Below are 144,179 nucleotides of genomic sequence, written 5' to 3'. Positions count from 1 at the left end.
TAAAATATAGCTTCATCTTTACCGAGAATAAAATCCGGGGAGTTAAATATCTGGCTACCCTTCATGTTTTATGCTTGTTTTAATATTTGGGATTTACAAGACGAATTATCCAATTTTAGGACGATTCGACGAGTGTAAGAGTGGTTTTCGACACCCGTTCCTCTTCGATAAACTAGTAGCGAGTTAATTGATCCTGACTAGCCATGGAGTTCAGAGAAATATAACGACGATTCCCTTTTCTGGGTAATTTTGAATTAATTTTGAATTGAAACTTCAAAGAAGCATGAAATTAAACCTACCCCGCGCGTAAAAAATTGACTGGCTCGTCTTTATACCGAAACTTTATATGATCCGGGATTACCAAACTGTTATATTACGAATGTAGGGTTGAACACTGAACTGAGTATGTAAATATCAAAATCATTGTTATTTAGTTTTTTGACTATACATAAAAATAACACTAAATAATTAGACTAATAATTTTAACTCTTCCGTGACTTAAGGTCTAACTCACTGTACATACATAAAACATCTAAGTTTAATTGCCATTATTTTCACTTTTTTTCCAAACGTAAGTTTCAGCTCATTCTTTCGTAAATCAACTGACTTATCAGTTTTGTATCCAAGTCTAGTTATCAAATATAAATAAACATACTTATAGTTTCCTCGATGGCTTTCTTTACATGTTGAAGCATTTTAACGTATAACGCAATTTCCAATTATCATCTTTCACTTCATTTCAAAAGATACTGTAAACTGTTAAAAATTGCTGTTAATTTTACAGGAATTTAACTAACAAAAAATTACCAGGAAAGTTCCTGTAAAAATACAGGTTATTTTTCCAGTAAAACTAAGCAAAAAAAGTGGTTCTAGGCACGATAAATATCCAGTACAATTAACATTAAATTTGAAGTTTCTGTTTTTCCAACATGAAACATCTAACTGCTTTTACGGTAATTTTCAAATATAAACTTAATATCCTGTTGTAACAGCAGGAGGGTGATTGAGTTTTTTAAGTCTTTTAATCGTGAAATTATGAAAAACACTCTTAAGATTATGTTTGAGAAATGTGTTTTGTTAACAGTAATTATCTGTGTTATTCAAAAATGATATAAATTGAACTGGTACATGAAGAATATTCACTAGTCTGCTTAAGGAAACTGGCAATAATTCCACATTTTGGCCACTGTCAATGCAATTATGTTATGACCTTGGATTATATTCTTCTTGAGTTCGGCTTGGTGGTTCTTCGTTATAATCGTTCAGAATAATTGAGTTCGATGATTAGGCTATTTGGGTTAAATGAGTTTCAGTTGCGTCATAATGAATATTAAATATTGCCATTTATAAAATAATTAAAATATTGGGTTAATTATTTATGTGTATTTACTTCCTTTTAAATAAATGAATTCGTCAAATTGACTGATAGACTATTCGTTAACTAAATGTATTCAACTTAATAATCAATAATTATTCGTAGAAAACTACAAAGCATAAAAACCTATTTCAAATAGCCCTAATGCCGCAAATGAATGTCATCCGATAATATTGAAACAAGTCGTTTGGTTCAGTCTATAGTTCTTTCTATAAATTTTTTATGCTGGCCCAACTTGTTAGACATGGGTCCCGCCACGTCACGAAAACGTCATTTACTTAGGGATTTTTTTTTAACCTAGGGCAATGTTCGGGTTAGAGAGCTTCACGACACGTCGTAACTGATTACCAAATATTAATTAAAAGTAAGTCAGTCGATTATTTTACTTTTCTATTATTACATAATAATTAATAATATAATTTTTGTAGAAATACCTCTCTTATAGCACGATGAAGATAAATTAATGCCCAGATTTTGACCTTGGCTAAGCCTAGGTCAAAACAAATGCAGTTTATAATAGTATTAATCTAGTCTACAAGAGTACTGGAGCTGTGTGCTAACAATTTTTTATTATCCTTGGTATTGTGTTAATGAACTCGACAATTTCGAAGTAAGTTAACCCTTCTATAAATCTATATACATATAAAACGTTTTCAATAACCATGATGTTGGTAATTTTAGCCGAAAGAAGTGCGATGAAGCTAAAGCTATAAACATTGCCAGTAGAAATTTGGACCAAACAGCTAAAGATAGTGGCACAGATTTTCTAAAAAAATTCTATTACTAAACATCACGCTCCATTGTAAATTCAACTGCTACTACAAGCATATTCATTAAAAGCAAAGTTGAAGGTTAATTCCACTGCATTCTAAATATAATATTGCTGTTAAATCAAGTACGCAAACTGTGTTAGTTGAATAAGTTTTGTGGGGCTGTAAACCCGGAGTTAGCGGTTATTGTAAGCACGTTGGAGCTGTACTCTGGTATATTTTAGATTGCAAATGCCAAGATAAAGCCCTTATACCTGATAACCAAGTGTGTACAGAAAAGATCCGAACATGGAGCGCAACAAAAACACAAGGAAGTCTATCTAAAAAATCGTTCGACACACTCCTGGAATATCCTGCGATACTCTTAAAGAAAGAGCTATCTGTCGCTAAAATTACAGTAGTGATTTAGAAATAGAAATGTTAAATTCAATAAAAAATAAGTACTTTGATTAACATTTTTAATCTATTCATTTACCTTAGGATTACTAAGCCTTAGCTAAGTTTTGAATAAATTCATTTTTACACACCTTTATAGCACAAAAATTTATGAAGAAACTAATTTGTATATAAAAATATTGAATTTTGCCACTTAACACAATATTCAAAAAGTTAATCTAAAAGATTTCATTTGGTTATTTCCATAAAAATATCATACAACATATTTTTAGTCTGTTTTATGTAATTTATTACTTTGTATACTATTTGATATTGTATAAAAATATCTATACTTTGATGCTCAAAATTAGCCCAAGTTGTGGCTTTTTGAGCAGTTTGTTTTATTTAATTAATAAATAAACTTTTCGTCTTGTCTACTATAACAGGCAAAAAATCAAAAAAACCCGCTAAGCCGCTTAAAAAGTTTTTGAAGAATTTCGTCAAATTTCGTCGAGCTTTAAAAATTTTCTGGCAAACGCGGCTGATGACGTCGTTCATGACGCGTCGGGAACATGCTTTCCCTCACCCCATTTTCTTGCCCCCCGATTTTATAGAAAGAACTATTAACAGTTTAAATGTCGCGATAATTTGGGAGCACGGTTCGGGGCCGAAGGCTGTAGCGGGCAGGTCGAACAGGTTGATCGGCTGGAGGCTGTACGTCTGGATCAGCGTCGGCTATATGTCTCGGTTGGCGGGCGGCAGGACTGCTTCGTTGGCGGAAGTGCTGTTCCAGCCCAAAATAAAAAGGTATTTTCCCCCCTTTCCAAAGCGTATTTTTGAAGGATGAAACGTACTTTACGTATTTTATGGTGCGTTGAGAGCGCCATATACTGATTTCAAATTAAAAAGCGCGTGAATTTAAAAAAATTAAGTAGCGCGAAAATTCAAAACATAAAAATGACGGACATTTAATATAGAAACACGCTACAATTTATGTTTAAAGCAAGAAATTTTATTTTCAGGTACACAGTAGTTATTTTCAGGTACATAATAAGCAGTAGTGTTATTTTCAGGTACATAATAAACAGTAGTGTTATTTTCAGGTATACATAATAAGCAGTAGTGTTATTTTCAGGTACATAATAAACAGTAGTGTTATTTTCAGGTACATATAAACAGTAGTGTTATTTTCGGGTACATACAAAAGTTATTTTCAGGTACATACAAAAGTTATTTTCAGGTACATACAGTTCTTTTCAGGTACATACAAAAGCTATTTTCATTTATATACAAAAGTTATTTTCAAGTCATTTATATTTACAAACGAATTATTTACACTACATTAAACAAGAGATATTTACTGGTTCCAACAGTTATTATAGGCAAAAAACATCAGTTAAAAACGTATTGTTAGGTCAGTTTAGACATGATCAAGGATAATTTTTGCCACCTAAAACAAACCCCGTTATTTTTCTCTTTACAAATTAACTCTTTCGTTAAAAGGAGATAATTACACGTTTTGGTGCTTAGTGAATTTCTGTGGTCGTTTTTTATGAGATTTAATTGAGAAAAATTCTTTCAACGTTAGCGCTTGAATGTGGCAATGAAATCAGGGCGTTAGGAAAAAGAGAGAGAGTAGGAAACATTTGATTTCCTAAATAATTTTTTGTTTTAGTTACTTCATACCAAATTTTTTCTAATGTTACGTCTGTATTTCCCAAATTTTTAATCGGATCTTAGTCTGGTAGCACTTGCTATTCTTCATTTTAGGTTTCTATTTTATTTGATTCTACTATGTTTGGAAAGTGTCTAGCTAAAAGAGCGAGACTAGCTACATCGCCAGATACTGCAATATTAGGCTCCAAACAAGAAATTTTGATCAACACTTCATCATCGAAAGAAAATCTATCTTTAATCTGCGAACACAGCTCTTCATAAAAATCTGCGACCCTAATATAAAACATATCCAAATCATTCGAACAAATTTTGCCCTCTGAAATCATGATTTCTGCTTTACTTCCTACGTAAATATTTTTAGACGGAAGCCTTTGAAAACGATTTTTTGGGTCAATTTTAGTGACAGGAGTTTGATCAACATATTTTTTTTGTAAAACGTTTCTCAGCATAGTAAAATATTGAAATTTAAGTTCAGTGTGTAACTTAGTTATACGTGGCGACTCGCTCTGAAATATTAGATTCATTTTGTTTATATGCCCTAAGGCGTAATCCAAGAAAGCATAATATAATTTATAGATTGGTTTTCTAAGTGCGTTTAATATTTTTGCGGCCGAATCAATTTTGTCTTCTAATGCCGCCGATTGAAAAAAAAGTATAAGGGCGTTCCACTGTTCTAACATTCTGGAGACAACCGCTCCCAATGACAACCAATTAACGCGTTTGGCATGGTCTTAACAATTTATGAGGCTTAACAATAAAGTATTCTTGAAACTCTTTAAAGTCTGTGATTCGCTTAGCACTATGGCGGAAATACGAATATACATCGCTAGCTAAATCTTCCATAGTTTTAGGTAATTTTAAACAAGCATACGACGAGCACGTATTAAAGGAGTGGCATATGCACCCTACAACAAACAAATTTGGGCACTGTTTTTTTAAAAGGGCTCTAACCCCACTTACGTTTTCCATCATAACTGGAGCATTATCATATTTTCTATGGGATTTCTAATTTGCCCAAAAAAGCTAATAATTTCGCCACCAAAGTTTCCTCACGACAATAGCCATACATTATTAAGAATTATAGAGTAGTAATGATTTATTAGTTTTAGCCTTAAAATATCAAGGGCCTCATCCCCTATAACACCAACAAGTTTGTTTTTTTTTTCTAGCGCATTTTAGACCTTGTGCTATTTTTGAATCGGGAAAATCGCTTTGTAGTAACTGGGGTAAATGGTCCATAACCGTAAATGGAACGTTGTGTTCCGCTATAAAGCCTGCCAATTTAATTTCAGCCGATCTTGGGCGCCACGTGCTGACTTTAGATTTTTCACGTGTAAAACCGTACTTTTGTGTCGGTTTATATGGTTAATATTACCATGAAACTGCTTATTGCAGGGTATACAAAATGAACATTTTTTTTTCTACTAGGCAATCTTCATTTCCCTTAAGCCATTGGCTTCAGAATTCAACTCCCTTTTCTTCTTTCGAGATTTTTGAAATGTTTTTTGTGGGTCTGGTTTTCTATATCAGAGCCGGATTCAGCTGATTTTTCCCCTGGTCCCGGTAGAATTTCCTCTTGAAAATCATCTTTGGAATTCGACTTTGGTTCTGAGTTAATTGACATTTCTGGTCCACGGACGTTAGCATTTCTCTTGAAGTTGATTCTAATTTTGGAGTCGACAATGCAAATTTCGTCACCAGTTTTGAATTTGCGTTTCGGCGCTGGGCGTCCATCCACATCGTTGTCCTCTTTTCTTTTGCTACAACCGCTACTGGTCCTGGATACTGGTTTGGGACCTAGCACTTTGTCGTTGGGCTTACATTTTATAATCAAAAACTTATCCATAACTAAACTTCTTAACCTAAACTGCGGCAAAAATACATCGGCAACACGGAGAATTAACTACTACTAGAATTTTTTATAAATAAAAGTTTTAATAGCACCTAAGATCTTCTGACTCTTTTCGAAAAGAGGACTAATGAATATAATGAAACATAGCAGGCTGCTTATATGCGTATATAGGGTTGTAGGACATTAGCCTTGGCCCCCGTGGGGGGGGGGAATGTCAAAACTCAAGGCAGGAAATTACTTGCTGGGTATTTGCTAGAATTCACTAGAATTACGATGAAGCGCGGTAGAATAATGGCCGAGGGGGGGGGGCAGTTAAACTTCAATAGGAGATAACACTTTATTTTGTATGATTTTTTCTCTGGTTTCCCCATTCCACTACCGAATATTAACTGATCTCCGACTGATAAGCTTTAAACCCACTGCAAATATTACAGGTGTTGGTTTTTGTAATGGTACCACTTAAACCACGGTAACCACCTACAGTAAAAATATTTTTGAAAAAAAAAGGGGGATATATTTAGAGTATTTCAATGGTTTATTTCTCTTTTCGAGAGTTTCATATTTCAATATTTTATTTTTTTTTCCAAAATTGTATTTTGGCACTGAAAAAATTAAAACGTACTAAATACGTTAAAAAATTCCAAAATGTATTTTGGTACTTCAAATTTCAAAACGTACTAAAAAGTACAATTGTACCGTCCGGAACAGCACTGGTTGGCGGGCGGCAGGACGTCCTGATCGGCGGGTGGCTGCGTAGAGCAGTCGAGTAGTTCTGGACGTTGACTTAGGGCGGCTCCGTTATCGACGCGACTAGGTCTGAGACTGGAGTGAGTCTGACCTCTCTTAGCTGCAGCCCCTCTATTTATATTTGGAGCGCGGACCTCGTAGAGAGAAGTGTCGCACAATCCTCTCTCCGTTTGAGGATTTAGATGGTCGAGCTGTGTTTCTTTGGGGGACGTTACAATATACTGATTTCATTGGGTTGGTGGAGTTTCAGTATTGGCCTTTAACAAATCATAATAAAAAAATTAGACTTCGCTATTAATTTATTGAAGTTAAGGTTTACTTTCTTAAGATATAATGACTTGCATTAAAAACTATTCCTAACGCCGCCAAATACCGCCATCCAAAATATAGTGAGGCCCCATTAATCAAATAATTGAAATTAAGGTTAACTTACTTGTCACGTTTTGACTTCCTACAACATCAAGCCCATTCATAAAAATTTAGCTTAACTCACTTTGGACGTATTGACTTCTTACTATAGCTGGCCTTCTTATAGAAATTTAGGTTAACTTTCTTGGGACGTTTTGACTTCTTACACATCAAGCCCACTAATGGAAATTAAGGTTAACTTACTTTGGACGTATTGAATTCTTCAACAGCTAGATTATTAATTGAAAATTAGTTTTACTTACTTTTGACGTATTCTTACTACAGCTACTTTCTCAATTGAAAATTTGGTTAACTTACTTTGGACATATTGACTTCTTACTACAGCTAGCCTTCTAATTGAAATTCAGGTTAACTTACTTGGGAAGTTTTTACTTGCTACAACATCAAGCCCATTCATAGAAATTAATGTGAACTTACTTTGGACGTATTAACTTCTTACTACAGCTAGCCTATTCATTGACATTTTGCCTAACTTTCTTGGGACGTATTTACTTCATACTCTAGTTAGACTGATAATTGAAATTTATGCTAACTTACTATGGACGTATTGACTTATTACTACAGCTAGCTTACTAATTGAAATTTAGTTAAACATACTTGGAAAGCTTGTACTTGCTACAACATCAAGCCCATTCATAGAAATTAAGGTTAATTAACTTTAGACGTATTAACTTCTTACTTCAGCTGTTTCCTTATTCAATTTTAGGTAAACTTACTTGGGAAGTTTTGACTTGCTACAACTTGAAGCTATTAATAGAAATTTAGGTTAACTTACTTTGGACGTATTGACTTCTTTCTGCAGTTAGCCTTTTAATTGAAATTAAGGTTAACTTACTTCAGACGTTTTGACTTTCTAAAATATCAAGCCCACTCATAGAAGTTTAGGTTAACTTACTTTGGACGTATTGACTTCTTACTACAGCTAGTCTATTTATTTAAATTTTGCCTAACTTTCTTGGTACCTAAAAGTTTCTTACTATAGTGAGCTAATAATGGAAGTTTGTGTTAACTTACTATGGACGTATTGACTTCTTACTACAATTATAGCCTATTTATGAAATTTAGGTAATTTTACTTGGGAAGTTTTGACTTGCTACAACATAAAGCACATTCATGGAAATTAAGATTAACTAACTTAGGACGTATTGACTTCTTACTTTAGCTGGCCTACTAATTGAAGTTAAGGTTAACTTACTTGAGACGGTTTGACTTCCTAAAACATCAATTCCACTTATGGAAATTAAGGTTTAATAAGTTTGGAGGTATTGACTTTTTACAATGCCTACGTTATTTATAGAGGCCGATGCGCGCTAATTTTTTTTATATTTTTTTCGGGTATTTTGTGTTCGCCAAAATCTGTCAGTAGGGGCGCTCTTCGCAATTGCGATTTATGTTACTGGGTTCGATTTGAAAATTTTACGCGCCTTATTTTTGGAGGCGCTGTAACAGCTGGAGTGGTAGTTGTTTGTTGAACTTTGTTCAGTTGGTTGAACCTAGATGCTGCAACATTAAAAGGTTCGTAATTATAAATAATTACCATGATTTCATGTTTAAAATTAAACTATTAAGTCTTTGATTGTAATTAAATCGAATGCATGTAACCAATATGCTTTAACAATTTCTTGTTGATAGATTTTCTATTGAGCATTTGTATTGAAAACATTTTGTAATTTGTATACATTTTTAGGAAAACATGGTAAAGTATGTTGTACCATCATGCAACGAAAGCAATCAAAAGAACAAAAGAAAACCACAAGAAGACAAACTAGGTATTAGTTTCTTCAGTTTTCCAAAACAACAAGATAAAAGAAAGCTATGGGTTCAGGCAATATATGGGGAAATCCCTGTTGAAGATTATTCCTATTATGAGAAAGAAATTGAAGATAATGATAGGAAAATATGTAGTAAGCATTTCAGGGAAGAAGAATTTAGTATATCATGCTCTAAAGTTAGAAGATTACTTCCATCTGCGGTCCCATATATTGACTTTAATTTGATAACGAAAAGACGATCATTAGGACCTTTATCTCCTATTGGGAATCTCTCTCATCAAACTGCTCGAAACAATTAAGCAAATAATCTCAATTGTCAAATAGTTAATTATTTGCCGCAGAAACTAAATGTTACGAGTCAAACTAGTCAAACATTTGATAATAACGTAACACCTAATGTCATGCCGCGAGTGGTATTAAGAAAAAAATGCCACTCAACTAAATTGATAACTCTAAGCGTTAGGAGGCTAGTATTAGAAAATGAAGAAACAGAAAATAGTTCTTCCCAGCAAACACAAACACGTTCTATGGACATCCGATAGACGTCACACTCGGATCTTGCTTTCGTCCGTAGGACGTCCGAAAATCCGGGGTTGACGTCGGTTGGACGTTAAAGGACGTCCAAATGTCCGGTTTGTCTATAGCCGTAGTACGTCCCGGGGACGAGTTTTCGGACGTCCAACGGCTATTACGGCGGTCGTCCCCTGGATGTCTTTCTATAAAACCTAGAGATGCCTTTAGGCCTTTAATTTGGTTCAATCATGGCTCAATAGGGATGAAACTAGGACGTTCATTGGATATCGTATTCTGAACAAATAATTTAAAAAGCCAAACTTTATATTAAAATTTTATTCAAAACATTAAAATACATGATAATGGAAAAAATCCAGCAACAAGTGTACAATTTGATTGTAATAACACGAACTCTGCAAGTATTAGCAGTTAACATATAAATTACAAAATTTATATAGTTATTTAATTTTTATATAACAAAATAAATTTCGAACTAAACTATTAAAAAATTAAATAACCTTCCTTATACAAGTGTAAAAAAACAATAAAATTAATTTTTAAATCAGAATCAAAATAAAACTAAGCCATTTAATACTATTCCTTAAAAATATTAAGACAATCGGATGAAAAATGTACTCTAGAAATTACTGTTTCTCGAAGCTTAATTTTAATATCTATCCAAATCTTACTTTTGGAATTACAATTTAACTATATAAAATATCACAGTATAAAATAAAGCTTAAGGTGCACCGTTCAGTGAGAGTAAAGAATAATAAACTTAAAAAGTTAAATTGAAACATGTACAGGTCCAAAATGAACTTTAAGAACAGCGAACCTTCCCTAACATTCGGAGAATTCAACGCAAATCTTACTTTTGGAATTCCAAATTCAATATATAAAATATAACAGTATGAAATAAAGCTTTAGGCGAACCACTCAGTGAGAGTAATGAATAATAAACTTAAAAAGTTAAATTGAAACATGTACAGGTCCAAAATGAACTTTAAAAACAGCGAACCTTCCCTTACATTCGGAGAATTCAACGCAAATCTTACTTTTGGAATTCCAAATTCAATATACAAAATATAACAAAATTAAATAAAGCTTTAGGCGAACCACTCAGTGAGAGTAATGAATAATAAACTTAAAAAGTTAAATTGAAACATGTACAGGTCCAAAATGAACTTTAAAAACAGCGAACCTTCCCTAACATTCGGAGAATTCAACGCAAATCTTACTTTTGGAATTCCACATTCAATATACAAAATATAACAAAATTAAATAAAGCTTTAGGCGAACCACTCAGTGAGAGTAATGAATAATAAACTTAAAAAGTTAAATTGAAACATGTACAGGTCCACAATGAACTTAAAAAACAGCGAACCTTCCCTAACATTCGGAGAATTCAACGCAAATCTTACTTTTGGAATTCCAAATTCAATATACAAAATATAACAAAATGAAATAAAGCTTTACGCGAACCTCTGAGTGAGAGTAATGAATAATAAACTAAAAAAATGATAAATTGAAACATGTACAGGTCCAAAATGAACTTTAAAAACAGCGAACCTTCCCTAACATTCGGAGAATTCAACGCAAATCTTACTTTTGGAATTCCAAATTCAATATACAAAATATAACAAAATGAAATAAAGCTGAACGCGAACCTCTGAGTGAGAGTAATGAATAATAAACTTAAAAAGTTAAATTGAAACATGAACAGGTCCAAAATGAACTTTAAAAACAGCGAACCTTCCCTAACATTCGGAGAATTCAACACAAATCTTACTTTTGGAATTCCAAATTCAATATACAAAATATAACAAAATGAAATAAAGCTTATGGCGAACCACTCAGTGAGAGTAATGAATAATAAACTTAAAAAGTTAAATTGAAACATGTACAGGTCCAAAATGAACTTTAAAAACAGCGAACCTTCCCTAACATTCGAAGAATTCAACGCAAATCTTACTTTTGGAATTCCACATTCAATATACAAAATATAACAAAATTAAATAAAGCTTTAGGCGAACCACTCAGTGAGAGTAATGAATAATAAACTTAAAAAGTTAAATTGAAACATGTACAGGTCCACAATGAACTTAAAAAACAGCGAACCTTCCCTAACATTCGGAGAATTCAACGCAAATCTTACTTTTGGAATTCCAAATTCAATATACAAAATATAACAAAATGAAATAAAGCTTTACGCGAACCTCTGAGTGAGAGTAATGAATAATAAACTAAAAAAATGATAAATTGAAACATGTACAGGTCCAAAATGAACTTTAAAAACAGCGAACCTTCCCTAACATTCGGAGAATTCAACGCAAATCTTACTTTTGGAATTCCAAATTCAATATACAAAATATAACAAAATGAAATAAAGCTTAACGCGAACCTCTGAGTGAGAGTAATGAATAATAAACTTAAAAAGTTAAATTGAAACATGAACAGGTCCAAAATGAACTTTAAAAACAGCGAACCTTCCCTAACATTCGGAGAATTCAACACAAATCTTACTTTTGGAATTCCAAATTCAATATACAAAATATAACAAAATGAAATAAAGCTTATGGCGAACCACTCAGTGAGAGTAATGAATAATAAACTTAAAAAGTTAAATTGAAACATGTACAGGTCCAAAATGAACTTTAATAACAGCGAACCTTCCCTAACATTCGGAGAATACACTGCTAATCTTACTTTTGGAAATACAAATTCAATATATAAAATATAACAAAATGAAATAAAGCTTATGGCGAACCGTTCAGTGAGAGTAATGAATAATAAACTTAAAAAGTTAAATTGAAACATGTACAGGTCCAAAATGAATCGACTTTGATCAAACATATTTTCTTCCTACCTCTGTAAAAGACACATTAAAAAATCGAGTTAAAATCATTAAAAAAATCAAACAGTTTTTTAATAAAATACTTACTCTTATGATATATTATCAGCAATACTAGAGATTACTATGTTAGAATCTATAACGTTTGTGTAGAACGCATTATGGACTTTATGGTGACTGATTCCAAACTATCGAGTAATGGCGTCGTACAAAAGAAACTACAAACTGGGCTACCAGATATTTTAAAAGGACTTTAGCTCGGCCAACTTAGATCAGCTTTTTCGCAGTAATTGGCTGTGATTGTAGAAATAATTCATCAAATGAAAATAATGGAAATAAAAATTTAGAAAATAATATAAAAAATATAAAAATTAAGAACAGATAAAATTAATTAAATAATTAAGTAGTTTTGATTTAACACGTAATTTCATTAATTCACGTTAAATAAACTCGTAAATATAAATAATAATATTCTTAATATAATTAATATTTTGTGGTTCATTAATCATTATCAGCTCAAATACAAATGCAGGTGAAACAAATTAAAATTAATTGCTGATAAACGCGCCTCTAGATAGCATTGATGGACGAAACATTTCGGACGAATAGTGGAGATCCACGCGACGTCGATTGGGCTGAATATCGGATGTCGCGAAATTGGTTCTACGAGGACTAAAATGGGACGTCCGTTATTCGTCCCGTAGGATGAATTTTGGACGGGACCAAGCTGGGCTCTATGGACCATGCTGGGACGTCCCAGGGATGATTTGTGTTTGCTGGGTTCTTTGCCTAATGAATGCAACTTTGTAAGTAAGTTCTTTTTTATTTTATTTTTTTTAAAGCCACCGTTTAAAGTTCTCCCCCGCACAAAAAATCAGTTCGAGATAAAAAGAGGTGGATAATCTGGCGTTGATGATACGATGGTAGAATGAAGGTTCAGGAGATACGCACGCCGATGCCAAAAGGTGGGGGAGGTTTTTAACAGGTCTTGAGACTTGAGTGTCGATATAATGACTGGGATTAGAAGTTAACGTAGACTTTCAAACCAGGCAGGGTGTGATTACTGGCCTTGAGTTGACCATTTGGATCAGCCAATCAAGGAATTCAGAGAGATTGATAAGGCCGTGGAGGTCTACAAGTAAAAAGATATGATATCGATTGTCCGTCAAGGTGCTCTATATTATTATATTTGGAATATTTGTGTAAGACATCTGGTTTTATTGAATCGTATTTTCTTGAAATAATGAATATTACGCCACGCAGATAAAAAAGTCAATCCAAATGAAAACCATCCAGAGTGGGAAAGATAACAAATTAAGAGATTCAGTTTTATCCAAAATGGTCAAAATCAGACGAATTTGAAACCCAGAATGGTTTAAACATATAGCAGCTTGGTTCTAATTGTAAACATTTAAGGGTTTGAATAGAAAAACATAGGGTCTTACACGAAACCGATAAAATAGTTGTTTTCAATCAATCTGTGTAAGTGCATACTTATCTAAATTGTTATAACCCCTCAGTTTTAGTCACTATACTGTTGACAGTTCGGAAAATATAATTTGGAAATGGTGTATTTTAAACGATACAAGGCAATAAATCCACAAATGATAAGGCTTGTTTTATCAACTTCCAAAGCTGAAAGGTTCTAGAATAAAATAGCGTTAACCACATCTATCTAATCAAGGTTATTTAAAGCGACCATTAATAAAAATTGACAAAGTAATACATTTTAGATAAATTTAAATTTATATTTCCAAAATTATGGTCCATAGACGTATCTTTAAGTGATAGCTGAGAAGGTCAAATGTGTTGTCTTTTTTGTAGAGCAATGAATCTAGTTTAATTTCGCTTAAAGACTCTTCGAATGAAAAATTATGCGCTCATTGCAATGACAGAAATGGCGATACCCTTCAAGTAAACTTTGAATAAGCCTTTTGTATTTCCCCAATTCAGAAATGCGCCTTCGATCTCTTTTCGCCATTGAATTTTTTCTAGCAAGACATCAAATTTCAAAAAGAAATTGTGAAAGATATCCATCACCATATGCGCTTGAATTCTAAGGAATGGGGAAAGATTTATAAAATATCGGCATTTCGGTTCTTTTTAAGTTTCAGCTGCTACAAATTTAATGTCAATAAAAAAATTATTCAATTGAAAGCTACATTGATATTAAATTTTATAATTAGGAATTATCTAAAATTGAGTCAAAAAATTCAAAATGATGTTCTTTATTCGAAATAGAACAAGTGGGAGATCTGACTTAATATCATTCCACTCTACTGCTCTACCTGTATATCGAATTGTGATTGCACACTCAATTTATAGAAACATTCCACTTACTCTATCGATTTTATTTCGAGAGCAGTTTCTCGAGATGGGCATAATGGCGTAGTCGGCGTGCAAGGGCTTTGAAACGTAAAGTAGGCCACCTTTCGCGGATATCTCTTCAGACGATTCAACAGAAGCCACAAGCAGTTCAAAACTAAAAATGAGTAAAAGCAATTTTTTTTTTTTTTTTGCTCGTTATGAGCCATTGTGACGGGTGGGACAATACAGTTCGCTCGTCCACTTGATTAATCAGGTGCGAGATATGTGTAACGGGCACGCCAACGGGGGAATAATTGGGGATAGGGTTGGGACACCCGTGGCGGAAGTATGACAACCACCCGTTGGGGGATTAGTGGTCGTCCTCACACGGTCTTCCACAAACTCTGCCTCCCGGACGCCTGGGATTACAGGAGTGAGCCACTACTCCCGGCTAAAAGCAATTTTCCTTCGAAGATATCTTCGAAAATATCTCCTGACAAGAAATCTTCAACAGTAATGTAAAAGCCTCCTTTGGAATCAGATACTAGTTTTTTCAAATCATTGTATATTTTATACTCTTTGGCCTACAAAATAACACTATTTTTAAAAGAAAAATTTATACTATCGTCGACGAAACCATTATTTAAATTATGTTTCTTAAAAAATCACTAATATACGGTACCAAATTATTTTTTTTTTTCAAAAATTGGAAAGATTTCTTTCTTAGTGGACTAAAGCAAAAAGTATTTCTCATTATTTGCAAAATGTTCGCATATACCTACAAAATTTAGTTGACAAAGAATGTGCTCGTTTTCATTGCCGTGGCAATCGGCGAGTTCCGTAACCTCTTCTCGGAAAATCACAAAGTCTTTCATGCCGTCATAAAGAGGCTGCCATTCGTTATAATGCCAGAATATTTTTGATGGAGGCGGTGATATCATTTCATACCGATGTTTGATCAAGCGCTCTACCAGATAAGTCTTTCCAGAAGCCGAAGGGCCACTAATAATTAGAGAGAACGGACCGTATTGAGGTAACATGACTAAAGATTAAATACTAAATGAAATAGCGCGCGAAAGGTCATTGCTTTTTAACTTTTAACGTAAAAATTTTGGTGCGCGATTTTTCGTAATAACCATTACGAGCTAGTTTAAAGGTATAATCGTTTTCGCGTCTACACCCTATTACCCTTCTATCGCGTCAAGTCGTTGTCCCGTATACTGATACTGCCCTTTCCACTTACATCGTTTAACGATATTCAACACCGAATGACACTGGTGGTAGCTCATCTACTCCCCCATTTTTTTATTTAATCTTTATTTTTATTTTTATTTCTATAGCTAACCCCCCCAGCTTTTTTTTTATAAAAACTACCGCATAGACACTGTGTCCGAATTTATAACTCGGTGTACCTGGTAACAGAGACCACACCACCGGAGTTCTTTCATCATAGTGCCAGCGCCCTCCACCTAGCATTGTTATCAACCCATTATTATTATTATTATTTTAAAAAAAGGACAGCCGCGAAAATTTAATATCGCGATCGCGAAAAAAATCAAGCGCGGTCGCGATTCTCTCGTATGACCCTTCGAGCGCGATTTTTTTTATAGTTCATTATGTCCATTCTTGGTAGCCAAAGGGTAGATTTTTAAAGTTATCGATTACTCGTAATTTGTTAACGACTGGTCTATACTTTTTTACTTGTTTAACGGTTACTACCGTGTGATCTTTTAACCGACAAATGTGATGTGGGATTTCAATTTCGATCGGTAGAGTAGGAGCGTCAACATCGACCCCCATCATTCCCTTCAAGGAGTCCATAGATATTTTATTTTAAGTAGAATAATTCTGACGGAGTCCTTTAGCCTTAACAACCTCGTGGGTTTCACCGTTGTCGGTGTTTAAAACTTTATACGCGTAGTTCTTAGTACTCGGTTATATAGCAATTTGGGCCGTATTCCGATAATTGATCAGCTATTTGACCTAAGTAGGGTCCCTCCTCTAATAGTTTATGACCCCCAGGGCTGTGATACATGATTGAATCCGTATCCATATAAATTACGTGCTCTACGAGCTTATCCAGGACCTCGTACAATTTCATCGTGGCGAAGGCGGTGGTGTAACAAGCCAAAACGACGTTCACGTGTTTCAGAGCCGGGTCAATTTCTTTTAAGTGTTCCCATTTGAGTAAAATAGTGTCGTCATCAATCGGCAATACACTTTTACGCTCAATATTGGGGTCGTTGAAAAATTCTAAAAAAAATTCTCTATCTCGAATTACTTCGGTCTTGACCAAATTGTTACGTTGACCTAACTTATGCCAAAACGACGTAGCCATGGGTTTTCCTACGCTTCTCCGACCGGCATTGTATTCAATTTTGTCAAAGTCTAGTCTGATACCTTCGACCTTTTCAAAATCTTCGACGTATTTCCGCTTTTCCTCGTCGGTATTAACAACCGGTGGAAAACCACTAGCTTCCGCTTTAATTTTATACATCGTTTTGATGTAAGCCGCGAATAGTCCCCCCTCGCCCGTCGTACTCTCGTAAGGCCACGCTTCGTATATCTCCAAAACCTTGTAGCCCATTTTGACGGCCAGTTTTAATTCGTCCGAAACGAAAGTACCGATAAAAGCTCTATCGGGGTCGTCGTGGCGACAAGTCTCCTGATTCATTTCTACGCTACAACGCTGGCAGAGCGAAAACACCAGCTTACCATTCACGTGCATAGGGAGAACAGGGTGGAATAGTTTATGGGGAGGCAGAACTCGGCATTTAACCAAACCCTCTAAAGAATCTAGATATTGTAAATCTTCCGGATCGATCAGCACTTTCGGGTGCCCATCTGGGACTTTAGCGTAAAGATTTACCGATGGGTACAGTGAAATAAAGTCTCCGAAAAATATACGATCAAGCCCGGTAATTTTCAGGTGTAGACGCGTACCGTTAGTCCGACCGCCGTAAAACGCGTCCCGCGGATAGAGGGGTAAAACGATTTTCCTCGTAACGGCCTCGAAAAATGTCTTGTTTTTTGGGTCATTGGCTATACCATCGAACTGGCATTCCCACATTTCCGTCACTGTTTTGTAAATTTTTCTTAAAATTTCGACGGATTATACGTGGCATTAGGGTCACGACCTATTTTCTTACACGTTGGACAACCGTGAAAAAAACAGCCTTGGAAAAAATAAATTTCATTGCCGTAAACGCCGTCAACTTTAATGCCACCGACTTTTAATTCTTTACCACGCATACCGGTTTCTATTCTTATTCCCCGTCTCTTCTCCTCCCACGCTAACCATTTATATCCTTTAACCGACTGTCGATCGGTTAGTCTATAGCCATTTGAAGGTATAATGCCTATTGTATCTGGTTTTAGAAAAATTTTCTTAAAAATGTAATTACAGGCTCCGGGTAGAGTAATGGCGATCCTAAAGTGGTCTGCGTTACATATTTCCATAAACTCTTTCCGGAAAACGCTACAGCCGAGCCTAAGAATGTTGCAATCGCTCTTGCAGTATTCTATAGCATCTTTTACAAAGTCAAATCCACGCCCATTAGCGATACAGTCTGCGTGACATTGCATTAACTCTTTTCGCTCGTTTAAACCGAGTTGATTAACACCGTACGCTTCCAAAGGCGGGAAAGGGTCACCCTTGGCGGTAGTATAGTTGGTCTGCTCGGGTTTCTCAGGGTTGAAAGTGTTTTCGACACGGTTAAACAATAGATGGGGGAACCGCCCTTTTGTCGATGAGGCCCCTAAACCAAAGGTCTTGTTAAATTTAGATAAAGCCATTGGCAAGAACGAGTAAGAATCTAAGAAATTAAAATTAAAACATTTGAGAAATATTATTTTTGTCCCATTTACAATGCTAAACGGAGAGACCTTTTTATCGACTTTCAGAATAGCTCTAAAAACAAATTGCAGATCGTAACATTTGGCCGCGTGCGCCAGTAAATAAATCGTTTTTATATCGGCTAGTGTCTGTAGGTATTCTACGAATCGGTTCACTACGCCTTCACCTAAAAAGATTCGCTGCCGAGAGCTATACCGAACACACACGGCGCAAACGTAGCTCCAATCTTTCTCATCGATACATTCTCCGCAGACCATTTGCGAAACCAATAGAAACGGCTCATGCTCGTATGCCATAGTGTTGTTCTTGCTGCATTTGTTTTGAATACTCTCGATATCATAATAGATAAATATATATTTCATCTTTTGAAATGTCCCCCTGGCTCTCGGAATTGCCACGTCGGTATGAGATTCCTTTATAGGCTGGACGTAGCAAAGATGAGGATAGGAGTTGTAAGCTTTGCAAATAACGCAGTACACTTCGTAACATTGATGTAAAGTATTCCTATACCGGTAATCCAAGTATTTGTGACATTTTTTGCAAAAAATTATTTTAGCGCAAAGAGGCTCGGTAGTGGACGTGGACTGCAAGTGCGCGTCGAAGCAATCCTTACCACGGAACGATCGCAAACATTGTGGGCACGGAATTAAGTCACCACGACAATTTATAGCGCGACAACATAATTTACAAATAACAGCGCACGAATGGCGTGATTTTTTATCGAAACCAACCAAGCAAATGGGGCAGAAATAGTTAGTACTGAAAAAGGGCGTTAATTTTGATATAACATCGTAATGGTTATTTTCACATATCAAATAAAGCTGGTTAGCAAGGTTCCCATCTTCCCCCTTAAAGAGGACTTCGGGTTTATCGTTTCTTATTTCGAAGACAATTATTTGAAAATCGGAAAGAATAAATTGAAAATGCATTAGGCTATTATAACTTCCGCACTCTTGCCTAAGAACCCCCGCTTCCTGGCATAATGATTCAGCCCTGGTCGTTTGATGAACCGAGTTGGTCTTATAAAGGTTTTTATATTCGTTATAAAAGTTCTTGACGCCCGTATTTTGCGTTACTTTGAGTTTAGCCATGGCAACTACCAACGCTCGTGCTAAACATAATTTATCTCTATTTTTAATCGAAATGAAACAGCGTTTATCGCGAATATATCGAACGTGTTGTTTCAAGCCGCGATTTCTTAGGCGCGCACCACCGTGGGGTAATCGGACAACGTTCAGAGTGAAAAACACTGGAGCGTCCCAGAAATCTTCTTTCTCATCTTCGTATATTTCACCGTCTAAGAGGTCGTATACGCTATCGGGCTCAAGTTGAGACTTTTTTACGGAAAGAAATTTCCAAGACTTTACTCGGAAACGCTTCTGACGTACAAGTTATTTGAACCTGGTCGTCATCCATTAATTGCTCGAAAATGTACGTAACAAATTGCGTTATACCTAACTCTACGTCACCAACGAAACGCACCGTGAGATATTTACCCGTGAAATTAAATTTTGGATAAGCTTTCTCACCATCGTCTATGATTTCAAATTAGGCTGGTAATTCCAGCTGCACAACAGCATCGTTTACGGCAATACCACCACCAAGTTGGGGCTGCTGCGCCGGTGGTGATGGTGTATGATTCGAACTATCACTAGATATACTTTCATTAGAGCCCGAAGAACTAGGCGAGGTACTCGAATTTTCAAACATAGCGGACAGTATGAGAGATGGTGTTGAACCCCTTACCGCCCGTACGGATTGAGAATTATCATCCTCATAAGGGTATACAGTCAATGCGGGTGAGCCAGGAATACTAACAGTTTGAGACGCGTTATGGTCCATATAAACATTAGAACACGCGTTTATACTTACGAATTCGCTTATTGATAATGTATCCGCGTTAGATGTGAAACCAGTATCATGTCCTGACCACATTTTTTTTCGTTTCGCGTTATTTGGCGAACCTATAGGCTCTAACCGAATTGATTTCCTTCCCGGAGATGTATCATTGTTAGAACCTGTATCAAACTCGTTTGATTTAACGTTATAATCCTCCAGCTTTCTCTTTTGGCCGATAGATGGCGATACGCTCTCCGTAAACGAGTTTAAAATTTCAAAGCTCTCTGGAGCGCTCGTAGATAACTTTGAAATTTCCTCTTCGCTCCTAGCCGGGTTATTAGCTTGCGAGTTTTCTTGGTTTATTCTCTCTCCCGCGTTGGATTCTAGTCGCGTATTATCAGGCGTGACTACGTCTTGTCGCGAGAAGTCCGACCCGCTCGTGTTATATATTTCGCGAGCGGGTGTCAACCAGTTATGGTCGGAAAACGGGAATTGATCGATAGAATAAATTCCATTGGAATCGTCCGGGGCGAGGAGTGGACTCATATCGTCGTTAATATAATTATCAGTGTTGTATAAGGTTGGTAACTGAAAATCATCGGCTAGCAAATCTAAACCGGGGCTGTTAGGTTATTCGTTCCTAGCGTTTGATTCCGCGAAATAATCAGCCGTGTTATAATCAATTGGTAATTCAAAATCATCTCCCAATTCCGATAAAATATCATTCCTGTCCTGACATTGTATTTCGAATTCGGGTGTTAAAGCGTAGGTTGGGGTATTTGGAATTAAATTATTTAATTCGCCATGGTTATTGCATTTAAAAGGTGTAAGAGGGATCTGGCCGAGGTACTCAATTATTTCTCGAAAGGTTTTTACTAAATTACAATCAGTAACACAGTTCGGTACGCAATTTGTCAGATCGTCGTAACAACGCGTTAGAGACACCAGATTAAAATAAAAATTGTACAGAAAAAATAAACTTACTGGCCTGATACGAATAAAGTATTACAAATCTGCCAAGAGCTGTTCCGCCGACATTTTTCATACGTTTTGTTTTCTGGATCAAGTTAAAAAAAGTTTAAGACTCTCGGAACTCTAGTTTCCAAGTGATGGTCGCCATGGTCCTGGCTGGCCTTTTTATCCCCAAACGCGTCCTGGGCTTGTTCATGTAAATTCTCAAAAAAAAAACATATGTCGCGTGAAATATAGTACGTTTCATTCTTGCCTATATTTTATGAGTCATTTTGACTTATGCATGGATTTTTTCGCATTAGGTTTTTGAAATAGTACGGCTGTCGTAACCGCTCTTCGTACCCTCTCTTCATTTTTTTTGAAACAATATACTTATAATTTTTTAGGCTGGCATATAAAACAGAGAGTCCCTCGAAGTAAATAGCGTCTTGATACTATTTCCTCAACAATTCTAGCGTGGGAATGATTTTCCCTGACTCGCGGGAGCCCCCATAGGAATTTGGACTTTTCCAGGGAACTTAAATAATTACGGTTTTAGGCTGTTATACGCAAATGGGGGGGGGGGATGTTACGTGAAGAACATCTTGACTATGTAACGTTTCGTAAACAATTTTTCCGTGGGAAAATGGTTTTCCAAAATTCTAAGGGGTCTCATTTCACCCATACGTATAATAAACGCTTCTTCTTCTAATAACATATTCTCCAAGTGCTTGACTTTAAGAATTTTTTAAAGACACCCTGCCATTTGGACGTTGAGACGTTTACCGTAACCCTCAGCAATCGGGCCGTCCCAAAAGTCAATGAGAAGGAGTTGGAGAGATAGCACCCATAACAACCGGCACGACGGTGTGCGTTAACGAAAAAAAAGCAACCAAACGCCACGCAACCGCAAATTAATCCGTTAACGCTTACCGTCACACGGTGGTTTTGCCAGCCTTTAAACTGCTAAAACGGTTATTCGACTGCGTACGCAGTGATCCAAGAAACTGCGTACGCGATGATTACCCTTTCCCCCGAAAAAGAGAACGCGTTCACAGGCCTGACCGACAGACCCACAGACAGACAGACTGACAGGGCGGTTGTATAACCCCTCCTAGGGTACAAAGTCCCCTCGGAGTGGTAAAAACACTGCTTTAAAAATGTATAATCTAGTAGACCATCCATAGGGATTCGTGATAATAATAAAATAGGGACAGTTTATATCTAGCAGAATTTATGACCATATTTTAATATTTATTCAACAAAATGAACTAATTCCGAAATTTTTGTTTTTAACCAGTCTCCAACAAAGTAGCCGTAAAATTAACAAATTGCGTTTTACAGTATTTTAACCGTTTTGCGATTTTTAAACATTATTAATAACGTTAATCCAAAATTGGTTATCTGAATCCTATTGTAGTTATTGTTGCTCCTGTTAAGGCAATCAAAACAGTTATTTAATTGAACTACAAATTATCAGAAAACGCCTTTTACTTGATTATAATTCACTTAGAAAAACTCTTTATTTGGATGTTGTATGGCTAACTCTGACATCGTGTTAAAAGGACCATCCCGATAATTCTAGCAAATCACTAGCATGTACATCATGGATATTACCAGGAATGATTTTGGGACGACTATTATTTGATACCCAAGGATAGACTACATCTTCGATATTTCAACAATATCTAGCATTTAATTTAAGACCAAAAATTGGTTATCCAGGGACAACTTTTAAATGCAACGACTTTATTCCAATGACGTATTAAAATTTTACTTTAAAGTTGTACTTTTTATGTTCAAACATGCTTAGTCACTATTTCTGGGACCTTTATCTAAGTTTATTGGAAATAAAAATATTTATGAATTCTGTAGAGTTAACATTTTTAAAACTTTAAATAAAACATAATCCCTTATTGGTATAACTAAAAACATTGGCCGCGTAAATATTTCATACGTTTAAGGCCTGTTATAAAATTTAAGCTTTTAAGATTTACCTAAAAATAAATTGAATAAAATAAAATACGTATGAATAACTAATGTAATATTTATTCATATTTTCCAAAAATTGTTGATGTGTAGGCTGATATGGCCCTTTTTTACAGGGTGTTTTGAATTGCTCTAACTGGACATTTATTTCAGACGCTGCAAGAGATAGAGTTTTGGAAATTTTCATGGTATTATTTCTAGTGTGGGATCGCTTTAAATCCTAAATTTCCGAAATTATATCGGGTTTTTAAAAAAAATATTTTTTCGCCTGTAGGGGCCGGCTAGAAAATAGTTTCAATGAGCAGGTTGTAGAGTGCTGTCGAAATTGTTCAAAGATATTATTTTTATTGTAAAAGAACACTTTTTAACGAAGATATGAGCGGATGAAAAAAACAAGCTGTCCATATGGACTATTAGCATTAGCATTTTTGTTCGAAAATGAAAGGTTAAATGTCTGAAAGATTTAATTTAATATTTTATTCAGATAAACATATGAATTTTACAAAAGAGGTTATACGATACCTCCTTTTGCCGAAATACAGGTTTAGGCACGATGAAGCATTTTTTGAAACGAGCGTCTGATCATATCAATAGGGATAAGTTCGACGGCTGCAATGATTCGGTGACGCAAATCTTCGATGTTCTCAACGGGCGTCATGTTAACTTGTGCTTTGATGAACCCCCACAAGAAAAACTTCGTCGGAGTTATTTCTGGAGACCTCGCAGGCCATCGAACGGGACCGTTCGTGCCAACCCAACGCTGAGGGATCTCGTTTTAAAGATGCTCCACAACACATTTAGGTACGTGGGGTGGTGCGCCGTCATGTTGGTAACACATCTGTCTGTAAGCTTCCAGTGGAATATCTTCTAAAGCATCTGCTATTTCGTTCTGCAAAAGCGCCGAGTAGCGTTGTCCATTGAGACGAGCTGGGAGGGAAAATGGACCAATAGCTCGATCCCCGAGCAAACCCGCCGAAACATTCAGTCGGAATTGTTGTTGATGATGCTGAGGAAAACCCCATTGAGGATTTTCGTCATACCGCATGGGGTTGTTTTGATGGTTGAAAGGCCCATCGCTCCCAAAAGAACACTCGTCGGTCACCAGCATTTGATTGATGAAATTTGGGTTCTCATCAGACATCGTTATTAGCCAGTTGCCGAAATCAAATGTACGTTCTATATCTCTGTCGTGCAGAGCTTGGTGGAGGGTCGCTCGATACGGATGGAAGTTGTGATTGTGAATAGTGGTCCATACATAGTTCGTCAATAATCCGAGATCGTCGCTTGCTCGAGGAGACGCAACAAAATAGGCTAGAACGGTGTCTTCCATGTTGAAGTTTGACGACCTGGTCCACGAAATCTGGGATTGACGTTTCCGTAAGTCTGAAAGTCAGAAACAGCTCCAAGGCGGTGTTGTGGTTTGGTCTTCTATCTGTATATCGAACGGTGAACAATTCACTAACCCTTTGCGAGTTACGATTGGCTCCACCATAAAATAACTCGACCATTAAAGCACGCTGATCACGAGAATAATTTAGTAGCATGTTGAAAAGACTCAATCAACGTTAAAGAATGGTTTAAAACAAAACGATTTCACAATAAATACTCAATGAAAACTTGACCTTGATACGTCTTTAGGTTTATTGTAGGCCTAAATTGGCCTTTTGGTAAATCACATGTACTTTTATAAAGGAATTTAATCTTTTAACGTGATACTGATTTCTTTCATTTACGTACAAAAAAGCGAAGGCTATTGGCCCCTATAGACAGCCTGTAGAATTCAATATAGCTTCGCAATTTTTTATATCATTTTTTCGAGGAAAATTGGATTGAAATTTTAGGAAGTTAAGATGTGTTTTGCAGTTATCCAGAGAATATTTTAATTACGCAATGAGATTAGGATCACTTTAGAATATTTGTGGGGGACTTGTGTTTGCTGGGTAATGAGCACCGTTATTTCTGTATAAAACTTTAAAGGATTCATCAAAACAATTATCATTTTGAAATATTTTAACCAGCTAAATCGCAAATAAAATTAAAATTTAGAAATGACGAAAAATGTTCAATAAATTAATCAATATTTTATAATTTAAGGAATGATTCTGGAGTAGTAATAAAATAAAAGGTTCTTGACGTGATTTTAACAGCAGTACTGGTAATATTTGTTGCTAAGCAAATTAATTTCGGAAATATAGATTTGAATAAATATTGTTACCATGCTGACAATGAACTTTTCTTCCGGACCATCTTTAATTAGAGCCAATTGTTTTTTTGTGTTAAAAAGGTCATCCACGGAGTTGATTTCGAGATATCTGGTGCTCGAAAATTTAGATTTCATGTGGCTAGTGAGTTCGATGCTGATAATGGCAGATGAAAGTAACCATACACCAGCTATTATTCTCCATTTTAGTTCACCTGAAATCTTGTTTTTAGGATACGCTATAACAAAAAATTTAATTGCACAGAAAAAATACGTTAGTCAAAATTATTTTCTGTGTTGTGTGCAGAGTCCCTTCCAGATATCTTTTTCATATTAATTAAATGAATTAGAAACTTAGCATACCAAATCAACATATTTTAATTGCTTCACTTAGACAATGATTACTTACATCAGGTTTATCTTATAAGCCCATGAGTATAAACATAAGCCTATCAACCCTAAGTTTGAATCGAAAGGCAGTGTTGGTTCAAGCAAACGACTGGCGAAAGTACTGCGCTAAATCCACCCGGTGGCGGAAAAGAGAAACGTAACGCGTCCCGCAATGCATGATGACAGCTGCTTTGGTAGGAGAGAGGTGCGTAGAGAGAGAAAGGGGGAAGGAAGAAGCTTCAATTTATATCTACCAGGTGCCGATACTATCGCCTGATTTCTTCTTTTTCTCCCGTCCAGTGGTGGTACAAAGGGCACAATGCGCGTTTCAAACTTAGAGGTGATAGGCTTATGGTATAAAGAGTGTCTCAGATTGTTAATTCAGGACAATTTTCAAAAAATCTTATTTAATCTAAAGTTATGTAATTTCGCGGGATTCCTTATTGGTAAGGGATTTCTTAAATTTATAAATGTTCGTGGTTAAGAATTTTTCGTCACCGTTAATTGTGAGGCAAAAAGTTTCAATGAGATATCTAGATAATTCTAAAAAATTAAGAAATATTCCATTTTGTATCGAGTTCATAGTTTCAAATATTTTTAAGACTAATAGATATAAGAAGTATGCTTAAATTGTTCTCCCCTAAGTCGCCTTGTGGACATCAGCACGATGAAGCATATCATGAAACGCACTCTGTATCATAACTAGAATTACTAGACGGAAAGCTTGAATGATTGTTTGGCACAAATCTGCCAGTGTAGCATAACATTGAATCGTGCTGTTCACGATAAAAAGTCGTACTTGGTTTGAAGAAATTACTTCAAAGATAAATGTTGCCTTCAATACCTATATTATTATTCACCCTTGAGGCGCCAATCAATTAAAAAAAATTAATTGTGAAAATAGTTGTCTAGAAAAATATTTTTAATTGGAATTAAATTATACTAAAAATATCACGATGTAACAAAGATTTTTCAAAAATAATGGAAAATGAAGTAAACACTTTCACTCTAACATCATATACCAAATATTTATCATTCTGCTTTTTCTTGCACTTTACATCTTGAAACTCTACACTTTTATATGGTTTTATTAATTGAATGAATAAAAACACCTATACAAAAATCAGTGAACCTTAATTTATCTAACTAAAAAAATTAAGCGCTTTTTAAAGGGGGGAGAAATTACTGTGAAGAAGTTGTAAAGAGCTTTATCGCGATTAATCTGAAATTGATGAAACACATTGTTTGCTAAACAAATTTACAAATGAAGCTTACGTTCGAAAAACAGAATACACCAATTCATCCAGATAATCTCAAGGAGTGAAGACCCCTTAATTCTTGATTTTTTACGACTTTTCTCGCGGATTGAAGGTAATTTCATTTTCGCGAATAAACGCAAACACAGTGACACGGACATAAAACAAACAACGAAACAGGCGACACTCTGAAAAAATAAAAAGCAATAAAATTAATTAAACTTAATTTAAATAAACCTTTCGCTCGGCAAATTGTGATTTGCATGCATTTTTTTCGCCTAATAAATGCTGCCATCAAGGTGAAGTAGCTAGCCTTTAAACACGCTAACGCAATGTTGTGTACAAAATTCATTTGACGAGCCTTGACGCTAAACGTTTCACGGAAAGGGGGAAAGACAATTTTAAAATATTCCCCTTCCGACGGCAACAGGCGCTAAAGCGTCTTACCAATGAAAACTGTAGACAAGAAAATGCGCGACTTTTGACGGGTTACGTTCTCTTTGTGTGGGGTGCTGTGTTTGTTGCTCCTAGCTGGCATAAATATTCACTGCCAACTGTCTCTATCCATAATTTTGGCAGTTGGCGCTTTTCTCGGTATTCTACTTTTCCCTTTCTTGTATGAATTTTATGTGATTCATCTCATGGTGAGACGACAGTTAATTTTGTTTTTATTTTTATATTTCAATTGCCTTTATCGTGTAACGTATTTGACACTACGATTGTTATTTACCTTTTATTTTAAATTATTATCCAAAAATGTATTAATTTATACTTCCGGAGAGCGACTATGTTGAATCTATTTTAAGCCATGCTACCAATGCCTTTCATGCTCGAAGGGTATGCGCCTTCCAATAATAAATCAAATCGGACCAGTATCCCAATTTTTCCGACACCATTAAACCACTAGCCATTCACGTATTTCGTGGCCCATCTCGGGATGAGGAATGTTTCGACTATGATGACCGTGGATTTTCTTAACATAATCATTCTCCATAAGTACAAGTATTAAGAAAATAATAATGAGACGTAGAAAACAGCTTAAATTCCTAATTAAATTCATTTTATAAGCCAACGTTTCCAACGAACGATTACTCGTTCTTTCGGGATATTCACTCTTATGGAAGCAGGTTTTATTTCATTTTTTCAAAACTGTTTTTCAAACCGGCAGTATTTGAGTTTATAAGTGCAGCAGGAATGTGGATTGATATCGGCAGAACAATGAAAGCCAACTTAGTATCGCTGCATACGTCTCTAGTTGCGAGATTATTTGTAAACAAATCACAGGCGTTACCAGTTCAGTACCCTTCTTTAGCCTAGTATTTAATATCCATTTAAATTATAACAATGTAATTATTTTCAATATCTTTTTTTCTTTTTCCAGTGTTCGTTGGCGTATATTATTTAAAAAAATAATTAAAAAAATGTCATTAAGGGTTGCATGTCACCCTAAGTAGTTAGTTAACGGAGTAGGCTTATGGGTGGTACTCGTTAAAGAGGTACATCATCCAACCGTCAATTGAATCCAGGCCCAGAATTAGACGTTTAGAATCCCTATGCACTCGTTTACAGGGTGTTTAAGGGAGGTTTGACACAAATTTACAGGCGTAACAAGGAGTGAAAAAGTATTCAAGAAACGTTTTCCTCAATGAAACCTTATCCGAGTAATTGGTCGTCAAAAATCGGCCTTCAAAATGTGCAGTTCCTATTATTCCTTGGACCCAATTAATTTCTTTTTCTAAGCATTTAGGTTTTTAACGAAAAAGATAAGAAGACTTGTATCAAATGTTTGTTACTAATTGAAAGAAGTATTCTACGTGTAGAAATTAACAACAACAAGGTGTTTCATAGTGACCACGTCAAATGAAAGAATTTCCTTTTTTTTTATAAGTACAAAATTTAATTGAATTACAAAATATTACACACTGATAATATGGGGCACACGCAAATCATTCTTGAACCCGTTCGAAGATTCGAGGCGTGTTAAGAGTTCTTGACCGAAATCTATGGTTGCGCTCCCTAACAGCGGCGAGGGGAACTACTCGTCGGAGGTCAAATAAAATGCACTGTGGAAGCTAGCAAGTTAGAAACTTAAGCAGACGTTTGACGTTATTATAACCCTTATACCGTTGCGTCATCTAGACCATTTTCAATAGGTCAAAAATGTCGCGGACTTTAGTCTTGTGTACCAATTTTTCAAGATATTCCCAATACTATAAGTGGGCTATGGAAAGAAATTCGTGTTCTCTACGTTAAAAGAAGTAACAACATTTTATGAGATAAGTTAATAACAATTTCTACTAGTAAAAGCTTATTAAGCTTTAACGTCTAGAAGTATGCTATCGTTACAATTAAAAACAATGACATGGTGATTTAAATTTCCAAGATACAGAATAAAAAATTCATTTCATTGTTTTATGGTTTCGCAGAGGTTACATGTACAGTTACAATGATCAATGTAATGTTATTGGGTATTTAAAAACGTTGTACTAAATGGCCGACTTTCGCGTGTAGGCCAGCTTGGACGTGTCTTAGGAAAGGTTCTTGAACACGACGAAAGATTTCGGGTGTGTTTCGAATTGTAGAGCAGACGTCAATTATGCGTTGACGTAAGTCTTCAATGTTTCAAACTTCAGTCTTGTACCCCAAGTCCTTGATATGTCCCAAAAGATTGAGATCACATGGGTTCCAATCAAGAGATCTGGCTGGCCATGCAACAGTTCCGCCTCGACCTATCCACCTCTGAGGAAACTCGGCATCAAGATGAACTCTAACCCAAAGGCTAAAATGAGGGGGTGCTCCGTCGTGCGTAAACCACATTCATTCTCTTACTGCTAGCGGTAGGGTGGGGTGGCGGAGTGGTTAGCACTTTCACCTCGCAGCAAAAGGAGCCGGGTTTGATCCCAGCTTGTGGCACTGGGTAAAAATACGCCGAAGGAGTGGTTCCGGAGAGTTCGTAAGTTCTCTCCCCACTGGTTAAAGGGGTTTTCCCCCGAGTTCTCGAGTTCCCCCTTCCCATAAACACTTGCTCAGGTGAACGGCAATAGTAAGTGTAGGGAGCGGACGTTTTGCCCCCACCCTCCTACGCCTTGTAACCCGGCCAACTATTACTTGATCACGCACAAGCACCATTGCTTATGTGGTCGAAGGTGGTGCCTAGGGTATTAGCTCTATTTAAAAAAAAAACGCTCGGGTAAAGTCTCTTGTAGAAAGTTTAAGTCCATATCTTGGAGGAAGAAAATTAGGGTCCAATTAAATGGTCATCAACAATTCCTTTCTAGACGATGAGACTAAACTGCACTTGATGTGACCTAACGGTAGTCGCGTGCTCATTTTCTTGCTGCCACTTATGACGATTATGTTAATTGAAGATTCCATAAAGGGAAAAACTAACCTCGTCAGAAAAAATGAACGTACTTAACCAATTGGCGTCATAAGTCTGCTCCTGAAACCACTGACAACATTCGAATCATCTTGGATAATCGACCTCATTTAAAGATTGAACCTTTTGTAAAAGGAATGGGTGGTACTGGTGTCCTCGAAAGATACGCCATTCAAGTACATTGTCGACCCGCAAATGACGTCCAACTTGCCTCGTACTTGTCGTAGGATCATCTTCGAAGAGAGTAAGTACTTGTTACTCCACGTCTTCTGGAACGTCTCCTACTGCAGTAGCAGGTCCCGTGGGCTGAATTTTTCCAGTTTCTCTTAAGTGTATGTCAACGGCCGTGATCGTTTGTCGATTTGGAAGCTGTCTTTGAGGAAAGTGTTCTTGATACAAGTACCGCGCTTCCACCGCATTTCCTTGAGCGAGTTCATATATAAGATGCATATCGGCAATTCGGAATATTCTGCATTCGTGATGTACGCCATAGCAAAAAGGTTTAAGATACGAAATGTTGTTTTTATTATTGAGGCTTTTCAATTTATTGCAAATTCGAGCCTCGTACAAGTCGAAAAAAACTATAAGAAAATGTGTTGAAGACTAAACCGGTAAGTTAAAAACATTTTTTGTGAATAACGTTTTAATGAGACCATTCATTACCCATGTCAACTACACTCACAAGGAGAGTACCCGAGGTGTTTATATGAAATTTCCCAAAAATAACAATAACTAACTTTTAACATTCGTTTTTACATGGGATATATAATCTAGGTTAAAGTCCATTAAATAAAGTATAAGTTGTCTAATTATAATATTCTGCAATGGCTCTCTGACGACGTTATCATTTGTATATTTTGAATATTAGCTACCTTTGCCATTAATAGATGACACCACGCTCTTCAGTTAAAATACTTTTTATTCTAAGAACTGGATTGATTCATGGCCATATCTAATAACAGGGGCCTTTTCCTAATGCAGGCGGCAATGGTAGAGCCGACTTTTGCTATTATACACGGTTTTAAACTGGTATCAGTATTGATCAAGGGGCGAACCATTTCCTAAAATTCTGTACACCGATTACAGGCATATAAAACTGAGAACCGCCTTTAGTTCAGTCAAATTTCAAATTTTGTTTACCTATTACGGGGAGTTATCAGCCCCTCGGTATTAAATCTGAGAAGTAAATGTTTTTAAGTACTCTAGCGATTACTGGTATTTAAGATAATATTGTTTCTTATATGATTATGTGTGCAAACTAATTTTATCAAGGGGTCACACTAATTTACGCAACCGTAGGACTATTCTTCTACAATTATTACTAGACAAATTTTCACTAGGAATTTAGCTATTAATTTCTTAATTATAAACCCAATTTTCGTCAAAGGTTGCGAAGGAAAACTAAAGAAAAGATATAATATAACATGAAGAAATTATTGTTACCTACATGCGTCTTTCGGAATATATCACGTTTTAACCTGCTAAAAAATGGCTTTTTCCAACCCTTTAATTCTTTTCCTCGTTCTGAATTTGGCAAGCTTTATCGAGTGAGACCAACGAAAGCCTTGTTCTCTTTCAGGGATCGTAACTTACCCGCTAGGGGTCGCAGCTAAAAATCTTTGGTGCTGTGTTATTTTACATTATTTCCTTAATACAAAAATGTAAATATTATTGGTAACGGACCATTTTGTAATTTTTTCCAACATATGGGCTATTTGAAACATTGTGAAAAACCAATGAAGTCCACAAAGAGAAATTAATAAGTTAACTTTTAATACATAAAAAAAGGAATTTTTAAAGCTACCGTGCAAAAGGCCAGAAACCGTTCGCAGAAAGCAAGCCACGATAATATTTATAAAGCTGCCTAACAACAAGAACAAGTTGGCAAGCCAAAATATACCTCTCCTCGGAAGAATTGTCCCTAGTGGTATTAATTTCTCGAGATAACCCTTAAAGGAAATAGAACCTCCGACGCGTTCTTTATGGAAGACCCCATCAATTTCCTTTATTACCTTCACAATCAGCGATTATCAGCGCCGCTATTGTGAAAAGCCATGGGAGGCAGCGGACAATATTGGAACCCTCGGAGGGCGACAGAAATACCAGAGGTTATATTCCCTTTAAAGATATCTCCGCAATTTAGAGTTATTTGTTAAAAATGCTATCCCAGTTTTATTCAGCCCGGTATAAAATTTTAATTATAATTAAAATAATTGAGACAAAACAACCAATTTTAATTTATTCAGAATATCATAAGTTAAGTAGTTACAGCAGTGAGTTAGACGTAGTATATCAATGCACAATTGAAATAAACCCTTTTTACAGAACAAGTTTATTAGTTGAATATAATACGAAGCAAATTTTAATGAAATAAATATTTACAGAGGGTATTATAACGACCTTTCGCTTTTTGGTTTATAATTTTAACGGAATCGGGCCGATTTTAATTAAACGATAGATTATCGAAATTGTGTTAAAAGAATATTCCCTAAATTGACGAGATTAATTTCCCGTCGCCGTTATATCGAAAATGTATTTGATTCGGGATTGCCAGAACTGTAATGTTGTGGGCGAGTGATTAGAAAATAAAATGGCAACCAGAATTATGCAAAATTATGAATGTTTATTTTTATTCAGAACAGTCTATGGAACGTTCTAGATTTAACTTTCATCACTAAGCCAACGATATTTATCCCTTATACGTATTTGTACAGAACTGGTACTCAAGTGTCTAAGACTAGATTTGTCTTAGTTCATCGTAATTGAAAAATAAACCAAAACACCCACTTTAGTAAATATCATAAATTATACTGAGTAATTTTAACTAAATTCAAACTACCTAACTATAAACTCTGTCTTAATTAAAAGCTGAGTACTGTTCGCTACTTATTACTTCCAATCTACTAATTAGCCTCACAGGTTGAATTGATAATTTCTAGGGTAAAATTAGGTTATTCCAATTCAAAAATAATAACAATCAATTTTACCTTAGAGCTGACTTGATATAATCACAATTTTTTTAACACTTTCAGTCTTAAACACGCACTGTTCATACACTTCAGTCCATTCACTCACGTTCCAAACGCGAAACACAATTTAATTCTTTTCTTGACCGAAGACTGAACATATTAATTAAAACCACAAAGTTACCTCATAACTTTTGACCGACACCAGAACCCCGTCTTGTAATAGTTCGTCTGACAGCCAAGAACTAAGAAAGACTAAATCTTCTAAATTGACCGAAACGGCCTTATATACGTTTATTTTGTGTTTTTTAACCCCTCGAGACTTGACTAAAGTTCAAAAAATTGAAGAGATTATATTTTTTACCCGGTTTGATTGATAGTTCTCCATACGGTGGCGCTATATTATTACTTTGATATAGTTTCCGCGGGATATTTGAATAATTATCCTTTTTCTAAGCGTTATTAAAAGGTAAAAAACCCGCCTTATCATAATGGTTTCTTTACTTTTTATTTTCCTATAGGAAGTCAATGGCTCGTCGGTTAACTATCTGCATTGTAACGATGCGACCCGAGTTCAATTCCTGAACACGATCAAATAAATTAAAATACTCAGATATTTAATTAAATATAATATTAATATAATTTATGAATATTTAATTAAATATAAAATTAATATAATTTATGAATATTTAATTAAATATAAGATTAATATAATTTATAAATATTTAATTAAATATAAGATTAATATAATTTACTAATATTTAATTAAATATAAGATTAATATAATTTATAAATATTTCATTAAATATAAGATTAATATAATTTATAAATATTTCATTAAATATAAGATTAATATAATTTATAAATATTTAAAACTATGCAGAATAAATTATAGTACCTAACGTTATAACTTTGTAAATGACATTCGCCAAAGCTGTTTTTTAGAAAAACACCGTAACTTAACAAGCGTTGGTGGCTGAGTGGTTAGAGTAAATCTCTTGCACGAGGCAGACCCGGGTTTGATTCCCGGCCGGCGCCAATAAATCGCAAATTGATACTAAGACGAATACCGTGAACAATTGGTGGAAACCCTGCCATTGGACGTTGAGAGGTAGCATTACACTCAGCACTCTGTCCGTCCCAAAGTCATTAAGAAGAAGTTGGAGAGAAAACGCCCATACAAACACAACAGACTCAACATCCACAACCATCATAACACAGACACATCACAATCTCTACACCCACAACCGACATAACACGAACTCAACATGCAAAACCATCAAAACACAAACACGACAAACTCAACACTCACAACCTCTCTTCTCCTCTCTCGGCAGAGGTGGTAACTAGCGAGATCTAAAAGCTGACAAAGCCCAGCTCGTTACCTCTCACGGGGAACTTAAAGCTGTAAAAACTCGGCCTCGTGAGAATCTACCTTTGTCGGGGAAGGTTTCGACCCTTCACCGTTCGAAGTAGCCGTTATCGGTCACCGTCGTGGTTACTATATCTCGCGCTCACTGTGTTTGTAAATATTTTTCAGTTATAAATAAATCATAAATCTTCGGGGCTAATAAATTCCGCCCCTACGTGTATGGCCGCCCTCTTCGACCGTTACCGACCACCATGGCCTTTGTTGGCTTACGACGTTGAAAAATCCCAATGGACGATTGGCCCGCTAACGTTACAAGAATTCTGTCCAGTCATCAAATACAAGGACGGTAAGAAGCATGTCGACGCTGATGCCTTATCAAGATCACCGTTCGAATCAGCGCCGCCGCCGCGTGACCTTCTCCTTACAACGCCTACGTAATCGCTGGACCTATCTCAGTACGACATTCCTGCCCTCTAGCGCCAAGATCAATACACGGCAGCCATTATCGAGTTCCTGGAGACGCACCCGATCAGCGCCCCTAAGCAACTGATCCGTGCTGCTCGATGTTTCGACCTTATCGAAGGACTGCTTTTCCACAAAATCAGAAATTAAGCTAGTTCTCGTTGCCCCTAAAGAAATTAGGACAGCTGTCCTATTTGCCTTTCATGATGATCTCACCGCGGGTCACCTAGGACTCCAAAGAACTTGGGAACGCGTCAGGCGCCTCTTTTTCTGGCCGAAGATGTTGGCCCACTTCACCAATTACGTGAAATCGTGCGAATCATGTCATAAGCAGAAGACTTATCCATTTAAGCCTGCTGGTCTGCTGCAACCAATACCACCGACTACTCAACCTTTTGCCCACGTCGGACTAGACAAACTTGGCCCATTCCCGCAGTCCCATAAAGGCAATGTTCATGTTTTAGTGTGTAACGACTACTGTACCCGCACCGTCATCGCTAAAGCAATTCCGCGAGGTACAGCGGAAGAAACAGCCAAATTCCTGACACAGGAATTCATCTTGCACTACGAGGGCCTTGAGAACTCATAACAGATAGGGCCACCAATAACGTCAACAAGCTGGTAGACGATATTAACAAGTTATTTACTATCAACCATAGAAGAACTACGGCCAACCACCCAAGAACGAACGGCCAAACGGAGCGTTTCAATAAAGCGCTGGCAGACATGCTGGCGCAGTACGTTTCCGGAAACCATCGTGACTGAGACCGTTTTCTACCCTTTCTAGTGTTTGTTTACAACACCTCCATGCACGCTGTAATAAAATACACTCCATTCTTTTTACTTCATGGGTATGAAGCCGAGCTTCGACTAGATACATCTCTACAGTTACCCGCTACCACAGTCAAAAGTCAGTGAGGATTCGAACACATTTTGTACACCCAGCGAGCGAGGGATCTGGCCGCCTCACATCACGCTATCGCCCAGCTGAAAGACAAGGAGCGTTTCGACTGTACACGTCGTTAAGAAACATACAGCCCGGGTGACTTGGTTTATTTAAAAACTCCTCGTCGTGTTACGGGTCTTGCCGAAAAATTACTCAAAACATACGCTGGGCCGTATCGGATTATTCGTCGAACCAACGTTAACAACTATGAAATTGGAAATTCCGACGGCTCCCGTTCGGACATAGTCGCGGTCGAGCGGTTAAAACCATATTTCACGCGAAAAGATTTTCTAACCCCTGACGAACCTAGGGCCATCTTGCGGGTTTCTTTTCAGTCCACTCGAGTTTTTGGCGGACGAACCTCTGCAGAAACTGCCTTCCCAGTTGGCCCATTCCTCCAGTTCTACGAAATTCCACTCGCCGCATTCCAATGGTATTGCAACATTTGAGAAAAAATACCCCTTCCCGCCTTTACCAGTGGATTCGTAACCTCCTGTGGGGCTTCTACGATATACTCGTCGTCGGTACCATTCGAATTCCTCTTATCACTACACACTCAAAACTTACTGTTAAAAAAACAGCAAATACGGCTTATAATTTACAGCAAGGTGCAGTTGAAGTGGGTTAACAGCAGTTTGTCGTAAAATTTACAGCTTTCTGCTGTTTTTTGAAGAAAACAGTAGCGACTGTAAAAATTCATATTCGTACTGTTTTTAAAATGACAATATGAAACCGTGGTTGACGTTTTACTTCAAAAATGCGTAAAATTTACCACACGTTGCTGTTTTTCTGTTATAAACGGCAAGCGCTAGTATATAAAACAACTAATTATTATTTAGTTGTCAAAACATTTTTTTAAATCGCACAAGTTTCATTTTAGTTTTAAATATAATAATATCCGATAAAAATATTTTTATAAACTCTTTTGTATAAGTAGCACCCCACGCAAAATGCTTTATTAATTACAACCCTTGTTCATCGTGTGCTTAATAATTTGAAACCAAGTTAATAGTTTACTTTCCTTTGGTTTTCCCTATAACTCTAAAGTACAAAGGCTCGAACTTGACATGATCAATTAGAGTTGTTGTCAATTTGATATTTTCGATTGATTTTTCTACTGCATCATGAAAAAATTATGACAAAGTTTGTGTTATAATAATTTTTAAAATTGATGAAAATTTTTAAATATTTCTATCATGAATTGATTAATAAAATATGTGAAAATTTTTAATTTAACCAATGAGACTATGGTTTGATCCGTAAAAATGTTGATGAATTTAAGGTTGTGAATAGGTTCTGTATTTAATACGTTTGATAACTAAAACTACGGCACACACTGGAATTTTACAAACATTGGATTTTATTGTAAAAACTGCATGCATTTACCGTATTAAATACGTCTGGAATGAAGGTTAAATAAACAGCAATTCTCTTAATATAACTTTATCTTGCTGTATTTTTAAACAGCAGAGTGTCCAGTAAATTTAACAGGAAGCATGACAATAAAAAAGCCAGTCAGAGTTGGTTGTGAAATTAACAGCATTCTGCTGGCATCTATGCTGACCGCAGCTTACTGTAAAACCTACAATAATATTTTTCTGTGTGTATGAAGGCATTGAAACTACGTCACCGGGAACAGTATCGCGCTGGGACCAAGGATCTACGAGTAAGTGATCCTCTTCATCCTTCCCTTCTTCGCGTCATCGAGAAGAAAAATCGCCGCAATGAGCGCCGATTACAACGCTGCCTACATGGTAAGGAATCACAGCTATATTCGTCGCCGTCAACCGTCGCTTTGCCTACGCCCTTCACGGAGTTTGCCATCACGAAGTTTGGAATATCGCTTACTCATCAGGATCTTGCTTGCTTTCTAATTCCGCCTAGTGATTGCCACGTATCTACGGATTACGAAGCCACAGCACCCTTTATCAACTTTTACTTACAACAACGACTCTCTACCGTACGTGACAACATCGCCTTCGTTTATCCAGCTGCGTTCACCGAATTTTTGCTTGCTAATCCGCCTTCTCGAGCAATTCTGTTTACGACATCTGAATCAGACCCATTCTCCTACGAATTTCTAGTCATCCCATGCTACGGCCGACACCACTGGACTTTGATCCTAGTTGATCTCGCTCGCACCATCCTACATCATCTGGATCCTACGGCCTCACCAAATCAACCGACCTTGGACTTGGTCAAGCAGTACCTGACAATCGAAGCCGCCCTCCGTGGGATATTACAATTCGATGCCGATGCTTTCGATTTCCGTATCTCATCTTCCGACGTTACGCGTTCCATCTTTGACAGTGTAATCATCACGTGTGCCTGTGCCGCCCGATGTCTTCAAGGATCTTCTCCCATCAGCGCTCTTCTTGATGTCCACGCCACCCGACGTTATTTTTTCAAGGAGATAACCACAGGATCCATATACTCCCATTATTTTTTCTTTTTAGGATCGCCGGGACGTCTCTTTTTCGTAAGGGGAGCTGTCACATCCGACGGACAAATATCCAAAACCAATAAGCCATCATAAGAGTTCCCGCTTCGGACGCCTGCCACGGGTCGCGCCCTGGTCAGCCTATGGGGTATAAACGCCAGCGCTGACCTGGTCGGGTCGTGATCTCTTCTCCTCTCTCGGCAGAGGTGGTAACTAGCGAGATCTAAAAGCTGACAAAGCCCAGCTCGCTAGCTCTCACGGGGAACTTAATTCTGTAAAAGCTTGGCCTCGTGAGAATCTACCTTTGTCGGGGAAGGTTACGACCCTTCACCGTTCGAAGTAGCCGTTATCGGTCACCGTCCCGGTTACTATTTCTCACGCTCACTGTGTTTCTAAATATTTTTCAGTTATAAATAAATCATTGTATCTAAGATGGTATCCTCATTTACTGGCGTGACAATATCTTTGACCCAGTACAGAATAGGACCTTTTTATTGATTAAAGTAAAGTAGCCAATTTTTTTTGCTTAGAAGCATATTTGTGTAAGACTTCTGGTTTTATTTAATTTTGTTGTCTATTAAACAAAACACAACACCATGTAGTTAAAAAAGTCAATCCAAATGCAAACCGTCCAGGGGGGAAAGAAGATGAAAAACGAGAAACAGTTTTACCATTAATGGTCAAAATCAGACGAATATGAAACCCAGAATGGTAGAAACACATACCAACTAGGTTCTTAATGTTAACAATTTTAAAGTGGTTTTTGATCAATCTGTATAAGTTCATACGTATCTTAATTGTAATTACTACTCTGTTTTAGTCACTTGACTGTTGACTGTTGACAAATTGAAAAAAAAATGCTTCGAAAACGTTGAATTTCAATCAAATATATCTTTCAAACAATGCCTTATCTAAGGCTGGTATAACCAACTTCCCACGATCTTAAGGTTCTAGAATAAAATGAGCTTAAACACATACATCCAATTAAGGGTATTTATAGCGAACATTAATAGAAAATTGCCAAATAAATACATTTTCAGGAATTTAAATTTATATTTTCGAAATTTATGTACAAGACATATCTTTAAGTGATAGCTGAGAAGGTCAAATGTGTTGTCTTTTTTGTAGACAATGAATGTTGTTTAATTTTCGCATTTAGGGTCTTCGAATGATCAATTCTGCACTAATTGCAATGAAAGAAATGACCATTCCGATCAAGAAGATTTCAAATAGTCCTTTGGTGTTTTCCCACTTCAGATCGGCGCCTTCGATCTCTTTACGCCAATGTATTTTTTTCAGCAAGACATCAAATTTTGAAAAGAAGTTGTGAAAGATATCCATCTCCATATGCGCTTGAATTCTAAAGAATTTATAAATATTATTGAGTCTCAGCTACTCTGAATCAAATGTCTACAAATAAAGTATTCACTTGAAAGCTACATTGAGGTAAAAGGACCCCGATCACTTTACATTGATTTTGTTTCCCGGTGAAATTTCTTCAAATTTTGATATAATATAAATTAGGTGATCCCGAACAATGTTTTAATGGAGTGAAATTTCTTAAGTTGTACAGTTTGATCGCCAGAATGGCGCAAAAGTCGTCGAAAATGAAAAATAGAAAAACCATTTCTCCTAAACGAAATTGCCGTGCGTGTTTTAAATTTGTTTTACCGATAATAATATTGAAATTCTCATTTAAACCTGATTTAAACCTTAAAATGAATTACCAACACAATATATCAAAATTATTAAAATAAACTAAATGTTATTAGTTAATATACTGAGAGGTTGCAATTAAGTATGGTCTGTGACCTCTATTAGGATGACCCAAGTTTGCTCGTCTTGTAATTTCGATTTCGCAATGATCACACCATCTATTCTCACCACCTTCTGAATATTCAATCGTGAATCACATCAGGAACAAGCACGAATTATGTTTGCCATAGTTCAAAAATATAACTCGAGAAAAACACTTCAAAGAGAAGATAAGAATATTTAACGTGGCTAAATTATTGGCGGAAAGATGTTATTCTGCAGTTAGTTTTGAACCTCACTAGTTAATCCCACTCAACCAATTTCAATCGTTGTCTTATAAGAAGATCGCTAAAACCTTATTCAATAGGATAAAGGGTGTGCAGATAAACGTTTTGATATAACACACTCATTTTCTAGAAAATTCAACCAAATGATAACAATATGCTATTGGGTTGCTTAAGCATAGAATTAATTAGAAGATATTCAGATAATCGGGAGATCGTTATTTCGTGGTCGGTTTTGAGGTTATAACTACATTATCCGACTACCGTTTTAACAAATAGGTACCCCTTATACTTGTTTTTCCAATTTTCCACGATAAAAAACCTTTCAGGTATCAAGAGGAATATACTATGAAAAACTACCTAGAAACAGATAATATAAAAATATGGAACTCTGAAGATTCAGATAGATTTCGTCATTTTGTTTGTAGCGACACCAATTTCAAATTTAATCCCAACCCAGCAAGGGATGTTCAAATGATAATAATATTATTATCGCTAAAAATTATTTTTTTTTAAACACGCACGACAATTTTTTTTAGAAGAGATGGTTTTGCTATTTTTCAGCTTCGACGACTTTCGCGCCCCTCTGGTGGGCGAACTGTGCGTCTTAGAAAATTTCCCACCATTGAAACATTATTCAAGATCACCTAATATACCTTATATCCAAATTTAAAAAATTTCACGGGGAACCAAAATCAATGGCAAGTGTGCGGGGTCCTTTGTAATTAGGAATTATCTGAAACTGTGTTAACCTTCTCAAAATGAGCGTCTCTATTCGAAATAGAACAACTGGAAAATCTGACTTAACACCATTCCACTCTACGGCTCTACATGTATATCGAATTTTGATTGGACAGTCAATTTAAAGAAACATTCCACTTACACAAAGTTCAGTCTATCGATTTTATTTCGAGAGCAGTTTCTCGAGATGGGAATAATGGCGTAGTCGGCGTGTAAGGGCTTTGAAACGTAAAGTAGGCCAGCTTTCGCGGACATCTCTTCAGACGATTCAATAGAAGCAACAAGTAGTTCAAAACTCGAAATAAGTATCAGCAATTTTCCTTCGAAGAAATACTCGAAAATTTATCCAGACAAGAAATCTTCAACAGTGATGTAGATACCTCCTTTAGAATCAGTTATTCGTTTCTTCAAATCATCGTATATTTTATACTCTTTGGCCTACAAAATCAAACGAATTATTAAGAAAAAAAATACTATCGTAGAGGATTAAAAGAATTCATCAGAATATTATCATTTAGAAATATTTTGCCAACTAATTCGCAAATAAGATTTAACCTTAGAAATGACGAAAAATATTCAATAAATAAGTCATTCTTTTAAAATTTAACGAATGATTCTGGCGAAATTCTAAAATTAAAGGTGACTTTAATAGCAATTCCGGTTAACTTTGTGGTTAAAGACCGAGACCAGAGCGAATTTCCACCCCTCTTATCATGTACATTTTTTGACGAGTGACAACTTATTGACATCTCTGACAACTTACGGCCTGGTGCAGAGACGTTTTGCGATTCCTGTTAATTTTAACAGGATCGCAATTTAGCGATTCGGATTTAGCGAGCTGTTTATTTTGCGATCCTCTCAATCGAAATCGTGGTGCAGAGACATTTTAGCGATGCCTGTTAATCGGCGACGCTGTTATTTTTTAATTTTTCTATCGCAAAGTCAAGGGCCAATGAGAGAGCTCGATTTTTGACGCGAAAAGCTGTCTGCTTTTCTTTCGAATCGTTCGGCGCAAATTCAGCGAAGGAACGCGATTTTCCTCTCCTTTGGTCTTGATAGTTTTCTTATATATATATTTATTGATTTCGTTAAGTTTTACATATTTTATTGATATCGTTAAGTAAATTTTTTTTATAATATTTTCATTTACAAAATGGGAAAGCCTAAAGCAGGAGATGATTGTCAAACAAAATACTCTCCAAGGGAGCTTGAAGCCCTTATTAGCGGCTTAGAGGCGAGACGAGAGTTAATAACAAGAGAAATGGGCATTGGTAAATTGTACCAAACCAACGCGGACGTTGATGCTGCATGGAACGAAATAGCGGAGGGGGTCACGGCAGTTGGGACAGGGGCTACCAGAACAGGCGAACAGGTTCGAAAAAAGTGGGTGGACCTCAAAAGTAGGGTGAAAAAAAATGCCCAGGCCCTGGAAAGAGAGAAAAAGAAAACTGGAGGAGGAAAATCCCAAATACCAGAACTATCAGATCTTGAAATGAGAGTAGTTTGTTTAATTGGAGAGGTTTCGTTGTATGGGATTTCTGAAGGAGCTGGTGGAATTGACTCCTTTGAGATTAGGAAGCAGGTTAGTTTTTATAAATACACCAAAATATTTTTAAATACATAGCAAAATAAATAACAATGACTAATATTTAAAGACAAATAAGATAAATTTGACTCTTGCTTCTGCCCCACAAACATCAAATGTATTTGTGAGTACCCCTCCGCCTGGTAGTAACAGAAACTTTGTTGGAACACCCAACGCTTTTAGTTAGTCCCCTACCCCTAGACGTATTAGATTTAACTATAAAGAGAAAAGGTAAATTAATCTGCAATTTCCTATTGGTGCATACCTCGTAATCGTAACCTCTAGTCTCAATTAAATACCTCATTTAGCTTCAAATTTTGACGAAGAACCTCTGAAGAAAAAACAGTATTTTTCTTCTCCTCCTGCGTGTTCTTCGAATAATCTATCAAGTAGAGTTTATAAAAATATGATAGTTTAAAATGTTTGACAACTGCTTACTATGAATTATTAGATGAGTGTATATTACCTCACTGCAACGAAGTGGTTGAATTTCAACCTCCAATTTCTGAAAGCGGTGACAGTATGAGGCCTAAACTTAAACCAACTAAACGAAGGCATAGGCGAGAAACTTCAAAGGAGCCAACTTTAGTTGAAGCTGACCAAACAGATAATTTTGACCAGACAGCACAATCTGTGGTCTCTAACCAAGAAAAATTAAATGATTTATTGCAAGGCATACTTCATCAAATGCAATTAGATCATTTGCAACAGGCCAGCCTTGCTCAGTCGTTCTCGGATCATTTCCAGAATATTAGTGGCATTTTATTGTCCATGCACAATATGATGGTTACAGACCCCAAAGGCAGAATGACCATTCCCCAAACATCAGAGAGGTCTCCTGCACAAAATGATATATAAGATAGTATATACCTGATATGTAATATTATATATGTAAACTATTACCTTTCTACTTTCAGCCTCGGTCTTCAGCTTGCATTTTTCCAAAAACAACTTTTTCGTTCACATAAAATCACATAATATTCATTACCATTTATTGTATTCAACCTCATTTTCCTAGTAATAAAATACCCTATTATCCATATATTATCCTTTCATAAAGCTGTTGTAAAGTTAGTAATCTCAGCTTGGATACAAGAGAATTAAAAGATTTATTAACTGCATTGAGTTACATCATATATTGAACTGTTTTTTCCCACTCACTCACTTCAGTCCGCTCTCTACCCTGCCGGTGGCGACCTCTACTTTCTTATTTACAACACAGTCACATGTTGATAGTTAGCTATTAAATTGCGCGCCTGCGTGTGAAGGCCCCCGCTATATACACCTAAAACTTGTAAACCTTTATTCCGACCCCCCTACCTATTACATCACTAGCCTTACTAATTGTTCCTCTTTCATGCATTTCTTAACTGACCAATGTCTCCACCTTTGTAACAAATTTTTAACCTACTCTACACTTAGAAAAATGAACCATATATTGTGTTGGTATCTTTCAATGCAACTTCGACTTCTCCTGAGGCAGTGATTGAACCTCTCTTGAGATTGATCTTCAGGATGAGGTATGGGTCGCATTCAAGGGGGTAGCCACTATCACCTATAAGCCACGACCCATCCAAATTCGCAGAAGAGAGGTGGGACCTGAGGCCGCAGTTTGCCCAGATGCTTGCATCGTGTGTGCTCCCCGGCCAGTCTGCAACCACGTCCAGGATAGGGGTGGTGGAATCGCATACCTAAATAATCATTTCAGCATTTCAAAAAAATTATACCGTTAAATATTTGGCAATTCTAAAAACTTACTAACTGGACGTTGATTGAGTATCTATTTTTTCGGTTCAAATAGACATCGGCTCGGGGACCAGATGGCTTCTGGATAGGTATGTGGGTGCAGTCGATACAACCGATTACCCCAGGAAGATTAGATTTCTTGTAGAAATCTACAGATATTTGGTTCAGTTCTTCCTAGGTAGATGGAAATTGAATAAATCGGTGCATACGCTGGTTGATGGAATTTGTAACACGGCTAATTATTCTAGAAACTGTTGATCTGTCAACCATGTGGCGATGATCATTAGCCGTCACCCACTGAATACTTCCAGTAGCAAAAAGATGCAAGCATATGAGTATCTATAAAACAAAGCGTTAAAATCTAGGAAAAACAATTGATTACTTATGATAATTTATTCCTACCTGAGATGCTGCAGATACAGGCCGGCCTCGTAGTGTTTCATGGTGAAGGTCGGGCCTTAGCTCTTCCAAAAGTTTAATAATCACTGTTCTTGGAAGGCGATAATGAGCTAAAAACTCACGTTCAGATAATTCCAAAGGATCTGGTCTTTCATGATATACTCTTTCTCTATTTAAATCGCGTTCAATGTCTATTCCTCGATTTATTTCTTGGGCTCTCTGCAAGACAATTAGAGCAACAAACTCTGCCATTTTTGCGTCTTTTCGCGCTTAGCGAGTGCCAAAGACCACTCGCAAAATAAACAGAGCGACTTTCTGTTATTTTTGCGAGCGAGATGTCTCTGCACACCGATTTGGCGCGAAGTTCGATAGCACGCACGTTTTCTGTTAATTTGGCGATGAATCGCAATTTGGCGATTCTTAAAAACGTCTCTGCACCGGGCCCTTAAGTGACAGCTCTGACAGCTTGAGTGACCGCCTGGACAATTCCATGTAAATTGTAGCTTACCTCTTTTTTATGCACATTGTATATATTCTATTCAAAAACAGTCAGAGCTGTCGGTCAAGCTGTCGACGCTGTCAATCAATTTTGCGGGGGTCTAAATTCGCGACGAGAAAATGGAATATCCGTTCTCGGCCTTTAAGCAAATAAAATTCGGTTATAATTATTTCAAACAATTTTGTCACCATGCTGACAATGAATTTTTCTTCCGGACCATCTTTAATTAGAGCCAATTTTTTAAAAGGTGTGTTAAAAAGGTCTTCCACGGAGTTAATTTCGAGATATTTGGTGTTCGAAAATTTGGATTTCATATGGCCCGTGAGTTCGATGCTGATAACGGCGGATGAAAGTAACCATACGCCAGCTATTATTCTCCATTTTAGTTCACGTGAACTCTTGTTTTTAGGATACGCTATAACATAAAAAATATTGCACGGAAAGAAAGTCGTAAGTCATAATTATTTAACGTGTTGTTTATAGAGCCCCTTCCTGATTAATTTTTCATATTAATTGGATGAATTAGAAACTTAGAATACCATATCAACATATTCTAATTGCTTCACTTGGACAATGATTACTTACATCAATTTTTTCTTAGAAGCCCATGAGTATAAAGAGTGTCTCAAATTGCTCATTAAGGCCAATTTTCTCAAAATTTTATTCAATCGAAAGTTATGAAATTTCCAGGGATCTCTTTAATTTGTAAATGTTCGTAGCTTGGAATTTGTTTTCACCGATAATTGTGAGGCAAAATGTTTCAACGAGAGAGCTGTATAGAATACTAAAATATTAAGAAATATTCCAGTTTGTATAGAGTTCATTGTTTCAAATATTTTGAGACTACAAGTATGCTTAAATAATTCCCCCCTCAGTCGTCGTGCGAATATCAGCACGATGAAGCATATTATGAAACGCATTCTGTATCATAACCAGAATTACAAGCAGGAAAGCTTGAAAGATCGTTTGGCGCAAATCTGCTGAGCTCGTAACAGTGACGTGGTAGCATAACATTGAATCGTGCTGTTCACGATAAAAAGTCGTACTCGGTTTGAAAAAATTAGTTCGAAGATAAATGTTGTCTTCAAAACACATAATTATTCACCTTTGAGGTGACGATCAATTAAAAAAATATTAAATTGTGAAAAAATTGTCTAAAACCAAATTTAATTATATTCAAAATATCACGATGTAACAAAGATTTTTCATTAATAATGGAAAAAAAGTAAAACGCCTGCACGCTAACATCCTTAACAAAATATTTATATTATTCTGCTTTTTCCGGCATTTTACACCTTGAAACTATACACTTTCATACGGTTTTATTAATTGAATGCATAAAAACACCAATACAATAATCAGTGAACATTAATTTATGTATCTAGACAAAAATTAAGCGCTTTCGAAAAATCCCCAATTTTATAAGAGGGGAGATATCATTGGGAAACAGTTCTAAAGAACTTTCTCACATATAATCTGAAATTGACGAAACACATTGTTGCTAAACAAATTCACAAATGAAGCTTACGTTCGAAAAACAGAATACACCAATTCATCCAGATAATCTCAAGGAGTGAAGTCCCCTTAATTCTTGATTTTTTACGACTTTTCTCGCGGATTGAAGGTAATTTCATTTTCGCGAATAAACGCAAACACAATGACACGGACATTAAACAAACAACGAAGCAGGCGACACTCTGAAAAAATTAAAAACCAATAAAATTAATTAATTTAATTTAAACAAAACAATCTCCTGGGGAAAATGTGGTTTTCATACATTTTTGCCCGCATTTTTTTCGCCCTATAAATGCTGCCATCTAGGTCAACGTAGTAAGCCTTTATACACGCGAACGCAGTGTTGTGAAAAAATTTCATTGGACGAGCCTTTACGCTGAACGCTTTACGGAAAGGGGAGGAAAGCAATTTCCGAATATTCCCCTTCCAACGGCAACAGGCGCTTAAGCGTCTTATCACTGAAAACTGTACTCAAGAAAATGCACGACTTTTGACGGGTGGCGTCCTCCTTTTGTGGGGTGCTGTGTTTGTTGCTCCTGGCTGCCATAAACATTCACTGAAAAAAAAAGGTTTGTATCCATAAATTCGGCAGTTGGAGGTTTTCTCCGTATTCTTCTAATCCCTTTCTTGTATAAATTTTATGTGATTCATCTCATGGTGAGAAGACAGTTAATTTGGTTTTTTGCCTCTCCGAGGGGACTTTGTACCCTAGGAGGGGTAATACAACCACCGTGTCAGTCTGTCAGGCCTGCGAACGCGTTCGCATTTTCGGGGCAAAGTGTAATCATTGTGTACACAGTTTCTTGGATCACTGCGTACGCAGTCGAATAACCGTTTTAGCAGTTTAAAGGTTGGCAAAACCACCGTGTAACGGTAAGCGTTAACGGCTAAATTTACGATTACGTTGCGTTTGGTTGCACTTGTTTTTCGTTAACGCTCACCGTCGCGCCAGTTGTTAGGGGTGCGTTCGCTCCTACTCCTTATTGACTTTGGGACGGACCGAGTGCTGAGTGTTATGGCAACCTCTCAACGTCCAATGGCAGGGTTTCCACCAATTGTTCACGGTATTCGTCTTAGTATCAATTTGCGATCGCATCGGGCGGGTTTCAAACCCGAGAACGCCTGCTTGACAGGCGGACGTTCTACCACAATACCACCGACGCTTATAACGCTTCATTGAAAAGTAGACCTTCAGCTTTATCGCTAGCGTATTTAATAGAGTATGAAATTTTGGTTTAATTGGAATAGAGCAAGATTTCGTGTAAGATTTAAATTATTGCATCGAAGAAATTCTAATTAAGCGTTTTCTCTATTGATTAAAAACAAATGCGCCACCCAGGTTTCGAACCCAGGCCGTTAGGCTTGGCAGTCGAGCGCTCTACCACAGAACCCCCGACGCTTATTACGCTTCATTGAAAATTAGACCTTCAGCTTTATCGGAAGCGTATTTAATAGAGTATGAAATTTTGGTTTAATTGAAATAGAACAAGATTTCGTGTAAGATTTAAATTATTTTAATATAATATGTATTTGGGTTTTAGGCAAAGGAAGGGTCGTATGTTATTTTTACTGATCGAGATAATGTTTTTTTTTGTCTATTCTTTGATCTTATATTTTTATCTTTGGTTTTTTGAGATTATTTAGTTTCCACGAAAACGTCCAGTTTTGGAGGAGACTTTATCCGGTTTCATGATTATAACGTCGAAAATAACTGTTTGTTAATGGTAAGGTGTCGCACTAACTATTCCGTCTACGGTCATTTATTGATATACGAGCTGTGGTTAAGTCAAGTGGCTTTCTGTGCTTTGTGAGGGTAAGTTTTTCGCTTCTTGTTAATACATTTTTTATTGGTGTGGATATTTGGACATCTACGATTCCTAATGCAGTCATTGATTTCCTGGGTGTGCGAGTCATTATATGATATTGGAAATTGGATGGTATTGGTCTTTTTCATGCGGTATGTGCCACAACGTCAACAGGAAGTTTACGAGTCGTCCACTACCATCTTCATCAAAGGCGAGTGTTGAAATAAAGTGAGCGTTAAAGATGCGGCAAGTATTTCGTAAACGAGAAAAATACAAATACCCTCTGTAGATATTTCTTTCATTAAAATTTGCTTCGTATTATTTACTGATAAACTTGTTCTGTAAATAGGGTTAAATTCAATTGTGCATTGTTTTAGTAAGTCTAACTTGCTGTAGTAACTACTTAATTTATAATATTCTGAATAAATTAAACTCGGTTGTTTCGTCTCAACTATTTAATTTAAAATTTAAATTTTATACCGGGCAGGGATTGAACCGAGATTACGTTTTAAGTAAATAACTCTGAATTGCGGAGATATCTTTAAGGGTCGTCTCGAGAAATTAATACCACTAGGGACCATTCTTCCGAGGAGAGGTATATTTTGGCTTGCCAACTTTTAATTGCCTTTATCGTGTAATATATTTGGCACTATGAATGTAATTTACCTTTTATTTTAAACTTTTATACCAATAAGGTTATTATTTATTTTCGGGATAGCGACTACGTTGAAACTGTTTCAAGACATGCACCCAATCCCTCTCATGCTCGAAGCGTATGCACCTTCCCCTTATAAATGAAATCGGACCAGTATCTCAATTGTTCCAACACAATTAAAGCACACGCCTTTGACGTATTTCGTGGCCCATTTCGGGATGAGGAATGTTTCGACTATGATGACCGTGGATTTTCTAAACATAGTCATTCTCCATAAGTACATGTACAAGTATCAGAGGAAATCAGGTTAAAACCGTTTAAATTCCTAATTTAAATTTATTTTAAAAGTCAACTTTTCCTAGCTCAGTATTTAATATGCATTTCAATTATTAATAATTATAACCCTTCGCGCTTATTTTGAATGGTTAATCCAGCCCTGATTTCAGCAAAATGTGTTTTCACATCCTTTCGCGTAAAGCTCTTTGGAAAAACTTAAATAAGTAAGAGTGGTATCTTTATTTAAAGTTATGGGTCTGTATGCGGTCAATATTGTTTTACCCTTTCCTATGTAATAAAAATCAATTTCAAACGACGAAAATTCATCCATAAAGATAACGGAAAGGTCGATATAACATCTCAAAATACACTTCAATAATAAATAAATGTTTTGAACTTAATGATAGAAATTAAAATCAGTGTGGGGCCTTATATTACTGCGCTTATCTTATTTCATTTTCGAAGGTCGTCAAATAAAACCTTTTAAGGGTAATACCAGAAAGTCCATATTCAAGATATCAATGGTTGCCACATTAACTGCACTCGGCTGACCAGATAACAAAAGGATTGAGGATACGTGCAAAGCCCTCGAGAATATTGATCGACCATTGATTTTCCGGTCCGGCCTAAAATACGAGAGCTCACACAAATAAAAGAAGAAGTCCATGTCCTGCAAAGACATAAAATGCAATTAAATAATCGTTTAGTCAAGAGATTAGGCACACACGTTCACTCTACGAGAGAATTATCCAATTCGGCCATAGTCAATAAGCCAACTTTATACTCTTTTAGAGTAATTTGTTCAAAATTGGACGAAACGTTATCCAAAGGGCTGTTATTTTGGACAACTATTGCATTAACAAAATATGCGCAACATTTGATAATTTGGTGGTAAAAATTTTACGATTTTATGTATAATATTAAGCGAAATTGGTTTTAAAAGACATTAAGGTGAGTCCTCGCGAATGGATAGAACCGATTTTATCCACTAGATGGAGTAAAACACACTAAGGTGAGTCCTCGCGAATGGATAGAACCAATTTTATCCGCTAGATGGGGTAAAACACACTAAGGTGAGTCCTCGCGAATGGATAGAACCGACTTTATCCGCTAGATGGAGTAAAAACACACTTGGTTTCGCTGGCCATCTAGAGAGCTAATCAAGGCGTGGAAATTTTATTATATGTAGTGATTGTATTAATAAAATTGGTTGTGACTTCTTGTGTATATTTTAAAAGCTTAAAAATAAAACAACGGAGGTTTTTTGCACAATATTAAAATCAGTATTTACAAAAACAGACTATAGTTTGGCTTAATTAGGCCATCATCGGGGGAACAACACAATGTAATAATTGCAATTTAATAATTTTGTTACGAAATTTGAAATAAGCATTTAATTTTTACCTCTCCGAGGGGACAAAGTCTGTGTGCGTGTCTGTCTGTGTGTCTGTCCTGCGAACGCGTTCGCATTATTCGTGCAAAGGTTAATCATTGCGTACGCAATTTCTCGAAATTTCTGCGTTCGCAGGGTTGGCAAAACCACCGTGTGACGGTGAGCGTTAACGGATACATTTGCGGTTTGGTTGGTGTTTTTTCGCTCACCACCGTGAAGATTTGGTGTATTACGTTTTTGTAATGTTTATGCGTAGGTTGTGAATGTTGAGTTCGTGTTATGACGTTTGTGAGTGTTGAGTTAGTCCAGTTTGTGTTTTGATGGTTGTGCATGTTGAGTTCGTGTTATGATGGTTGTGGATATTGAGTCTGTTGCGTTTGTATGGGCGTTTTCTCTCCAACTTCTTCTAACTGACTTTGCGACGGACCGAGTGCTAAGTGTAATGCTACCTCTCAACGTCCAATGGCAGGGTTTCTAACAATAGTTCACGGTATTCGTCTTAGTATCAATTTGCGAATTATTGGCGCCGGCCGGGAATCGAACCCGGGTCTGCCTCGTGCAAGAGATTTACTCTAACCACTGAGCTTGGGGAAAGTGTTTTAAACAGTTTTAAAGTTATAAACGTCAATTTTTTTACGTATGACAATTTAAAGGTCAAATCTTGTTTTAGCTCAGTCAGCAGATAAGATGGTTAAAGGGTAGAACCCGTTAGTTTTTTGTAATTTATTTAGTTTTTTTCAGTCGTATATTTTTATCTATTGTGTGTTTAGCGTATTAGTTTTCAAGCGTAATAGCTCATTTATGAAGAAAATATACATCGTGCTCTTACACCTATGTTGGTCTGGTTTTTAACTGGGTCGTCATTACTTCGTAATTTATTTTAAACGTTTTCGCGACTGATTAAGATGTTTAATGCAGTTCATCAATTGGGTTCGTTTGTTTTTATTTATAAAGAGCCCTAACTATTCCGTCTACGGTCAGTTATTGATAGATGATCTGTCGTTTAGTCAAGTGGCTTGCTGTGCTTTGTGAATTGTAAGTTTTTCGCTTCTTGTTAATACATTTTTTATTGGTGTGGATATTTGGAAAACACTGCATTTACGAAAATCCTCTTTATTTATAAATAATAATTTTTTTTAAATAATATTAACAAAACTAAGTGAAAGAAAAAACTTCAAATTCAGCTAAAATTTTCAAGAATTGAACGAAAATAAGTTATGCCTACATGTATTTATAAAAAACTGGCGGCCAGCCACAACTTATTTCTCTCTTGGGTCCCTTGAAGGGACGATTGTTACCATAGGAATGGACGGGTGGAAACAGATTAAACACATACGGAGTTGCGTTATTATATATACTTCAAAATGTTGCGCTATTCATTCTACATATACATGTTGTTCTAAAGTCATTACCTTTTATGCCACTGGTACATGCAAAATAAAGTGATTAACCCTCCCGAAGCTAAATATTTTTAACTTTTTTAAATTTATCTGTGATTATGCTTAGTACTAAGTACCATGTGGCCAAGGTTCAAATTAACGGACAAAGTTATATGGTGGCGAAAAGTTGCTACAAATAGTCATTTCCTATTACTGTACATATAACACATAAGATACCAAAAAATACTTTCGAAATGGTATTATACATGTATAGATTTCTAATACGAGCAATCGCTTTTGCGAAATCTCAGTTTTCTGTCTGTTCTACCTAAAAACGCAACTGCGGTCATTTAAGAATTGAAAACTGTAAAAAAAACTGGTAAAGCTATCTCGCGCGCGGCTCAAAGAAAATATAATATATTCCGCTCGTCTCAACAAATAGGTCCACGAACGTAGAAAACTTAATCTTTAAAACCCACTGAAAACCTTAACTAATTGCATCATTTTCCTAAACAATTAACAAAATAATATCTAGAGTTTCCAAAATAATATTAAATTATGAAAAATCAACGTAAAAGCGTAGACTTAATAGCCCATAATACAACCCTTTACAGGCTAATTTTCCTTCACTCGTGTCATTTTGTCGAGATTTGAAGAGTGAAAAAGATAGCTCGGCTCTTCTCTCACTCAATATATGACTTAGTAGAGCTCTCATCTTTAAAGACCGCTCAACTTCTGCCAAAATATATAATCATCTCTTCCGCTCATTTAATCAAGCTAAAATTTAATTATTCGATCATCACGTTCATGAATAATTAAATATAGAGCCAGCTCTAATTCCGACTGCCAATGATTCGACCCTCTCTTAAATTATGGGAGTGCACCCATCAACGGTCCAATTAAATAAAATTTTCAATGCTGACCCCGTTGGCTCTCATGGTACTTTTCTTTTCCATTAGAAAGATTGAAAACCTATTTTTTATTTGTAAAATATTTGAGACAAATATTAGCAGACAAATTATCTTACGTTTTTCGTTGTTTCAAGAAAATTCCACTAGAGTTTTCTATGATAGGGTTCGGCAAACGGGTAAAAGTTATTTACTATAAAAGGTTACTTCATTTTTCCTAATTAATTTATTCAATAGGAAAACGTAGTATTATTATATTATAAACCGTTATTTTTAGGCTAATCGGTTAACGGTAGCTTTGCGCAAAAGCGTACTTACACTGTGTTAATTAAAACTAATAATAGAAGAATGCATGCACGTTAATAATTGGAACTTTATCCTTGAAGATACAATAAAAATAACATATTATTTTCACTTCTCCGACGGGGCTGTGTCCCTAGGAGGGGTTTAGTAATCACTGTGTCTGTATATTTATAGTTAGAAGAGTTTCACATTTTGGTTCTTATTTAATTATAAAGGGATTTCGTGTTCAATTTAAATTATATCGTAGAGGATTTCAAAAGTTGCCACTTGTCTATTGAATAAAATAAAATACGTTGACCGAGATTTGAAATCGCATTCTTCTGCTTGGCAAGTCAGTGCTCTACCAACGAACAACCGACACATTATATAGCGATATTTAGAGAAACAACTTTGAGGAAAGTCCGTCTATGAAATTATTAACGTCAATTAATTCTATAATAAATTTGTATTCTGTACGATTTTCATGATTTATAGATTAAATTAAAAATGGTTTATTAAATTAAATTGGTTGATTTAATTTAAAATACGATTGTGCCCAGGAAATTAACCCAAGCCATATTTTTAGCACGCGAATATGATACCGCTAAGCTATTTACCCTTACGACTGAAAGTTGAAAATACGCTACAACGATATTGAGACCAACAGCCTGGGAGAAAGTTCGGGGGTTGAAGGGGGTAAAATTATCTTCGCCGAGGAAGGAATTCTCCTTTTGCAATGGGGAAATAAACGTGTCTCTCCCTCTCTCTCTCTCGGAAAACTCCGCCGACCCACGTTAGTAAGGAAGGCGAAGGCGGGCCGGCGAAGAGAAAGCGACCCGCGGAACGGAGGGAAACCAAGAATGGCTTTCGCTTCGTTACTGAGCGAAAATCTTTCCAGCATAGCTCGCACGCAGAGCGTACCCTCTTCGAAATCAGATGGCCCCGAGTTCAAACCCGGCTTTCGACATTGAATTTCTTTTAATTTTTTAGAAAATTTAATTTTATACTTAAAAACTATATAATGTCCTTATATTAAATTAAATCATGTTTATAAGAATTAATTTAATGTTTTTACGTTATATAAAATATTTGAAGCGTCGAGACCAGGGTTTGAACATTTGGTCCTATAATGTACACGAACATCGTATGCCGGATTTAAACCACGAACCGTGAGTTCTGCAATATATTTACGTATAATAGTAAAAATTTATTACTGGGATGTTTTTGTATAAAACGGGGGGGGGGGGGATAATGGTTGTGTAAGGGTAAAGCATTTCACGTCTTCTTTACATCAAAATTTAAATAATTTTCTTTAGGGTTTGAAATCCTTTTTTCCTTTTATACATTTGGACCTATAGTGTACACGGAGATCGCATTCTGATTACGAAAATATTTGATTGGTTCATTTTGTATAAAAGGGGGAATAATATATTCACATTTCACTTCCTCCTTTTTCTTTAGGCTTTTTAGAAAAATGTGGGGGGGGGAGGGCGAAATATTAGAAGGAGGTTGGGAACCGTCGCCGCCGCTAGTAGGATCAAAAATAAGAATCAAATTTCACACATAGAATTTTCTTTCTTTCGTGAGGCCAAAAGTAAAAAGTAAGTGTGGCACAGAAAAATTTCGGATTGAAGGTTTATTTTTGGTTTCTATCCCTATACAAAGTTCACCGGGATACGTGATACAGTTTTGATTAATCTCACATTTATTTATTAATTCTAGGCATACGCGGAAAGCGGTGCGTTCTGCTTCGATCAGTGTCACACTTATTTGTTACTTCTGGTCACAAGTTAAATGTGACGCGTACTGCTTCGATATTAAAGGGGAAGCGCCAAGCTTGTCCAAATATCGGCTTAATTGCGTTGTAAAAGTTGAACGATGCCTAATTATTACTTAAATGCACATTTATCTCTAAGGAATTCTATTCTCGCGCGAGAATCTATCGATACTTGGGAAGTTTCTATTTTGAAAGAGGTCTATACCCAATCAAAAACCTTTCCATCATATGCTGAAGAAAAAAACACGCCAAAATGTTCTCCGGGTCTACAACAATTTTCATAAGAGATAGAAAGGGATACGAGTGGCACCTACAGCCTATTAATAGCTCAGAAACGTAAGAGTTCTGAAATTACCGTAAATTTGGAAACCAGTCAATTACGCGGTAATTTTCCACGTAATTTTCGGTTAAGCTAGTTTTACACTAACTTTGACAAGTGCATTTTTTTGTCGTAAAATAAAATACCTTGAGACCAACGCTAGTGGAAACCTAAAGTACCTTTTCAACTGGTCAATATATTTTTTTATTTCACAAATTATTTATAATTTTTTTATCGAAAGTTGTTCTTTTTTTAATATTTTAAAACCTGAAGGTAATTTAGAAAGAATCAGTTTGGTGTTTTTAAATATCGCGTCGGTTACGGTTTAAGAAACAGTGATACACGAATATGAAGGTAATTACTACTTTCGTAATTTACCTGGAAAAATTATAAAATATTGATACCAGGGTAATTTTCCGCGTAAATTACTAGGGCCAATTACCGATTCGTTTCTCTATCAGAAACGCGGCTGGCTCGAAAGACGACGATAACATTTAAGTGGTTTCGGCGACGACTATTAAATGGTTCTCATTATTGATTGATCATTTGATGTTTGTTTCAATATAACACGGGCACCGAAATAATAAAATCGCCTTCTTGGTGAACTTGTTAAACTCATTACCGTCATTATAGTCTATAATTTTTAAAATTTATATAAAAAATTAAATCTGATTCATTATTTTAAAATGAAATACCGTTGTTGCCAGGAATCGAACAAGGGTCAATTTCTTAGCAGGTGGATTATAACGACGTTCCAGTTTTGGGGCGAAAATCCAACAAAATCGTGCCGACGTTGTAGGAGGGATCTACAATTATCTTTCAATTCACCACAACCTCGTAAATTAATTAAACGAGACTGTGACTCGTCCGCCGTCATTATCGAAATTTCTTATGTTCGGGATAACCGTACTGATGAATTGTAGGAGATGAGTGAAAAATTACAGAAACCAGGTTGCATGCAACATAGAATTTAATGTGAGGTTAGACTTCAGAGTAACAGCGTTTTTAGTTCAGCGGAATTCCGCGTTTATAGACATAACTAATTCTCTAATGCTTGACTGGTGGATTTATCTTCCCCGTCCATAGCTCATACGGCGTGTTTCCAGGAAAAACATGTTGGAGCCGTGTGATACAAGATATACGCTTCTGCCCACAGCTTTTATGGTAAATCGGGGTTCAAATGTAACATGGCTCGAAAAGACTCCATGATCGCATGGTTCTCTCGCTCAGCCACTCCATTCTTTACTGGCGTGTACGGCATTGAGGTACGATGCTTTATAACAACTTCTTGCGCTGACCAACGACGAAATTCTTTATTTAAATAATCCGTTCCATTGTTTATTACCAATTCTAGAACAGTATGTTCGTAATTTCTGAACATAGCTAGCAATTAATTAAATCGATAACTACTTCTGATTTCTTGGTCAGGAGATAATTTTGCTCTAACGTTTCTCGGATCAGCTGCCAGATGGACGAAATTCCTTGGCGCCAACTCTGAATAGACTTCCAACTTTTCGGGTTAGAAATAATTTTCGTACAGACCACATGATTCATGGCGCTCTTCAATGAATAACGTTGCAAGCGAAACCGCTTATGTGCCAGACATGATGAATTATCTCTTGGTGCCCTTGTTTCTCAATGCGGAACTTAATCGAGATGTCTCCTTCACCGTCTGCAGACATTTACTCTTTATTTCCGACTTGGAGAGACTCTGGTATATAAAATTTCCGGAACCGGATATACTTAGTGGCGTCATTTGTGAAATGATAGGCTGCTCCAGAGTCAAAGTACCAAACAGCTTCACCAGTTGTGCGTACAAGCAAATTGTTTGAAGCTAAAGGACCTTCGCTCTTCTAGCGGCCGGCTTTGACGTTGCTGCTGCTGCCATTACTGCCTCCGTTTCTTCAACCCGTGGCTGCTCTCTTCAGTTCGTACTTCTTGGAATGGTGACATTTTAACCTGGTTCTACAAGTTGCCTGTTGGTTTTTCCGGATCGCTTTCTTCAAATGCATGCCATTACCAGAGTGATATCCGTTTCATCAAACCAGAAGAATCTTCAACGGAATTTTCATATCGCATCGCACAGTCAATCAGTAGACGCTACAGTTCAGTAACAGTCTGTTTCCCCTCGGCCAACGTATCCTAAAGCTAGCTTAATTCTCGATTTTCGTCTTGTGGCAGTGACTCAAAGATGCAGGCAATTACTGTTTATGTTGCCTTATATGGTGGAAGCAGTGGATAATTCGAAGGAGCAGTGGCTTAATTTGGATCTTGTCTACTTCTTGGTGTTTTAACGTGCCATCAATATTAAGTATACGACCATTAGATGAAATAGGTGCCCATTACGAGTTTCTCTTTTTGTTGAGGCCTGTTGATTTCTTTATCGTTGGTTTTTGCGAAGCAATTACGAATTTAAGTTTCCACAAAAACCTCGACCAGGAGCCCATAATTTCCAAAAGCACGCGTTGCTTCTAAAACCTAATAAGAAGTTCCTTCATAAAGCGACTTTATTAATTATTTTAATATTGATAACTTGATCCCTGTATATTACATACTCACAGAATGGTCTTCCAGTTATGTGTAGTTGGCCCGGGATATGATAATAGTGTGTATCGCCATTTTAAGTTTAAAAGCTTTAATATTATTTAAAAAAAACATGTATTCGATTTTAGACGAAGCGCATCTCGGATATAGTAGGGTATGAACCGTGTTTGTCGGGGACGAAGTTGGCCATCAAATGCAAACCTTACGAAATTTTAGGAAGTCTTCCTACACTCTGAGCAGTTGATATGTCACTATTTCAATTTCTTTTGGTCTCCGGAGTGACTAATAGGTTTTCTAGTTTTATCTTTGATATATCGTGTCTTCAGTTACGTTGGATGTTTTGGCGTATTCTTCTTAGTGGGCTTATCCATTGTTTCCGTCGTTCGAAATAGGTGGTCTTTGAAAGTCATGCAGTTGTATTGATGACTCGGAGCTTCCGGGCTCGAATTTGCAGAACGATATTAAGTTCGTTGCTGTATGCTTTTTTGGTATTTGTTGAAATAGTAACAAAACCCTATGTTTATATTTATTACAGCGCTTAAAACTTGGTGATCATATGACAACACCTAAGAACGATCTATTTATTTACCCCTATTATGTTTGGTGACGATTGACGTGATACTTTCAGCTTGATAACTTGTTTAACCGGTAAATAGCTGAGGTGCCTAACGAGCGATACGAATGGCAATTGAATCTAACCCATTTCCTATTTCCGTATAAATTATCAAGTCGGCCCGGTCCGTAATATTAGTTCCACATCCATGTATTCGAGTGGGCAAACTCAAACACCCTTAGTAGACACAGGAAGGCAAACAAAAGCCGTTGAGGCCATGTTATTTCCTATCGTTAGATATACACAGGGTGTCTCAATTTGCTCGATCAGACCATTATTCTCAAAATGTATTTATGCTAGGGTTCTGAAATTTTCAGGGTTTATTTGTTAGGTATGGAAGGCTTTGGTTGCTAAATTTCAGAAAAATCTACCCAAATGTTTGATATAAATTTCCTAAAATAAACCCATTTTAATCCCAGTTTCAGAATTTCTTTAAAGCATATTTCCACTAATTTCAATAATTTAAAAGAATTATGTTCGTCGTGTTTTGCTTACCTATTTCACCTTTCATACTTTCCGTCTATCTAACGATAGGAAATCACATGGCCTCAACAAGTTTTGTATTACTTTGCCCACGCGCGTATCCTGAGGGTGGGTGGCGCCCAAGTTTCAATCCTTCAACTTAGGATGGTATTTTATATACTTAACTATAGGAAATCACATGGCCTCAACTTAGGATGGTATATTATACAGTATAATATACCATCCTAAGTTAAAGGAATAAAACTTGGGCGCCACCCATCCTCAGGATACGTGGATGGGCAAACCAATACAACCGCTATTCTAGTTGACGTTGTGACACATACCGCATGAGAAAGACCAATGCCGTCCAATTTCCAATACCATATAACGACTCGCACACCCAGGAAATCATTGACTGCGTTAGAAATCGTAGATATCCAAATATCCACACCAAATATATTTACAAGAAGCAATAACCTTACCATCAACAAAGCACAGAGAGCCACTTGACTAACCGCCAGCTCTTAAAGCAATAAACGTTGATTTATCGCCTTTGCATTAACACAACTATATAAAGGTCGTTAATAATACCCGTAAATAAATAACAAAAAACTAACAAAGTGTACCACCCACAGGGTCTACCCTTTAACCCTCTTATCTCGGCTGACTGCGCTAAAACAAGATTTGACCTTTAAAATTGCATACGTAAAAAATTTATACTTTAAAAACCATTAATATACTCTCCCGCTAAGCTGAGTTTATAATTTTCCAAGAAGCGTAACTTCTATCGGTGGAACTGTGGTAGAACATTCGCCTGTCGTGCTGAAGGGCTCGGGTTCGAAACTTGGGCGGAGCTTTCGTTTTTAATTAACAGAGAATACGCTACATTAGAATTACTTCGATGCAATAATTTAAATGGAACACGAAATTTCGTTCCATTTAATAACAACCAAAATTTAATAATCTGTTAATTTGTAATAAACGTTTCCGATAAAGCTGAAGTTCTAATTTTCGATAAAGCGTAATAAGTGTCGGTGGTTCTGTGGTAGAACGTCCGCCTGTCAAGCAGGAGGTCTCGGGATCAAATCCCGCCTGATGCGATCGCAAATTGATACTAAGACGATTACCGTAAACAATTGGTGGAAACCCTGCCATTGGAAGTTGAGAGGTTGCCATAACACTCCGTACTCGGTCCGTCCCAAAAGTCATTATGAAAGAGTTGGAGAATACGCACCAATAACAAACGTAGCGACGGTGGGCGTTAACGAAAAAAAAAACGCAATCACAAATTTATCCGTTAACGCTTACCGGTGGTTTTGCCAACCTTTAAACTGCTAAAACGGTTTTTCGACTGCGTACGCAGTGATTACCCTTTGCCCCGAAAATGCGAACGCGTTTGCAGGCCACACACACACACCCAAACACCCACAGACGGACACGCTGGTTCTATAACCCCTCCTAGGGGACTTTGTTCCCCTCGGAGAGGTAAAAATATATAATACAAACCAAATAATTTAGCCTCCAGAGCAAAAATAACGTTAAGAGAAAAACCCGCTCGACCCGAGTTCAGAGCAAAAAACAACTAGAAAAAGATATAATAGCAATTTATTAGGCTTCATAGCAAACATAACCAATTGAAAAATATAATTATAACCGAATAAGCTTAATAGCAAAAATAACGAATTGAAAAATAATTATAATTATTATCGAATCGGTTAGCCTGCATGACAATAGCGAAATGAAAAATATATAACACTAGCGTCGGTGGCTGAGGTGTTAGAGTAAATCTCTCCACGCAGCAGACCCGGGTTCGATTCCCGGCCGGCGCCAATAAATCGCAAATAGACACGAAGACGAATACCGTGAACAATTGGTGGAAACCCTACCATTGGAAGTTGAGAGTTTGTAAAACACTTAGCATTCGGTCCGTCCCAAAAGTCAACAAGAAAAAGTTGGAGAGCAAATGCACGTACACACAACCAACACAAACATAACACAACCAACACTAACGTAACACACTCAACACCAACAACCGTCATAACACAAACTTAACATTCACACCCTACACATAAACTTTAAAATAACGTAATATCCAATCAAACTGCATCCACACTGTCGCGACGGTGAGCGTAAAACCATCAAAACCAAACCCAACCGCATTGTAATCCGTTAACGCTCACGATGTCGGGCCGACTTTATATTAACGCTTATTTCCGACACAAAACTGATCTAATTATTAGATGCCGCGTTTTTCGAATACAAATAAGTTTGAAGAAAAAATAAAAGTGAATAAAAAATTATCTCGGAAAATCAACAAATAGTCAGAAAATAAATAAAATATCCCCTTTTCCTAAATATATGTGGTCTGTTTCGTAAAGTTAATGTCGAATCCCATAATGAAATGTAAGGTCTATTTTAAGTCAGATAATGGTCGACATACCGACCATAAATAATCCGAAAAAAGGATTTACGATTTTAGTATCGAAAAAAGATTTTAGGTTGGCATTTGGTCGTCGACCGTACCCCGACCCTAAAACGACATCATGTGCTACAGGAGTATTACCGAATCGTTTATTGGAAAGCCACCATCGGTCAAAATATTACAGTTTATGACAAGGGTTAAGTTTGAGAGTTTTCAATTGAAATAACGCGGTATTTCGACACATATGCCTTCGAGGTGGAGAAAAAACTATCAATAAAATGAAATTCTAGAATCTCGAACGAGAATGCGTAAAACCGCTTGAAAAAGAAAATAGGAGACAAGACGGAGGAAAACCACGTACATAAGGCTATGAAATGTATTTAAACTAGAAATTTGATTAAAACATTAATAAAATTACAGTAATAATATTATAGAATTAATCTATATTTTTTATGAATAAAACAATTAAGGGACAACGGAAACATGGATAAATCATCGAAAGAAAAGTTTTTCGTTTATATTGCATCCAAACTTGAATATTATTCGATTTTCTTCAGTTAATCTACGATTTCGGTCGCCGTTTGGTCTTCAAAACACAGACCGACCATGTCGGGATGCTACGCACGTAGTTAAAAGATTGAGTTATTTGATTTATGTCTAGCAGGTGTTTTCTTAAACGGTCACCCAGACGACGACCGGTTTCGCCGATATATAGCATGTCACAGATTGTAGATGATAGGGCGTAGATCAGATATGACGTGGTAAATTAGAAAGGGGTTAGATTCAATCGCCATTCGTATAGCTAATAATGCACCTCAGCTAATAACCGGTTAAACAAATTATCAAGCTGAAAGTATCACGTCAATCGTCACCAAACATATTTGGGGTAAATAAATAGATCGTACTTAGGGGTTGTCAAATGGTCACCAAGTTTTAAGCGCTGTAATAAACATAAAGATGGCAGTTTGTTACTATTTCAACATAAAACAAACCGCATACAGCAACAACCTGATTGCCGTTCTGCAAATTCGAGCCCGGAAGCTCCTGATTTCTTCAGTATTTACCCTTGAATTTAAAAATAAAAGGAATGTTACCCAATTCAGAGATAAATCTACGTCAAATCCTCTCTGAAACATTTCTGCCATTGGAACATCTACTGTTTTAACACTTGAAAAGAAAAGTTTAATTATTAGAAAGTAGTTCAATCATGGAGTAAAGAAGTATAAAGGAGAGCTTGCAAGACCGCAAAATATGAGAAGAAACCTAAAAACCGCTTTCGTCTCCAACACTACCCTCCAGCATTTCACTCCCTTCATCGAGGAGATAGAGATGAGCGGCGTGACCTAGAATAAGACGACGTTAACCAGATATCCTCATTTATAAATGCGCTTAAAGATGCCTATTCTGCAAATTTGAGGCGGCGAGGATGATGAGTTTTCATTCTTAACACTGTTTTTTTTTCTGGGTCTCCTAAACCAATAAATGTTTAAATTCAAATCGAAATAATAATAATAATAAAAACAAAAAATTAAATAAATCATAAAAACCATTTATACTAGAAGTCCAGGTAAACGTGGTAAGGGTTCATCTTATTGGAAAATTTTGTTTTACTATATCGCCTTGATAGGTAGACTTAGTCTTCCTTCAAAACACATTCAAACGAATTCGGCGATATTTTTCTAGCCTATTTACACGACGACTTCGGATATAGTAACATCGTGATGTTTCTAGAATATTTAACCATTGAGTTCCCTCAGCGATGTATTTAACTGTTCTGTTCAAGATCCACAGATCTGACACAAAACACAACTTTTAATTCTGAGAGTTCACCAGGTATATCACAACGCCAGTTACGAAACTGTAAAACTAGCCACAAATTAAAAACTGAGCTCGCCGTTTTGTGACGTGACACCGACTTCATTTTGTATTATGCAAGATCGAACTGAAATTTGTAGAGTGAAGGAAGAAATTGTTGAACCATAATTTTTATAGTCCTCCCAGTGACATACAAACACTTTAACAATAAAACGATTATTTGGGTAGAAGCAACTGGTTTTTCCATCTCTCCTAAAATGGTTAAAAGTAGGCCTTTTCTTCATCTAACTTATAATGTACCTTTTTAAGTAAGCGGCACATTGTTTTTATTTTACACCTACCGTGAAATTCTTATATTTGGAATGAAATTTACTGCTTAAAGACTTTTATTTTGAAAACATATACCCTCTGAATTTCATAATTCCATTTTATATACTTTCGAGCAACTTGAAACACCGTCTTGTTAACAACGACTAAGCCACTAATTCTAAACACTAATTTTAAACCACTTTCTTCTGTGGTTACAGATTACGCTTTTTTCCCTTAATAAAATATTTAGTTTAATTTTATCCGTAGAAAGTGATTAGTATAGTCAGAACCATTGGGAACGTGTTGCGAAGAAAAGGATTTACTTGGAATTCTCGTTTCTTTTCCGCACTACAAAGTTGTGGAGACAAAAGGTGCCCAAGTCGTGGTGATGGAAAATCTTCGCTCGACATGGTATAGTTGACAAGTAACCTGAAGATAACGTCTCATTTAACTCTATAAAGTTTACAAGCTTTACCAAAGAATATGGGTTGAGAAACACATTCTTAAGTTCACGATATCGAAAGTCCAACGGACTCGCCAGCTCAACTGCCGATGGGTCAACAAGAACGGAAAATGCAAAGAAAAAGTGTGTTGTAAAAACCAGTATCAGTGACAGGTTATGTTCCAGTTATGCCCTAAACTTAATTTTGTTGTAATGCCCTTTCTATAAAGGTGTTTTTAATCTTTTTTCTACTACGAGGACCAAGTGCGCCTATTGGGTAACTCCGACGTTGAACACTAGTAAAAGTTTCTTCCAGCAGGCTCTCCATTATATTTCTTAATCCATAATATTTGCGTAAGTCCATAAATGGCATGGAGCAAAGACGAAAGTGTACTCTATTGTTGCCACAAAGACCTGAAACAAGTCACTAACCTGAAATTGGAACGATGCTCTATTGCACAAATCACTTCTTTCACATAATTATTTATTGAAATAATAAAAACGGCTTCCTAATATCAAAATTGAAAATGAAATATATGAATAAAGATTGTGAAATTTTATGGCTAGAGATAATGTATACCTCATATATTTCTCGGTATCCAGGAAAGTAAATTATATTATTAGGTTTATTGTACAAATAACACATTACTGGTTGGATTTTAAACTATTTCTTTTTAAGTCGAGATCATAGAGGTAGAAAAATGTTTTTTTTTACCGCATTGGGAATATTTGTAAATCCTAAATTTTCAAGGACTAATATATAAAGTAAAGAGTCTTAAAAATCCAGGTTAACATTTAAACTATTCGGGAGACACAAAGAAATGTGTTGCCTTCTTACTATAAAGAGTGATAAAGAACGCAGATATGTAGGACTTTTCTACCTACTCACGAATTTTATCACTCTTGGCAGTGCAATCCATAGGTGGTTCTTACCTACCAGTACATTTCTTTATCAAAATCTAAATAAATGAAATTAATTTGAAGAACTGTTTCCCTGGTTCGTTTGTTTCATAGTTTCTGACAAAACGACTACTCTTGCTCTATTAAAAAACATTTTTCCATTTTTTCACGAAATTCTCTTAAGAAATTATTATGGGACACAGGTTTAAGGATCAATTTTTACCAGATTCTAGCTACTGATATTTAACATAAGCTGAATTTTAATTTATAGACTCGTGCTCAAGTGCTAGTACGGGAAAGTTAGATATTAACATATAACTGTTTTTTAATTTTAGATTACGTACAGTTTTGTATGTAAATGAGTGGCTCACCTGGAATTTCCTTATTTAAGTCAAAAATAGAACCCGTTTGGGAGGAAACATTTGAACTTGTTAAAATAGCAGGTGAAGGAAAGAAATTAAATTAATTTACATGCATAAGTAAATTTATTTTTTCTATCAAAACTAAATACGGTAGAGTTGTGAATCTTTCAAGGACTATTTTTTAGGTAAAAACTAAAACAAAATTCAAATAAAGTTAATTATATTGAACAAGACCTATTTTTAACTTAAATAGAATGTCACGAAAAAAACAAACTAAGAAAATATCTTTTTCTGCCATATTTGAAACTTCTTAATTTTTTTTCAAAGCATTAGTGTGTCACTAATTTTTAATGCAGCTCTTTCTTTAATTCATCCAAAGAATTAAAAAATTGTTTGAGGTTCAATGAAACGTCTATTTCCTATTTCAAAACAGTAGTTGTCTAAAACATCTAAGATAGAACTACAAATCCTTTATAAATAAACAATTCCTGTGGCGTTTCATCAAGGATCGGGTGTACGAAACACGAAACGAGCGTGGCCGTTAAGCGCAATAGATGTTCTCCGTCATGCTACACCCAATATGATTATAATAATATTAATAAAACTCAGCTAAGCGAATACCCAAAGGAACCACATAGGCCTAGGTCCACAAGTAACTTGTGAAGCCAATTACAAGGGCCAGTTTAGTTGCGTAAACGGATGTTCTCCAGCCCTTTAAGCCACGCAAGCCAACAATTCGGTAAGTTTTTATGGAAAGGAGAAACCGAATAGTGCAGGGAACATCACTATAAGTAGCTGAGAGAAAAGAAACAAACTCAACGCAGAAGGAGTGATTACGAAATGTGACAAGCTTGGAGTGAATCCACCTCCTCTCGCTGCCAGTCGAGAGTTCTAACCACTTTGCCACCCCAGAGTACATTTAAAAATTTGCTTACTCGTGCATAGACCAGTTTTTGAACCTTTTCTCATTAAATAAAAATAATTAGCTGTGGTTAAAAATTATGCTAAGATATACGGAATTTTCCAAGCGTATTGTAATTCCTTTAAAATTCCCTAACTTTATTCATTCTTTCCTGAATTATGGATTTGTATTTTACAAGAAAATAAAATGTACGACAATAACATAAATAATAACGACCATCAGAATACATGCTTACTTGAACTACTCCCAACTTTAAAATTGAAAAATCTCTTTCTTGGTCCAATTCCATCCTAAATTCTCTACCTGGAATGGAAAAATAACAACCATTTTAAAAATATGATAAGGATATTAAATATTTGAACTAAATATGCATATTTATTTAACTGTATATTAAAGTTTTAACCATAAGCCATTAGGCCTACCTATGTAAATTAAAATGCGCAATGGCTAATTGAAATATGGTTCCTTCAAAAATGCAATTTTTTTTATAAATAATGAAAATAATATTTCAAGAGTTTGCTTTCGATATGATCCGTGAAAAAAATTCTTTTCTGTATAATTAATATGCAGTTGGTTTTATAATAATAATTTTTTTTATAAATGTAGTATAGTATAAAACTGAAAGTTATTGAACAATATGATATTTATTAAAAAGTCAGAGTAAAAATTTTATATAATAGTGAACCTGGGAAATCGTATAATCCGATACAACCGGTAATGTCATCAGAAATGCCCTGCAATAGCGTGTACAGCCGAAACGTTTGACAAAACAGTCATGGCCAGTGAGTGAACCCTAAAGCTGACAGTTACACCTTAGACGAAAGGCTTGATTTAAATTATATGTTTGGCTCCCTCTATTCGAAGTTACGCTTTTACACTCTACAGAAAATACAACGAAATTAGGTCCAAAATAAATTGGATTTCCCATTCGATTTAGCCTTAAGCGCCCAACTTTGCGCCGCTAATGGTTTCGTCGAGTCCTAAAACAGACTTAATCAAACACGGCAACGGCAGAAAAAATACTTTTGTTATCCTGTGCTATATCGCGTGATAGTGTATAGGTAACCTTTAGGTCCTTATCGTTTTCTACACTCGTTTTCTCCCTCTGGAATATTATAAAGGTAAATTGGAATTTGCTTCCTCTATATAGTGATAGTAAAATACTGCAATAGTAAAAGCGTTTTGTGTCAATAGTTATCTCTTTATTTTGATCCACGAGTCTTTTTTGCTACATTTCATTCAAACCAGGAATATTTAAAAATGTTCAAAATGTCATGGAAATTTTAAATATTTCGTATAAATAGGAATATACCATGGCGTAAAATTAAAGTTTAATGAAGGAGTCTGAATTTCAATTAAGACAAGTCTCTCTCTCATGGTCAGATATTATCAGCTCACCTGGAAACATTAGTTAAAAATAAGTTTAAAAAAACCTCTTTTAATCGAGAAAACTGCATTCCTATTAGACCTTGAGCTCTGTTTGAAACCTTCACATCAAAGTCTATAGAAATATTTATACCCGATGTTATCATTTGGATTATTGACTGATAGACTGTTCGTTAACTGTCCGTTTTCAATTTAATAATTAATAATTATTCGTAGAAAATAAAAAAGCATAAGAACCTATCACAAATAGCCTTAATGCCGCTGAGGTCTTTGGGTTGGTGGAGTTTCAGTTTTGACCTTTAACAAATCATTATAAAAAATTAGATTTGGCTATGAATTAACAGAAATTAAGGTTAACTTTCGTTAGAGATATTGAATTCCAAAAACAATTGTCCCTTACGCCGCCGAAGACCGTTATCCGAGAAAATAGTGAGGCCATTTGGGTTAGAAGAGTTTCAGCTTAAGCCATATCAAATAATAAAAGGAAATATCATATTTCGCCATTAGTCAATTAATTGAAATTTACGTTAACGAACTTGGGACGTATTGACTTCCTACAGCTAGCCTTTCAATTGAAAATTAGGTTTTATTTTTTGGAAGTATTGCCTTCCTACTACAGCTAGCTTATTAATTTAAATTTATGTTTACTTACTTTCGACGTATTGATTTCCTACTACAGCTTGCCTTTTAATTAAAATTAGGTTAACTTTATTTGGACAAATTAACTTCCTACTACAGCTAGCCTATTTATTGCAATTAGGTTTACTTACTTGCGATGTTTTGACTTCCTACTACAGCAGCGTACAGCTAGCCTATTAATTGTTGTTTAGGTTGACTTACTTTGGACGTATTGACTTCCTACATCAGCTAGTCTTTTAATTGAAATTTAGGTTATCTTACTTGAGATATTTTGACTTCTTGGGACGTATTGACTTCTTACTACAGTTTTTTTTAATTGATATTAAGGTTATATAACTTGGGACGTTTTGACTTGCTACTACCGCTAAACTATTAATTTAAAATTAGGTTTATAAACTTGGTACGTTTTGACTTCCTACATCAACAAGCATATTAATATAAATTTACGTTAACTTACTTTGGACGAATGGACTTCGTACTACAACAAGCCTTAACGCCGCCAAAAACCACCATCCGATAATGAGGCTATTTGGCCCGGGTTGGAACTTGAAGGAGTTTCAGTTTAGTTTTACCAAACTATTAAGAGTTCGCTATTGAATAATGAATTAATATTAAGTTCTACTTACTTTAGGCGTATTGATTTTCTACTACAACTAGCCCCAACGCCGCCAATGACCGTCATTCGAACTCCAGAGGAAAAAGGCAAAGTGACGCGCAAAACCAAAAGTAAAACTAACGTAACAGTTGACCTTTGTATTTCGCGAAAATTCCAAATCGCGCAAATATTATGGTTAATCGACTAACAAGACTAAAGCTGTTGTGTACAGTAAAAGTTGGTAATGGAATTTACATGTAAATTTTTTACGGTAATTTAACAGGAAGCTATTTTTGGGGTATAAGACAAGTATTTGTCGACTTGAAACTGACCGTAAAACCAGTAAAATCACAAATCTAGGTTTCCCATTACCTACAATCTTTCTATTTTAATCTTTTGTTAACATTTTTAAACTACTTATGTATAAAATCAATGAATTTAATCAAACTTGAGCAATTTTATTTACGGAATATTTTTTCCTTAAAACTCTGTTTGGTGCGTCATTACTGGGGGTTGTTATAACGACTAGCGGTGGAGTCTAAGGTAAAACTTCATTGGAGGGAAATATTGACCGAACCAACGACTGTATAATGGGCTTCTTTTAATATTTGCTATAGTCACTCCCCTGGGACGCTGGAAAAGGTAAAGTTTTTCAGTGTTACTGGGTCTTACTCGCTCTTTTGGATGGCTCGGATTTGAATCATGTGGTGTAATTTGAATTTCACGTAACTTTCTCTCTTGTTTCCTTTCTTTCACTGGCACGGACTGGGGATCTCTCGATGTTGTGTGGGATAGAATACAATGGCTCTTTTCTCTAAGTAAAGACAAACTGGGAATAAAATTATTTAGGCATTAAGTTTAATTTTAATGTTACGGGGGTTTATATATTTTAATAACTTGCTTTAGGGGCGTTCTGGGGATACTAAACTCTACAATTGTAATTAACTTTACTGAAAAATATACATTTTTGACTTTTTGATATCAATAGACCAGTGGCAACATTTGAAATTATTTACGAAATAATTGAAATTGAACACGAAATCCCGTTATATTTCAATAAGAACCAAAATGTACAACTCTCCTAACTATTAATAAACGCGTCCGCTTTAGCTGAATTGATTGGGTTATTATTACATATTTATTATAGCTTATTTCTGCAATTACAATTTTGATAACTGTGGGTATTTGGATGGACTTTTTCTTGATTCCTAAGTATTTGAATTAACTTGTTGCTTGGTTGGCTTATTATTATTTATTTTTTTTTCTGGTTTTATTTCGGTTATAGAAAGTGTTGATAATGTGAGGAAGAATTCGTGTCTACGATTTTTTTATTGTATTGATTATAACCGGCTTCGTTGGGTTGTCGTGGTGAGTCCACGCAGTTTTTATTAGTGCTTTCACTTATAGTTTTGATTTTCGCTTAAACTTTTGTTTTCGGTATATATTTAATTGTTTAAGACGTATAATACAATGGGTTGGTTTTTGTCGGTAAAATAATTTTTCGCACTAATAAATTTTACGTTTCGTGAGCGTACTAACAAATGTTAATATTGTATTTTATATTTATCATTATTGTTGCTTTGTTAATTTAATAACGCTTTTGTTCTAACGATGGTTTTTTGTTCTATTGAAATTTGAAATTTTTTTTATAATTAATAATTATTAAAAACAAAAGAGCTGCTACTTCATGGTTTATTTTAATTTAAAATCACTCGGGAGCTTTCGGACCGAGGTCCTTCTTCAGCCGCGTCTTTGAAATTAAAATAAACCATGAAGTAGCAGATCTTTTGTTTTTAATAATTATTAATTTAGTCAACCATGGTCAAAAAAGAAAATATTTATAATTGTTTTATAATATTAATTTCCATTATAATAGAAATATTCTCACCGGGATCGCACTTTTAGGAGGACGCTTTGAATACGGCGAAATATCGTTTAGTGCCGTGTCCAGTAGTTAATACGCCCAATTGCCACTCTTACGAGGTGATCTATATTTTGACTTGCTACCTTGTTACTCCTTGTTACTCAAAGAACACGAATTTCTACCAATTCCCAACTTTTGGTTCTGGGAACATCTTGAAAAATTGGTACACAAGAATGAAGTCCACAACATTGATGACTTACGACAACGAATTATTGATCGCTGTGAATTTATTCGCGAAAGAAACGGGTCTAGATGACGCAACGTGCCGAAGCCGAACCGTATAAGGGGTTTAATTAGGTTAAGCATCTGCTTAAAATTCTAACCTGCTAGCTTCCACAGTGCATTAAATTTTACCTTCAACGAGTAGTCCCACCCACCACCGTTTGGGAGCGCAACCATAGTTTTCGGTCGCGAATTCGTATCATGTCTCGAATCTTCGAACGGGTTCAATAATGATTAGCGTGTGCACCAGGTGATCCATCTGTACATTTATTGTAATTCAGATAATTTTGTACTAATGGCATTTGAAAAAAAACGAAATTTAATTTAAGTAACTTTCTTTCAATTGACGTGGCTAATTTCTTTACGTAGAATACTTCTTTGAAAAAATAAAGACCTTTTGATACTAGTGATTCTTTTATCTTTTACTATAAAAAACCAAATACTTAGTTAAAGAAAACAATTGGGTTCAAGGAATAATAGAAACTGCAAATTGGCGCGCTTTTCGACCTTTAGAAGGTCTATTTTTGACGACCTATTACTAGGATACGGTTCAATTTAGGAAAACCTTTCTTAGGACCTTACTTCTTGTTATCCAAAGAACACGCCGGTAAATTTGTGCCAGACGGAAGGCTGCAAAAAATACTTAAGATTATTAACTCGGTCGATTTATCGTGTAGCGGTTATTTAGTGATGTTTGTTAAAATTTAAAATAGTTAATTACGCGTTTTTAGATTGTAAGTGAAATAATTAAATTAATTAGTGTAAAAATTGTATTGTATGACTGTAAATTTTAAGTGTATTAACCTTTGTAAAAATAATAGTGTTGTATATAATATTTCGATTGTTGTAAATAGGCCTAAAAATATTCCATTTTTGTTGTAAAGAAAATAAATTTTACTTCAGAGAGGAAATCCTCTCTGAAGGTCGTTCATTGTATATCATGTTTCAAATGTATTGTGTGTACGAGAGTGTGGAAAACCGAAAGATAATTCAGCTGCCCATCCTAGAAGTCGTGGGAGTAGGGGTACGTGGTCAGCTTGTCGCCTGTCTAAATTTTCCAGGCATTGCCCGCCCACTCATCCCCCTCCCCCCCATTTGAAAGGAGGGGCCCTTTCCGAAGGGTAAAAAGCGCTGTAGAACCAAGAAATCAACCAGAATCGAATAAGCTTTCGAACTCGAAGTCCTTAGCCAAAGCAGATAGTCATTTCCTTCAGAAATAATAAAGTATTAAAGTTGTTCGGTTACCAAAAAATGTTGTATTTTTTACATTAACGTCGTCCAGCAAGGGTTCCTACTGTTTCAGTCCGGTAGGAAACTTAAATTAGCTCTCCCCTAAGACTAAATCGCCTAATATCAGAAAGAAATTCTTCAATGTTAATATAAACCGGAAAGGCCCAGAGGAAACTTTAAATTTAGAACAAAGAGATGCTGTATTAAGTCTTGCCAAATTGAGATAAATTATTATGTTTTCTATGGCTAGAGTTTCTAAGTCGAAGCTCAACGCGGCTAATTTCCAATCTAGTGTAAATACAACGTTTACTTTTCTTATTTCTTATACAAGAAACAAATAGCTAGAACGTGTAGGAAAGATAGACGTACATGTAGCGTTATGGCGTGCAGCCTTTACGAGGTACGCGTTCGTCGTACACTTTAGTTTTGTACTAACTGAATATTTTTAATATTTCAAAATGAGAAAGTCTAGACACTGCATACGTTATTAGTAATGTTTCGCATCATCTACGTTAACAAAACTAGACTCTAAACAATTATAAAATATTCTTTCGCTCCAATAATGTTGATTTGTCATTAGTTTAAGACGATTTTCAACGTCTGGTAAAGATTTTGGGTAACCTATTTGGTTTCGTTCATCGCGTGTCGCTTAACCACCATTATTATCTTTGGATAATGGGAGAGGTGTTGGTGTTCCAAAATATTTGGATTGCACTTAATTTTAAAAGTAGCCAAGTAAAATAGAACCAATTTTTCGTTATAGACGTTGAACTGAAAGCGCGCTTCATCGGTTTTAATTAAATATCTTGTGTAGGTCTACCGCCTACGTACTTCAGCCGTTTTCAATCCAACGTCTTGAGAGTCTTAACCTGTTTATTAATTGAATCCTGACTATGTTTTACGTAAGCTTGTCAGAGCTATGAGCTAAATAAGCTAGAGACGCATATCCTTCTAGGTAGGCATGGCCCCCTTTGATCGATTTCCGAATGATCGATAAGAGGTTTATTTGATTGACACTGCTGTTTCATTTTATCGATAAGTTTTTTAAAGGGACCATTTGATAGAAAAATGGACCACATTATTTTTCATAAGGGGAAAAATAAAAGTTTTAGGTTCTAGGAAGTGAGTGTCTTGAGTATTAAATTAATAGCTGCAGCCATTGAATGCTCATTTTGAAATAATGGCTGCTCAATATCGGGTTGGGTTGGGTTCGATTAATTTTACGATTGAACTCTGGTTTGTGTATCATATATACACTGAGTAAAATTAAATCTGCAATTTGATGATCATTTGGACTTTGCATTGACATTTTGATCGTGTGGGGACTGCTTTTCAGTTGTTGATCAAAATAATTTCTTGCCGATCACTTGGAAATCGATCGAATGGACCGAAATTTTCTAGGTAAGACGTCATATATAAGTCACTCCGTATAAAGCCAACAATTACAAATTACGACTCTGGGCATGTTAGCGGGGATGGTGTGTGTCAGAATTTATAGCCCGGTGTACCTAGTAACAAAGACCATACCACCGGAGGCCTATCATCATAGTTCCCTACGCCAGCGTCCCCCTAGCACGGACAAGTGTCAAATTCCGCATGGGTAGTTTTACCCTACTACTGATGGTCACACCTTAGACGCAAGCCACTAAATCCAGCAGAAGGTGCAGCAATGGGTGGACCATTTCCAACTTCGCACACAGCAGTGGGATTAAGAGTGGATGCTGTAGCATTTCCAGCCGACACCCTACTTACGTAGTTAAGGAGTCCAACCCTTTGGAGAGAGCTCCTAAAGGAGAATGATGGGCACACAGCATCCCAAGTAATCCGGCACAGCTGGCACCGGAGATCCTGGTGGGAACCCAAAAGAACGTGAAACAGGATGGCTGTGTCATCACATGGAGGCTCACCGCCCCACAGCAGGCAGCCAGTTTGCACGGACCCTCTCCGTTAGCCTAAGCCGAAGCTCAGTATCCAGCCCCTACCTGACGGAAGTCGGAGGTGGATATAGGACCATTAGATCAGAGCTAACATCTCCCAGTGCGCCACCGCCCTTAAGGCGGATGCACACATACGGTCGCGAGTGAGTTTCGCAAGAAATTTTCGCGCGCGATTAGCGCTGTTTCGGGCGACTACCATACACACATAAATTTTTTCGCGCGATTGTTGGAACTTCGAAACCTAGAAACATCGATGTAAAACGGAGGATGATCGAAATTCTATTTCCCTGTGGTCGAAATATTTATTTATCATATTGTATTAGTGCTCAAATTTCCGTACGGTCTCGATAAGTTTGATTTCTGTTTCCATTTTATTTGAAATTTCTAACGAAAGTAATAAAAGGTTACAAAACTGATCAAGGCGTAACAAAATGATGTGGTTGACGTATTGCGCAATGTTTTTGATCATGTGAACGAGTACCCTCTATCTATTGGCTGACCAGAGAATCGCCAAGCGAACCTCGCGTGTGATAATAGAGATAAATCCGATTATCAGCGAGGTGTCGCTTGCTCGCTCGCGAAAATAAAAAATGTTCACGGCACAAGCGCTCGCGCGAAAATTTCATGCGAAACTCACTAGCGACCGTATATGTGCATCCGCCTTTACGGTTTACAAGAGCCGGACTTCAACTCCCCGGTAAAGACACCAGTTATTGCACACTCTGACCCGTTAAGGACCTAGACCCCGTTTTACACGGAGCGTGTGTGCAAGCAAGACCTAGCCGTCATGAGTTAAAAACTCCGGAAAGTGCCTTCTATCGGTGAAAAGATTTAATAAGAAATTATTAATATGATGAAGGTGATTTTTGATTAAAATGTAAATAATATTTGACCGAGGCTTAAAAAGTTGGTTACGAGGTTTTGTTACGAATTGAATTATTATTGCCATTGAAATTAAATTAATTGGAATAATGTAAGTCTAATTGCTTTGCCCTATCCACGCAGACCGATATCGAATGAGTCTTTGGCAATGTATCTTCTCTGGAACTGGGCTAACGTCACTCCGCAACTTTTTAATATTCCTACGCCCACACATTTGGAAGCGTCATTTTTACCCTTCCTAGGGGACATAATCCCCTAGGACGGGTTTTACAATCACCCTGTCTGTTGATGGTGTGTGTGTGTCTGTCGGTGGGTGTGCGTGTCTGTCTGGGCTGCGAATGCGTTCGCATTTTCGGAGCAAAGTGTAATCGCAGCGTACGCAGTTTCTTAGAATTAGGCCAAAGGTTTTGGCAAAAGCACCCTCTTTTTATCATTGGGTTTATTATAATTTTCTTTTTCGAATTGTGATTGTACGTGAAGCATCTTCGAGGTTTAGGACGGACCGATTGCTAAGGGCTACGGTTAACGTCTCAAGGTCCAATTGGCAGGGTTTCCACCAATGTTCAGGGTATACGTTATAGTATCATTTTGCGATCGCAACGAGCGGGTTTCGAACGGGAGCCCTCCGGGACGACATGCAACTTTTCTACCACAGAACCACCGATACACGTTACGTTTTATTAAAAATTATACGCTAAGCTTTAGCGGAAGAGTATATTAATAGTTTTTAAAGTCTACATTTTTTACGTATCAAATTTTAAAGATCAAATCTTGTTTTAGCGCAGTCAGCAGGGATAAGAGTGTTAAAGGGTAGAACCCGTGGGTATCTACTACGTTAGTTTTTTGTAATTTATTAACGGGTTGTCTTATCTTGACGTTCATTGATATACGAGCTGTCGTTTAGTCAAGTGGCTTTTTGTAGTTTGTTAATGGGAAGGTTTTCGCTTCTTGTTAATACATTTTCTATTGGTGTGGATATTTAGATATCTACGATTCCTAATGCAGTCATGGATTTTCTGGGTGTACGATCCAGTATATGATATTGGAAATTGGATGGCATTGGTCTTTTTCATGCGGTATGTGTCACAACGTCAACAGGAAGTCTACGAGGCGTCCACTACCAGATGTCGAATATAGAAATTCTACGGTATCTTCATCAAGGGCGAGTGTGAAATAAAATGAGCGTTAGAGATGTGACAAGTATTTCGTAAGTGAGAAAAATACAAATACCCACTGTAGATATTTATTTCATTAAAATTGGCTTCGTATTATATTAAACTGACAAACTTGTACTGTTAATAGTGTTAAATTCAATTGTACATTGTTTTAGTACATCTAACTCACTGTTGTAACTACTTAATTTATAATATTCTGAATAAATTAAACTCGGTTGTTTCGTCTCAATTATTTTAAATATAATTAAAAAAATTTTACCGGGCGGGATTGAACCTGGATTACGTTTTTAGTAAATAACTCTGAATTGCGGAGATATATCTTTAAGGGTCATCTCGAAAAATTACCGAGGAGAGGTATATTTTATCTTGCCAACTTGTTTATTTTTAACTTCTATACTTGTTTAGTTATAGAGATAAACTTTAAACGTTACTAACCAAACGACCCATGCACAAGTTCTCTTTTTTGGGTCGAATAATTCAATAATGTCTTTAAATTATAATGATAACAAAAAATCCCGACAAAACAATAAAAATTCCATTTATACGATATAAATCTTACATCATTATTTGCAAAATTTCATATAAACTATGATCACGGCTGTCACAAACCTTGATTCTTAGACTTTGGTATATATTTTTTTATTTTTGTTATCATGTTATAGATTCTTTTACGGAGAATATTTGTGGGGAAATCCATAGCTTGACTACATGGGGAGGGGAACCGTTAGGGGGGGGGGAATTCCATAATGGAGGCAGAGGTAGTACGGCGATGGCGGCCGCCACATGGGAGATTGTAAAGGGGGCGTCGATACGCTCGTAAAAGAGTGTATACATTTTGAAATATATAAAAGAGACATCAATGAATTAATATTGCGAGCTAACTTTGCATTTGAATTTCTTTGCTCCAGAGATGAAAATCAACATTTCAGCTTCGTTAGGACACAGAGCATCGTCGCATTTCTATCTTTGAAAATTTTATTTAATTTCATTTGTCTTACGTTCAGTTTTTTCAGCTTTTTTTCGAGCCTACTTATGGTTTTTGAACAATTTAAACAATATAAAATATATCCTGATTTCAAGGAGCGATTGACAAACCGTTCCGATATAATTCTTTATTTTGGATTTTATTTAATTGCACTCCTAATAGTTTAACTATAATAAGTCGCATATTTTAATTATACAACATAGTTACACAACTGTCAAATTTATATCATATTTAATTGTAATCCCTTACGAAATTGCAAAATAGATTTGATGAAGCTTTATATACTAAATATATTCAAAACGGCCTTGGTTAGCTCTTTTTACTTTATAAGATACAATAAGAAATAAATAAAACTGAAATAATTTTATAGATCGCAAATGAAAGTTAGAGCAAAGTCAAGAAAGACTCGCGAAGAAGTTATTTATATTTCAGTATTAACTATTTTTCGAAAATAATTCCATTTTCACTTAAATCTTAAAAAATAAATAAAACACATGTTTTAAATGACAAAAAACCACGTCTATATTTCTTTTAATTAAATAAAATATAAAATTCAACGCTAATTTGTTTTTTTTTAAATAAAATCAAGAAACCAGTTTTTATAAAGAAAATCCAAAAATTAAATACTGTTCTCAAAAATAATTTCGTATGTCGGCCACATTTTAAGGAAACCGCGCATTGAAATATCTTCAAGAAGTTTCAGTTTCAACTCTTCTCTTTTATGGCCCGTTTTCATGAGAGCGATTTGCTAGAAAATATACAGCGATTTGCCAGAGATATGTTTAAAAGTCGCGCGAGAAAATTTCTTGGTGTTTTAATGGTAGCGATATACTTTTTTCTCGTTTGAATACGACACCTAGCGGCATGTCTACGAACTAGACAGAGAATTATGGGAAATTTCATATTACCCAGAGTCGTTTGGTTTTTTTAAAAAAATATCGTCTGCATAGGTCGAGGCTTAGTTGAGTCGTTATAAGTGGAACTGTGGAAGATAAGAATCTAATTTACTGTTTGATTTGGTACCTATATTTTACAATTTAATTCTAGTGAAATAGTAATATCCAAAACATATTTAGACCATGTTTCAATAAATAAGCCTTGGCAGCCTTGGTAAAGTGATAATTTGAGAAAAGCAGTCCATATTTGTTCAAATATGGAAAAACAAAATAAGTAAGTGTTTTAATATCAATTTTCTGTTTTCCTTAAGAATGTTTTCTTTATAAATGTTTTCCTTATAGAATAGCTATGGCTTCGTCATCACAATGTGAAAATATTAAGTGAAATGAACCAACTGGAAACTGGACCAAACAATTAACAAAATTTCCGTAAACGTTCAGTGAACAAAAAATAATTGAACACAAAGATAAATTTAAGGCCGCTAAACGTTATACAAAAGGTAACAAGATAGCCAAGTCAGAAAAGGTGCGCAACATTGTTATACATTATGGCAGCAGTCAAATTTGGGCTAAAGTTTTAGTACAATCTTCGTATACTTTGTCAAAAGTTTATAATAGAGTGGTTTGTATCGAGTACTCGGGAAGTATTTCTGGAGGATATTGTGATTGTGAATCTGGTGTAGGCGGGACATGTTGCCATGTTATTGCAGTGTTATTTATAATTCTTGATAATCTAAACTGTGGAAATAATTACATAATAGAAGATATTTCTGAACAGGAGCCTGGTAAGTCATGTACCGATCAAAAATGTGTCTCACCCAAAATTAAAAAGCCAAAATGCCAATCAAACTCCATTTCAATTTTCAAGTTTGTACTCTGATTACCACGATCCAAACAATAAGGATAAAAACTACAGAGATTCCTTAGCTAAAAGAAAAGAAAATTTAAATTTAAATTACGTTGAGGTCCAAGAAAAAAGCCTGAAAATTTTGTCAGAAGACACTAGTTTTACACCTATGTTTTCGGACATAATCCGATCCCACAATTTTAAGCCAGATCTTACCAAAAAACCTATCATTTGTACAAGTCATTCAATCGAAAGTCAAGAATCTTCTCCTTTACAAAAAGAAAATGAAGACCAACTTAGAGTCCCTCTTCACGAGGTAATCATCAAAGGGTTAACACCACAAGAGCTAGAACTAGCTACACAAATATCGCTATATGGACTGAAGTTGACCTTATCAGATGCTTTGGAGTTAGAAGAAAAGACTAGGTTGCAGTCTGGAACAAAATTATGGGAAAATTCGCGGCTTGAGAGAATCACCAGAAATACATGAACCGAAATTATCAGCGAGCATATTTTTGCCGGACGGCAATTTCCCCGTGCGAAAGGGGAGGGTTAACAAGCGAGGCCTTGTTAATTTTTCGCCTCCCGCGACGACAGGGAAAATTTCGAATGTACCACGGGTAACTAGACCGCCATCTAGTGTGGCTAAGATAAATTATTTAATCGAAGGAGATCGCGAGAAACGTGGTCTGTAAACCTAGACTTAGCCGTGTTTTGTTTTTGATAGAGTTCAGTGGAAGGCGGTAGCTGAGGCAGCTGTTCAATATGGAAAAAGTAGATGAATTAAAAACCTTTTCAACTAATCTTACCAGACCATTTATGTATGAAAGAACAGAGAAATACTTAATTTTATTCGAATCAGAAAATATACCAATTACTTAATGGAGCTACTTAAGATATATGAAACCCAGATAAAAATATTTAGGCCTGCAGCAAAGAATATGGGAAGACCAAAGAAACAGAAGGCTACGGAAGAAGAAGAAACTGAAATTCACCACAAGTAAAGAACTAGTAGAAATAAGCAATATAAATGATGATTTCGTTTACGAGTAAGGCTACCTTTACGTTGCTATTCAGATTTATATTTCAAATAAAACAAGTACAAATATTTTAACAAAATAATACAAATATTTATTGTTTATAATTCTTAACGTAGTCAAGTTAGACTAGTTTTTATTAGTCGTTAACTGGGCTTCATTAATTAATAACAATTAACTGATTACGGTGATATTTGTTTGAGCTATTCTTTCCTTGGACGTTTCTTCTAATAGTGACAGCCTTTCTTCCACTGACACATGATGCACTTGTAATTTTTCCCCAGCAACATATTTTATTTATTTATTTGTTTTCGAGAAAGTTTCGCTCGGCCGTCGCCAGGTAGCGTATTCAAACCTTCGCCGCGGAGGTGGGGAGGTTCTCTTTTCGAGGAGGGGAAGATTACACGTGGCCACTAAGGTGGAGGAAAACGGGGAACTTGCCTCCCATGTAGAGGAATAGGACGTTGATAATTTCGGTTCATGTATTTCTGGAATCACTGCATCTCATTTTCTATTCGGCCAATATTTAGACGTAAAAAAGAGGTGAATGAAGCAATATTGAAGGCGGTTAAAAATGAAAATCAAAATTTTCTAGTCACTATATGGTTGAAGGGTTAAAATCTGAAGAGCCTGCTACTCAAATGTACGCTGCCAGTCATAAGAATATTACAAGAATAGTCCTGTGTTAATCCTGGTCTACCATTTATTGGTGCCTCACCCGATAGATTGATATATGACAGTGATATTAATGAATGGGGACTGCTCGAAATTAAGACATTAGCCAAAGCCAAAGAATTGCAGGGTTGCCACAAAATTTTGAGATTCGAATTCCCTGTTTTCCCTGACCATTTTAAAAGAATTTCCCTGACTTTTTAAGTCCAAATTTGTTTTTATATTTTACTTTTATTAGAAGTTAATAAATTTAAATGGACTTATCTTTCAGTAAAAAGGTTATTGCTATGTTGAAAAAATTAGCCAAACTTTCAAGGAAATAAATGATAATCATAGAATTTCTCATCAATCTAAGAGTATATTTACCTTCAAAAAGTGTCAAAAGAAAATTGAATTCCCTGACTTTTTACAAATTATTAAAATTCCCTGACTTTTTACAAATTATTAAAATTCCCTGAAATTTCCCTGACATTTTAGGCCAATTTTTAAATTCCCTGACTTTTCCCTGACCTTTTAGACCAATTTTTAAATTCCCTGACTTTTTCCTGATTTCCCTGACGTGTGGCAACCGTGAATTGGGTTTAACGGTTAAAGAAGCTACGGTTCAGTTAAAACCAGTTTTTATTAAGGAACGCAATGGTGATATTGTTTTTTCACGTACCCATAAGAACTATTTTCAGATAATGGGGCAATTAGAAATTACCTGCCCGTATTTGTGTGATATATTAGTATACTATGGCAAAGATTTTTATTCTGAAAAAATTTATTTCGACAAATATTTATGGGAAACTGCAATGTTGCCAAAGATATCTAGTTTTTATTTTAATCATTTCGCAAAGAAAGAATAAACCTAAAAGGTCGACGATATTAATTTTCGATTAACTCTGTGTTGAACTGAAAGTAGGCTGGCTGCAAGGCACATGGGCTATGCCATCAGCCTACTTCCAGTTGCAAACCGGTTGCAGGTTGGACAGGTGAAAAGAGTGGCAGATACAGGTTGGGTAGATCATATTATCGCAAATTTGCAGGTTTACCTGCCAACCTGCCATACATCCGAAAGGTCCCCTTTACCACAACATCTAACTAAGAAAACGAGTATGCAATATTTATACTATGCTGTGACGAACTGGTGCTGGTCCTCGCTAGAATAACCGCGGGGAGACTGGAAATGTGATGCTTCTCGGATTACGTTTTCCCTTACTCTCTCCACGCCAGCTCCAGTCTCCGGTCTTTAACTCTCTCCACCCGGTGGCGTGCCTCGACTTAATATAAATTTTCGTAAGCCGGTTATGTTTTAGTTTCGTTTTTGACACTAGTCTCGTCACTCGTGGGCCTTAGCTGTAAAATACGTTTTATTTTGGAGACCAAGAATTAAATTTCTACGGTGCCATTGACGTTGGTTGATTTTTTCTTTGTAGGTTAAGACGTCAAGTGTTTAACAGACCAGTTAATATTTAATATTAAAATAATATCCCAGACTCGGATAATAAACAATAAATCACGTTTAAATGATTGAACTTATGTACTTGCTTATACCTAATTCGCACTACGAAATCCGTTTCACGTAGGGGCTTGAATTGACCCCGCCAAGTGAGACGGATTTCGGTTCGCACTCTTTCTGTTTTATTCCCTTCCGTTGGTCAAGAAAGAGTTACAACCACGCACAAGGTTTTTTCCATTAGTTCAAGCTAATTTCGTTATTAAAACACAAATGTTATTTAATCAAATAATTAAAATAATTTTTTTATCTAATTTTGTTATTAAACACAAATTTTATTTCAATTTTGTTATTAAACACAAATTTTATTTCAATTTTTTTATTAAACACAAATTTTATCTAATTTTTTTAATCCAATAATTAAAATTAAAATTTTATCTAATTTTGTTATTAAACACAAATTTTATCTAATTTATTATTAAACACAAATTTTATCTAATTTTGTTATTAAAATACAATTTTTATTTAATAAAATTCTATCTAATTTTGTTATTAAATTACAAATTTTATTAAATCAAAAAATACAAATTCTATCTAATTTTGTTATTAAAACACAAATGTTATTTAATCAAATAATTAAAATTCAAATTCTATATAATTTTGTTATTAAAACACCCATTGTATTTAAATAATTAAAATTCAAATTCTATCTAATTTTGTTATTAAAACACAAATTTTATTTAATCAAATAATTAAAATTCAAATTCTATCTAATTTTGTTATTAAAACACAAATTTTATTTAATCAAATAATTAAAATGAAAAATCGGAGAGAAACGGAGGTCCAAGGACGCTCGTTTCCTATCTCCGTCTCCGTCACTCCGACTATCGTTCACGCTAGGCGGAACTCACTTGGCGAGGTGAACTCACCCCACTAAGTGAAACGGACTTCCTAGTGCGAATTGGGTATTACTCTTTAGCAGTTACCTCAATAAAATATATTTTAATACTTCTCTACATATGTCTTTTTTAGTATTTCTGCAGGTGATTTGCTGGTTACCTGCGCAGGTTGCAGGTTGGACAGGTGAAATAGCTTACCGGTGCAGGCTGGGTAGATCATTGGTTTTAGGAAAAATTGCAGGTTGCAGGTGGTACAGGTTAGAAACTTGGCAGGTTGGACAGGTCGTCGCCAATTGCTGCAGGTCCCACCTTTGCACTTTACACGGAAATCGGATGGAGTCTCAATGAAAAATTCCGTCGCATCCAAAAGAATTCTAGTAGTTGGATATTCTTCAAATGATTTTGGCATATATTTCAGAACAATTTCCTTTGAGGGCCAAATAGGAAAATGGCTGAGAGTATTTTCTAAAAAATCAACCCCAAATGTGAAAACTCCACTTATAGTCGAGAAGCTAACACCATAGCGATATGTAAGGTCTTTCTTAAGTAAACTAACGCGTAATCTACATAGCACGATAAATAGTTGCTCAATTTCCGGGATAGAAAACTGTTTTCCACTTTTAGAATTTTTTATGTCCGCTAATACGTTTCCACTACCCTTTTTCAATTTTTCACGAGCTTCAACATAGCCAGCCATAACAAACTTATAAAAAGTCATAAACTTTTCTTTGCTTTTGAAGCCGGTGTAAAACTGCAATTTTTTTCGTCATCCAAAACATTATGAACGCTGAAGGTCTTATTTGTTGCTTTATAAACCTCAAATTGCATCTCAAGATTTATTAACCGCTTACATTTGTTTGTTAACTCATTCAAGGTGTCTTCGTTGTTTTTTTAGGGTGGCTACTTTTTCTTTAAGTTGGTTGTTTTCAAATATGAGCTGTTTTATTTGTTTCTCTTTTCGTTGATAACAACAAAGTAATTGTCTTTTATGACATACGGGTGTTCGCAGGGGCTGGTTGCAAGTTCCTCCTTAGTTTTTATTTTAATTGGTGATGTTTTATCCATGTTAATAACACCATAAGCTCCAAGTGACATGGTTTCTCGTGGTGGTAGTATAAGGTAGCTCTCAGCCATATGTTCTATAAAGAATCACAAAATTTGAGAAATAAAACGGGAATGTCTTAAGAGCTAATTACCAACCTTTGAAAGGTTTTAAAACCAAATGCTCAAATGTTTTTCATGGGATATATTGAGGTAGAACATCATCATAGTGTTTCGTTCCAGATACGTTGAAATGGTATCCACAGATTTTGGTGGTTGGTGAAGGCATCCAGTTTGAAAATTTCCCTTTGTATTGATGAAAAGTTTTGAAATCTAAAGGAGCCGACTGGACTCTACTCAGCCATTCCACTTTTAATGTTTTGTCTCTTGAAAATAAGTGAAACCTTGCTTTGCTATTGCAACTGTTATTTCACAGCCTATAATAGTATTTCTGGAGGATATTGTGATTGTGAATCTGGTGTAGGCGGGACATGTTGCCATGTTATTGCAGTGTTATTTATAATTCTTGATAATCTAAACTGTGGAAATAATTACATAATAGAAGATATTTCTGAACAGGAGCCTGGTAAGTCATGTACCGATCAAAAATGTGTCTCACCCAAAATTAAAAAGCCAAAATGCCAATCAAACTCCATTTCAATTTTCAAGTTTGTACTCTGATTACCACGATCCAAACAATAAGGATAAAAACTACAGAGATTCCTTAGCTAAAAGAAAAGAAAATTTAAATTTAAATTACGTTGAGGTCCAAGAAAAAAGCCTGAAAATTTTGTCAGAAGACACTAGTTTTACACCTATGTTTTCGGACATAATCCGATCCCACAATTTTAAGCCAGATCTTACCAAAAAACCTATCATTTGTACAAGTCATTCAATCGAAAGTCAAGAATCTTCTCCTTTACAAAAAGAAAATGAAGACCAACTTAGAGTCCCTCTTCACGAGGTAATCATCAAAGGGTTAACACCACAAGAGCTAGAACTAGCTACACAAATATCGCTATATGGACTGAAGTTGACCTTATCAGATGCTTTGGAGTTAGAAGAAAAGACTAGGTTGCAGTCTGGAACAAAATTATGGGAAAATTCGCGGCTTGAGAGAATCACCAGAAATACATGAACCGAAATTATCAGCGAGCATATTTTTGCCGGACGGCAATTTCCCCGTGCGAAAGGGGAGGGTTAACAAGCGAGGCCTTGTTAATTTTTCGCCTCCCGCGACGACAGGGAAAATTTCGAATGTACCACGGGTAACTAGACCGCCATCTAGTGTGGCTAAGATAAATTATTTAATCGAAGGAGATCGCGAGAAACGTGGTCTGTAAACCTAGACTTAGCCGTGTTTTGTTTTTGATAGAGTTCAGTGGAAGGCGGTAGCTGAGGCAGCTGTTCAATATGGAAAAAGTAGATGAATTTGCAGGTTTACCTGCCAACCTGCCATACATCCGAAAGGTCCCCTTTACCACAACATCTAACTAAGAAAACGAGTATGCAATATTTATACTATGCTGTGACGAACTGGTGCTGGTCCTCGCTAGAATAACCGCGGGGAGACTGGAAATGTGATGCTTCTTGGATTACGTTTTCCCTTACTCTCTCCACGCCAGCTCCAGTCTCCGGTCTTTAACTCTCTCCACCCGGTGGCGTGCCTCGACTTAATATAAATTTTCGTAAGCCGGTTATGTTTTAGTTTCGTTTTTGACACTATTCTCGTCACTCGTGGGCCTTAGCTGTAAAATACGTTTTATTTTGGAGACCAAGAATTAAATTTCTACGGTGCCATTGACGTTGGTTGATTTTTTCTTTGTAGGTTAAGACGTCAAGTGTTTAACAGACCAGTTAATATTTAATATTAAAATAATATCCCAGACTCGGATAATAAACAATAAATCACGTTTAAATGATTGAACTTATGTACTTGCTTATACCTAATTCGCACTACGAAATCCGTTTCACGTAGGGGCTTGAATTGACCCCGCCAAGTGAGACGGATTTCGGTTCGCACTCTTTCTGTTTTATTCCCTTCCGTTGGTCAAGAAAGAGTTACAACCACGCACAAGGTTTTTTCCATTAGTTCAAGCTAATTTCGTTATTAAAACACAAATGTTATTTAATCAAATAATTAAAATAATTTTTTTATCTAATTTTGTTATTAAACACAAATTTTATTTCAATTTTGTTATTAAACACAAATTTTATTTCAATTTTTTTATTAAACACAAATTTTATCTAATTTTTTTAATCCAATAATTAAAATTAAAATTTTATCTAATTTTGTTATTAAACACAAATTTTATCTAATTTATTATTAAACACAAATTTTATCTAATTTTGTTATTAAAATACAATTTTTATTTAATAAAATTCTATCTAATTTTGTTATTAAATTACAAATTTTATTAAATCAAAAAATACAAATTCTATCTAATTTTGTTATTAAAACACAAATGTTATTTAATCAAATAATTAAAATTCAAATTCTATATAATTTTGTTATTAAAACACCCATTGTATTTAAATAATTAAAATTCAAATTCTATCTAATTTTGTTATTAAAACACAAATTTTATTTAATCAAATAATTAAAATTCAAATTCTATCTAATTTTGTTATTAAAACACAAATTTTATTTAATCAAATAATTAAAATGAAAAATCGGAGAGAAACGGAGGTCCAAGGACGCTCGTTTCCTATCTCCGTCTCCGTCACTCCGACTATCGTTCACGCTAGGCGGAACTCACTTGGCGAGGTGAACTCACCCCACTAAGTGAAACGGACTTCCTAGTGCGAATTGGGTATTACTCTTTAGCAGTTACCTCAATAAAATATATTTTAATACTTCTCTACATATGTCTTTTTTAGTATTTCTGCAGGTGATTTGCTGGTTACCTGCGCAGGTTGCAGGTTGGACAGGTGAAATAGCTTACCGGTGCAGGCTGGGTAGATCATTGGTTTTAGGAAAAATTGCAGGTTGCAGGTGGTACAGGTTAGAAACTTGGCAGGTTGGACAGGTCGTCGCCAATTGCTGCAGGTCCCACCTTTGCACTTTACACGGAAATCGGATGGAGTCTCAATGAAAAATTCCGTCGCATCCAAAAGAATTCTAGTAGTTGGATATTCTTCAAATGATTTTGGCATATATTTCAGAACAATTTCCTTTGAGGGCCAAATAGGAAAATGGCTGAGAGTATTTTCTAAAAAATCAACCCCAAATGTGAAAACTCCACTTATAGTCGAGAAGCTAACACCATAGCGATATGTAAGGTCTTTCTTAAGTAAACTAACGCGTAATCTACATAGCACGATAAATAGTTGCTCAATTTCCGGGATAGAAAACTGTTTTCCACTTTTAGAATTTTTTATGTCCGCTAATACGTTTCCACTACCCTTTTTCAATTTTTCACGAGCTTCAACATAGCCAGCCATAACAAACTTATAAAAAGTCATAAACTTTTCTTTGCTTTTGAAGCCGGTGTAAAACTGCAATTTTTTCGTCATCCAAAACATTATGAACGCTGAAGGTCTTATTTGTTGCTTTATAAACCTCAAATTGCATCTCAAGATTTATTAACCGCTTACATTTGTTTGTTAACTCATTCAAGGTGTCTTCGTTGTTTTTTTAGGGTGGCTACTTTTTCTTTAAGTTGGTTGTTTTCAAATATGAGCTGTTTTATTTGTTTCTCTTTTCGTTGATAACAACAAAGTAATTGTCTTTTATGACATACGGGTGTTCGCAGGGGCTGGTTGCAAGTTCCTCCTTAGTTTTTATTTTAATTGGTGATGTTTTATCCATGTTAATAACACCATAAGCTCCAAGTGACATGGTTTCTCGTGGTGGTAGTATAAGGTAGCTCTCAGCCATATGTTCTATAAAGAATCACAAAATTTGAGAAATAAAACGGGAATGTCTTAAGAGCTAATTACCAACCTTTGAAAGGTTTTAAAACCAAATGCTCAAATGTTTTTCATGGGATATATTGAGGTAGAACATCATCATAGTGTTTCGTTCCAGATACGTTGAAATGGTATCCACAGATTTTGGTGGTTGGTGAAGGCATCCAGTTTGAAAATTTCCCTTTGTATTGATGAAAAGTTTTGAAATCTAAAGGAGCCGACTGGACTCTACTCAGCCATTCCACTTTTAATGTTTTGTCTCTTGAAAATAAGTGAAACCTTGCTTTGCTATTGCAACTGTTATTTCACAGCCTATAATACAGCACCTCGTTCCTCCCCTTTTGGGGGATTCTAAACACCTGAAAATATACTTTCATTAAAAACTACACTTTCGAAAGTTTCGATAGGATAAATCCCTACTTTCGATAGGATAATGAAAATTTTAAAAATATTTATTATTAATTACCTTTTACTTCTCTCCATGTTATAAATGGATAAACCTATCCTCGATTCCTTGGAAATCTTACAATCCGATACAAACACAACAAGTTGGCAAGCCAAAATATACCTCTCCTCGGAAGAATTGTCCCTAGTGGTATTAATTTCTCGAGATAACCCTTAAAGATATATCTCCGCAATTTAGGGTTATTTGTTAAAATTGTTATCCCAGTTCTATCCCGCCCGGTATAAAATTAAATTATAATTAAAATAATTGAGACCAAACGACCAAATTTTAATTTATTCAGAATATCATAAGTTAAGTAGTTACAACAGTGAGTTAGACGTACTATAACAATGCACAATTGAATTAAACCCTTTTTACAGTACAAGTTTGTCAGTTAAATATAATACAAAGCAAATTTTAATGAAAGAAATATCTACAGAGGGTATTATAACGACCGTTCGCTTTTTGGTTTATAATTTTAACGGAATCGCGCCGATTTTAATTTAACGATAGTTATTCGAAATTTAGTTAAAAGAATATTAACTAAGGCCGCGCGATAAATTTACGATAATAATTTCCCGTCGCCGTTATATCGAACATTTAGTTGATTCGGGATTGCCAGAACTTTAAGGTTGTGGGCGAGTGATTAGAAAATAAAATGGTAAGGTTCCAGAATTATGCAAAATTATAAATGCTTATTTTTATTCAGAACAGTCTATGTAACGTTCTAGATTTAACTTTCATCAATAACCCAACAATATGTATCCCTCCTACGTTATTGTACAGAACTGGTACTCAAGTGTCCAAGACTAGATTTGTCTTAGTTCATCGTGATTGAAAAATAAACCAAAACACTTACACTTAAGTAAATATCATAAATGATACTGAGTAATTTTAACTAAATTCAAACTACCTTATTATAAACTCTTGTCTTAATTAACAGCTGAGAGCTGTTCGCTACTAATTACTTCCAATCTACTTAATTAGCCTCATAGGTTGAGTTGATAATTTCAAGGGTATAATTAGGTTATTCGAATTCAAAAAATAAAAACAATTAATTTTATCTTACAGCTGACTTGAGTTAGTTCACAACTACTTTAACACTTTCAGTCTTAAACACGCACTGTTCATACACTTAAGTCCACTCACTCACGTTCCAAACGCAAAACACAATTTAACTCTTTCCTTGACCGAAGACCGACCATACCTCATAACTTTTGACCGACACCAGGACCCCGTCCTGTAGTAGTTCGTCTGACAGCCAAGAACTAAGAAAGACTAAATCTTCCATATTGACGGCAACGGCTTTATATACGTTTATTTGGTGTTTTTTAGGCCCGTCAAGATTTGACTTAAGTTCGAAAAAATTGAAGATATTTTTTTACCCGGTTTGATTGATAGTTCTCCACACAGTGGCACTATATTATTACTTTTATATAGTTTCCGCGGGAGTTTTGAATAATTATCCTTTTTCTTAGCCTTATTAAAAGGTAAAACTCAACCTTATCATAATGGTTTCTTTACTTTTTATTTTCCTAAAGTAAGTCAATGGCTAGGCTGTAAACTATCTGCATTGTAACGATGCGACCCAAGTTCAATTCCTGAACACGATCAAATAAATTAAATTACTTAGATATTTAATTAAATATAATATTAATATGGTTTATAAATATTTAATTAAATATAAGATTAATATAATTTATAAATATTTAATAAAATATAAGATTAATATAATTTATTAATATTTAATTAAATATAAGATTAATATAATTTATAAATATTTAATTAAATATAAGATTAATATAATTTATAAATATTTCATTAAATATAAGATTAATATAATTTATAAATATTTCATTAAAAATAAGATTAATATAATTTATAAATATTTCATTAAATATAAGATTAATATATTTTATAAATATTTAAAATGATGTAGAATAAATTATAGTACCTAACGTTATAACTTTGTAAATGACATTCGCTAAAGCTGTTTTTTAGAAAAACACCGTAATTTAACAAGCGTTGGTGGCTGAGTGGTTAGAGTAAATCTCTTGCACGAGGCAGACCCGGGTTGGATTCCCGGCCGGAGCCAATAAATCGCAAATTGATACTAAGACGAATACCGTGAACAATTGGTGGAAACCTTGCCATTGGACGTTGAGAGGTTGCATAACACTCAGCATTCGGTCCGTCCCAAAATCATTAAGTAGAAGCTGGAGAGAAAACGCCCGTACAAACACAACATACTCAACATCTACAACCATCATACCACCACAATCTCTACACCAACAACCGACATAACACGAACTCAACATGCACAACCATCAAAACACAAACACAACAAACTCAACACTCACAACCGTCATAACACGAACTCAACATTCACAACCTACGCATAAACATTGCAAAAATGTAATACACCAAACCGTCACGACGGTGAGCGAAAAAACACCATCCAAACCAAACCGCAAATGAATCCGTTAACGCTCACCGTCACACGGTGGTTTTGCCAACCCTTCGAGAAACTGCGAACGCAGAGATTTCGAGAAACTGCGTACGCAATGATTAACCTTTGCATGGACAGACCCACAGACAGACACGGTGATTGTAATACCCCTCCAGGATACAAAGTCCCCTCGGAGAGGTTAAAATTCTAAGCCTTTACGCTAGACTTTGGAACAGACGGTTAGAATTGACAACCTAAGCAGACGAATTTCAAACAAAATGTAAACTCCCATAATGCCTTGCGATTTTCCAGTAGATGGCACATTTCAAACGAAAAAGAACTATTGCGAAGTGGGAAGAGGGAAAATGCCGAGCGAGGGCCATTTTCATAAAATCGCTTTCTTCTAACCAGACTAGACTTTATTGCTCCTCGCACGGCGATTTTTACGAGACCTTCGGCACGTCACTAGTAACGTGGTTGGTTTCAGCCAATGAAACTGTACTTGCATTTAAAAATATTGCGCAACACAACCGGGTTGAACCATGGCGACCCTCCTGAGCGTTTGGCATCACGTGGTTATTCTTTGTTTGATCTTAGGCCTTTAGCAATTTGGCAAAATGGAAAGTGTAATAAAAAAAACCCACAAAAGCCTGATTTCAAAAAGATATATTTAAAGAAAAGAGAGTGGAAGCCAAACGGATTGAAGTGGAAAGAAACGTTGATCGAGCTAATTAAAAATCATCCTTCAATTTGGGATACACGGACCGAAGAATATAGAAACAATGCACATCCATGGGATGATGTATCAACGAAAATGAAAGAAACAGGTAATTAAATAAGCCTAAAAAAATGTTGGTCGTTGGGGGTAATAAATAAGTTGTAATTGAAATTATGAAAATTATTAGTGGATGAATTAAAGAAAATATGGAAGTTAAGAGGCCATTTCGAAAATGTTACAATAACAAAAAGCAGACAAGAGTTTGATGAAGAACTTTTCAACTCCAATTAAGTGACAATTTTTCCAAATGCTTCTATTTTTAAAGGCTGTAGTGTCACGATGAGAGTTTTTTTAAATTTATTACTTAAAGATTTGATTTTAAAATTAGTATGCGGTTATAATGTTCAAATAACATCTTCAAATTATATTCGCGAAGATACCTGCGGTGGGAACGAAATCATTGATGAATCAGTTTCTACAATAACGGAGCCAGAAGTAATAAATAATTATGATTTATATTGTTTATTTATTATTCATGTAATATCAAAGATTGTTTTATTTACAGTTTTCCGCCCAGTATCAAGGGATGCCATGTTTATCATTCCAGCTGTGAGTTCGTTCCTCATTTTTACCTTATAGTCTTAAGCTTGTGGTGAAGCTCACTTAGCGTTTTAACGAACTGTTTCCTCGTCTTAAATGAACTTGATAAATATTAACCTTAATGTCAGAGCCAACATTAAAACTGGTGGAATTGGATCACTAATAACATTTTGTTTCTCATCTTTGAACCAACAATTGATAAAAATGGTGGAATTGTTTAGGGTGTAATTTTTGAACATGGAAGGATCATGTTTTAAAAAGCATTAAAATTTAACATGGCAATTAGTCATGCCTGTCTTTGTATTACATTTTTTTAACTAACCAATGTTTCATAATCCCCTTCCCAAATAGGACTTTTCTACCAGCTTTTAGGTGTATATTTTCTTTTCTTAATAATTATATTTAGATAATAACTTATTCGAAGAGCAATTTTAGCAAATGGCTCCTCCGGTTAAGGCCACCATTTTAAAAATGGCAAAAAACGCTTTTCGAATGTTCTCGCAACAAAATATCGCCATCATGAAAACGGAACACTATTGCGATTCCCTAACTTGTAGCGATTCGCATGCACGAAAAAATCGCCCGCGATATCTCTGGATTTTTTCCGCGCTGTCGCTTCCGAAAATCGCAGTCATTAAAACGAGCCTTTTAACGTTCTTTACGAAGCTCGAAATTTATGGAAGGCGTCGATTTTGGGACTACTTATTTTTCTTTCAATAATAACCACGCGATTGGAAATAGTTTACTTCTTATTTAAAGGTTATTGGAAATTAAATAATATAATACTTAATATTTATATTTATTATTTAGTTATTTAAGATTTATTTTCATTTTCACTTTCGGAACCTAAGTTAAAACTATTATTAGCAAATTATGTCATCTACATAATATGTAGCACAGCCTTGCTCCTCGTTTTACATTAAAGGGAGCTGAAAACGATTAATAACTTACTCTTATTCGATTCCCCATCTATAATTAAGCCTAATTAAATATTTCATTCGTTAAAATATTTTAAATTAATTTAAAAAAATAAAATAAAAACTTATCTGCTTTTTTAATATCAAGTTCTGGCTTGTCATCCGGGATAATTACTACTTGAGGATTCTTTATAATGTCATCTCTATTTTCTTCTTTAGGTACATTTACATGTTAGTCTATTCCTTCGTCAATTTCTATAGTTTCGCAAATTAAAATGAAATCATCTGCCTTTTCCTGGTCTTAGTAGTGTAATATTGCCGCTTCTGGCAGCTAACATGATAACAATGAAAGCGCGAAATTTGGATGCCATGTTATTATTGTATTTTCGCGTGAACTTATCTATGATTAGAGGGCATTTGTTTTTTTATTAAGGATTTAGGCTTTGGTTGGCGACCATTTGGTTTTCTAACATGTTTAGTCCTCAAGAGGGCATTTGGTTTTTTGTTCAGAGGTATCTAGGCTTTAGTTGGCAGTCATTTAGATTTTTTTTCTTACCTAGTTCAGGGTTGACAATTCGTTTGTTGGCTGTGGGATAAATAAGCTTAAAATGAAATCAAAAAATCGGTTTTTAGCATTATTCTTTATTAATACCATGCAATTATTTTAATATAAACCAATTTAACTAGATATTCAAATTATAATTTATGTTACTAAATGTGTAATGACTTTATTTAATCTTTTTTATTGAATGATGCAATACGATAATTTCCAAATGCTAGTGTTTCAATTCCATCTATAACATATCTCTTACTATCAAAAGGGCCTAACGCGATTTTAGTAGAATTTGTTGTATATAGCTCATGCTTTTGTGATACTATTTTATTTGTATTCGCTAACGTTATGCGTTGCGTACATAGACATTCCCGATAGCAGTTATGTTTAATATTTTTCTTGACAAAACGTCTATCAACACCTTTGGCAGTATTTTTATCTTCACCCTCACTCTGCAGTGAATACATTTTTGGCTTTAGACCAACGAAAGAGAGGCCAAGTCTGCCACACAATTCATCTTTCATAAATCCAAGTTTGTTTTTGTTAGTTTCACTAAATAGTTTATGATCTTTAGGATAGTCCGAAAAATCATAAAGATGGGTAGACGTTGCCATGTCGTTGTAAACATTATCGGTCTGAATTAGATAACATAGTGAATCAGTGTCTGTGAAACACAGCTTTGCATTTGATCCATAGCGTTTCATTATCTCATTATAATGAAACTCATACATACAGGTTTTGCTGACATCAAGGATACCAAATCCAACATATATTGGCCGATTAAGCAGCATCCTAATTCAAAATAACTTGAAATAGTACAAAAAATTATTACAAAATAGCTCTTGTGAACCGAGGTGATGAGCACGTTCGTTGTACTTGTTTTTCATTATGAACTAGTTGGATGTCTCGGTGTTTCCGAAGATTCTCCATGGTTTTTCCTACAAATAAATATTTTCTTTTATATATATATATTTATATATATATATATATATATATATATATATATATATATATATATATATATATATATATATATATATATATATATATATATATATATATTTCTTAATATCAACTTACCAAAGAAAGCGTTGTTAATAAGTTTGAAAAATGACTTGCTGAACTCATCTTTTGCTTCTTTGCGACGCTGAGTGTTGAATTCGATATACTTCTTAATCCATGGGCATTGATTGAACTTTAAACCTCGGTGTATTTTAGTAAGGCGAAGACCCAGCGATAAGTATAATTTAAAATTTCTGTAGTGGATAATATAGTTATTCCTATTTTCTAAAGTTGGTGTTAGCTTTGGTTTATTCTCCATAAATTTTGCACCGAGAATCTGCAATTGCTTTAAAGAATACGCAGATAGTTCTTCCTGTTTGACAGCTTTTCTAATGGGAGCGAGTGAATATTCATCATGCAGAACGTGAATTTCCTGAGGGTACTCCAAATAAACTTGTAGAATATAGCCTTCTGGACTATCATCCCCGACTTTTATTACATCAAACGAATCTATTTCTTCTTCATCCATCCACTTGGATTCATCTGTTGGCATATGCTGACTCATTGCCCACCCATAAAGATTAACAGCGTCGAAATTCATAAGATAGGAGCTTGGTTTTGATGAATCATAGTTTTCCATGTGTCTATTATTAGCTTCAGCGTAGCGCAAAGAAATCATAGAAATAAAACAAATTTCCATAGAAACAAACATTTTTACTATTATTTTGTCCGAGGACCAAATAATTTTTGTCTCTATGTATTATATGGAAATTTGTTTTAATAACGTAGTTATTTCTTAGTTTTTATTTAAAGTTAGTATAAATGCGTTTATTTTAGTTGGTCTATAATTATGTAATAATAGACATATTTTTCTTAAAAAATATTGTGATATTTCATTTTATGTAATAAAACGTTGTTAGACGAAAGAAAACAAAGCACTTGTTAGATTATCTGATAAGCTAATAGCGACCACTTTTGGGATTTAACTAGCAAAAAACCCGAATTAAATTGTTGACATTTGTTTTGATATACGTCATATATACTTTTAAGTGTGTTCTTTTTGTGATATATAGAAAGTGCAGCCAAAAATGGAAGGAGCTATTGATAGGGTATAATAGGAAGTGAACTTGGGGTCTTAAGCTCATTCTCTTTAAAGGCCTCTGTCGTGAAAGGTACTCTCTCGGCGCTCTCTTCTTGAAGTTTACGTCTGGGACTCTTCATATTATACTCAGGTTAGTGTAATACTGTTTCTACATGATATTATTTAAACCCTTTAAACATAGTTTGCCTTCTATTTATGATAGTTTAAATTTGTATCGTTTTTTATAAATTAATTAACAAAATGCATGCTTTTAGAAATAATATGATTTGATGAATTTCCAAAAAAAAAGGTTTATTTTACACTATATGCGGTATTGATAATAATTTATTGCTGTTTCTTTTATTTTATTGCAAGTTTTATTTTTAAAAGGTTTAAGTACAAAGAATAAAAATATTATAGCAATTAAAATTTTGATAACACTTGATAGTTTAGTATTTTGTATAATATTTGCCATTGCCGCCGATAGATGTCACCGAAGCATCTATTAAAATATTTTTATCGCTAGATAAGGTCGTTTAAAAAAACATTTCTTTTTATAGTTTAGGTTTACTTTTAAACATCACTCTAATTAAGAAAGTAATATTTTTAATGCAACAAATTTAATTTTTTTAACTAATTTGAATACCTTGATATATTTTTATTTTTTAGGTTATATAATTTCAAATGCAGGTTTTGTTTAAAATATAAATGCATAATTCATTGAAGCAATTCTAATTTTAAAACGTGTATTTAATTAAATAAGAAAAAAAATGGTTTTAATTTCATACTTTTTAAAACATTTCTTGGTATTTACTTTCTAGAATGAAGTCTAATAGAAGTGGTGGGAACGTTTTCCTGTGTGATGAATGTGGTAGTGACTTCCGTTACGCATCTAGCCTAAGTCGTCACAAGCGTCGGCATAATATATATACGCCATATTATAAGAAACCCCGTAAGTTGTTGATTTTTATTTAAAATCTTTTCTAGATAGCGTAATAAAATTTTAATTTCTTAAAATTTGTTTAGGATTTAGCTATATTATCCCTTTTAATTATGGACTAATCAACTTTTTCGCGTATTTTATCATCCTTCTCACAGTCCATAGGTGGTTTCTTCTAACTTAACTTAACTGTAATAAATCATTCAACGTGAAAACCGAGTTAAACAAACATAGAGACGAGCTTCACGCTCCACAGAAGTTGACTGGAAACCGTTACCCTATTCCACCCGATGATGAATTCCATCCTGATGTCGACGTTACTATAACTCGTGCATTGGGTGGATATGTTTCAAAATATAAGATATTTCCAAGTGGTGAGGATGATTTGAAAAATATTAATACCTTCTCCTCTCAAGCTTCCGCAAGATTTGGAGATATTCTTTTAAACCAATTGGAAACATGGCGTGGTTTAAAATGGTATATAAGTCTTCATGGACGATACTCCAAGGCATCGGTTTACACCGAGGGAGGAGTTCTTGTGGAATCTTCGCCGTATTTTCATAGCCCAGCTTTCACCACTCTCCGGGGAGATATACTAGACGCTCAGATGTCCGAAGCCTTCGCGAAAATCAATACAGGAGTATGAGAGAGAAGGTAGCGGATGGACCCTTGAAGAACTTTTGCATGGAGAACAAACCTTGGTTCCTATTAGCCACTAAATGGTAAGAACCTTTATTTAATAAAGGTTAATATTTTAGATACTAAAATTATCTCTTTAAAGGTTCCAGCTTCATTTCCCTGCCCCAGGATTTGCGGGATAAGAAAGCGCTAATAAATATTCAAAATGAGGACAACAAGTGCTTCGTGTGGTCTATTTTGGCAGCTTTACATCCAGTAGAAAGAAATGCATATTTAGTAAGAAAATACTTTCAATATGAGAATGAGCTTGATCTCAGTGGTATTAGTTTCCCAATGGAGATAAAACAAGTGCAAAAGTCCGAGAAGCAGAACAATCTTTCGGTTAACATTTTTGCATACGAGAATGAAATATATCCACTTTATGTTAGTGAAAATATATGCGAGGAAGTTACAAGGGTTAATTTAATGATAATAGCGGATGACGAGAAAAAACACTTTGTTTTGGTGAAGAACTTAAACAAGCTACTATTTTCCCAAACAAAGAACAAGCACACCTGCTTTTACTGTCACTACTGTCAACAAAGACTTTCAAGCCAAGGAATATTGGAAGAGCATATGAAATATTGCAAAGCTTCTGGTCCTATGAGGGTTGAATTGCCTGATGAGAAAGAAAAATGGCTGACATTTAACAAGCATATTATGCAAACGAGAGTTGATTACGTCATATATGCGGACTTTGAATGTATTATTGAGAAAATTGAGACTCCTAAGCCAGATCCAGTGAAGTCAAGTACAACCAATATTGGGAAACCTCGTCCTTCCGGTTTTGCGTACGTAATAATTGGTCCCGAGGGAAAGTTGATCAAGCAGCCCGTGGTTTACAATGGAAATAACGCTTCAAAGCATTTTTTGGAGTGTCTTCAAGAGGAAGAAAATGAACTATTGGAGATAATGCATATTAACATTCCCATGAATCTGTCAGTGGAGGAACAGAGAAAATTCGACTCTTGTACTACTTGCTATATTTGCGGAAAGAAGTTTGAAGATAGTGACAGAAAGGTTCGAGACCACGAACATCGTACTGGACTATATTTAGGAGCTGCTCATAATTCTTGTAACATCAACAGAAAACCTCTCTTCCACATTCCGGTCGTGATACGTAACTTGCGGAATTATGATTCGCATATAATAATGGAGAGTCTTGGATGCTTCAAAAACCGTCGGATTACTTGCATACCGCACAATATGGAAAAATATTTAACTTTCACATTAGGAACGTTGCGATATTTGGACTCGTTACAGTTTCTAAATGTGTCCTTAGACTCCTTGGTTGCTAATCTCAGAGTTCAAGGTTCAAACGCTTTTCCGTTGCTTGTGGAGCATTTCAAGGACAATGCAGAAAGTTTGACCAGAAAGGGTGTTTTCCGATATGAGTATATGGATGGATTCAACAGGTTCGAAGAATCGTCACTACCTCCCAAGGAAGAATTTTTCAATAGTCTTACTAATGAGCATATATCTCATACTGATACGCTTCTGCTCGCTGACGTCTTCGAAAGCTTTAGGAGTCTTAGTATGCAATACTATAGGCTACATCCCTGCTATGTGTACAGTTCTCCCGGATTAGCTTGGCAAGCGTGTCTTTTGTTGACTGTTGTGAAACCGGAGCTCTTGACAGATGTCGATCAATATCTTTTCATTGAGGACGGCATTAGAGGAGGAATTTCTATGATTTATTTGCGCTACGCTGAAGCTAATAATAGACACATGGAAAACTATGATTCCTCAAAACCAAGCTCCTATCTTATGAATTTCGACGTTGTTAATCTTTATGGAAGGGCAATGAGTCAGCATATGCCAACAGATGGATTCCAGTGGATGGATGAAGAAGAAATAGATTCGTTTGTTGTAATAAAAGTCGGGGATGATAGTCCAGAAGGCTATATTCTAGAAGTTGATTTGGAGTACCCTCAGGAAATTCACGATCTGCATGATGAATATCCACTCGCTCCCATTAGAAAAGCTGTCAAACAGGAAGAACTATCTGCGTATTCTTTAAAGCAATTGCAGATTCTCGGTGCAAAATTTATGGAGAATCAACCAAAGCTAACACCAACTTTAGAAAATAGGAATAACTATATTATCAACTACAGAAATGTGAAATTAGAACTTATCGCTGGGTCTTCGCCTTACTAAAATACACCGAGGGTTTAAAGTTCAATCAAAGCCCAAGGATTAAGAAGTATATCGAATTCAACACTCAGCGTCGAAAAGAAGCAAAAGATGAGTTCAGCAAGTCATTTTTCAAACTTATGAACAACGCTTTCTTTGGTAAGTTGATATGTTATATATATATATATATATATATATATATATATATATATATATATATATATGCTTAGTTATTATATCATGAAATTTCCCCATTCCGTGCAAGCTATCTAAATATTTAAGTATATACAAATTAAGGAAAGCTTAATTATAATACCTAATATATTTGTGGACACAATGAATGCAATTTTTCTGCAGTTTTGTAGATTTAGACTAGAAGTATTCAACACGCGACTCATTGTTCATGAAATCGAACTAGAAGATGTGCATCCACCCTTCAAAGGTTAAACTTGCTCCTGGACCTTTTGAATTAATCTGCCTCGTTGAATTATCCTCAGGAACATCAACGAATACCAACATCTCTTAAGCGGAGTTGGAAAAATGGTCAATTTTAAGGTGCATCTACACATTGATCCGTTTATTCCTCCAGTCGTTTTCAATCACCAACTTATACCTTTCCATATCAGGGATCAAGTCAAAGAAAAGATTGAAGAACTCTGACATAATTGAGCGGGCAGTCGGTCTTACTACGTGTCTGTCTCCATTGGTCATCGTTCCAAAAAACCAAGTCCAAGAAATCAACCGAGCTTATGAAAATGAAGGACCTCAACTTACAAGTTAGTGAAGAATCTAAAAATTGCTTACAACAATCGAATTCCAGCATTAGAGTTTGTGTCGACATGTGGTTTCAAAATACCGCGATTAAACGAGAACGGCACTGCTATCCTTAATCAGCATGATGACAATGGACCAGAAAATATTATATCCGAACAACGTGAAGCCCTAATTATCGTCTATGGCTGCGAGCACTTTGATCTCTACCTTAATGGCTCAACATTTATTATCCTCACTGAACATAATCCACTTGTTGAAATCTTCAACAATCCGCGTATGTTAACATCAAACCGTATACAACGCTGGATACTTCGCCTACAACACTACAAATTTCGAGTCGCTTACCAGCCAGGAAAGAATAACCCCGCTGATTATATGACCGGACATCCAGCTAAGTCACCATTAACATCTGTGACCGATTTCAGTATCAACGCTTTTAATTTAACCAGTGGTACCCTTTTTCCCGCAAAAATAATTCAAACTCGCAGTCGTACCAAACCCCCCGTACCCCTTTAAACCCCTTGTATCCAATGGCTGATGCATAAAGGCCACGGGACTAACGTACGCCGAGAGAGCCACGGGACTTTCAATTCGGAACGACCCCGAAACCCCACCTCCCCGTTTCCGAAACTTACAGGCCTTCTGAAACTACCCCATACGATCCCCCTCCCTCCGAAATTTGCGGCGGAAAAAGAGAAAAATTCGGGTGTATTGCGGGTTGGGACAAACACGGCCCAGCTCTCAGGGACGACAGATTTTGAGCATTTTTAGAAACTGACATTTGCGTCAATTTTGAAAATTTGTAATAAAGAATTTAAAAATCAAATCGGAAGTCAAAGCCGACTCGATGCGAAAACGCGAATCGCAGCGTACGTAAAAAAATGCCACGCGACGCTCGCGCCCGTAACGCGCGCGCGAAAGCGTTAGAAAATCGAGAAATAAATCTCCAAAATCGGTTGACGAACGAACCTACCTACCAGCCTACCTACCAACAGCTTTTTATTATAAAGATACTAACATGTGTTGGGGTTTTACGTTTTAATAGTTTATCATATGTATTTAATATAACATGCACGGGCGTATTCTGGATGACTACGCCAAAAAGACGAAAATGCCTATTTTGCATCAGCACCACCATCCGACGAGAGCTCACGCATTTGCCTCTTATTGGGTGAATTGAAGGGCTGCCAAGACGTAACTATCCTGATGACGCAGCCCCTAGAAAAAAGTTAAAACGCCTCCTTCTTAAAATTTAAGCGTAGAGTGCCATCTAGTGTTCTTTTAGGTAAAATCGTTTGCAATACCATCTATTTTGCATTTTTTATTTAGTACTTTTCTAATGCCATCTATTTAGAAACTAATAAGTAATTTAACTTATGAACGACTTCTTTTATATTAATAACAAATCATAGTATCATTAATATTAAATAACCATAAAAAATATTCAAATCGTAAAAACTGTCTAACGGGGAAAACCATTGTTATTAATATGGCCAAAAAATGGAAGACAAGCTAAAATCCACTGAATAAGAAAATATTACAGGTAACTTATCAGACCCAGTTGACAGAAATATTAACAAGTTGTCAAGCCAAAATATACCTCACCTCGTAAGATATTTCCTGTAATATCTTTTACTTCATATTGTGGCATGAAACGCAATAATAATCTACCTGCTAAAGATATGACCCGGGTTCTATTCCTGTCTACTACCGTATTTTATATTAAATAATTAATTATTTTAATTAATAAATATATAAAATATTATAGATTATATTGACGTTAATACGTTTATTATAGCGTAAAAAAATAGACTTTCGCCAAAGCTTTTTTAGGTAGAACACTCGCCTGTAGCAACATTTGAATTTCTTCTACGCAATAATTTAAATCGAAAACGAAATCTAATTTATTTAAATGAGACCCAAAATTGAAAACTCTATTAATATACACTCGCCTATCAAGCAGTAGGAGGGCCGGTGTTCAAATCCCACCTGACGCTTTCGCAAACCGATAATAAGACGTATACCGTGAAAATTTGTTGGAAACCCTGCCATTTGTATCCTTAGCGCTCGTCCTGTCCCAAAAGTCAATAACTAGTAACAGACGGATAGTAGAAATACAAAAACCCTAATGTACGCCACAAAACGCAAAAACACACCCTTATACGCTATAATACACTCAAACAACACCTACAAATAACCCTTACAAACACTCTAACATACGTCACCACACAATAAAAACTCACAAATGGAAGAAAGAATGGTTATTGTAAAACACCTTTTCCTCAATTTCAAAAACTGTGATCGTGGTTTTTACACTGCGCCTCGATACACACAGACAGTGATTAATAAGATCTCTCCCAGGGAACATAAGTTTCTCATATAAGTAAATAAAGCTGTAATTAGGGGAGAAGAATAGATGTTTGATAGTGACAGTATAAAAACACCGTTCGTTTACGGTCTGATAAAACTACATAAAATAAACCACTAAGATTAATTGAATCATCGATGAACAATGCAACATATGCAAAAGCTAAAATGTGGGTTAAAATTATAAAAGCGTTAGTAGAATTTAATGATCATAAACTATTTGTCTCAACATTAAAATAATGTAACGTAAATTAAAGTATGGATTTGTGTAGTTTCGACATTGTAAGTTTATACACAAAAATACTATGGAAGAAATAAAACCCAAATCCTAAACCACCCAAGTATAATTTTTTTTAATTTTCTTCTGGTACAGGTTTATTGATGACATTATGATTTAAAAAAATTAAGGATATCATATCTCGATGTCAGAATTAGTCCACGGAAAAGGCTGCTGTGGAGAGCCGTCCGTAGGAGGATCTTACTAGTAGTATTTTTGAATTCATTTTTGCGATCTGATTGTAGATTGTGGGGATGATTTTCCCTTTTGTGATAGAATAGAATTTGATATTGGTTTTTTTTAGAAGCATATGCTTCCAAAATTAGTAAATTTCTATTCTGAAAATGTAGTAAACTTTATAAATTCCAAAAATGGTCCTAGTCTGACTGAAATAGAAAAGCTCACTGTGACAAAACCAACTATGCATTTAACACTGTAAAAGTTCCTATTTTGCGAGGTCATTGACATTTTACTTTCACATATGTTAGCCTAATCGGGCAGCTAGAAATTTTACCTGATTTTAAAAAATGAAATAAAGTATTTAAAAAAATTATTCTTTCTCTATATTTACCAAGGGATCATTACAAAAATTAGTTAAATAGGCACAAATCTTCCATACTTTCTCGAGCTGTGGGTTCATGCTATTTGGAAATACAGTGTTAAGTAAGTGATATTTCTTTACGATCCTTATTACACGTTCCACGTGAATTCTGATACTTGCAATGTCTCTAGTTCTATTCTCCTCTTCTAGAGACAGCTGCGTTTTCTTCCCTAAAAATGGAGTGATATTTAACTGAATGTTTTTCTCTTTCAACAATGGTTGTATAGTGAATCGTCGATCAGCCATTATTGAGTCAGCTGGTTCTAATAAGTCGACTATCTTGCTTTGAGCAGTCACTTCTAAATCTGACATTCTACCTGGTACGAGATCGGAAGCAAAGGTAACAAATCCATTTGGGGCTATTCCGATAAGTCCCTTGGCTGTACTATGATGTGTCACTTTGGCTTGTATAGTCATGGGGAGTTTCTATAAACAGTTCTGTTGCGTCAATTAAAACCCTTGTCGTTGGATATAACTTCTTGAATTCGTCTGGCATGTCATTGTCTACAGCTTCCCTTGATGGCCAAATATTCAGTTGTGTTAATCTTTTATTCAACCAGTCGAACCATGTTATGCATAAGCTTGAGACCGTAGACACTGAAACTCCAAAACGATAAGCCAAATCTTGCTCTAATAATCCAACTTTTAATCTACACAGTACCAAGAAAAGCTGATTTTTAAAGTCCAATGCCAATGGTCTTCCGGTACTTCCCGAGGTCTTCCTTTCAGTTTTTCTTTCGTAACCTCCACAACTGCGATAATATGTTAAATGTGGTAAATCAGGTTCTATGTATTCATATAAACTGTTGAATTCTTCTTCGGAGTCGAAGCCAGTGTAAAAATGTAACATATCCGAGTTCGTAATACTTGTTAAAGAAAATTTGTTGTTTTTCTCCAACAACCGTATACGAGCCTTTGAAGATTGATTTGCAGTTTCGATTGAAAAAAGTTTTTCTTGGAGGGTTGATAATTCTGAATTTACACAAGAAAGACGGTCATTTGTACTTGTCAGTTCTTTTAATTTCTTTTCAAGTTCTTGATTTTTTCTCTTGAGAGCTACATTTTCACCTGTAAGTTTTCCCATACAATTTATCATAGTTACTAACATTTCGATAGTTTTCTGTTGGTTTGAAACTACCTTGGATAGAACATCAAAGTCCTTGATCAAGCTATAACTGTGATCTTATGAAAAAAATCAAATTAGTTAAAATTAACTCAATCAAATATAAAAGCTTTATTACCATTTTTATTGTGATGGTTCTTCCACGAAAGAATTTCAGTACCAACATAATTTTTTTTAAAGGTTCCCACACTTGTAGCTTCCCCAGCAATAACCCCGTAATTTGAAACTTCATAGAATGATTCGTTCATAATTTTGGTCTCATCATTTGCGGCTACATGGTGAAAATGACAAGGCATATTCTGGTCGTACTTCCTCCGGCCATCTGTACTAAAATGAAATCCACAAACGTCTTGAAACCTCGAACCCAAAAATCTGCCGAGCAGGGTTGTCCATGGTCTGTTCTTAGGTTTATCACCGTAATCTTTACAATTTTCATTTATGATCTTGATCCATTTCTCACGAAGACTTTCCTCTTTTGGAAATTTGCTAAAGGTAGTATTTACGTTCTTGTATGATGAGGTTGTACACCCAGGAACGCAACATTTGTGGCCACCCCACTTTCTTTTATTTGACATACTTTAGTTGACTAACCTAATAAGAAAAACAATTAGAATTGTGGGTTCCAATTATACTCATTGTGATTTTACCTAAAGCATAAACCACAGCCAAGTCTGCACAGCAGGATATATTCAGTCTAAATAATGCTAAAAACAAAACAAAATACCTTAATAAATCTGAAAAATATAGAAATTGTAGTTTACCTTTATAATAATAATTTAGTTTTATTATATACTAACCTTTAAACTCACTTTACTGCAAAACTGTAAGTTCTGTAACTAGTAAAAATATTGTAAGCTCGCGTAAGCCTCGTAACTTTTTAATAGCAGAAAACACAACACCCGAGAGCTCGCTCCAAGTTTGGCCAACCTTGAGATTTCATTTTGGCCTTTCTTCACGAGCTCATTTGACCAACGATCTTTTGTGAAAACAACTATTTATAAGTATATTAAATTCAATTTATAATTATATCAAATTAAATTTATAATTATATTAAATTCAATTTATAATTATATTAAATTCAATTTATAATTATATTAAATTCAATTTATAATTATATTAAATTCAATTTATAATTATAAATTACAACAGCTACAGCGCTATGAGACAGTTCTCCAAATTTGGGAGGCCTTAGTTGAAAATTGTAGATTTGTATAGAGGATATTCAAACAAAGAAGCTGTATTTCCCTTAAATTTGACGATGGATCTTTTTGAGATAAGGCGCAAGTGAGAAATTGAAGGAGCGCGCATTTGCCGTTATACCTTATACGCTGGGACCTAATACCTGACCCTATCTATCCATGTCATTTGTAACTTAAATCGATTTTTTGGTTCCCAGTTAGTTGATTACATGAAGTTAAAATATGGTTGCCACGGCAAAACGAATGGCCAGTGAAACTTTTTCCTTTGGCAGCTTTCAAGGTACATGAAGGTCTACTTAACCCCCGCGTTTGAACAAAATAAAAGAGAAGCACCTCAGAATGTCTCCTTGTTAGTTTAATCTACTCTAAAATCGTTTTATAAGTTATACGCATCTTTATACCGTGTAACTAACATATTGGTGTCGTTTGTTAGTTGTGGCATTTTCCCATTTTTTGGCTGAAATCAAAATTTCACAACTATTAACATACCGCAAAGGATTACAACATAACAATTCAATATGTCTTGCTCTAGGCTATATATAGCCTAGAGCAAGACATATTGAATTGTTATAGTGCGGCAACCATTTTTACGAGCCTTGGGCTAGTGGTACATTCTGATTTTTTTTTACACTTCAAAAACTCAAAACTGAAATTCAAATCGAAAAAAACAAAAACAAAAACAGGATTTGAAGGGCTAGTGCGATCGTGGCCTAACTTGATTCTAATTTTGTTTTAAGCAAACTCTTAATGATAATCAAACTTGAAATCATAAAACAGTAAACCTTAATGTTAAAGCGGCAAATATGTTAGACCAAAAATACATGATACGACATTTGCTCCTCAGCTTCCTGACAGACCTTGTCGATTGGATCATGATTGATACCAATCAAGTTTAAAAGGTCTTTTGAGTTGGAAGTGACCTGTAAGTAGGCCTACAAGCAGCCTTATGCTAGACTTAGAGAGCTAGAACAATTCCTTTGCTTTATGCCTAGAGGTGCGAGAGATGAACTATTTGGCCATCCATCTCGAGCCAATTCGTCAAAACTATTATGTACATTATACGGCAAATTTGAGGCGTTCGATAATTGTAAAAACATTTACTCGGTGAACCCAGTTATTGTAGAATTTGGTATGATGAAGACGAGGATTAGTAAATACGTAATTTCGACAAAATCAGCTTGGCGAGGCACCACGCTAACTAGCAACTTGTAATGCATTTTAATTCAGGTAGCCACCAGCCCCCTACACTCAATATTACCTTTAACCTTCATGAGTTTTATGGAATGGGCAAACCGTAAAACTCAGGTGAAAACCCTTAAACCAATGGGGAGATAACTAGCACGCTACACAGAAAGAGTTATCAACCAGTGCCACAAACTAGGATCCTCTGGCTGCGAGGCGAAAGTGTTAACGACTCCACCACTTCACCTACAGTGTAACAAATAGCTGTTAATTTCTTACTACTTAGTATTTTAAGTTACATGATATTAATAGTAAATTTCAAAATATTAACATAAATGTTGGTTAAAATATAATCAGATAGCCAAATACTTTGATATTACTTATTTATCTTTTACCGAAACTATTGATAATGCTCTTAAGCTATCACAGGGGCCACCAGTGACGGATATTAATAATATATAAATATTTTTTGAAAAATCAAATTATCCCTTTTTCGGAATCTACTGATCTTGCAAATAGAACAGGAACTTAAGAACGGAACATTTTGGAAACCGAAATAATTTGATCGAAATCTAAAAATTTAAAACTTAATGATTTGAGGGCATTCTTTCACGCGGTGTGTGGTTTCCCACATTTTAACACTGGTTCAATTTCCGTTGGACGGCCAAATGGAATAACCTAACACACAAATTGTTGGATTCGTCATTTGTTCATCTTCTATTGATAAAAACCAAAATCTCGTCATTCAAGGCTTGCAATTAAAACTGACCAGAAATTGAAACGCTTTACTCATATTTACAAGTCTGTTCAATGTTTTTGTTAGTCTCAATTTCGAATTATACATTTAACGGTAATAACTAATTCGAAGACCGAAAGATAAAAAAGCATTGTTCAAAAACTTTGATATGTTTATGAATTCTACTAAATAATTCGCGCAAAAATTTACGTTATATTATCATCGGATCCTTTTTACTACAATTTTCAGATAGATATATTGTTTCCAAACTAGCTCGAGATGTCGTGTATTTTGGACAACAATGTAACTACGGAAGTTTACAGGCTACGGCTTTAGGATCGAAAGTAACAAAACAGTGTCGAGGAATTATCAACTATTGGTGAGTTTTATCTGTGTCATTCAAGGTTGTACTTTGCAATTTTTAAACATCAGATCAATACGACACAGCAAAATATAATGTGTTGAACACTAAATCAATTTCGTCGTAAATTACTTTTAATATTTAAAGGACAATACGTGTCGCGACTATCTTACCAAGAATTTACTCGAACTCATTTTAAAACTCAATCAACAATTTATTCAACTAAAACTTAAATTAAAAGGAGAACATGATGGGAACGGAGAGAGAACTGACCTCCGATTACAAAACTTCCAGTTTATATACTACTAAAATTTGTTCTTTTTTACAATCTATTATACTTATGTTTATACAAAAAATTCTTTATCGCTTTTCTACGGTTTAACTTTATTTTTTATAAGAATTAAAGATCAGTCTGCAACATCCTCCGGCCCGATGACCCTGTCATCTTCTGATAATTCGAGGTTGTGCAGCATCTGGATGGCTCGTTTAAGGATGGTACCGCAGGGAAGGCGAACCGCGCAGGATCTTATCTTCTTGTCTCGTCCAGGATAGAGTTCAACGATACGTCCCATCTTCCAAACGTGACGGGGTAAATACTGGTCGGCTATTAGAACGATGTCATCTTTGCGGAACTCGGGGCAACCACGGATGACAGAGCTAGAGTGCGCCGAACGAAACTCCATTAAGTAATTTTGCCGCCAACGTTTCCAAAAGTGATTTAACAGCATTTGACGGTACTTCAACTTCTTAATAAGAACGGCTCGGTTGTTCGAAGGTCCAGGTGTTTGGTTTTCAAAATTTTGATCGGGTAACGAAATCAAACGTTGTCCAGTAAGAAAGTGGGCAGGCGTTAAGGGTTGTAGCTCTCCTGCTGCAGAGTACGTATGAGTCAGTGGGCGAGAATTCAGGACCGCTTCAATTTATGTTAGCGTGGTTGTTAACCCTTCTAGGCTCAAGGTGGTACGACCGATGGTTTTCTTTAGGCAGGATTTAACTGAGCGGACGAGGCGCTCCCAGAATCCGCCCCACCAGGCGGCACGTTCCACTATATACTTCCATTGGATTTCTTTATAGCTCAGGAACTCTTGTACTTCTTTAGATTGGATGGTCCGGAACATCTCAGCCAGGTCTTTCTCGGAACGTTTGAACGCTTTTGCGTTGTTGGAGCACATCCCTCGTCTTGCAAGGAATCGTCGAAAGGACAACAGGAACTTTTCAGCACTCATGTCGGTAACCAATTCTAAGTGTAGCGCTCGAGTGACTGCACATGTATAGAGTGCTATGTAAACTTTGGACTGCTGATTGGTCGCCTCGTCATACATAGAGTGGTCCGGCCAAGTCAACGCCTGTGACATGAAATGGTGCTGCTTCTGTGACTCGATCTCGTGGCAGCGGTGCAAAAACTTGCCTCCCGGCTTTGACGGACAACCTCCGGCATACATAGCATTTCTGGATTACATTCTTGACTAGCTGGCGACCTTGTAAGACCCAATATGTTTCTCGTAACTGAGTCATGGTACTATTGAATCCCGCGTGCATGACCTTCTCGTGACAGTCTTTAACTAGCAGCCTTGTTAGATGGTGTTTTGATGGCAAGATTACTGGATGCCTTTCTTCGTACCCAAGATTCGACTTCTGTAAACGTCCGCCAATACGTAGAATACCATGGTCTAAAAATGGAGTGAATTGAGCTATCTTCGATGACTTGTATAGAGATTGACTATTCTTTAAGCAACTGATTTCTGCAGCGAAAGATTCTTCCTGTACTTTTAGTAGCCAATGATTTCTTGCTAAGGCGATCTCTTCAGCGCATATCGGACCTCTGGCTCTATCTTCTTGAGAAAGTCTGGCGTTTTTTACGAAACGCAAGATCCAGGCAGTGATGCGAAATGTTTGACTTGCTGAATGATATTTGTTGACGTAGAATAAAGCTTCTTTTGGCTGAATGACGCAACTCAGGACTGAGACTTTTCTTTCCTCTACGACTGTTTCGAGTTTGGCAAGTGACGTAGTGGCTGGGATCGGTTATGGACTGAATCTCTGACGTACGATTAGCCACGAAAGGCTTCCATTCTCGGATTTGTCCTCGAATCCAATAAAGGACTATCTCTGAGTCGGACCAGCAGTGATATCTCGTGACCCTTCCTTCGAATACTGCCAGTGTACTTCTTAAAAGTGTAGCTCCTATGAGCGCTGCCATGAGCTCCAGTCGAGGTAGACTCAGTTTCTTCAGTGGTGCTACTCGTGATTTTGATGAGACCATAGATACTCCATAACTTCCAACTTCGGTATGATACCGTATGTAGGTAACTGCGGCGTAAGATTTTTCGCTTGCATCGCAGAAGAGATGGACTTCTACTCCAGTGACTATGCTTCCAGCGTTCTTGAAATACCATCTTGGTATGGTTAGTTGTTGCAAATTTGGTAATTCCAGGCACCATCGCTCCTATTCAGATTGAACTTCCGGAGGTAGCTTTTCGTCCCATCCTATGCCGAGTCTCCACAACTTCTCGACCTTCTTGCAGTTCAGCTCCTTCTCCGTGAGTTCCTCTTCGATCCTAGCCTTCAATGTATCAGTTCGTTTCTTGATTGCTTTCCTTGCCGCTACCAGTTTATCCATTACTTGACTTAAATGTTGATACTGAAGTTGTGCGACCTTTTTTCCACTCAGCTATTCCCGGGTTTCGGCACCAAGATATGTCGCGACTAACTTACCAAGAATTTACTCGAACTCATTTTAAAACTCAATCAACAATTTATTCAACTAAAACTTAAATTAAAAGGAGAACATCATGAGAACGGAGAGAGAACTGACCCCCGATTACAAAACTTCCTGTCTATATACTACTACAATTTGTTCTTTTTTACAATCTATTATACTTATGTTTATACAAAAAATTCTTTATCGCTTTTCTACGGTTTAACTTTATTTTTTATAAGAATTAAAGATCAGTCTGCAACAATACAATGACCAACATCAAATTTTCTTGTTTGACAATGACAAATTTCGAGTGAAGCTTTCTGAAAGCGCGAAAAGGCAGCGTATTGGTTAAAAAAATTTATTATTTGAAATTTCACGTTCTTCGAGTAGTTTTTAGAAAATTAAAAAATATTTTTATAATAACAATCAGCTAGGCCAATACCCAAGGCCAAGTAGTCGACGTTTAATGCCTTTATATCAGGTGACCGGATTACAATGCGTAAGAGGGTGGTGGCATAACATCTTCAATCGCATTCTCTGTAGTTCTTAACGTCGCTGTGATTGACGGAGTTGTCAATTTTTCCTGCTTCAGTTGACTACCGTGCGACCAACTTCTGTCTACGAATTACAAATAATTTCACTCCACCTTGGTTTAGGAACGAAATCTCAATAACTAGGGTCTGCTCCATTATCAGAACCAATGAATACTTCTTAGATCACTGGTTGAATATTGCAAATAATACCGCGTTGAGATAAAACGTATGCAGCCTACCAATGTTCCGGGGTTCAGTTGTCAAATTTAACAGCAAATCAAGATACCTTGCCTTTTAAAGATGGCCTGGAAGTTGAGGCTTCCGATAGCTTCTCTATAAGGAATAACCAATAATTCCTCTTTGTCGTTTGCTTCTGACCAAAACCGTTCGACAGAGTCCCTACTGGTTAGGGAACTGGAAATTACCCCCCCCCCCCCCTGATTGATATAGGGATACCCACCTGATAAGTGCGTTATCTGGGTAGAAATTTGTGGTTCGATATCAAGGAAGCTTAAGCCCCGGTTTTTGGCTGGTTTCATTGAATATAGGTTGCGTTTCAGTTTTTGGATTTACAATACAACAGAGATCATGGAGAACTAAAGCTCATCTCGGATAATCGCGTCAACTTCAATGGAGTTCTTTCCAAATGAAAAAATATAATTTCCATCTTTAAGCGATATGGGAATCAGATCAGCAAATTAATCGTAGTCTGTGAACTTGGCAAACGTAAAAGTTTTTTTTGTCAATCCTGTGTCCGTGCCCGACGAAACAGAATAGTTAGCTGTGGGCTTACCACTTTTTCGTCGTTATTTGAATTAATTTGTTATGTACGAAATTTTTTAATCTATACATAGGGATAATGATTTCTTATAGAATAATATCGTATCCCGAATAAAAAACTATATAGTTTAAATACATACATATATCAAAGATGACTCATGATAAAAAATTAATTTTCCATATTTATAAGAAGCATTCTCATTGCTATTAAATCGACATTAAAGAGTACATTTAGTTAAACTAACACATCTATTAGTCGGCTTGCATCATGATCTTATTGATCCGTAGGAGGGTAGTGGCAAACCCTTCGTACCACGCGAGCCACCAGCCCCCGGCAATTACTTAAGGCAATAGAACCTCCTGTAAAACTTGAGATGCATTAGGGGAAATGCAAAAATTGTCTTAACATTGTCATTCTTATAAATTTTAACTCATAAATAGGTTATTTTCAATTGTAAGTTCCTATAAGTTAAGTGAAACGAATTTTATTCGCCAGCATAATAAATAATCTATAATCTACTAACTACACTAGTTATTGTCGAATTTTAAGTCGAAAGGCATGCACTTTATAGTTCTGGAAAATGTATTTTTAAGAAATCATCTTTGATGTATGTCTTTCATATAGGTCATTTTTTAGGATACAATATTATTCTAGGACATAATAAGTAATTGTTTTTTTTTAACATGTGATTTAATACAGGTTATAAAGATCGTTCGAAATACAATTATTTGAAGGGCATTTTAAAAGATCCAAATAGAAATAGGGCCTGCATAAAAGGAGACATGGTGCTGAACATTAAGGAAGCAGGCTTTTTATTCACCATTTTGTTTTATGAATTGTTCGTCGCTCAAATTGCTTTACTTGTAGAAACTAATTGTGGTGTGTGTCAAAGTAAAAACTCTAACGACAAATGTCAATTATATACAAGACGTTGAAATAAACCCCAACAAAGGTAATTAATTAACCAAGCGATAATGATCAATGAAAATATTTTAAGAAACATCTTCTGAAAACCATCGAATAAAATAATTCCTATGAAATCACTAGCTTTAATACCCGGCTTCGCCCGGGGTCTTAGTTTTAATGAATTAGATCTGATTTGTACGTAAGAAAGGTAAACGCTGTAGCAAAAACGCCACACGCACAGCAAAAACGGTAGCAAAAACGCAACACCCTTAACACGAGTAGCAAAAGGTCCTCGTAGCAAAAAGGCCTCGTAGCAAAAACTTAACACACGTAACTCGCGTCACACAAAGTCCTCGTAGCAAAAACTTAACACACGTAACTCGCGTCACACAAAGTCCTCGTAGCAAAAACTTAACACACGTAACTCACGTCACACAAAGTCCTCGTAGCAAAAACTTAACACACGTAACTCGCGTCACACAAAGTCCTCGTAGCAAAAACTTAACACACGTAACTCGCGTCACACAAAGTCCTCGTAGCAAAAACTTAACACACGTAACTCGCGTTACACAAAGTCCTCGTAGCAAAAACTTAACACACGTAACTCGCGTAGCAAAAAGTCCTGAACTACTTAAAAATCCAAACTAAACCTCCCCTTCTACGAAGTGCCTATCATTCACACTAACTCCCCTTCTACGAACTTCAAACTAACCCTTTAAAAAAGTTTTAAAGCTCGGGACGGGTGCAAGGAACTCAAGAGAGGAAAACAAACCGGACGACGTTTTAAAGCAAATAACGGCGCGACCACGCAACATTTAAAAAAAAATAGATCCAAAAATAGATAAGGGAAACAAAGGAGTGGAAGCCGAGAAAAAAATTGAAAGCCAAACAAGCCGGATATTAGATACGGGAAGCCAAGAGGCGAAGTCCAAAGTCGAGTAAAATAAAAATGAATTAGATTAATAACCATGTCAGGTATTTGGAATTAGGCGCGTTTAGTTGGAAATCAGGCCCTGAGCATTGAATTAAAAATTCAAAGCTCTAGAGCTAACCGTTATCGAGTTCTTAGGAACATGACATACAAATAAAAAAATAAAAGGACAAACTTTAAGACTTATAGTGATAGATTATTTAACAACTACTATGGTTTATCTCTTTAAATTTTATACAAAATCTGGGGACAAACCTTTGTTTTCGGAAGACACTGATATGGTTCGTCAAAACTGCATTATTGGAAATATTTGTTAATGAGCTATGTTATTTTAGAGGCGTTATTTAGACTTAAGGTGGCGATCGTTTTGCGCCCTAGAGTCGGCTTCTGCCGAGTCACTCATTACGATACCGTTTACACCAAAAACATTATACTTGACGAAATGTGATATTCACCTTCTGATCCATCCAAAAATTTTGTGGCAATCAGATTTTGCCTGTCGAAACTATAAATCTAGACAATAATTAAAATCAACCAAAACTTTCGCAAGGTTATTTACATATTGTAATTTTTCAACTTTTCACTCGTATTTGGAATTAAAATTTGTAATTACACGAAATGAGAGATAATGCAATTTTAGTCCTTTTTAGTTTCACATCGACCCCGTTTCGGATACATACACGAACCCGTTTCGGATACATACACGATCCCGTTTCGGATACCCACCCGACCCCGTTTTGGATTCATACCCGACCCCGTTACGGAGTCATACCCAACACGAACTCTTTGGAATATTAAGATGTCTCTAGACGTATAATTCTGGTATGAACCTATAAAAACGTATTATATTAATACATCCCGAATTTAAACAGTGCAATATTTCTTAAAAATATATATATTGAGAAATAGTTTATAAAATTTATATAACTATATATTGATCATTAAGATAGGACTATATTTTTTTTAAATACTTTTCAAATTTCCAACATTTCTCCTAGTTTTCACTTCAATAGGAACTTACACTTTAAATTTTCAAATTAATATTTGAACGCTTTCAGAACAAGTGTAAAAGCACTTTAGTAACTAAGAAAAGCATAATTACACTACTTTGTTTTGAACATTTTAGAAGTTTAAAACATTAAAAATCTTTTAATTTCTAGGTTTTCTTTTTAACTTGAATTTTAAGTTAAATAAAACACTTTACAAATAGAAAACAGTTTCTACAAATCCCAGATTCATATAAAATATGAATCCATTAGACTAAGCCTTTTTAGTTAGATTTAGCAAAATATTACACACAATAAAAACGCCAGGAGTATTTTTATATTTCGATTAAATGAATAACGAAACTCGCTCAACTAATATAATTCTTACTCCTTAGAGCCTAGCTTACTTAAATCGTGCATGCCTTGAAGCAGACGGATGAAACCTAAAAGATGAAAAGTTTAGAAAACTTCTAAAAATTCTTATAAGTGGCTATTTTAGCAACAGGTCAAAAAAACCATAAATATATTCTGTCTTTCATAACTCAATTAGACGGATAGTTGGAAATATATCCAGAACAAGTAAAAATAGTCTTCTTGCGATGTGACTATTTCTTCCACACCTGAACGCTGAATATTCGGTCCGTCACTACGTCGCTGAAATAGTCTTTAAACAATCGTCTAATCAATTCGATACCGAAACCAAGAATGATAGTAACTTAGAAAGGGAGACGAAGTAGGAGGCATGAACGCGCCAGTATCCTTGTAAAACGTTTAGCGCGCTCTCGGCGGAAAAAAATTCGGAAAAATGGCGTCAGCACGTAGCGCAAGGTTGGTAAAATTTAAACTAGAAAAGGTTGTCTCGAAAAGGGGCTTTTGGTTTACGCGTCTTCTGATTCTAGGTCTGTTACTCAGCCTTCTACATCACTGGTTCGGAAAATGCTAGCCTTCTCAAAGTTACAGGTGATGTCACCTGGTTCGGCCAATATGCATTTTTTCGTACATGAGAATGATAAGACCCCCTTGGCGTAGCGGCCGTCATCTTGCCGCCATTTACAAGTCTTACAAGGATGCTGGCGCGTTCATTCCACCTACTTCGCATCCCTTCCTATTCTCGTTAACCGAAACTAGACTAGGTGGCAGGGTGGGAAATAAGGATTTTTTTTTAAAGTGGACAAGTGACCCCCCTGGATTAGAATAAATAAACTGGACCTTGACCAATGGGGTCTCAATCGAGAAACGGTTTGAAAGAATTATTAGATTCCCTCAAAAATTCGTCTGTTGCTGACGTCACCCAGATGAGATCCTATTGATTTTCAATGGGATCTCAGTGCCGGCACAATTTTCGTTAGCAACGAAGTAGCCACCCTTAGCCCTTAGCAACCACAGCGTATCGAGGCAACCTTTTATTACTAAACTTTACTAACCTTGGACCAGTGAACGCCGTCTGATACATTAGAATATCGTGTTTTAACTTTTAACAGTTTTCAATAGGGTGAATTCAAATTGAAGTGTACAAACTTATAACTTAGTATTTTACAAATTACTAACACAAATATAAAACACCTCGAATTAACTATCCCCCTCCGATTTAATTAATAAACTGCCCCGAGCAATTTTTAAACTGGTTATTTGCCCACTGCCACCGCCTTATTTCCCACGCTGCTAGGTGGCGCAGCGACGCTGTAGTTATAGAGTCTGCTAAGGGGGTACACTGCGTATCAGTCGTCTGTTAAGCCTATGTTTAAGCATTACTCTAGTGATTGTTATGAAATAATTATTTTATATTTCGGTCAGTAGACGGCTACAATTCGTAGAATTTACTCTACGCACGGGGAAGCAGAAAAAAAAACATTGTAGACATTTAAGAATATAGAGAGGCACTTTGTAAATCTCTCGGCAAGCCTTTAGCTAACTAAAATAAAAATAAGATGTTCTCGACCAAAGTCGAACGACTGTCGGCTGTATAAGCCTAATTGGGGTTATTAGAGACCTTTATTGCAACGGTCGGCCGACTGTCGGTAAACAGGCCCGAAACAAGTATATCACCGACAGTTATTTGAACAGTCGGCCAATTGTAATTTCTACCGTCTATAAACTTTGGACTCTTACCCGACACATGGACTCTTAACCGACTGTAATTCGGCGCCTATGTGGTACTGGGAAAGAGACCCTTCAAACATCTAAAAAAATTAAATCAAGTTCATAAGATTAAATCGGATTATAAATTTTATCGCGGGTAACACGATCCAATACATTTAATCATATTTAATCCCATTAAGTTTGCCCCTCGCTTACCACTAACGTTTTTAGGCGCTATTGAAGCGTGTGTCAGATTCCTTTTTCCTTGCACCCCCCTCTCCTATCATGCCCGTGCAAATTTCTACCATGATGGCCGTGAACCGTTTCAACATAGTCATTCTTTCCAAGTATACCAAAATTCATTGTGTTGTGGTTTTTTGTACATAGATGTTTTTATCAATAACTATATAACATATTTATTTTAAATAAACCAAGCACTCTATTCCAGAAGCTGCCTTGGCTAGGGCGGAAGACTACGATACCACACATTGTTACGAATGCTATTGATTGTTGCAAACATAATCGTAGCAATGTATATTCTTATAGTGCGTTACACGTCAAACGTACAACACCAATTCAATACAAGCGTTTTAAATTTCACAATTTATAGTGAATAGTTTCTGACAAGGATTTCTACCAACCCTGCTCTTGGTTTGAGGTTTTTAGTCTAAGCAAAAATAATCCCGTATGAAATTTGTTTTTCTTGCAGATATCATCGTATTTAATGTGAAAGGAAAATCGAAGAACCGGTGCAAGGGATTAGCTGTGGTGAATGTAAGAAGTAGCATTTTTTTCCATTTTGTAATAAAAAGCTGCAACACGGAAAGAAAACCAAGCACACTCACTATCAAATTTTAATAACACGTATCAAAAATTAAATTAATAAACCTCGATTAGTTCTAACGCCTAAAATGATTAATTTATAAACATGTGTAAAATAAGAACCATAAACCAGAGGGCTATAAGTCGCCTGATGACTTGGCCCTCTAATGTATAAATTTAACGTCCTTTTTAATAAACTTTTTTTAATTTGATTTGATTTGATTTGATATTTAACGGATATTTAAAACTATATAAAAGGAAAAATCTAGAACCCAAACGGGAGTATAATTTTGAGAATAGCACGGAACTATAATGAGACTGTGTTTTGGAATGTTAAAGTCAGTTACCTGAATGCATGTCGTTTAAACCCTTAAAAAAGGTTACCAAGTTTAGCAACGAGATAGCACTTTTTAAATCTTCAATAAAATTAAAATAATGATAGTGTTTTCACTCGAGGCAATCCCAGAAAATGGTAAGTAACTGCAGGCTGTTCACACAATGGTACGTTTACACTCCCACAAGTTTTCGGGCGTTGGCCAAACCTCTCTAATCTCGCTCTCTTGAAATGAATTTCAGCCTCTGATAATCTAAATCTCTATCAGACACTTTTTCAGAATTGAAAATTCCATTTCAGTGTTTGAAATCAGTGACCACCTTTGAAACAAGTCCACGGGTGGGATTGTAAACCTTGTCGAAAAAATACCCTTCGGTCAATTTAAAAAAAAGACACACACACACACACACACACAAATTTGGAGCTACTATTGTTAACGTAGCGTACTGGTGGGTCATTTTTCGCTTTGATTTTTATTTCGAAATTCAGCAACTGTTATTTGTCCAGAAAGGACCTCAAATCCACTATGCTTGTAAAACGATCTCTCAGCAGATATTCCGTATTTCATTTTTTTAAATTTTAATTGTTAATATATTCAATTTGAATTTAAACAATTCATTGCGTAGAAAGAACGTTAGTTATTTTAAAATATATTGATACTTGACATTAAAAAAACAATAATTTAAATTTTCAGTTTTGTATAGTCACGGTACACATTTTATTGCTGAAAAAGTATTTGTTTTAAAACAATAAAAATCGATATTTTCAAGTTTAATTCAAATAAACTTTTCAGTTGAAATTAATTCGTCGATTGTAACTTTAATATTTATTCGTACAAACTCTAACCATTGTGACTCTCTTACTGTGTAAAGTTTATTGCAGGAAAAGCGAAAGACTACTAATCGCGTTTGTCCTCAAATCCCCAACTCGTAAAGGTGTTTAAAAAAATAAGAATTCATACTTCATAGGTGTTCGCCAGTTTCAAAAATTTAAGGTTGGAAACGACAACTTTTGTAAGTCAACGAATTGGATTTTAAAAAGTTACTTTTGAAATAAGTATATAGGAGGCAATTTGTCGTCAGTGATGCTCAAGAGTTTTTGGGAGAGCTCAGCTTAAAATTTTAACCTGGTGTGACACGGTTATCTCATACTAATTGAAGCTAGAAATTAATAAAACGTTAGTTTTAAAAATTTTCAAAAACATATTCTATCAGTTCTTCGCCCTTACCTTGGTTAAGATAAATAACTTTTAAAAACTCATAATTATATATATTGGAATTTCTTTGTATACAGGGTCTTTTTTTTTGCTCGGAAAAGTGTTTTTTTTTCAAAAACTATTTATAGTACCGATTTCAAATTTGGAAGGTCAATTCTCTATACCGGGGGACATCAGTTTGAGAAATTTGAGCGTTTTCGGTAATGTTTTTCACCAATTTTGAAAAATTATTTTTCGACCACTAGGTGCGAGATAAAAAATTTCTATTATAAAGTTGTAGGCCGTCATCGAAAACCCTTAAAAATTGTTCACTCGACGAAAAACAATTTATTTATCAGTGAAAATTCGAGCTTGAAAAATTTACAAGTTGGTGAAGCCAAATTACGATTGTTTGAAACGATAATTGAAACCGAATTACCTAATCCAGTTGAAACTTTGGTTAAAAAAACGACCGGATTTAAAAACACGAGGCTATAGGTCAATCCTAAACATGCATTGGGTATTTAAAGGAAAACTTTGGGAGATTATTATCAGTGTTTGATAATATTTCGAACTATGCCTCGTTATTCAGTAGCTGAGCGTACCGAGATAGTTGCCATTTACTATGGAGAAGCAGCGCAAAACCTTAGAAGAGTGACTGAAATCTTCGCAGAAAGACATCCAAATGGAGCACCATCTGTAAATACAGTAAGACGAGCAATTCACGATTTCAATCAATTTGGTCACTTGCAACCTAGGTTTCGCGGATTGGGTCAACCGGATTTAAGACTTCGAGAACAATGTACTCGCGTACTTTGTGGCATATCCTCGTCGCAGTTGCGCTAACGCCGCTGCTGATTTGGGTTGTTCTGCAAATCGTGTGTGGAAAATTCTTCGTAAGAATCGCTATCACCCATACAGAGCTACGCTCCACCAAGCACTAATTGACGGAGACCATCAAAGACGTTATGAATTTAGCAACTGGTTACTAATGTTTTGTTCTCCGACGAAGCGTCATTTTCTAGAGATGGGCCCTTTAATCATCAATACAGCCATCTTTGGTCTGACATCAACCCACATTGGGGTTTTGAATATCATCACCAGGTTCAATTTGAACGGGTCAATGTTTGGGTTGGACTTGTTGGAAACCGTTTGATTGGTCCCTTTTTCCTGCCGACGAACCTCAACGGCCAAAGGTATTTACATTTTCTACAGAACGAATTGAGTGACGCAATCGACGACCTTCCATTGGCTGAAAGACGTCAGTTGTGGTTTCAGCAAGATGGCGCCCCTCCGCATTTTTCCCGGCAAGTAACTGAGCACCTCAACAACGAGTTTCCTGAAAGGTGGATAGGGAGAAATGGTCCAGTGCATTGGCCAGCAAGGTCACCTGACCTAACACCGCTGGATTATTTTCTCTGGGGATTCGTTAAAGCAAAGGTATACGCCACGCCCATTGAAACTAGGGAGGAACTCATTAGACGAATAATCAGTGCTTGCCGAGACGTCACACCAGAAATGGTAGAGAAAGCGTTTGAGAACTTAATTGTCCGCGCACAAACCTGTGTTGCAGCCAATGGTGATATTATTGAAAATGTTTTGTAAAAATTTATGTGAATAAAATATCTGCATTTAAAAACCAAACGTGTACATTTTTTCAAGTGTGAAAACTCTACTACGTTTGTATTAGACTTGTTCCCTTTTCAATTATCGTTTCAAACAATCGTAATTTGGCTTCACCAACTTGTAAATTTTTCAAGCTCGAATTTTCACTGATAAATAAGTTGTTTTTCGTCGAGTGAACAATTTTTAAGGGTTTTCGATGACGGCCTACAACTTTATAATAGAAATTTTTTATCTCGCACCTAGTGGTCGAAAAATAATTTTTCAAAATTGGTGAAAAACATTACCGAAAACGCTCAAATTTCTCAAACTGATGTCCCCCGGTATAGAGAATTGACCTTCCAAATTTGAAATCGGTACTATAAATAGTTTTTGAAAAAAAAAACTTTTCCGAGCAAAAAAAAAGACCCTGTATATTTCTATTGATTTTTTATTTGCACTCATTTAAAATTATAAGAAAAACTAGCCTTAGATAGTGGTAGAAAGGTTATATATGCCGAAGGTTATTAACGTTTGTAAATTTTTCAATCTGGGTTTCTTTCACATAGATATTTATAAAAGATAGAACTCTTTCAATTGCACATTTTGTAAATATTTAAAATCCTAAAAGATTAAATCATAATGGAAATTATTCAACTACAAATTAATGTTTAACTTTAACATTTCAGGTTTCAAAAATGAATCTCGTGTTCTGCGTAGTGTTCTTTCTGGAAATTTATCTATGCCTCTAGGTGCAGGCCGGTTTAAATAATCCGTCTGAAAACTGTACAAGATTTTTTATTTTTGATATAGCTTACTACTTTAAAAAAAATGTTATTCGTATAACATTTAGTTTTAATACAATTTCGGACTTGTGATTGATCCGTTTAACTGAGAACGAAATCAAAATTCTTCTTTGTAAAACTTAGTGAAAATTACCTAATATCCTATTGAGAATTGTATGAATAATAAAAAGGAGCATTAGAAAATAGCTAGATTTTGTCAGGATGGTTTGATCTAAATTTTGTATTAAAGTAGGATAAAGTACGACGAATTAGTGATAAAGGATTACTTTTTAATGAGCTAACATGGTTGTAGCTTGAATATATAATAGTAGTTCCTACCTGGATATATAATAGTAGTTCATACCTATATATATAATAGTAGTTCCTACCTGGATATATAATAGTAAATCCTACCTGGATATATAATAGTAGTTCCTACCTGGATATATAATAGTAGTTCCTACCTGGATATATAATAGTAGTTCCTACCTGGATATATAATAGTAGTTCCTACCTGGATATATAATAGAAGTTCCTACCTGGATATATAATAGTAGTTCCTACCTGGATATATAATAGTAGTTCCTACCTGGATATATAATAGTAGTTCCTACCTGGATATATAATAGTAGTTCCTACCTGGATATATAATAGTAGTTCCTACCTGGATATATAATAGTAGTTCCTACCTGGATATATAATAGTTGTTCCTACCTAGATATATAATAGTAGTTCCTACCTGGATATATAATAGTAGTTCCTACCTGGATATATAATAGTAGTTCCTACCTGGATATATAATAGAAGTTCCTACCTGGATATATAATAGTAGTTCCTACCTGGATATATAATAGTTGTTCCTACCTGGATATATAATAGTAGTTCCTACCTGGATATATAATAGTAGTTCCTACCTGGATATATAATAGTTGTTCCTACCTGGATATATAATAGTAGTTCCTACCTGGATATATAATAGTAGTTCCTACCTGGATATATAATAGTAGTTCCTACCTGGATATATAATAGAAGTTCCTACCTGGATATATAATAGTAGTTCCTACCTGGATATATAATAGTAGTTCCTACCTGGATATATAATAGTAGTTCCTACCTGGATATATAATAGTAGTTCCTACCTGGATATATAATAGTAGTTCCTACCTGGATATATAATAGTAGTTCCTACCTGGATATAAAATAGAAGTTCCTACCGGGATATATTATAGTAGTTCCTACCTGGATATATAATAGTAGTTCCTACCTGGATATATAATAGTAGTTCCTACCTGGATATATAATAGTAGTTCCTACCTGGATATATAATAGAAGTTCCTACATGGATATATAATAGAAGTTCCTACCTGGATATATAATAGTAGTTCCTACCTGGATATATAATAGTAGTTCCTACCTGGATATATAATAGTAGTTCCTACCTGGATATATAATAGTAGTTCCTACCTGGATATATAATAGTAGTTCCTACCTGGATATATAATAGTAGTTCCTACCTATATATATAATAGAATTTCCTACCTGGATATATAATAGTAGTTCCTACCTGGATATATAATAGAATTTCCTACCTGGATATATAATAGTAGTTCCTACCTGGATATATAATAGTAGTTACTACCTGGATATATAATAGTAGTTCCTACCTGGATATATAATAGTAGTTCCTACCTGGATATATAATAGTAGTTCCTACCTGGATATATAATAGTAGTTCTTACCTGGATATATAATAGTTGTTCCTACCTGGATATATAATAGTAGTTCCTACCTGGATATATAATAGTAGTTCCTACCTGGATATATAATAGTAGTTCCTACCTGGATATATAATAGTAGTTCCTACCTGGATATATAATAGTAGTTCCTACCTGGATATATAATAGTAGTTCCTACCTGGATATATATAATAGAATTTCCTACCTGGATATATAATAGTAGTTCCTACCTGGATATATAATAGTAGTTCCTACCTGGATATATAATAGTAGTTCCTACCTGGATATATAATATTAGTTCCTACCTGGATATATAATAGTAGTTCCTACCTGGATATATAATAGTAGTTCCTACCTGGATATATAATAGTAGTTCCTACCTGGATATATAATAGAAGTTCCTACCTGGATATATAATAGTAGTTCCTACCTGGATATATAACAGTAGTTCCTACCTGGATATATAATAGAAGTTCCTACCTGGATATATAATAGTAGTTCCTACCTGGATATATAATAGTAGTTCCTACCTGGATATATAATAGTAGTTCCTACCTGGATATATAATAGTTGTTCCTGACTGGATATATAATAGTAGTTCCTACCTGGATATATAATAGTAGTTCCTACCTGGATATATAATAGTAGTTCCTACCTGGATATATAATCGTTGTTCCTACCTGGATATATAACAGTAGTTCCTACCTGGATATATAATAGAAGTTCCTACCTGGATATATAATAGTAGTTCCTACCTGGATATATAATAGTAGTTCCTACCTGGATATATAATAGTAGTTCCTACCTATATATATAATAGTAGTTCCTACCTGGATATATAATAGTAGTTCCTACCTATATATATAATAGAATTTCCTACCTGGATATAAAATAGTAGTTCCTACCTTGATATATAATAGTAGTTCCTACCTGGATATATAATAGTAGTTCCTACCTGGATATATAATAGTAGTTCCTACCTGGATATATAATAGTAGTTCCTACCTGGATATATAATAGTAGTTCCTACCTGGATATATAATAGTAGTTCCTACCTGGATATATAATAGTAGTTCCTACCTGGATATATAATAGTAGTTCCTACCTGGATATATAATAGTAGTTCCTACCTGGATATATAATAGTAGTTCCTACCTGGATATATAATAGTAGTTCCTACCTGGATATATAATAGTAGTTCCTACCTATATATATAATAGAATTTCCTACCTGGATATATAATAGTAGTTCCTACCTGGATATATAATAGTAGTTCCTACCTGGATATATAATAGTAGTTCCTACCTGGATATATAATATTAGTTCCTACCTGGATATATAATAGTAGTTCCTACCTGGATATATAATAGTAGTTCCTACCTGGATATATAATAGTAGTTCCTACCTGGATATATAATAGAAGTTCCTACCTGGATATATAATAGTAGTTCCTACCTGGATATATAACAGTAGTTCCTACCTGGATATATAATAGAAGTTCCTACCTGGATATATAATAGTAGTTCCTACCTGGATATATAATAGTAGTTCCTACCTGGATATATAATAGAAGTTCCTACCTGGATATATAATAGTTGTTCCTACCTGGATATATAATAGTAGTTCCTACCTGGATATATAATAGTAGTTCCTACCTGGATATATAATAGTAGTTCCTACCTGGATATATAATAGTAGTTCCTACCTGGATATATAATAGTAGTTCCTACCTGGATATATAACAGTAGTTCCTACCTGGATATATAATAGAAGTTCCTACCTGGATATATAATAGTAGTTCCTACCTGGATATATAATAGTAGTTCCTACCTGGATATATAATAGTAGTTCCTACCTGGATATATAATCGTAGTTCCTACCTGGTAATATAATAGTAGTTCCTACCTGGATATATAATAGTTGTTCCTACCTGGATATATAATAGTAGTTCCTACCTGGATATATAATAGTTGTTCCTACCTGGATATATAATAGTAGTTCCTACCTGGATATATAATAGTTGTTCCTACCTGGATATATAATAGTAGTTCCTACCTGGATATATAATAGTAGTTCCTACCTGGATATATAATAGTAGTTTCTACCTGGATATATAATAGTTGTTCCTACCTGGATATATAATAGTAGTTCCTACCTGGATATATAATAGTTGTTCCTACCTGGATATATAATAGTAGTTCCTACCTGGATATATAATAGTAGTTCCTACCTGGATATATAATAGTAGTTCCACCTGGATATATAATAGTTGTTCCTACCTGGATATATAATAGAAGTTCCTACCTGGATATATAATAGTAGTTCCTACCTGGATATATAATAGTAGTTCCTACCTGGATATATAATAGTAGTTCCTACCTGGATATATAATAGTTGTTCCTACCTGGATATATAATAGTAGTTCCTACCTAGATTTATAATAGTAGTTCCTACCTAGATATATAATAGTAGTTCCTACCTGAATATATAATAGTAGTTCCTACCTGGATATATAATAGTAGTTCCTACCTGGATATATAATAGTTGTTCCTACCTGGATATATAATAGTAGTTCCTACCGGGATATATAATAGTAGTTCCTACCGGGATATATAATAGTAGTTCCTACCTGGATATATAATAGTAGTTCATACCTGGATATATAATAGTTGTTCCTACCTTGATATATAATAGTAGTTCCTACCTGGATATATAAAAGTAGTTCCTACCTGGATATATAATAGTAGTTCCTACCTGGATATATAATAATTGTTCCTACCTGCATATATAATAGTAGTTCCTACCTGGATATATAATAGTAGTTCCTACCTGGATATATAATAGTTGTTCCTACCTGGATATATAATAGTAGTTCCTACCTGGATATATAATAGTAGTTCCTACCTGGATATATAATAGTAGTTCCTACCTGGATATATAATAGTAGTTCCTACCTGGATATATAATAGTTGTTCCTATCTGGATATATAATAGTAGTTCCTACCTGGATATATAATAGTTGTTCCCACCTGGATATATAATAGTTGTTCCCACCTGGATATATAATAGTTGTTCCTTCCTGGATATATAATAGTTGTTCCCACCTGGATATATAATAGTAGTTCCTACCTGGATATATAATAGTTGTTCCTACCTGGATATATAATAGTAGTTCCTACCTGGATATATAGTAGTAGTTCCTACCTGGATATATAGTAGTAGTTCCTACCTGGATATATAATAGTTGTTCCTACCTGGATATATAATAGTTGTTCCTACCTGGATATATAATAGTAGTTTCTACCTGGATATATAATAGTAGTTCCTACCTGGATATATAATAGTAGTTTCTACCTGGATATATAATGGTAGTTCCTACCTGGATATATAATAGTTGTTCCTACCTGGATATATAATAGTAGTTCCTACCTGGATATATAATAGTAGTTCCTACCTGGATATATAATAGTAGTTCCTACCTGGATATATAATAGTAGTTCCTACCTGGATATATAATAGTAGTTCCTACCTGGATATATAATAGTTGTTCCTACCTGGAAATATAATAGTAGTTCCTACCTGGATATATAATAGTTGTTCTTACCTGGATATATAATAGTAGTTCCTACCTGGATATATAATAGTAGTTCCTACCTGGATATATAATAGTAGCTCCTACCTGGATATATAATAGTAGTTCCTACCTGGATATATAATAGTAGTTCCTACCTGGATAAGTAATAGTTGTTCCTACCTGGATATATAATAGTAGTTCCTATCTGGATATATAATAGTTGTTCCTACCTGGATATATAATAGTAGTTCCTACCTGGATATATAATAGTAGTTCCTACCTGGATATATAACAGTTGTTCCTACCTGGATATATAATAGTAGTTCCTACCTATATATATAATAGAATTTCTTCCTGGATATATAATAGTAGTTCCTACCTGGATATATAATAGTAGTTCCTACCTGGATATATAATAGTAGTTCCTACCTGGATATATAATATTAGTTCCTACCTGGATATATAATAGTAGTTCCTACCTGGATATATAATAGTAGTTCCTACCTGGATATATAATAGTAGTTCCTACCTGGATATATAATAGTAGTTCCTACCTGGATATATAATAGTAGTTCCTACCTGGATATATAATAGAAGTTCCTACCTGGATATATAATAGTAGTTCCTACCTGGATATATAACAGTAGTTCCTACCTGGATATATAATAGAAGTTCCTACCTGGATATATAATAGTAGTTCCTACCTGGATATATAATAGTAGTTCCTACCTGGATATATAATATTAGTTCCTACCTGGATATATAATAGTAGTTCCTACCTGGATATATAATAGTAGTTCCTACCTGGATATATAATAGTAGTTCCTAACTGGATATATAATAGAAGTTCCTACCTGGATATATAATAGTAGTTCCTACCTGGATATATAACAGTAGTTCCTACCTGGATATATAATAGAAGTTCCTACCTGGATATATAATAGTAGTTCCTACCTGGATATATAATAGTAGTTCCTACCTGGATATATAATAGTAGTTCCTACCTGGATATATAATAGTAGTTCCTACCTGGATATATAATAGTAGTTCCTACCTGGATATATAATAGTAGTTCCTACCTGGATATATAATAGTAGTTCCTACCTGGATATATAATAGTAGTTCCTACCTGGATATATAATAGTAGTTCCTACCTGGATATATAACAGTAGTTCCTACCTGGATATATAATAGAAGTTCCTACCTGGATATATAATAGTAGTTCCTACCTGGATATATAATAGTAGTTCCTACCTGGATATATAATAGTAGTTCCTACCTGGATATATAATCGTAGTTCCTACCTGGTAATATAATAGTAGTTCCTACCTGGATATATAATAGTTGTTCCTACCTGGATATATTATAGTAGTTCCTACCTGGATATATAATAGTTGTTCCTACCTGGATATATAATAGTAGTTCCTACCTGGATATATAATAGTAGTTCCTACCTGGATATATAATAGAAGTTCCTACATGGATATATAATAGAAGTTCCTACCTGGATATATAATAGTAGTTCCTACCTGGATATATAATAGTAGTTCCTACCTGGATATATAATAGTAGTTCCTACCTGGATATATAATAGTAGTTCCTACCTGGATATATAATAGTAGTTCCTACCTGGATATATAATAGTAGTTCCTACCTATATATATAATAGAATTTCCTACCTGGATATATAATAGTAGTTCCTACCTGGATATATAATAGAATTTCCTACCTGGATATATAATAGTAGTTCCTACCTGGATATATAATAGAAGTTCCTACCTGGATATATAATAGAAGTTCCTACCTGGATATATAATAGTAGTTCCTACCTGGATATATAATAGTAGTTCCTACCTGGATATATAATAGTAGTTCCTACCTGGATATATAATAGTAGTTCCTACCTGGATATATAATAGTTGTTCCTGACTGGATATATAATAGTAGTTCCTACCTGGATATATAATAGTAGTTCCTACCTGGATATATAATAGTAGTTCCTACCTGGATATATAATCGTTGTTCCTACCTGGATATATAACAGTAGTTCCTACCTGGATATATAATAGTAGTTCCTACCTGGATATATAATAGTAGTTCCTACCTGGATATATAATAGTAGTTCCTACCTGGATATATAATAGTAGTTCCTACCTGGATATATAATAGTAGTTCCTACCTGGATATATAATAGTAGTTCCTACCTGGATATATAATAGTAGTTCCTACCTGGATATATAATAGTAGTTCCTACCTGGATATATAATAGTAGTTCCTACCTGGATATATAATAGTAGTTCCTACCTGGATATATAATAGTAGTTCCTACCTGGATATATAATAGTAGTTCCTACCTGGATATATAATAGTAGTTCCTACCTGGATATATAATAGTAGTTCCTACCTGGATATATAATAGTAGTTCCTACCTGGATATATAATAGTAGTTCCTACCTGGATATATAATAGTAGTTCCTACCTGGATATATAATAGTAGTTCCTACCTGGATATATAATAGTAGTTCCTACCTGGATATATAATCGTAGTTCCTACCTGGTAATATAATAGTAGTTCCTACCTGGATATATAATAGTTGTTCCTACCTGGATATATAATAGTAGTTCCTACCTGGATATATAATAGTTGTTCCTACCTGGATATATAATAGTAGTTCCTACCTGGATATATAATAGTTGTTCCTACCTGGATATATAATAGTAGTTCCTACCTGGATATATAATAGTAGTTCCTACCTGGATATATAATAGTAGTTTCTACCTGGATATATAATAGTTGTTCCTACCTGGATATATAATAGTAGTTCCTACCTGGATATATAATAGTTGTTCCTACCTGGATATATAATAGTAGTTCCTACCTGGATATATAATAGTAGTTCCTACCTGGATATATAATAGTAGTTCCACCTGGATATATAATAGTTGTTCCTACCTGGATATATAATAGAAGTTCCTACCTGGATATATAATAGTAGTTCCTACCTGGATATATAATAGTAGTTCCTACCTGGATATATAATAGTAGTTCCTACCTGGATATATAATAGTTGTTCCTACCTGGATATATAATAGTAGTTCCTACCTAGATATATAATAGTAGTTCCTACCTAGATATATAATAGTAGTTCCTACCTGAATATATAATAGTAGTTCCTACCTGGATATATAATAGTAGTTCCTACCTGGATATATAATAGTTGTTCCTACCTGGATATATAATAGTAGTTCCTACCGGGATATATAATAGTAGTTCCTACCGGGATATATAATAGTAGTTCCTACCTGGATATATAATAGTAGTTCATACCTGGATATATAATAGTTGTTCCTACCTTGATATATAATAGTAGTTCCTACCTGGATATATAAAAGTAGTTCCTACCTGGATATATAATAGTAGTTCCTACCTGGATATATAATAATTGTTCCTACCTGCATATATAATAGTAGTTCCTACCTGGATATATAATAGTAGTTCCTACCTGGATATATAATAGTTGTTCCTACCTGGATATATAATAGTAGTTCCTACCTGGATATATAATAGTAGTTCCTACCTGGATATATAATAGTAGTTCCTACCTGGATATATAATAGTAGTTCCTACCTGGATATATAATAGTTGTTCCTATCTGGATATATAATAGTAGTTCCTACCTGGATATATAATAGTTGTTCCCACCTGGATATATAATAGTTGTTCCCACCTGGATATATAATAGTTGTTCCTACCTGGATATATAATAGTTGTTCCCACCTGGATATATAATAGTAGTTCCTACCTGGATATATAATAGTTGTTCCTACCTGGATATATAATAGTAGTTCCTACCTGGATATATAGTAGTAGTTCCTACCTGGATATATAGTAGTAGTTCCTACCTGGATATATAATAGTTGTTCCTACCTGGATATATAATAGTTGTTCCTACCTGGATATATAATAGTAGTTTCTACCTGGATATATAATAGTAGTTCCTACCTGGATATATAATAGTAGTTTCTACCTGGATATATAATGGTAGTTCCTACCTGGATATATAATAGTTGTTCCTACCTGGATATATAATAGTAGTTCCTACCTGGATATATAATAGTAGTTCCTACCTGGATATATAATAGTAGTTCCTACCTGGATATATAATAGTAGTTCCTACCTGGATATATAATAGTAGTTCCTACCTGGATATATAATAGTTGTTCCTACCTGGAAATATAATAGTAGTTCCTACCTGGATATATAATAGTTGTTCTTACCTGGATATATAATAGTAGTTCCTACCTGGATATATAATAGTAGTTCCTACCTGGATATATAATAGTAGCTCCTACCTGGATATATAATAGTAGTTCCTACCTGGATATATAATAGTAGTTCCTACCTGGATATGTAATAGTTGTTCCTACCTGGATATATAATAGTAGTTCCTATCTGGATATATAATAGTTGTTCCTACCTGGATATATAATAGTAGTTCCTACCTGGATATATAATAGTAGTTCCTACCTGGATATATAACAGTTGTTCCTACCTGGATATATAATAGTAGTTCCTACCTATATATATAATAGAATTTCTTCCTGGATATATAATAGTAGTTCCTACCTGGATATATAATAGTAGTTCCTACCTGGATATATAATAGTAGTTCCTACCTGGATATATAATATTAGTTCCTACCTGGATATATAATAGTAGTTCCTACCTGGATATATAATAGTAGTTCCTACCTGGATATATAATAGTAGTTCCTACCTGGATATATAATAGAAGTTCCTACCTGGATATATAATAGTAGTTCCTACCTGGATATATAACAGTAGTTCCTACCTGGATATATAATAGAAGTTCCTACCTGGATATATAATAGTAGTTCCTACCTATATATATAATAGTAGTTCCTACCTGGATATATAATATTAGTTCCTACCTGGATATATAATAGTAGTTCCTACCTGGATATATAATAGTAGTTCCTACCTGGATATATAATAGTAGTTCCTAACTGGATATATAATAGAAGTTCCTACCTGGATATATAATAGTAGTTCCTACCTGGATATATAACAGTAGTTCCTACCTGGATATATAATAGAAGTTCCTACCTGGATATATAATAGTAGTTCCTACCTGGATATATAATAGTAGTTCCTACCTGGATATATAATAGTAGTTCCTACCTGGATATATAATAGTTGTTCCTACCTGGATATATAATAGTAGTTCCTACCTGGATATATAATAGTAGTTCCTACCTGGATATATAATAGTAGTTCCTACCTGGATATATAATAGTAGTTCCTACCTGGATATATAATAGTAGTTCCTACCTGGATATATAACAGTAGTTCCTACCTGGATATATAATAGAAGTTCCTACCTGGATATATAATAGTAGTTCCTACCTGGATATATAATAGTAGTTCCTACCTGGATATATAATAGTAGTTCCTACCTGGATATATAATCGTAGTTCCTACCTGGTAATATAATAGTAGTTCCTACCTGGATATATAATAGTTGTTCCTACCTGGATATATTATAGTAGTTCCTACCTGGATATATAATAGTTGTTCCTACCTGGATATATAATAGTAGTTCCTACCTGGATATATAATAGTAGTTCCTACCTGGATATATAATAGAAGTTCCTACATGGATATATAATAGAAGTTCCTACCTGGATATATAATAGTAGTTCCTACCTGGATATATAATAGTAGTTCCTACCTGGATATATAATAGTAGTTCCTACCTGGATATATAATAGTAGTTCCTACCTGGATATATAATAGTAGTTCCTACCTGGATATATAATAGTAGTTCCTACCTATATATATAATAGAATTTCCTACCTGGATATATAATAGTAGTTCCTACCTGGATATATAATAGAATTTCCTACCTGGATATATAATAGTAGTTCCTACCTGGATATATAATAGAAGTTCCTACCTGGATATATAATAGAAGTTCCTACCTGGATATATAATAGTAGTTCCTACCTGGATATATAATAGTAGTTCCTACCTGGATATATAATAGTAGTTCCTACCTCGATATATAATAGTAGTTCCTACCTGGATATATAATAGTTGTTCCTGACTGGATATATAATAGTAGTTCCTACCTGGATATATAATAGTAGTTCCTACCTGGATATATAATAGTAGTTCCTACCTGGATATATAATCGTTGTTCCTACCTGGATATATAACAGTAGTTCCTACCTGGATATATAATAGTAGTTCCTACCTGGATATATAATAGTAGTTCCTACCTGGATATATAATAGTAGTTCCTACCTGGATATATAATAGTAGTTCCTACCTGGATATATAATAGTAGTTCCTACCTGGATATATAATAGTAGTTCCTACCTGGATATATAATAGTAGTTCCTACCTGGATATATAATAGTAGTTCCTACCTGGATATATAATAGTAGTTCCTACCTGGATATATAATAGTAGTTCCTACCTGGATATATAATAGTAGTTCCTACCTGGATATATAATAGTAGTTCCTACCTGGATATATAATAGTAGTTCCTACCTGGATATATAATAGTAGTTCCTACCTGGATATATAATAGTAGTTCCTACCTGGATATATAATAGTAGTTCCTACCTATATATATAATAGAATTTCCTACCTGGATATATAATAGTAGTTCCTACCTGGATATATAATAGTAGTTCCTACCTGGATATATAATAGTAGTTCCTACCTGGATATATAATAGTAGTTCCTACCTGGATATATAATAGTAGTTCCTACCTGGATATATAATAGTAGTTCCTACCTGGATATATAATAGTAGTTCCTACCTGGATATATAATAGTAGTTCCTACCTGGATATATAATAGTAGTTCCTACCTGGATATATAATAGTAGTTCCTACCTGGATATATAATATTAGTTCCTACCTGGATATATAATAGTAGTTCCTACCTGGATATATAATAGTAGTTCCTACCTGGATATATAATAGTAGTTCCTACCTGGATATATAATAGAAGTTCCTACCTGGATATATAATAGTAGTTCCTACCTGGATATATAACAGTAGTTCCTACCTGGATATATAATAGAAGTTCCTACCTGGATATATAATAGTAGTTCCTACCTGGATATATAATAGTAGTTCCTACCTGGATATATAATAGAAGTTCCTACCTGGATATATAATAGTTGTTCCTACCTGGATATATAATAGTAGTTCCTACCTGGATATATAATAGTAGTTCCTACCTGGATATATAATAGTAGTTCCTACCTGGATATATAATAGTAGTTCCTACCTGGATATATAATAGTAGTTCCTACCTGGATATATAACAGTAGTTCCTACCTGGATATATAATAGAAGTTCCTACCTGGATATATAATAGTAGTTCCTACCTGGATATATAATAGTAGTTCCTACCTGGATATATAATAGTAGTTCCTACCTGGATATATAATCGTAGTTCCTACCTGGTAATATAATAGTAGTTCCTACCTGGATATATAATAGTTGTTCCTACCTGGATATATAATAGTAGTTCCTACCTGGATATATAATAGTTGTTCCTACCTGGATATATAATAGTAGTTCCTACCTGGATATATAATAGTTGTTCCTACCTGGATATATAATAGTAGTTCCTACCTGGATATATAATAGTTGTTCCTACCTGGATATATAATAGTAGTTTCTACCTGGATATATAATAGTAGTTCCTACCTGGATATATAATAGTAGTTTCTACCTGGATATATAATAGTTGTTCCTACCTGGATATATAATAGTAGTTCCTACCTGGATATATAATAGTTGTTCCTACCTGGATATATAATAGTAGTTCCTACCTGGATATATAATAGTAGTTCCTACCTGGATATATAATAGTAGTTCCTACCTGGATATATAATAGTAGTTCCTACCTGGATATATAATAGTAGTTCCTACCTGGATATATAATAGTTGTTCCTGACTGGATATATAATAGTAGTTCCTACCTGGATATATAATAGTAGTTCCTACCTGGATATATAATAGTAGTTCCTACCTGGATATATAATCGTTGTTCCTACCTGGATATATAACAGTAGTTCCTACCTGGATATATAATAGTAGTTCCTACCTGGATATATAATAGTAGTTTCTACCTGGATATATAATAGTAGTTCCTACCTGGATATATAATAGTAGTTCCTACCTGGATATATAATAGTAGTTCCTACCTGGATATATAATAGTAGTTCCTACCTGGATATATAATAGTAGTTCCTACCTGGATATATAATAGTAGTTCCTACCTGGATATATAATAGTAGTTCCTACCTGGATATATAATAGTAGTTCCTACCTGGATATATAATAGTAGTTCCTACCTGGATATATAATAGTAGTTCCTACCTGGATATATAATAGTAGTTCCTACCTGGATATATAATAGTAGTTCCTACCTGGATATATAATAGTAGTTCCTACCTGGATATATAATAGTAGTTCCTACCTGGATATATAATAGTAGTTCCTACCTGGATATATAATAGTAGTTCCTACCTATATATATAATAGAATTTCCTACCTGGATATATAATAGTAGTTCCTACCTGGATATATAATAGTAGTTCCTACCTGGATATATAATAGTAGTTCCTACCTGGATATATAATATTAGTTCCTACCTGGATATATAATAGTAGTTCCTACCTGGATATATAATAGTAGTTCCTACCTGGATATATAATAGTAGTTCCTACCTGGATATATAATAGAAGTTCCTACCTGGATATATAATAGTAGTTCCTACCTGGATATATAACAGTAGTTCCTACCTGGATATATAATAGAAGTTCCTACCTGGATATATAATAGTAGTTCCTACCTGGATATATAATAGTAGTTCCTACCTGGATATATAATAGTAGTTCCTACCTGGATATATAATAGTAGTTCCTACCTGGATATATAATAGTAGTTCCTACCTGGATATATAATAGTAGTTCCTACCTGGATATATAATAGTAGTTCCTACCTATATATATAATAGAATTTCCTACCTGGATATATAATAGTAGTTCCTACCTGGATATATAATAGTAGTTCCTACCTGGATATATAATAGTAGTTCCTACCTGGATATATAATATTAGTTCCTACCTGGATATATAATAGTAGTTCCTACCTGGATATATAATAGTAGTTCCTACCTGGATATATAATAGTAGTTCCTACCTGGATATATAATAGAAGTTCCTACCTGGATATATAATAGTAGTTCCTACCTGGATATATAACAGTAGTTCCTACCTGGATATATAATAGAAGTTCCTACCTGGATATATAATAGTAGTTCCTACCTGGATATATAATAGTAGTTCCTACCTGGATATATAATAGAAGTTCCTACCTGGATATATAATAGTTGTTCCTACCTGGATATATAATAGTAGTTCCTACCTGGATATATAATAGTAGTTCCTACCTGGATATATAATAGTAGTTCCTACCTGGATATATAATAGTAGTTCCTACCTGGATATATAATAGTAGTTCCTACCTGGATATATAACAGTAGTTCCTACCTGGATATATAATAGAAGTTCCTACCTGGATATATAATAGTAGTTCCTACCTGGATTTATAATAGTAGTTCCTACCTGGATATATAATAGTAGTTCCTACCTGGATATATAATCGTAGTTCCTACCTGGTAATATAATAGTAGTTCCTACCTGGATATATAATAGTTGTTCCTACCTGGATATATAATAGTAGTTCCTACCTGGATATATAATAGTTGTTCCTACCTGGATATATAATAGTAGTTCCTACCTGGATATATAATAGTTGTTCCTACCTGGATATATAATAGTAGTTCCTACCTGGATATATAATAGTTGTTCCTACCTGGATATATAATAGTAGTTTCTACCTGGATATATAATAGTAGTTCCTACCTGGATATATAATAGTAGTTTCTACCTGGATATATAATAGTTGTTCCTACCTGGATATATAATAGTAGTTCCTACCTGGATATATAATAGTTGTTCCTACCTGGATATATAATAGTAGTTCCTACCTGGATATATAATAGTAGTTCCTACCTGGATATATAATAGTAGTTCCACCTGGATATATAATAGTTGTTCCTACCTGGATATATAATAGAAGTTCCTACCTGGATATATAATAGTAGTTCCTACCTGGATATATAATAGTAGTTCCTACCTGGATATATAATAGTAGTTCCTACCTGGATATATAATAATTGTTCCTACCTGGATATATAATAGTAGTTCCTACCTAGATATATAATAGTAGTTCCTACCTAGATATATAATAGTAGTTCCTACCTGAATATATAATAGTAGTTCCTACCTGGATATATAATAGTAGTTCCTACCTGGATATATAATAGTAGTTCCTACCTGGATATATAATAGTAGTTCCTACCTGGATATATAATAGTAGTTCCTACCTGGATATATAATAGTAGTTCCTACCTGGATATATAATAGTAGTTCCTACCTGGATATATAATAGTAGTTCCTACCTGGATATATAATAGTAGTTCCTACCTGGATATATAATAGTAGTTCCTACCTGGATATATAATAGTAGTTCCTACCTGGATATATAACAGTAGTTCCTACCTGGATATATAATAGAAGTTCCTACCTGGATATATAATAGTAGTTCCTACCTGGATATATAATAGTAGTTCCTACCTGGATATATAATAGTAGTTCCTACCTGGATATATAATAGTAGTTCCTACCTGGATATATAATAGTAGTTCCTACCTGGATATATAATAGTAGTTCCTACCTGGATATATAATAGTAGTTCCTACCTGGATATATAATAGTAGTTCCTACCTGGATATATAATAGTAGTTCCTACCTATATATATAATAGAATTTCCTACCTGGATATATAATAGTAGTTCCTACCTGGATATATAATAGTAGTTCCTACCTGGATATATAATAGTAGTTCCTACCTGGATATATAATATTAGTTCCTACCTGGATATATAATAGTAGTTCCTACCTGGATATATAATAGTAGTTCCTACCTGGATATATAATAGTAGTTCCTACCTGGATATATAATAGAAGTTCCTACCTGGATATATAATAGTAGTTCCTACCTGGATATATAACAGTAGTTCCTACCTGGATATATAATAGAAGTTCCTACCTGGATATATAATAGTAGTTCCTACCTGGATATATAATAGTAGTTCCTACCTGGATATATAATAGTAGTTCCTACCTGGATATATAATAGTAGTTCCTACCTGGATATATAATAGTAGTTCCTACCTGGATATATAATAGTAGTTCCTACCTGGATATATAATAGTAGTTCCTACCTATATATATAATAGAATTTCCTACCTGGATATATAATAGTAGTTCCTACCTGGATATATAATAGTAGTTCCTACCTGGATATATAATAGTAGTTCCTACCTGGATATATAATATTAGTTCCTACCTGGATATATAATAGTAGTTCCTACCTGGATATATAATAGTAGTTCCTACCTGGATATATAATAGTAGTTCCTACCTGGATATATAATAGAAGTTCCTACCTGGATATATAATAGTAGTTCCTACCTGGATATATAACAGTAGTTCCTACCTGGATATATAATAGAAGTTCCTACCTGGATATATAATAGTAGTTCCTACCTGGATATATAATAGTAGTTCCTACCTGGATATATAATAGAAGTTCCTACCTGGATATATAATAGTAGTTCCTACCTGGATATATAATAGTAGTTCCTACCTATATATATAATAGAATTTCCTACCTGGATATATAATAGTAGTTCCTACCTGGATATATAATAGTAGTTCCTACCTGGATATATAATAGTAGTTCCTACCTGGATATATAATATTAGTTCCTACCTGGATATATAATAGTAGTTCCTACCTGGATATATAATAGTAGTTCCTACCTGGATATATAATAGTAGTTCCTACCTGGATATATAATAGAAGTTCCTACCTGGATATATAATAGTAGTTCCTACCTGGATATATAACAGTAGTTCCTACCTGGATATATAATAGAAGTTCCTACCTGGATATATAATAGTAGTTCCTACCTGGATATATAATAGTAGTTCCTACCTGGATATATAATAGTAGTTCCTACCTGGATATATAATAGTAGTTCCTACCTGGATATATAATAGTAGTTCCTACCTGGATATATAATAGTAGTTCCTACCTGGATATATAATAGTAGTTCCTACCTATATATATAATAGAATTTCCTACCTGGATATATAATAGTAGTTCCTACCTGGATATATAATAGTAGTTCCTACCTGGATATATAATAGTAGTTCCTACCTGGATATATAATATTAGTTCCTACCTGGATATATAATAGTAGTTCCTACCTGGATATATAATAGTAGTTCCTACCTGGATATATAATAGTAGTTCCTACCTGGATATATAATAGAAGTTCCTACCTGGATATATAATAGTAGTTCCTACCTGGATATATAACAGTAGTTCCTACCTGGATATATAATAGAAGTTCCTACCTGGATATATAATAGTAGTTCCTACCTGGATATATAATAGTAGTTCCTACCTGGATATATAATAGAAGTTCCTACCTGGATATATAATAGTTGTTCCTACCTGGATATATAATAGTAGTTCCTACCTGGATATATAATAGTAGTTCCTACCTGGATATATAATAGTAGTTCCTACCTGGATATATAATAGTAGTTCCTACCTGGATATATAATAGTAGTTCCTACCTGGATATATAACAGTAGTTCCTACCTGGATATATAATAGAAGTTCCTACCTGGATATATAATAGTAGTTCCTACCTGGATATATAATAGTAGTTCCTACCTGGATATATAATAGTAGTTCCTACCTGGATATATAATCGTAGTTCCTACCTGGTAATATAATAGTAGTTCCTACCTGGATATATAATAGTTGTTCCTACCTGGATATATAATAGTAGTTCCTACCTGGATATATAATAGTTGTTCCTACCTGGATATATAATAGTAGTTCCTACCTGGATATATAATAGTTGTTCCTACCTGGATATATAATAGTAGTTCCTACCTGGATATATAATAGTTGTTCCTACCTGGATATATAATAGTAGTTTCTACCTGGATATATAATAGTAGTTCCTACCTGGATATATAATAGTAGTTTCTACCTGGATATATAATAGTTGTTCCTACCTGGATATATAATAGTAGTTCCTACCTGGATATATAATAGTTGTTCCTACCTGGATATATAATAGTAGTTCCTACCTGGATATATAATAGTAGTTCCTACCTGGATATATAATAGTAGTTCCACCTGGATATATAATAGTTGTTCCTACCTGGATATATAATAGAAGTTCCTACCTGGATATATAATAGTAGTTCCTACCTGGATATATAATAGTAGTTCCTACCTGGATATATAATAGTAGTTCCTACCTGGATATATAATAGTTGTTCCTACCTGGATATATAATAGTAGTTCCTACCTAGATATATAATAGTAGTTCCTACCTAGATATATAATAGTAGTTCCTACCTGAATATATAATAGTAGTTCCTACCTGGATATATAATAGTAGTTCCTACCTGGATATATAATAGTTGTTCCTACCTGGATATATAATAGTAGTTCCTACCGGGATATATAATAGTAGTTCCTACCGGGATATATAATAGTAGTTCCTACCTGGATATATAATAGTAGTTCATACCTGGATATATAATAGTTGTTCCTACCTAGATATATAATAGTAGTTCCTACCTGGATATATAAAAGTAGTTCCTACCTGGATATATAATAGTAGTTCCTACCTGGATATATAATAATTGTTCCTACCTGAATATATAATAGTAGTTCCTACCTGGATATATAATAGTAGTTCCTACCTGGATATATAATAGTTGTTCCTACCTGGATATATAATAGTAGTTCCTACCTGGATATATAATAGTAGTTCCTACCTGGATATATAATAGTAGTTCCTACCTGGATATATAATAGTAGTTCCTACCTGGATATATAATAGTTGTTCCCACCTGGATATATAATAGTTGTTCCCACCTGGATATATAATAGTTGTTCCTACCTGGATATATAATAGTTGTTCCCACCTGGATATATAATAGTAGTTCCTACCTGGATATATAATAGTTGTTCCTACCTGGATATATAATAGTAGTTCCTACCTGGATATATAGTAGTAGTTCCTACCTGGATATATAGTAGTAGTTCCTACCTGGATATATAATAGTTGTTCCTACCTGGATATATAATAGTTGTTCCTACCTGGATATATAATAGTAGTTTCTACCTGGATATATAATAGTAGTTCCTACCTGGAAATATAATAGTAGTTTCTACCTGGATATATAATGGTAGTTCCTACCTGGATATATAATAGTTGTTCCTACCTGGATATATAATAGTAGTTCCTACCTGGATATATAATAGTAGTTCCTACCTGGATATATAATAGTAGTTCCTACCTGGATATATAATAGTAGTTCCTACCTGGATATATAATAGTAGTTCCTACCTGGATATATAATAGTTGTTCCTACCTGGAAATATAATAGTAGTTCCTACCTGGATATATAATAGTTGTTCTTACCTGGATATATAATAGTAGTTCCTACCTGGATATATAATAGTAGTTCCTACCTGGATATATAATAGTAGCTCCTACCTGGATATATAATAGTAGTTCCTACCTGGATATATAATAGTAGTTCCTACCTGGATATGTAATAGTTGTTCCTACCTGGATATATAATAGTAGTTCCTATCTGGATATATAATAGTTGTTCCTACCTGGATATATAATAGTAGTTCCTACCTGGATATATAATAGTAGTTCCTACCTGGATATATAACAGTTGTTCCTACCTGGATATATAATAGTAGTTCCTACCTATATATATAATAGAATTTCTTCCTGGATATATAATAGTAGTTCCTACCTGGATATATAATAGTAGTTCCTACCTGGATATATAATAGTAGTTCCTACCTGGATATATAATATTAGTTCCTACCTGGATATATAATAGTAGTTCCTACCCGGATATATAATAGTAGTTCCTACCTGGATATATAATAGTAGTTCCTACCTGGATATATAATAGAAGTTCCTACCTGGATATATAATAGTAGTTCCTACCTGGTTATATAACAGTAGTTCCTACCTGGATATATAATAGAAGTTCCTACCTGGATATATAATAGTAGTTCCTACCTGGATATATAATAGTAGTTCCTACCTGGATATATAATATTAGTTCCTACCTGGATATATAATAGTAGTTCCTACCTGGATATATAATAGTAGTTCCTACCTGGATATATAATAGTAGTTCCTAACTGGATATATAATAGAAGTTCCTACCTGGATATATAATAGTAGTTCCTACCTGGATATATAACAGTAGTTCCTACCTGGATATATAATAGAAGTTCCTACCTGGATATATAATAGTAGTTCCTACCTGGATATATAATAGTAGTTCCTACCTGGATATATAATAGTAGTTCCTACCTGGATATATAATAGTTGTTCCTACCTGGATATATAATAGTAGTTCCTACCTGGATATATAATAGTAGTTCCTACCTGGATATATAATAGTAGTTCCTACCTGGATATATAATAGTAGTTCCTACCTGGATATATAATAGTAGTTCCTACCTGGATATATAACAGTAGTTCCTACCTGGATATATAATAGAAGTTCCTACCTGGATATATAATAGTAGTTCCTACCTGGATATATAATAGTAGTTCCTACCTGGATATATAATAGTAGTTCCTACCTGGATATATAATCGTAGTTCCTACCTGGTAATATAATAGTAGTTCCTACCTGGATATATAATAGTTGTTCCTACCTGGATATATTATAGTAGTTCCTACCTGGATATATAATAGTTGTTCCTACCTGGATATATAATAGTAGTTCCTACCTGGATATATAATAGTAGTTCCTACCTGGATATATAATAGAAGTTCCTACATGGATATATAATAGAAGTTCCTACCTGGATATATAATAGTAGTTCCTACCTGGATATATAATAGTAGTTCCTACCTGGATATATAATAGTAGTTCCTACCTGGATATATAATAGTAGTTCCTACCTGGATATATAATAGTAGTTCCTACCTGGATATATAATAGTAGTTCCTACCTATATATATAATAGAATTTCCTACCTGGATATATAATAGTAGTTCCTACCTGGATATATAATAGAATTTCCTACCTGGATATATAATAGTAGTTCCTACCTGGATATATAATAGAAGTTCCTACCTGGATATATAATAGTAGTTCCTACCTGGATATATAATAGTAGTTCCTACCTGGATATATAATAGTAGTTCCTACCTGGATATATAATAGTAGTTCCTACCTGGATATATAATAGTTGTTCCTGACTGGATATATAATA

The 144,179-nt window shown here is 35.1% G+C and overlaps 6 protein-coding genes across 26 annotated transcripts; 1 reads left to right on the top strand and 5 right to left on the bottom strand.

Moving 5' to 3' along the window:
* Window positions 1-39,479: 39,479 nt before the first annotated feature.
* On the bottom strand, window positions 39,480-119,294 carry LOC149933675 (uncharacterized). Of its 20 annotated transcripts, XM_090156218.1 has the most exons (15): window positions 118,763-119,294; window positions 117,624-117,694; window positions 72,172-72,219; window positions 70,116-70,257; window positions 68,136-69,438; window positions 67,059-67,126; window positions 65,072-65,148; window positions 64,521-64,626; window positions 50,471-50,644; window positions 47,252-47,420; window positions 43,983-44,093; window positions 43,546-43,917; window positions 43,379-43,461; window positions 41,637-41,932; window positions 39,480-40,074 (listed from the first exon to the last, which is right to left on the bottom strand). In XM_090156218.1, the coding sequence occupies exons 6-11, from the start codon at window positions 67,110-67,112 to the stop codon at window positions 44,086-44,088; spliced, it is 588 nt and encodes a 195-aa protein (XP_090012344.1). In that variant the 5' UTR covers window positions 67,113-67,126; window positions 68,136-69,438; window positions 70,116-70,257; window positions 72,172-72,219; window positions 117,624-117,694; window positions 118,763-119,294; the 3' UTR covers window positions 39,480-40,074; window positions 41,637-41,932; window positions 43,379-43,461; window positions 43,546-43,917; window positions 43,983-44,085. The 20 variants fall into 20 exon arrangements, with proteins under 20 accessions (XP_090012344.1, XP_090012343.1, XP_090012345.1 ...); XM_090156219.1 differs by lacking the exons at window positions 39,480-40,074; window positions 41,637-41,932 and adding an exon at window positions 41,939-43,295; XM_090156217.1 differs by lacking the exons at window positions 43,379-43,461; window positions 43,546-43,917; window positions 43,983-44,093.
* LOC149933680 (uncharacterized) lies at window positions 85,113-90,630 on the bottom strand. The gene is made up of 4 exons (XM_090155957.1): window positions 88,575-90,630; window positions 87,574-88,513; window positions 85,248-85,356; window positions 85,113-85,167 (listed from the first exon to the last, which is right to left on the bottom strand). The coding sequence occupies exons 2-3, from the start codon at window positions 88,151-88,153 to the stop codon at window positions 85,340-85,342; spliced, it is 597 nt and encodes a 198-aa protein (XP_090012083.1). The 5' UTR covers window positions 88,154-88,513; window positions 88,575-90,630; the 3' UTR covers window positions 85,113-85,167; window positions 85,248-85,339.
* Window positions 93,680-111,117, bottom strand: LOC149933676 (uncharacterized). The gene is made up of 3 exons (XM_090157376.1): window positions 110,733-111,117; window positions 107,656-110,691; window positions 93,680-95,160 (listed from the first exon to the last, which is right to left on the bottom strand). The coding sequence occupies exons 1-2, from the start codon at window positions 111,115-111,117 to the stop codon at window positions 109,991-109,993; spliced, it is 1,086 nt and encodes a 361-aa protein (XP_090013502.1). The 3' UTR covers window positions 93,680-95,160; window positions 107,656-109,990.
* LOC149933679 (uncharacterized) lies at window positions 97,888-100,080 on the top strand. The gene is made up of 2 exons (XM_090157378.1): window positions 97,888-97,967; window positions 98,034-100,080. The coding sequence occupies exons 1-2, from the start codon at window positions 97,888-97,890 to the stop codon at window positions 100,078-100,080; spliced, it is 2,127 nt and encodes a 708-aa protein (XP_090013504.1).
* Window positions 103,378-106,260, bottom strand: LOC149933678 (uncharacterized). 2 transcript variants are annotated; one of them, XM_090156037.1, is made up of 4 exons: window positions 105,846-106,260; window positions 105,317-105,789; window positions 105,214-105,257; window positions 105,101-105,143 (listed from the first exon to the last, which is right to left on the bottom strand). In XM_090156037.1, the coding sequence occupies exons 2-4, from the start codon at window positions 105,771-105,773 to the stop codon at window positions 105,132-105,134; spliced, it is 513 nt and encodes a 170-aa protein (XP_090012163.1). In that variant the 5' UTR covers window positions 105,774-105,789; window positions 105,846-106,260; the 3' UTR covers window positions 105,101-105,131. The 2 variants fall into 2 exon arrangements, with proteins under 2 accessions (XP_090012162.1, XP_090012163.1); XM_090156036.1 differs by having other exon boundaries at window positions 103,378-105,257.
* On the bottom strand, window positions 109,084-109,902 carry LOC149933677 (uncharacterized). Its single transcript, XM_090157377.1, has 2 exons — window positions 109,641-109,902; window positions 109,084-109,547 (listed from the first exon to the last, which is right to left on the bottom strand). The coding sequence occupies exons 1-2, from the start codon at window positions 109,900-109,902 to the stop codon at window positions 109,084-109,086; spliced, it is 726 nt and encodes a 241-aa protein (XP_090013503.1).
* Window positions 119,295-144,179: the final 24,885 nt, after the last annotated feature.

The sequence above is a fragment of the Leiobunum rupestre genome, chromosome 8, assembly GCF_980474605.1.
Source record: "Leiobunum rupestre chromosome 8, qqLeiRupe1.1.hap1, whole genome shotgun sequence".
In the NCBI taxonomy this organism is placed as follows: Eukaryota; Metazoa; Arthropoda; class Arachnida; order Opiliones; family Sclerosomatidae; genus Leiobunum; species Leiobunum rupestre.
This window is presented reverse-complemented; position numbering and strand designations above follow the sequence as displayed.

What these genes read in the sequence shown, in the direction of transcription:
- LOC149933675 (XM_090156204.1), bottom strand. Translation starts at nt 67,112, where the DNA reads ATGGAATTGGACCAAGAAAGAGATTTTTCAATTTTAAAGTTGGGAGTA. An exon ending in GAGCATCGTTCCAATTTCAG is followed by an intron (nt 64,627 to 65,071) that starts GTTAGTGACTTG and finishes CGTTATCTTCAG; the next exon opens with GTTACTTGTCAACTATACCA. An exon ending in GTGTATTCTGTTTTTCGAAC is followed by an intron (nt 46,496 to 47,251) that starts GTAAGCTTCATT and finishes TATTCTATACAG; the next exon opens with CTCTCTCGTTGAAACATTTT.
- LOC149933680 (XM_090155957.1), bottom strand. Translation starts at nt 88,153, where the DNA reads ATGTTTTGGATGACGAAAAAATTGCAGTTTTACACCGGCTTCAAAAGC.
- LOC149933679 (XM_090157378.1), top strand. Translation starts at nt 97,888, where the DNA reads ATGAGAGAGAAGGTAGCGGATGGACCCTTGAAGAACTTTTGCATGGAG. An exon ending in TTCCTATTAGCCACTAAATG is followed by an intron (nt 97,968 to 98,033) that starts GTAAGAACCTTT and finishes TAAAGGTTCCAG; the next exon opens with CTTCATTTCCCTGCCCCAGG.
- LOC149933678 (XM_090156036.1), bottom strand. Translation starts at nt 105,773, where the DNA reads ATGTCAAATAAAAGAAAGTGGGGTGGCCACAAATGTTGCGTTCCTGGG. An exon ending in GAACCATCACAATAAAAATG is followed by an intron (nt 105,258 to 105,316) that starts GTAATAAAGCTT and finishes TTTTTTCATAAG; the next exon opens with ATCACAGTTATAGCTTGATC.
- LOC149933677 (XM_090157377.1), bottom strand. Translation starts at nt 109,902, where the DNA reads ATGAGTGCTGAAAAGTTCCTGTTGTCCTTTCGACGATTCCTTGCAAGA. An exon ending in CCTAAAGAAAACCATCGGTC is followed by an intron (nt 109,548 to 109,640) that starts GTACCACCTTGA and finishes CGTACTCTGCAG; the next exon opens with CAGGAGAGCTACAACCCTTA.
- LOC149933676 (XM_090157376.1), bottom strand. Translation starts at nt 111,117, where the DNA reads ATGGTGCCTGGAATTACCAAATTTGCAACAACTAACCATACCAAGATG. An exon ending in GAGAATGGAAGCCTTTCGTG is followed by an intron (nt 110,692 to 110,732) that starts GCTAATCGTACG and finishes AACCGATCCCAG; the next exon opens with CCACTACGTCACTTGCCAAA.